The sequence below is a fragment of the Sorex fumeus genome, unplaced genomic scaffold (genome assembly GCF_029834395.1).
Source record: "Sorex fumeus unplaced genomic scaffold, SorFum_2.1 ptg000036l, whole genome shotgun sequence".
Classification (NCBI taxonomy): Eukaryota; Metazoa; Chordata; class Mammalia; order Eulipotyphla; family Soricidae; genus Sorex; species Sorex fumeus.
The window spans coordinates 13,512,755-13,656,933 of NW_026606093.1; positions in this window are offsets into that span (position 1 = coordinate 13,512,755).

Sequence of the window (144,179 nt, forward strand, 5' to 3'; positions counted from 1 at the left end):
AATGTTAAAGCTATAAATGAAGTAACTGGTAATAAAATTGATCATAAAAGAAATATGTAAATCTTAGAAATAAATATTGATTTACAAGTCATGGAAAGTGCAGATTATTAGAGTCTTTAACATGTAAATATGGTAAACATGCAAACATGCTAAATCATGGTAATAATTTAGTGTTAATTAAAGAGCATAAAGATAATAATTTTTAAATAGAAGAAAGGCCTAGGCTTATACATAAATGAACAAGTATCAGTTTGTGCTTGGATATGAATGAAAGGATATAAAATCATTCATGTAAAGTATCACTGTCACTGTCACTGTCATCCCATTGATCATTGAATGACTCGAGAGGGTGCCAGTAATGTGTCTATTCCTCCCAGCCCTGAGATTTTAGTAACCTCTTCTTACTCTTCTTTTCCCAACGATTGGAGGCTCTTTCAGAGTCAGGGGAATGAGACCTGTTGTTGTTACTGTATTTGGCATACAGTATCGAATATGCCATAGGGAGCTTGCCAGGCTCTGCCCATGAGGGTGGGATACTCTCGGTAGCTTGCTGGGCTCTCCGAGAGGCACATATTTACATATTTTTGCCTCTGATTTTTTGTCCTCTGTCTGAACCCCATCAGATATGGTGTAGTAGTTGTGGAAAATGGGTAGGAAGTGTCTTATAATGTGTCGTGCAGCTGGTTTGTGGCCACGCGGTCTGGAAAGCGGCATGGAGCATGCAGTGGTTCAGCAGTGAAGGTTGGCTGCCAGACCTGGGTCCCTTGAGGTAGGGAGGGTTCTCACCCACCCCACAGCCTGGTGCAGAGTCCGGTGGCATGGTCCTGGGAGCCTCATTTTATACTCCTGTCTGGGAGGAGCATCCTGAGTTCTGGAGGGTGGTCGATGAGATTATCTGATGCTGACAGGGTGTGGCTTATGGGTGTGATCCCTGAGTCCTCAGAAACTGGGGAAGCAGGCAGAGAATCTCTGTTCTGGGGTCCTGTTAAGTCCAGAGTCCAAGGTCACAAAGTTCAGTATTATCGGGGTTCCATGTGACTTATGTAAAGTAAGTCCAAGAATAAAGAGAGTAGAGAGAAGCATAAAACACAAGACAGTATCAACACTAGGAGCAAAGTAAAAACCATCGAATGAGACTGAGATGGAGCAATTATTGATGATCTATCTAGTTTATACTTTAAGTCTTTTTATTGAAATAAAGAGATCATCAAGTCCATAAAAATAATTCCTGCTTGTAGGGGACTCAAAAAGAAAAAAATATTAAAAATATAATCTTTAGGAAATATGCACATATAAATGCACACTTCCTGTCCAAAAATCCACAGTTTCAAACATGGGAACTTTGATTTTTGTTCCGAGGCTCAGAAAATCAAGCTACAATGGTATTCTGACAGAGTACCAAGAATTAATTAAAAAATAATAATCTTTGTATGTTTCTGCATATTGGGATTTTCAAATGATGTGCAATATCGGCACAAAAAATTGAATTTTTCATCTGGATATTTGGACATAATAATACCAATATAGTTATTTAGATTACTTTCTTTTCTATAGATAATTTGGGCAGAAAGAACACACAATTTAGTGCTGAGTGTGCTGTTATCTCATTTCTTTTTTCCACTGAAATCTTCCTCAGCTGTTAGGTACAGAATGAACATATTGATAGAGTACCACATTTCTCTTAAGTATTTAAGCTCTCTTATTTTTCTCCTTATTCTTTTCTTATCTTCTCACTTTAATCATTCCAAAATAAATCTATCACTTTGCTTATATGGCCCCAGATATTAGAATTAAGAGGCAGGAAGCACACAGGACCATTCCAAATATGTATCCATAATAATAGAAGAAAAATGTGACTATGGCAGAAAAGATCTATTAGCTTCAGCAGAGAATATAATAGAATTCTCTAAGAGAGTTCTCAGTCCACTCTTAGCATGATCATGCTTTTGAACTTCAACCCTATTTTAGGGCAATCAGACAATGATCACTCAATGTTTAGGGAGCATCTCCTATAAGCTTTTGTTTTGAAATTCAGTGGAGAATAATTGCTTGTATTACAAAGCATTGAATAAAGATAAAATTAAAGTTCTGTGAGAGACTGTATGTTCAAAGATAAAATTCTGTGAAAGAGTGTATGTTCAAAGAAAACAAGGAAAACCTAGGACTTTTTATCCCCCAAAATGCTGAAGATAGAATCAGTGAGCTTGAAGATGAGCTGCAGAAAGCTTACAGGCAACAACATACAATGGGAAAAGACCTCAAAACAGCTCTAAGGCAAGTCAGAGACCTATGGAATGAATTCAAGAGAAACAACATAAGAATCATTGGAGTACCAGAAGGACAGGGAGGCAACCCCAATGAAAAAGCCACAGTTAAAAGATATCATTGTTGGGTAAGCATGAAAGTTTGTAAGTCTGTAACTGTACCTCACAGTGATTCATTAAAAAAAATTAAAACAGAAAGTGTTAAAAATAGAATATCTAAAGTAGGAGAAAAACACTAAGTTCTAATACAGAAACCTGATGTGCTGTGTCTGGAAACATTTCTCCTTGTTCCATTTGGAAAAACCCTTGGCTATTATTTCTTCAGCTAATATTTCTTTCCTTTCTCTCTTTCTTTTTCTGGAAACCTTATGATAAAAATGTTTTTCACCTTGATGTTATTACATAATTATATATATATGTTTATATTTTGCCTTTCCTTTTTTTTTCTATTACTTTTCAATAGTTTCCTATATCTTATTCTCAAGTTCACTGTTACACTATTTGGCTTTAGCTCTTCTATTATTGAGCCCCTCTGTTACATTTTTCACCACTTTTTTAAATACCATTGTTCTTGATGCTTTGTTACAGGCCTTCAATATTCCAACACAAATTTCACAACAACTGTCACCTTCCCTCAACCATTGTCTCCATTTTCCCAACCACTCCTCAAGTCTGCCTTTGTAGCCGGCCCACAATAGTTGATTTTATATTGCTTGTTATCACTAAGGGCTGGAGCAATAGCACAGCGTGTAGGATATTTGCCTTGCACACAGCCAACCCGGGTTTGATTCCTCCACCCTTCTCGGAGAGTCCAGCAAGCTACTAAGAGTATCTTGCCTGCACGGCAAAGCCTGGCAATCTACCTGTGATGTATTCGATATGTGAATAAAACCAGTAACAAGTCTCACAATTTGTTGTGAGACGTTACCGGTGCCTGCTCGAGCAAAATTGATGAGCAACAGGAAGACAGTGCTACAGTGCAGTTACCACTAAATAGAAAATCAAAAAATATTTCAGTTAAAGAAAATCTGTGAAAATTGTTTCATGGCTGAACTCCATAGAGATGCTAACCTGCCAAAAATTTTAGGTACATGGAGAGGCTTTGGCTATTTTTATGCTTTTTCTCTTTAAAAAAATTATTAAAGAACTGTGATTTACAAAATTATTGATAGTCGAATTTTAAGCACATGGTACTTAAACACCAATCCCACCACCAGCATCAACTTCCCTCCACCAGTGTTCCCATGTTCCCTCTCCACCTGTGTGTTTTTTGTAACTGAAATCTTCAGACCCTCTCAGATCCAGGATGGAGGACCTTCCACCCCTTCCTTCTTCCAGAAACCCTGGCAGCCACACCCATGTCCCACTGCCACTTTGTAATCTCATTGACTGACCTTGTTCCAAAGACATATAAATAAATCTTGAAAGAGATCAACTAGCTGCAAAATTTTCTCAGATACCTGGTCCCAACTAAGACATCTATGGCAATCTCAGTAACTGGGTGGAACAGTTTCACTACTTCTGCTATATTTTAAAATCCATCTATTATATTCTTAAGTGCAGTGATTCATGTTTGGGTTTTTTCACTCCTTCTCTGTCCTTTGAAATATATTATAAAGCTATAGTCAGGAAAACTGCATAGTAATTAAATCAAGATATACCTGCAAAACAACAGATCAGAATTGAGAATATGAGTTTTCAAATTGGTTTTAAGAAATCACCAAGGTATCCATATCCCACATCCACCGTCATGTAAACTCACCATCGGGTCCAGTTCTACAGATTCAAGACTGTAGAATTAAATCTCAGAAAAGATGCAAGCCGAGCTGCTAATATTCTGGAATACACAGTCTCCAGGTTAAAATTCCTGCTGCACTCTTGGGAGATGGGCAGACCAAGTACCCATACCTGCTAAATTCCTTGCAGTCCCTCCTACATCCCAAAGCTGCTACCATGTAAACTCATCCATCAGTCCATCTCCATATATTTTCAGAACTAAATCTTAGAAGATGCAAGCCAAGCCACTAAAATTCATGGTACACCCATCTTTGGGCTGAAAACTCTGGGCTCCCTCAAGAGGGGGTAGACCAAGTTCCTGCTCTGCTGACCCTAGAAGCCTACCCCACAGCTCCAAAGTCCACAATACTGACAACCTAGTAGAATACCCCAAATTCGATGGAAAGTAACACAGAAGCCAACGAAGATCAATAAACAAAAATGGTCACACATAAAGCTCAGCTATCAATAAATAGCTAAGTAAACCCTCAAAGACTTGATGACTCCATGGTGAGATAAAATCATTTTCACAGATTTCTTTTACTGAAGTATTTTTAACATTTCCATTAGCCATTTAGTTGTGACAAGCAATATAAAGTAAAATTATTTTGTGCCTGCCAAGGAGGCAGGCTTTGGGGATGTTTGGGAAAAATGGGAACAATAAGTGGAGGGAAGATCACACTGGTTTGGAACAATGAATGCCCATGACAAATGTATTTGTGAACAACTTTGTAAACTACAGTGTATAAGAACATGAAAAAAATAAAAGGTCACCAAGATGATGTCTTCCAATGATTCTAAGCAAGTAGTAAGCCCTGAATATAGCCAGCTGAGCCTCCCACCAGGAACAAATAATCAAAAAGGATGTCTCTCAGTAGATAAATAGGTAAATAAAAATAAATAAATAAAGTAGATAAATAGGTAAATAAACATAAATTTAGGAGCGATAGCACAGCAGGTAGAGCATTTGCCTTGCATGTGACCAACCTGGCCAACCTGAGTTCTATTCCTCTGCCCCTCTAGGAGAGCCCAGCAAGCTACCAAGAGTATCTCGCCCGCACAGAAAGCCTGGCAAACTACCCGTGACGTATTCGATATGCCAAACACAGTAACAAGTCTCACAATGGAGACATTCCTGGTGCCCGTTCGAGCAAATCAATGAACAACGGGAGGACAGTGCTACAGTGCTACTTCCAGAGAATAAAATATTTTTCAGTGCTAAGAAAAAACAGAACTTGTAAGTTATTAAAAAACCTTTAGAAAGCTTAAATCTTCATTACTAAATAAAAGAAATTTATTTGAAATGGCTATATATTGTGTGGTTTCCAGCAATATGACATACTGAAGAAGGTGAACTCTGTGATTTGTGATTGCAAGGGATTAAGAGGAAGGAGAGATGAATGAGTGGAACCCGAGCGATTTTTTTTTTGCTGCTGTTTCTTTTATCTGTTTGTTTGATTGTATTTTTATTAATTTCTGAATCACACCTAGCAATGCTCTGGGATTACTCCTCCTGGCTCTGCACTCAGTAATTACTCCTGATGGTTCTCGGGGGACAATGTGGGATGCTGGGGATAGAATCCAGGTTAGACGAGTACAAAGCAAGTACCCTCCCTGTTGAACTATTGCTCCAACCCCTGCTGCTCTCTGTTTTTTTTTTTGGGGGGGGGGCATTGATGTATTTTATTTTTGAAATTTAAAGAGTCGGGATTTACAAAGTTATTGATGGTTGAGTTCTCTATCTTGCTTGCCACCTTGACAGGCACATTTCAAAATTTGGCTGTTGTAGTTTAGATCTCATGATTCAGTGTTATTTACTTTGTGCTTTGGATATAAAGCTATACCCTCTCCACTGGTATACCTAAGGCCCCTGGTTCCCCATTGCTTCCTTTTCCATCTTCTTGTCCTCCCTTCCCATATTTCTTTCCTCTGTATTTCTCTTTCCTATACTCTGGGGGTCAAGGATTATCTATATATCATCACTTTATTACATTAAATTTTCTCTTTCAGTTATTTTATATATTACATATAAGTAAGATTGTCACTGTCTCATAAATATTATAATGGGAACTATGTTTCTTGTATTTGTCAAGGCTAAAACATTTAATGCCAAGAATGTTCTAGGGACATCAGGTAACTATGATGATCTCTGTAATGTAATGTAATGTAATGTAATGTAATGTAATGTAATGTAATGTAACTCTTCCATTTTGCTTTGGTTCTTGAAGTGGGTCAGGGTAGGGAACAGGCCGCAGGTGTGGATAGAAAGTTTTATGGGATTTCACTGCACCTCACATTTGATCTTACTGTGAACCTAAAATTGGTAAAAAAAAAAAGTCCTTTGTCAAAACATAATCATAATTGAAGCTATCTTTGTCTTATCTAGAGGTGTAAATTTTATGGAATAAGTACTTTCTCCACAGTGATGAGTATGGAACCCAAGACCTGCAAGGTGCGTGCTCAACCACTGACCCCTTACCCCAATCAAGAATTGTTTTGATTTTGTCAAAACTTTAAGCCTTACTTGTTACTTTTCTCAGTAAAATAAAAATCAATAAATTTTTCTGGAAATTTGATGAAGAAAAGCTATCTGAAAGTAGCCAAGGTTTTCCACTTACACATTTCTGATTGTAATAAAATTCTGCAATCTATGCTTTCCCAAGAGGAAATTTAAATATTTTTCAAGTAAGCATCTAATTATCTATTTTCTTTTAAAAACATTTTAAATATTTCTGGTTCTTAAGATATTAATTAATAATAGCTTAAGCAGATGATACTAATTAATAGCTTAAGATATTAATTAATTCTGCTTATATAAAAAGGTATGCTTTAAAAAGGAAAGGATCATGCTGACATCTACTGTTAGAATTTGAGTGTAAATTCCTTTACCATTTCCCTTTGTAAGCAGATGGCCTTGTGCAGAAATTGCTGCAGATGTAGGAGAGAATATAGGAGAATGTCACCCAAAGTTTGAAAACCTGAAAAGTAGAGGAAGGAAATTGATTACTGAGCTTTTATTGAAATAAACATGTTGAGAATTCTGGGGGCAGAAGATAAATTTATATTATGAGATTTTTGCTGTTTCTTATTCAGGAGTCTTCCAAAGATTCTGTCATCTTTAACAAATTTTCTACTGTGTTATGTTGTAATTTTTCTGTCCTGTTTTTTGTTTTTTTTAAAAAATATGGTAAAATACCATATTTTTTAAGATATGGTAAGTGGGGTTTCAGAGCTATCCTTAGGAGGAGGGAAGAGGGAGAAGGAGAACAGATAGGTTCCTTGACCCTCATCTTTCTCCTGTCTTAGGCATTGATTTAGATCATAAATCTTTTGTTTTAGTTACCTTTCTCTTCCTCTGGGAAATACTTTCCACTCTAACCTGAGAAAGAGATATTGAATGAGGTTATTGTGACTATATTTAAGGGTGTAAATAATGTGAGTCATACAGCATCACTTCAGATTTACTTAAGTCTCACAATTAACTATCACCTCCACCAGTGTTTCTCATTTGGGGACCATATGGCTTTCTCTGCACATAAAATATTCTGATGATATAGACAAAATCCACATACATAAGTGAGGAGAGCCATAGCACAAATCTAGGGGTCCAAAGTTCAGAGGAAATAAACAAGGTCAAAAGGGGCCCCCATTGGAAAAATGTTGAAAAACACTAACTATATAAAGCACATTGTTCCATTAAAAGGAGCATGCATTGACCCTGCAGTCAAAGAACAAAAACCATGCATTATAACCTTATTGAAAAGTGCTTGTGTAAAAATCAAAAATAGTAATGTCAATAGTAAGACTCTGATTGTCATGGCTATCAGTCTATGGAAGGTCAACATCTAGACAGGATGGACAAGTCAGCCTGAGAGCTGGTACTAGAGATGGTAGAACCATCCTGAACATAAAACCCTATGATGGCTCTATGGGGCCCTCTGATCTCTAGTCATGCTTTCTTGTCTTTTATATCAATTCTCTACACACTCCTGAACAATATGCTTGTTCTTAAGTTCTATGATGGACTAACTATGCCCCCACATGGAGAACATACACACAAAAACTCTATATTTTTTATTTCTAATGTGCTTATTTTCCAGGCAACTCGAATAGATTAATTTAAATATCCGATTTTCAGTTTTTCTATTTTTATAGTAAATTTGGTATCTAGAATAAAATTCACTTGAATAAAAATTGTTATTGCTGGCCAGCATACTTAATGGAGGATTTAAATAGCTTACAGACTTTCTGACAAAAACTATTTTTAAAATTCTTTTATTTATAAATACAATGAAAGCATGCTTTGTACTATTGTTCTGACTTAGTTGGCATTCTGGAATCCACAATATTCTGTAACACTTTCTAAAAACTCTTTTACAGAAGGCCATTGTATGTTCACTGAAATGAAATATTTTATGAAGCATGAGAGAGGGTGTATCTTTGATGATATTATCAACTGTTTTCGAAAAATTAAACCAAAACAAACCCAAAGCTGGCTGGAGAGATAGTACAGAGGTTAAGCCTCTTGCTTTCCATTCAGCAGACCCACGTTAGTTCCTTGAGCCATGCCTGGAGTTATTTATGAGCACAGACCCAGGATTAAGCTTTGAACACCACTCAATATTTTACAAAAATAATAACAAAAGATCTGTTCTCGATAGTGCTCTTACAAGGGGCAGTTGATACTGTGACTAAAGCTGTGAGTTCTGGCATCCTAGTGCCTAACTTCAAGACTTTGTTTAGAAACCATGAATCTCTGTATAACTTACTTAGTATTTCATGATTCAGTTTTCTCATCTGCAAAATGAGATAATAATTAATCTATAGAAGGTAGCAAGGACTTGAACAACTGCCAGACCTCCATTCAGCCCAATACCAGATCTTGGTTAGCAACAGGAAGAAGAAAGAATCTGAAAAGTCCATGAAGATTCCCTAAGGTTATCAGATCTTCGCTATCTACTTGAGGAAGATTTTAAGACAACAATCATATCAATTCTCATTAATATGAAAATGACGGAACAGAGAATTAATAGGGAGACTAATAAAAAATGAAAGAACTCCAAGCCATGGAGAAAAATTCCTGGTACTAATCTCTGCCATTCTTGGGTGTTAGTCTCCTATTTTGTTCCTTTATGTTCCCCAGATGAATGCAATCTTTCTATGTCTATCCCTTTCTTTCTGAGTCATTTTGCTTAACATGATACTTTCCATGTAGTACCACTTGTATGTAAATTTCATGACTTCGTCTTTTCTAACAGCTACATAGTACTCCATTGTGTAAATGTACCAAAGTTTCTTTAACCAGTCATCTGTTCTCGGGCACTAGGGGAAAAGAAAGCTCAGATAGAGAAGGGAGCACCAAATAAAGAGTGTTGGGAAGATCATCCCAGGATGAGAGAAGCATGCTGAAAGTAGACTATAGACCAAACATGATTTCCACCCATTGCCTCTTTTGCAAACCACAACACCCAATAGGAGAGAGAGAACAAAAGGAATGCCCTGCCACGGTAGCAGGGTGGATGGGGGGTTGGGGGGGTGGGAGGGATACTGGGATCCGTGGTGGTGGGAAATGGGCACTGGTGGAGGGATGGGTATTTTATCATTGTATAATTGAAACCCACGCACAAAAATTTGTAAGTCTACAACTGTACCACATGATGTCTCACTAATAAAGGGAAAGGTAAAGGCCCTCCCGTCTCACTAATAAAAATTAAAAAATAAATAAAGACAAAATCAAAAAGAAAAAAAGAAAGAACTCATTCACATAGAAGTAAAGAAGCACAAGAATATAAAAGCAAGTCGAAGCACAGGGTGGTTGAAGCAGATTATCAAATCAGATCCAAATATATAACAAATAGCTCTACCAAGGAAGAAAATGCATAGCAAACACTGAGAAAAAAAAGAGAATAGATCCTTACAGACATCTCATACTATTCATAACAAACAATACAAAATAATAATGGTGGTAAGAAGGTGTAGCGGTGGTGGGATTGGTGTTGAAATATTGAATGTAACCAATTATTGTGAACAACTTTATGAAAATAAAGTTTAAAAAATTGTAAAAGATATAGTTTCTACGAAGCAAATATAACACTGATACCAAAAGCAGACAGAGATACCACAAAGAAAGAGAAATACAGACCAATATCCCTGATGAACACAGATGCAAAGATCCTCAACAAACTACTAGCAAACAGAATCCAACTACTCATCAAAAAGATCATAGACCATGACCAAATAGGATTCATCCCAGGGATGGAAGGATGGTTTAACATTCGAAAATCAATCAACATAATCCATCATATCAACAAAAGAAAAGATAAAAAGCATATGATTATATCAATAGATGCAGAGAAAGCATTTGACAAGATCCAGCACCCCTTTATGATGAAAACCTTAGCCAAAATGGGGATAGAGGGGGCCTTCCTCAACATAATTAAAGCCATCTACCACAAGCCTACAGAAAGCATTATCCTCAATGGGAAAAAACTGAGAGCCTTCCCTCTAAGATCAGGAACGAGACAAGGATGCCCACTATCTCCACTGCTGTTCAATATAGTACTGGAAGTACTTGCAATAGCGATTAGGCAAGAAAAAGATATTAAGGGCATTCAGGTAGGAAAGGAAGAAATCAAGCTCTCACTATTCGCAGATGATATGATACTCTACTTAGAGAACCTAATAACCTCCACAAAAAAACTCCTAGAAACAATAGACTCCTATAGTAAAGTTGCAGGCTATAAAATCAATACCCAAAAGTCCCTGGCTTTCCTATACGCAAACAGTGAGAGAGAAGAAAGCGACATGAAAAAAACAATCCCGTTCACAATTGTGCCCCAGAAAATCAAGTACCTAGGAATCAACTTAACTAAGGAAGTAAAGGACCTGTAGAAAGAAAACTACAAAACGCTACTTCAGGAAATAAAAGAGGACATGAGGAAATGGAAAGATATCCCCTGCTCATGGGTCGGCAGACTTAACATTGTCAAAATGGCAATACTACCGAAAGCATTGTATAAATTCAATGCAATCCCTATAAGGATACCCATGACATTCTTCAAAGAAATGGAGCAAACATTCCTGAAACTTATATGGAACAATAAACCCCCACGAATAGTTAAAGCAATTATTGGGAAAAATAAAATGGGAGGAATCAACCTCCCTAACTTCAAACTGTACTACAGAGCAGTAGTAATTAAAACAGCATGGTACTGGAACAAAGGCAGAACTGCAGACCAATGGAACAGGGTTGAATACACTGACATCTCCCCTCAATCATATGATCATCTAATCTTTGATAAAGGTGCAAGTAATGTGAAGTGGAGCAAGGAAAGCCTCTTTAAACAAATTGTGCTGGCATCACTGGAAGGCTACATGCAAAAAAATGGGCTCAGAACTCTGCCTAACACCATGTAGAAAAGTAAGATCAAAATGGATTAAAGACCTCAACATCAGACCAGAAACCATAAGGTACATTGAAGACAAAGTTGGCAAAACCCTCCATGACATTGAAGCTAATGGTATCTTCAAAGATGCCACGCCACTGTCTGAGCAAGTGAAAACAGAGATAGATAAATGGGACTATCTTAAACTAAGAAGCTTCTGCAACTCCAAAGAAACAGTGACCAAAATACAAAGACAGTCTACAGAATGGGAAAGGATATTCGCCGAATACACATCTGACAAGGGGTTGATATCCAGGATATACAAAATACTGGTTAAACTCCACAAGAAGAAAACATCCAACCCCATCCAAAAATGGGGCAATGAAATGAACAGAAACTTTCTCAAAGAAGAAATCCGAATGGCAAAAAAGCACATGAGAAAATGCTCTACATCATTAATCATCAGGGAGATGCAGATCAAAACCACAATGAGATACCATCTCACACCTCAGAGACTGACCCACATCCAAAAAAAACAAAAGCAACTGATGCTGGTGCGGATGTCGTGAGAAAGGGACACTCCTTCACTGTTGGTGGGAATGTCGACTGGTTCAGCCCTTCTGGAAAACAGTATGGACGATTCTCAAAAAATTAGAAATTGAGCTCCCATTTGACCCAGCAATACCACTCCTGGGAATATATCCCAGAGAGGCAAAAATGTATAGTCAAAGTGACATCTGCACTTGTTTGTTCATTGCAGCACTCTTTACAATAGCCAGAAACTGGAAGAAACCTGAATGCCCAAGAACAGATGACTGGTTAAAGAAACTTTGGTACATCTACACAATGGAGTACTATGTAGCTCTTAGAAAAGATGAAGTCATGAAATTTACATACAAGTGGTACAACATGGAAAGTGTCATGCTAAGCGACATGAGTCAGAAAGAGAGGGATAGACATAGAAACATTGCATACATCTGGGGGATATAAAGTAACAAAATATGAGATTAATACCTAAGAATAGCTGAGATCAGCACCAGGAGGATTACTCCATAACTTAGTGGCCAGCCGGGAATTCTAGAGGAAAGGGCAGCTCAGATAGAGAAGGGAGCACCAAATAAAGGGTGTTTGGAGGATCCTCCCAGGAGGGGAGATGCATGTCGAAAGTAGACTATGGACTGAACATGTTTGCCACTCAATGCCTCTTTTGCAGACCACAACACCCAAAAGGAGAGAGAGAACACAGGGGATTGCCCTGCCACAGAGGCAGGGGGGGATAGGGATATGGGGGTGGGGGGGATATTATCCATGGTGGTGGAAAATGGGCACTGGTGGAGGGATGGGTATCTGATCATTGTATAATCGAAACCCAAGCACAAAAGATTGTAAATCTACAACTGTACCTCATGGTATTTCACTAATAAAAAAAATTTTTAAAAATAAAAAATTATAAAAGATATATAAAAATACATAAAAAATTAAAAATCAAGAGAAAATTAGAGACATTGTTTACAATACCAAAAGGAACAACCTCAGACAGAATACTAGGAATTACAGAAGGAGGAGGGAGAAAAGAAGAAAGGCAAGTTGATAATAGGTGAGAACTTCCCAATGAATAGAGATGGGAACACTGATCCAAAAGACCCAAACAGTAATGATCAAAATAAAACCAAACCAAACAACAATAAGATTCACTGTTTAAAACAATGGCAAGAAACAAACACAGAGACAGTTTCTGAAAGCAACATGAATGAAGCAAAACCTCATATACAAGGAAGAAAATTTAAGATTCACTGCAAATTTCTTGAATGAAACTCTGCAAGTAACGTAAGATTGGAATTATATACAAAGTATTGAATGAAAAGATCTAACCAAGAATCCTGTATCCAACAAGGTTATCACTCAGAATTAAAGGAAGAATTAAAATTTCTCAGTGATCCTGCACAAAGTAAGCTCATTTACCAATCATAATCCAGAGACTTATAAAAAAAATCTTGAAAGAGATCAACAAATTGCAGAGATTCTCCCAGACCTGCACATGTCTGAGTTGTCTGGGGCACCCTGAAGGCTCGTGGGTTAGCACAGCACCTGCCCGTCCAAACAGAGTCCCAGAAGCCAAAAGCCTTCACACTCCACAGTCACTGCCATGCTCCCGGCCAGACTCCACTGTTCTGGAAGAGCCTTATCCAGAAATTAATTTGTTGAAAAGCTTAGGTATGTGGGTTTTGTGACTGAAATCTCCAGGCTTCCAGAGTCGGGATGGGCTTCTGCCTTCATATTCCTGTACTTCTGAAAGTCTCAGCACAGCCCAAAGCTGCTACCCAGTTAAAACTTTAACTCCAGCTGTTAAAAATTTTGGACTGGGGTACAGTGCCACCAGCAGGTCAACCTGAACCTGCGGGGTTACTTCATCAGTAGCCTTATGGTGCCTTCAAGCTTCCTGATACCCCAAAATTCTCACTGCACCTCTGACCCGACCCCAACAACTAGGGACCAAGTTTTCTGAGAAATTAAATGGCCTAAAGTTAGGTATGTGAGAGTCACACCCATAAACCACCTCCAGCTCAGTTATACAAGCTCATTTATAAACTTTGCTTCAGAGAACCATAAATAAATCTCAAAACCTGCAGCCACTCAAAGCCTCTCTTGCAAAACACAGTACCCAAAAGAAGAGAGAGAGAACAAGGGGGAATACCCTGCCACAGAGGCAGGATGGGACAGGGTGAGGGGGGGATGGGGGGTGGGTGGGGATGCTGGGACCCGTGGTGATGGATGACGGGCACTGGTGGAGGGATGGGCACTTGATCATTGTATAACTGAAACCCAAGCACAAAATTTGTAAGCCTATAACTGTACCTCATGGTGTTTCACTAATAAAAAAAGAAAAAAAAACCCTGCAGTTAATCTTGGGCCTCCGCAAGGCTGAGCAGATTGGGGTAAATCAGAGGAGGGCAGGTTAGCCTGGTGTCTGCCCAAGAAGAGCGCCTGGAAGTCACTTACTACCACAATCCAAAATCCCTATGCCCTTACCCTGACTTCATCATCTCAGGATAGACCTCAATGATATATAATCTGTTGAAAATTTAGGTATGAGGGTTTTGTAACTGAAATCTCCAGACTTTCTTGGGGTCAGGTGGGCTATCATCCCCCACCTCCCTTTACTACCAGATCATCCTGGTCATGTTCACACCCCAAAGCTGCCACGAAGTTAAAAAAGCTACTCCAGCCTTATAGTCCCAATAAAAATACTGAATGCCCTGAACAAATATGATGACCTCTTAGTACCTGTATTGCAAAGCATAATGCACAAAAATAGAGGGAGACTAGGGATGGCAGTGTTGTGGGATGGTGGGAGGGAAATGGGGACATTAGTGGTGGGAAATATACACTGATGGGGGATGAGTATTAAATCATTATATGACTGAAACTCAATCATGAACAACTTTGTAATCATCTATCTCACGGATATCAATAAAAAAAATTTTTTTAAAGTAATGTGGAGTTCATGCCTCCTTCTGTCATCTTAGTCGTGGGCTGAATAAATAGCAATGCTCCTACATTTAAAAATAAATAAATAAGATAAAATAAAAATTTTGGACTTCCTGAAGCTAATGTGACCATGCGAATCTCAAACTCTACTACATTCTTAAACCAGGAGTAGCACACCAGCTTGTATGGGATTTAATGTAGAAGGTACCGAATATCTATTAACAAAATATCAACACAGAAGACTTAACCTGTAACAACATCTTCATAATCTCTTATAAAAGGGGTTAATGGCTCCATGGTTCACTTTCTTCTAAAAAAACCTTTTTTGAACATTCTTTTAGCAAATTATTTATAACAAGCGATGCAAAATAAATTATTGAGGTCCTGCTATAGGGGTAGGCTTTGGGGATGGATAGGAAAATTGGAGATAGCGATGGTAGGAAGGGACAATGGTGGGTTGTGTTGGAATATTGAATGTCTGTTACAAATCATCATGAACAACTTTGTAAACTATGCTGTTTTTATAAACTGTAATGGGAAATAAAATTTAAAATACTCAGAGAAACAGTTGTTGAACGCATAATTAGAATGACCTCATTAAAAGAAAAATCAAACAACACAAACTCTAAACTCCTATTATATACATGGCAACAAACAGTTTTTCTAAATATCAGTGAAATGAACTCACTCTCATAAAATGGCACAAAGTAGCTGGAAGGATAGGAAAACAAAATCCAATCTTCTGTTACTTACAAAAGACACACTCAAGTTGAGACTCAGAGTGAAAGATTGTGAATCAATCATAAAATCAAGAGACAGACTGAAAAATTCAGGATAGCCACACTTGTATCAGACCAATTAGCTTTCACTCTAAAGAGAAAGATACGAGATAGGGATAAGCATTACATCATGACTAAGCATCAATATATCAAGAGGAGTTTAAACCTTGTCAACATATAGTCACCAAATGAAGGCACAGTAAAATTTATAAGACAACTGCTGATAGACCTGAAGAGCTACATTGATGAATAACAATAGTAGTGGAATAGTTCAGCATTCCCCTCTCAATATTGTATAGATCAGACAGAAAACAAATAAACAAGAGCCCCAAATGATGATTTGGAAGAACTAGGTGGGTCTATTAGACATGTTTATGATTAGTGGTACCCCACCCCACCAATCAAATACACATTATACCCCTATGCACATGGGATGGTTTTCAGGCTAAGAGCTATGGGGGCTTCTGGATTTTGACTAATCTCTGCAGAAACACCAAACCAAAAAAATTTCCAGGTACACCAGTTTTCAGGCTGAGAATTCTGGGACCTCCTCCCAGTGGGGAAAAGAACCCTGGCCATGTTCTTCTGTGCTTCCAGAAGTCTGGTTACCCAAACTCACATCCCAAAGCTTCCACCATGTAAACTTTAACAGCCCAGTTCTACGTATCTTGGAGATCTTGGAGCAACACCTTCAAATTCCATAATTCTGACACCCCAGTAAGAGCACGACAAAGATGTGCTCTTAGATGGAAAAGTAACATAGAAGTTAGGTAAGTTCAAAGAATAGCAACAATAAAACAGTGGGCTTAATTAACAACAAACAGCTTAGTAAACCCTCAGATAAAGACTTAAGGACCTCATGATGAGATACAGCAACTTTCACTAATTTTCTTTTACTGTACTACTTTTTGATAATTCCATTAGCCATTTAGTTTTTAATAAGCAATATAAAACAAATAATTTTGTGCCTGCTAAGGGGGCAAATATGGTATTTGGTTGGGAAAATGGGGACAGAAAATGGGTAGAAAACAGGTCACTCTGATGGTGGGGTTGGACTTGGAGATTTAAATGTCCATCTCAACAGCTTAGATTAAATCCTTAGACAAGATGATCTACCTCCAGGCGCCCTCTCAGCGCATCAAATGTCTTGATCCAGAGACACAGCAGTAAATCCTGCAAGACAGCAGCTCACTGGAGATATCTCTGGTCCCTGTACTGAGCCAATTCCACCAGGGCACCTCAGATGGAGCGGGTGTGCCCTCTCCACCCACTCCAGATGAAACCCCGGTGGCCATAAGCTTCCAGAAGAAAAACCCAGGTATTCAGGGACTAAGATTCTAGGCCACATGGCAGCAACAGAAATGGATCAGCCCTTTCTGTCCCACCCTGCTTGGGGTCCTGGCTGTCACACCCATGAACTGCCTCCAGGCGCCATCTCAGCGCATCAACAGCCTTGATCCAGAGACTCCCAAATGAATCTCAAAATGAATTAGCTCCCTACAGAGATGTCTCTGGACCCCAACCATTTACAACTTTAGAATTCCAGAAGTGCATGACTGCTTTTGCAGCCATGCGTCCTCTCATGATGTTCAGAATAAGCAAAGAAAGTAAATTATCTGCCATTTGCCCCTGATAGACAGGCTTGAATGGTAGTAGGAAAATTCGAAATAATGGTGGTGGAAAGGTGTAATGGTGTTGGGAAGGTTTAATAGTGGTGGGATTAGTATTGAAATATTGAATGTAATCAGTTAATGTGAACAACCTTAGAAAATAAAATGTAAAAAACTAAATTAATCCTTAGATAAGGACTTAATAAACCCCTGGTGAGATATAACAGCTTTCACATAGAAAAATTGAATTTTAACTAATTGATTTTAATATTGGTGCTTTATTATCTATTCAGTTTCAACTCAGAATCGTATCAACAGTTGTGGTCTTTGAGAAAGAAAGAAAGAAAGAAAGAAAGAAAGAGTGGTATAAACACAATGATGGAGCAATTTGCAGTACTAAGGAAAGAGGAAAGCATGCAGTCCACTGAAATATGCTGCACTTGTGTTGAGAAGTGACTCAGAGCAAGAAGGAAACGTGGTTGGAATTGGAGGCTATAGGTTTAGGGAAGTGATTCAGAGCAAGAAGGACAAACACCAGATGATCTCACTCATCTGTGGAATATAACAAAATAATGACAATAGGAAGTGCTAAACTCTGACAAACTCTTGGCATTGAAATATAAAACCAATTGCCAAATAATGTGTGTGGGGTGAGGGTGGGGCAGGATATCAGGCCAGAGGTGACATAAGGAGTGTACTGGAGGGTCATGGGCATTTGGGTGATGGTTGGGTATAGCTATTTTATTTATTAATACTATAAACTTTAATATTTTTGTAATTACCTGAGCTATAAGAAATACAGTTATTTTAAAAAATAATATGTAGTGAAATTCTTAATGCTTTTCCTAGCACTTTTTAAGTTTTCAGCATACAGAAGCTGTAACTTTTGGAGGAATTCTGAGGAAGGAATTTAGAACATACATATAAGGATATGCTCTACTACATGTGACTATATGACCTACTGACTCCATCCTCAAATCTTACAAACTATCATTATTATTAATGCAAGAATGCTACTGACTATGTCGTCCGCACAGCAAAGCCTGGCAAGCTACCTGTGACATATTTGATACACCAAACACAATAACAACAAGACTCATAATGGAGATGTTATTGGGCCCACTCTAGCAAATAGATGAACAACGAGAGGACAGTTCTATAGTGCTACAGTGCTACTGACTATATTGTCTCTTATAAAAGAAATATCTCAAATCACTGGTTTAACTTTTTTATTTAAAGGTTGTAAATCAAGAAGTTCTGGCTTTAGGTAATATTTGATTGATGGGGGCTTTCCTTCTTAAGAGGATATTACTGTTTCCTTAATTTTCCCTAGAGAAGATACGTTTAATGAAGCTATTTTGTCATAATAAGATCATTTAAAAATTGTTGTTAAAAATCTTTTAGTTTTTACTTTTTTTGTTTGTTTTTACTTTTTTTTTAGTGTTTTCATCTTCTGTGTTGTGTGTGGGGGGGGGGGGGGTTGGGGGGGTGGGGGTTCTTCTCATTGAATGCCAGCTTCCAAACATCCATATCCTGCTTTGATGGCTTGGACATGTGGATTTTAAACAGAGTCCCCTCTAGGCATTGTTATTCAGGGAGATCATCACAGGGAAATACACACCCTTGTTGTGTTTGCACACAAAGAGAATGTGGGGCTGTTTGTGGCCATCACCCTTTCCTGGTGAGAAATGAGGGGAAGGAAGAGGGGTGTTATCCCCTGAGCTGATAACATGTGAACTCCTCAGCGTTACCTTCTGCTCTTCACACACTTCACACAAAGTCTCTGTGAATTCCTTACACTAATTTGATCCCTACCAGGATGAGCATCTACATTTGATGTGTCCTGAATTTAAAAGACGGACAATTTATTCCTTTTGCCTTTTCCAATTCTTTAAAACTTAATTTAGAAAAACAAAGAGAAGAAAGTGTGTGTGTAGCCTTCACTCATTCCCCAGTTTTTTTTTTTAGCTGTTTTTTATCACTTCTATTCATCATCGTTGAACACTTATTTCCTCTGCTCCGACTGTTGTCCTGGCCTTGTCTTTTCTGAACCCTTTGTATGTTTTATTACATATTGTTTTCTCCTGAATTTCTTGAAAATTTCTTAACAAAGTCCTTTCAGCACACACAACTTGAAACAAATTATTGATCTGGAAACCAAGAGATCTCACTATTCCTTTGTTCTTCCAACATGATTTGTCTTGCAACATTTTATCAGTCAGTATTTTTCCTTAAATTATTTGTTCTAGCTGCCCAAATCAAATATCATCAACAGGAAAGTGGTTCCTTCATAACTTGCTACTGTTTAAAATGTCAAAGACTTTAGGCTGGTGTGATAGCACAGCGGGTAGGGCGTTTGCCTTGCCCGTGGCTGACCTGGGTTCAATTCCCAGCATCCCATATGGTCCTCCAAGCACCGCTGGAAGTAATTCCTAAGTGCAGAGCCAGGAGTAACCACTGAGCATTCCTGGGGGTGACCCAAAAAGCAAAAAATAAAATAAAATGGTTCTCTCTCTAAATTTCTAAATAAATTTCAATAAAGCCTCCCTTGCTTCTCAGAAAAAAAAATACTTCAAACCAGAATTTAAATCAGAATTCAGACTAAATTTTTGAACCAGAATGTTTACAGATACAATTTGTATTTAGTTAAATATGACAGTACTACTGTAACAGTCTTTAATATGTCTGTTGTTTGTATAATGTCCACAGTACCTCTCTTCATAAAGGAATTCTCTCCCACCATTTAAAATAGTGTACAATATCATGGTAAATTGTTAGGTGCAATGCAAGAATTTGATAAATTGTAATTGTATGGAGTATTATAATATGTTTCCTTCTTTGGGGAAAAACATAATATGTGTGAAAAAAAATTAAAAAATCTATCAGATAAAATTCCAAGAGTGTCCATTTTAGTGGTAGAATTAGAATTTTAACTGTCTTCAGTTTCTTGCTTTGTATTTATTTTAATGAGTTATCATTAGGTATTTTTTAAATGGGGGTGAGGCCACACCTGTCAGTGCTCAGGACATACTCCTGACTCTAAGATCAGGGATCGTTCCTGGCAGTACTCAGGCATGCCGGGGACCAAACACAGGTCAGCCATACACAATGCATGCCTCACCTGTTGTACCATTGCTCTGATCCCAGGATTAAGTATTTTTGAAAAAGACTTTTTGAATTATTGTATGCTTAAAAATCAACTATCAATTACTTTATAAATGATGGCCCTTTAAAAGATTTTAAAAATTTACCACTGTTTCTGTGGTGGCCACAAATAGATACAATTCAGTCCTTCGACTCTGAAAATTTACAAGGTATTATTGTAGAAAAACTGAAATATTGAAATAAGTATATGTGAAGTTCTAACTTTAGGGTTTCTAAGCACCAGCAAAAACCGTGTGACAAGCAAGTTTAATCTCATTGAAGATTAGATCTATTCAGGCTGCTTTTAATTTTTGTCTAGGTTGTTTATTATTTTTCAAAATACTTTCTTATTAACTTAACTTCATGCACAATATTCAATGATTCTGTAGACTGTATTTGCAGCACTTCAACATTTAGCCCTTCAACCTGTAGCATCTCTTGATCCAGAAGTTTTGTCATTCTAGGGAAGAGAACAGAAGTTTTGGACAGGTTCCCCCAGATATCATGCTATTAAGAGACTCTGCCAGCTCTGAACATGAAATTAGAAGGCAAACTCTAAGTATGGGGGAAATATGAGCGTGGGGAAGATGCCACTGCAGGTGTTAAATATGTCCCATCCTCTCCATTCTTGATCAGTGGAAAACAAAACTCACATCATGCCATTAAAATAAAATCGTAAGTAAAGGTCAAGAATCTCTCCACCAACAATTATATTGTTAATCATTTCCAAATAAAGCAGTGTAAGTAATTTCACTCTTTATATAAAACAAGCCAACAAGAAAAAATAACTACCAATCCCCCTAGTTATTTATTTTTTTCTCATCATAAAGTTTGATGGATTTTGTTTACACATTGTGCAACTGTTTTGAAATTTTATATAAAAGTACTCATAGAATTTAAGCTAAAGTTAGATTAGAGAAATAGCTAATGTCATTTACAAAATTGGAACAAACCCAAGATAAAGGATGGAAAAATCCAAAAATCTATAGATGCTTTCCAAAATTTTTGTGGTTCAGGATCATATTGTTAAATTCCCAAAGTAGCAACTCCTAGCAGCATAGGACTCCTGAAATATGCAGGAGGAATGTTTCCAAAGCAGAAGCAAATAGTCATACTAGAAATAATGAGAATTAAATAGAATGTCAGTAGGTGGTAAACATAAATTCACCTCTTCAATGAACATTTATTGAGCACCTGCTTCACACATTATGAAACCCAACAATGATTTAGGGGTTTATTTTTGAGGGGCGAACACTTGGTGGTACTTACTATACACATTGTGCAACTGTTCTGAAATTTTATATAAAAGCACTCATAGAATTTAAACTAAAGTTAGATTAGAGAAATAGCTAATGTCATTTACAAAATTGGAACAAACCCAAGATAAAGGATGGAAAAATCCAAACATCTATAGTGGCTTTCTAAAGGAAAGCATGTGGGGTTCTGCACACAGGGGTCAATGCACAACGGGGCTTAAGGGCCTTCATGGGTGACAGGGTTTGAACCCCAGTTGGTCACATGCAAGGCAAGCCCCGTTTCCACTGAACTAGCTCTCTAGCCCCCAACAGTGACTTTAAGAGGATAAGTGAATCTTGACTATTCACTTAGTATGTATCCTCTTGCTCAACTCACAAGCACTTTGTGAGCCAACTCCAGTTGGAATGAAGATCCACAGCAGTGAGGAAAGAAGTGCCACAGACAGGGTATATGTGTTGTGCATGCATTTGTGTGTTTATGAAGGAAGAAAAGTGAGGTTCTAGAAAAAAACCTCAGCTTTCCTTTCTTTTGAAGTCTCTTTGGAGATCTGATTGGGAGGAACACTGTGCTCATCTCCCTTATTACCAATACTTCTTCCACTTCCACCTATCAAGTAAGCTATGGGCCCTAGGTTGATTTCCCAAATAGATTTTTCACTAGACAAAAAAAAAATGCTACAGGAGGAAGAAGATTGGACATAGAATAAATTAGGTTTGTTTATGCTATTTGACCTTTTGATACTGACATTATGCTTATTGACTTGAGCAGCTGGGTTGTAATATTTGTAGATTATATATTTTCTATACATGTTGAGAAAAATAGTAGAGTCTAGGATAGATACATAAGAATCTGGCTATTCTACTTTCTGGTTGGCTAGAGGTAATTCTACAAGTGTCCAAATTCTTTTTTGTGTGTCCTCTTGTTAAAAATGTTGACGAAATGTATCACCTGATTTTTTGCAAAAGTATGTTATGATTCAATAACAATTTTTAAATTTAATCCACTGGAAATAATAAAAAAAAAACCTCAAACTCTACTACAAAGCGGTAATAATTAAAACAGCTTGGTACTGGAACAAAGGCAGGGCCGCAGACCAATGGAACAGTGTGGAATATCCGTACACACAATCCCAAATGTATGAACATTAATCTTTAATAAAGGAGCAATAAATGTGAAGTGGAGCAAGGAAAGCCTCTTCAACAAATTGTGCTGGCATAACTGAACAACCACATGCAAAAGGATGGGCTTAGACCTCGACCTAACACCATGCATAAAATTCAGATCAAAATGAATTAAAGATCTCAACATCAGGCCAAAACCTGTAAGACACATCGACGACAAGGTCGACAAAACCCTACACAATATTGAGGCTAACAGTATATTTTCTTTTTTTAAAATTTTTTTATTAGTGAAACACCATGAGGTAAAGTTATAGACTTACAAATTTTTGTGCTTGGGTTTCAGTTATACAATGATCAAGTACCCATCCCTCCACCAGTGCCCATCCCCCACCACCATGGGTCCCAGCATCTCTCCCACCCTCCATCCCCCCATCCCACCCTGCCTCTGTGGCAGGGCATTCCCCCTTGTTCTCTCTCTCTTCTTTTGGGTACTGTGTTTCGCAAGAGAGGCATTGAGTGGCAATCATGTTTGGTCTATAGTCTACTTTCAGCATGCTTCTCCCACCCTGGGAGGATCCTCCAAATACCCTTCATTTGGTGCTCTCTTCTCTGTCTGAGCTCCCTTTTCCCCTAGCACACGTGGCTGGCCTCCAAGTCATGGAGCAAAATTCCTGGTACTAATCTCAGCCACTCCTGGGTGTTATTCTCCCATTTTGTTGCTTTATGGTCCCCAGATGAATGCAATCTTTCGAAGCTAACAGTATAATTTCAAAGACGACACTCCACTGACCAGCCAAGTGGAAAAAGAGATAAACAAATGGGACTATCTTAAATTAAGAAGCTTCTGCACCTCAAAAGATATAGTGACCAGAATACAAAGACAATCTACAGAATGGGAAAGGATATTCATCCAATACCCATCTGATAAGGGGTTGATACAGGGATATACAAAGCACTGGTTGAACTCCACAAGAAGAAAACATCCAACCACATCAAAAAATGGGGTAACAAAATGAACAGAAACTTTGTCAAAGAAGAAACCTGAATGGCTAAAAGGCACGTGAGAAAATGCTCTACATCATTAATCATCAGGGAGATGCTGATCAAAACCACAATTAGATATCATTTCACACCACAGAGACTGGCCCACGTCAAAAAGAATAAAAGCAACTAGTGTTGAAGCGGATGTCGCGAGAAAGGGACCCTCCTTCACTGCTGGTGGAAATGCCGACTTGTCCAGCCCTTTTGGAAAACAGTATGGACAATTCTCCAAAAATTAGAAATTGAGCTCCCATTTGACCCAGCAATACCACTCCTGGGAATATATCCCGGAGAGGCAAAAAAGTGTAGCCAAAATGACATCTGCACTTCTATTTTCATTGCTGCACTGTTAACAATAACCAAAATATGGAAAAAACCGAGTGCCTAAGAACAGATGACTGGTTAAAGAAACTTTGGTACATCTACGCAATGGAGAACTATGCAGTTGTTAGAAAAGATGAAGTCATGAAATTTACATACAAGTGGTACTACATAGAAAGTACCATGCTAAGCAAAATGAGTCAGAAAAAGAGGGACAGACATAGATTGCATTCACCTGTGGAATATCACGATCACGATCACGATCATCCTGTTGTTCGTTGATGGCCTCGAGCAGGCACCAGTAACGTCTTCTTTGTCCTAGCCCTGAGATTCTAAAAAGTGCCACATTCAAGGCTCTTTCAGGTTTAGGAGAATGAGACCCATCATTGTTACTGGTATTTGGCATATTGGGTATGCCACGGGAAGTTTGCCAGACTCTGTGGTGCAGGCAGGCTACACTTGGTAGCCTGCCAGGTTGTCGAAGGGCACAGATAGAGAAGGGAGCACCAAATAAGGGGTGTTTGGAGGATCCCCCCAAGATGGGAGATGTGTGCTGAGAGTAGACTATAGACCGAACATCATGATTACCACTCAATGCCTCTTTTGCAAACCACAACACTCCAAAAGAGAGAACAAAAGGGAGTGCCCTGCCACAGAGGCGGGGGGGGGGGGGGGGGGATGGGTAGATGGGGGGCGGGAAGGATACTGGGATTTGTGGTGGTGGAGAATGGGCACTGGTGAAGGGACGGGTATTTGATCATTGTATAACTGAAACCCAAGCATAAAAACTTGTAAGGTCAACAACTCTACCTCAACAACTGTACCTCATGGTGTTTCACTAATAAAAAAAATTAAAAAAACATTAAAATGATTTTAGAAATTAGTAATTATTTATTTATGTTTTCCCATAAATTAGAATCCTGATGTGAAAGGGAGAAAACCTCATTATTTGAATGTTTTAATTATTTGGGGTTTTTTGTTTGTTTATTTTCTGGGCCACACCCAGTAGTGCTTGCTTCTTACACTGGCTCTGTGCTTAGGAATCACTCCTAACTGGGCTCAGAGACCATATGAGGTGCCAGGTTTTTAACATGACTTAGCCGATCTCTCCCCAGTTCCTATTTGGGCTTTTATTATTCTAGACATCCTGCCTGCTCAGTAACTAAGGGAAAGCTGTAGAGTAAGTTCTTTTTATGTGACTGAAAATATGACTGATTCCTACATAAAGAGAATCTAAGAGACTTTTGCATATTTTGGGTCAAATTCTTTGCTTTATATCAGATTATAGAAAAATATTACAAACAAGTTATGAAATAAAAACAACTGGAAAAATTTAAAGAGAAAATCTTATTATTTAAATGTCTTTAAAATAATTTTTTTTAACTTTCTTAGTCCAAAGTGATTTTATAGAGAATGGACTCTACTAACCAAGGTAGCTTGGGTTTTAAAAAAAGAGCTTGAGAATAGATAAGATTAGTTGAAATATTCCTCCGCCCCTCTCAGAGAGCCCGGCAAGCTACCGAGAGTATCTCGCCCGCACGGCAGAGCCTGGCAAGCTCCCCGTGATGTCTTCGATATGCCAAACACAGTAACAACAAAGTCTCCAATGGAGACGTTACTGGGCCCGCTCGAGCAAGGAAAATATAGGCAGAATGCTCCAGGATTTAGATCTCAAAAGTATTTTCAACTATATTATTCCATTGGCAAAGTGAACAGTAACGAAAATAAACTAATGAAACTGCATCAAATTATAAAATCTCACGATGGCCTCAGGTTAAAATTAAAAGACACCCTACAGAGTGGGAGAAAATAGGTGTTCACAATTATTGATAAAGGGTTCATATTCAAAATATGCAAAGCATTCACAAAGATCAACATCAATAAATCTAATAGCCCCATCAAAAATGGGGAGAGAAAATAGACACTTGTCTCAAGAGACAGCAAATGGATGGTCAGTAAGCTCATGAATATGTCTTCATTGCCACTTATTACTAGGGAAATCCAAATTAAGATAATGATATATAAACGCACACTAGTGATGATGGCATATACCTGCGTTGGTAGGCCTGTAGTGGAAAAGGAACTTTTATACACTGTTTGTGAAGAGCATACTGCTTATGGGAATACTTTCTGGTTCATAACTATGGAAAACAATATGGAGATTCCTAACGTAAAAAGAACACCCTAAGAATAGAGCTCCCATATGACTCACAGATCTCACTGCTTTGTACCTGCAAGACACAGACGCATTCATTAGAAAAAAAAAAAGATACATGTGCATCTATGTTCATTGCGGCACTTAGTACAATATAGAAACAGCCCAGATGCCCAAGAACAGAAAAATGATTAATAAAGTTGTGGTGTATAGATTCCTCCGCCCCTCTCGAAGAACCCGGGAAGCTACCGAGAGTATCTCGCCCGCAGGGTAAAGTCTGGCAAGCTACCCGTGACGTATCCGATATGCCAAACACAGTAACAAGTCTCACAATGTTACTGGGCCCGCTCGAGCAAATGGATGAAGAGCGGGAGGACAGTGACAGTGACAGTGACAGTGGTATATAGACACGATGGAATACTATAAGGAATGATAAAATTATGCAAAAGATATAAGGAAAATAGAAGAGCAATATTTCACTTACAAATCCAAATCCAGAGATCTCTAAAGAATTTAACTTTACAAGTCACAGGTTCTTGGTTAGGGGAAATGAGTGAATAATGGATAGAGAAAGCAGAGCACAGAGAAGTTTAAGATCAATTCCGAGGAATGGGAGTGCTTCAGAGCATTGTGATGGCTCTAACCCAATAAACCTAAGCTCCTTGTGGCAGAGGAGAAAGCACAAACCAATGTTATCCTAAACATACATGTTTAATACCATCTTGGCATTGGTTACCTGGGACTAACAGGCAAATAAAATTATAACAGGATCAACTAGCATATTAATATAACTAAGTAAAAAATAAATGCAAAGAACCAAAAAATGATCTCATGTTCCCTGTTCAATGCATGTCTCCTGGTTTCTAGTACAATCCTTAGCATGTTAGATGAGTAGCTGCATGTTCTAAAGTTTGTTTCCATTTTCCCATATAGAGCTGTCCTTGTGCATTTCTGTCTTTGCGTGGCCATTTTCTTGTAAGGAAACAGGACATATTGGTTTAGAATTCACCCAGTATGGCCTAATTTTAAATTATTATAAGGCAGCTACGTAGTTTTCAAATAATGTCATGTTCTGGAATATGGATAATGGAGTGTCAGAGTACCAGTGTATCTTTTTTGGAGGATACAATTTGACTTATAATTTTTGTGTTTGATGATGTCACAAACTTTTGTAGAAGTGTCCTCCCATGCAGGCTGACCAATATCAATTAAGATGTAATTAGAGATATTACTAACTGCATAGTTTATATTTGTCAAATTAGCTTACAGAGAACGGTGAGCTAATAGAGGGAGGAAGAGAGGCAGGAAAGGAGCCCAGAGAAGAAAAGGAATTGTGATTTCCTGTCCTGAGCTCTTGACAGATTCAGGGTGAGAAATGTGCCATTAGTCATTTGTACATCCTACCACCTGCCCAATTGAACATAATGCACATAATGTTTTCAACAATATAGTCTCCACTTTTTGCTTCATACTCTTTCTCTCTCCAGTTCTTCTGGAGGTTAATAGAAGAAAAATGTATCTACTATTATATAATGGTTGAATAGTTAAAAGTATTTCTAGTTTCTTCATTCAAAGAGTACACTGCTAGATTGTTTGCTCTATTTCAGTCAATTAACTATGGGCAAAATATATGAACTGTATTTTACTTCTCTATTTTGTGACATTAATATTTAATTTTCAAATAATCATTTAAATGTGTACCACTGGAAAATATGACTCATAATTGCCTCAGTATTTATATTCTTCAAGGTTGAAGCAGAGCAATTTAAATAGATATTATTAAAAATTAAATTGGTAGGTGAAAATGACAGGGAGATTCTTTTTTTTTTTTATTAGTGAAACACCATGAGGTACAGTTGTAGATTTACAAATTTTTGTGCTTGGATCTCGGTCATACCACGATCAAATACCCATCCCTCCACCAGTGCCCATTTTCCACCACCAGGATAATATCCCTCCCCCCCATCCCCCCATCCCCCCCTGCCACTGTGGCAGGGCATTCGACAGGGAGATTCTTAAGATGCCTAGCAATTTCTTGTGTTTCATTAAGAAAACCAATCAAACCAAAACAGTAAACTTAAAGAGGCAGCTATTGGGTGCTATTACATACACATTTATAGAAGTATGATCTCTGCATTTATGGAATTTTTTCTGGGTTTTATGTATTCAAGTAACATACATGATAAAATTTCCTACAGTGCAAGTACAAACAAAAATTCTATGCAACTTAATAATAATTTTACTCCTTTAGGCAAACAGTCAGTGCAGTTTTTCTTTGTTTCAGAAACATGGGAGATTCTTTTGTGCACATGTCTTAAATATGAATTCATTAGTACCCAGAAGAACAACAGTATGTGTTTTGAAATGCATTTTGATGAAAAATAAATAGTGATGGACCTTCAGAACTCATGTTTTTATATTTGTTTCAAGTGATTAATGTTTATTTCTTCAAGAGTAAACAAACATTTCCCTCATATTTTGGAATTTTTATTTCCCCAGACCTGATAATATATTTGGAATATCTATTATTTATAACACCTATTATTATCATTATAATAATCATTATCACTATATTAAAGGAAAAAGTTTAACTTCTCCTAAGCATAGAAACAGGGGGTAGGAGGAGTAAATGAAAATTTTGGCAATTACTCTCAGGTCAAGCATGATTTAGAGTCAAGATGAAAGACAGTAATGTCTGATTCTCTCCTAGTTACTAAATGCCAATGTTATCTAGTCCTTGCTGGCGTATCTATTAGACTTTTAAATTTTTCTACTGGGTGATTATCTTCTGTGTGTAGTATTGTATTGGTGGAAATGTTGTATTTTTACTTATCAGCAAAACTCCTTGGAGGATACACAAAGGTATGGAGACTAAAGCAAAAATATTTTTGCCAGTACAGGAAAACATTGACTACTGCAAAGATGACATAACCCATAAGTTATCAAGAGTTTTACATGTTTCTTGGCATTAATATAAAAGAAAATGGTTTACCAAACAGGGTCCAAATAAGTGAGCAATAAGCTAAACTACTCTCTGAAAAGATACTTTTACAAATTAAAAAAAAACTATATTAAAATATATCAAATTCCCAAAGCTAAAGAAAAAGGAATGGCCTTTTCTATATAGTTCCTCATGAAAAGGAGACTCTCTTTTACCTTCTGTCAGTACCTCACAGCATAATAAGTTCTTTCTTCACATCTCTATCATTCTCTGGCTCTCTATAACTGGTATATCTGCTACATCATAGTACATATGTCTCTTTATACTGCTACAAGTGTGACTATTTAGATGTAAATGTAAGTTAATTAAACTGAAAAATTCAATCCCAAAATCAAACCAGCCACACATTACAAGAGCTCAAGAGTCATACAGGACTTGAGTATTGATCAAGGTCAGTCCTAGAACATTTCCATTACAATAGAATGACTGATTTCTATTCTAGGTGTTCCTCAGCAATCTGGATGAAAGACTGATCCTATCACTCTACTTTGCTGCTAATTTTCACTTTACTCATCATAAAACTAAGGTTCACAAAGCATAAATTCTTGTTCAATTTCATATAATAAGAAGCAATATAAAATAAACTCAATTGTATCAGCTTGTTTGGAGGTTCTAGCAGGGGAGCGCAGCTACTCGTATACCCTCGACCGAAGACGGGTCCGTCTCTATTCGGGGAAGGCCATCCTCTTCGACTGAGCATGCAGCTTCTGGAGGGACACACATGGAGTGGTGAGGGAGGAAGAGGACACCCGCCTAGCCAGCCAGATCAGCCGAATCAACCCTGGGGATCAAAGGGGTGACAGATGTCGCAGCCAGATCGCCCTCACATAGCTGGAGCGATAGCACAGCGGTAGGGCGTTTGCCTTGCACTCAGCCAACGTGGCCGACCTGAGTTCGATTCCTCCACCCCTCTCGGAGAGCCTGGCAAGCTACCGAGAGTATCTCGCCCACACGTCAGAGCCTGGCAAGCTCCCCGTGACGTATTCGATATGCCAAACACAGTAACAACAAAATCTCCAATGGAGACGTTACTGGGCCCGCTCGAGCAAATCGATGAACAACGGGAGGGTCTTTACCTTTTTACCTTTAATTGTATCAGAAAAACTAATGTCTTGTCACATTAAGCCTGTTCTAAGCCTGTTATGACTCTTCTTTTCATATTGGAAATAAAGAATGAAGAATTTCTTAGGATTCCCAGGCCCAATTCCAACAAATGCGTGTGAAGTTTTCCCCAACCCCAAATCCAGTTTCTGGACACCAGTTCACAGGTGCAACTATCTACTATGAAGGTCGAAAGATCAATGAAACCAAGAGTTGATTCTTTGAGCAAATAAACAAGATTGATAAACCACTAGCAAGACTCACAAGGAGAGAGGACTCTAATAAACCGAATCAGAAATGAAAAGGGGGACATTACAACAGAAACCAAAGAAATTCAAAAGATCATCAGAGACTGCTTTGAAACTCTGTATGCCAGAAACAGGAGAACTTTGAAGAAATGGATAAATTCCTGGATTCCTATAATCTCCCAAGACTGAACCAAGAAGATTTGGAATACGTGAACAGATACCTATTACTATCAAGGAAATTGAAACTAATCAAAAGTCTTCCCCAAAACAAAAATCCAGGTCCAGATAGATTCACTAGCGAATTCTTCCAAACATTTAAAGAGGACCTACTACCAGTTCTCCTAAATCTTTTCCAGGAAATTGAAGAAACAGAAACTCTCCCAAACAGTTTACATAAGACATATAACTCCCTAATATCAAAAGTAAAGAGCACAAGATTGCAAAGGTCAGGATCAGTCTCCAACACATCCCTCCACTTCAGATGACAGTTGAAACTCAGGCTATTTTTCTGTGTGTCTGAAATTCCAGCACAAAAGTATGCATTCCAAAATTATATTTGAATATCTTGTTCAACTATTCAAAGAAAACCCACACTGAGTTATTGAAAGTTCACGGTCCTCCCGTTATTCATCAACTTGCTCAAGCAGGCCCAGTAACATCTCCATCGTGAGACTTGTTGTTACTGTGTTTGGCATATTGAATATGTCATGGGTAGCTTGCCAGGCTTTGCCATGTGAGCTAAATACTCTTGGTAGCTTGCTGGGCTCTCCAAGAGGAGTGGAGGAATCAAACCCGGCTTGGCCAGGTCAGCTGCACGCAAGGCAAACACCCTATTGCTGTGCTATCGCTACAGCCCTATTGAAGTTACTGAGTAGCAAAAAGCAACTGGTTTTGGTGTGGATGTGGGAAGAAAGAGACTCTCCTTCATTGCTGGTGGGAGTGGCGACTGGTTCAACCCTTTTGGAAAACAGTATGGACGCTTTTCAAAAAATTAGAAATTGAGCTCCCATTTGACCCAACAATACCACTTCTGGGAATATATCCCGGAGATGCAAAAAAGTATAGTTGAGATGATGTCTGCACTTATATGTTCATTGCAGCACTGTTGAATAGCCAGAATCTAGAAAAAACCTGAGTGCCTGAGAACAGATGACTGGTTAAAGAAACTTCAGTACATCTACACAATGGAGTACCATGCGGCTGTTAGAAAATATGAAGTCATGAAATTTGCATATAGGTGGATCAACATGTAAAGTATCATGTTAAGTGAAGTGAGTCAGAAAGAGAGGGACAGACATAGAAAGATTGCACTCATTTGTGGAATATAAAGCAACAGAATGGGAGACAAACACCCAAGAACAGTAGAGATAAGTACCAGGAGAATTACTCCACGCTTAAAAGCCGGCCTCACATGCTGGAGGAAAAGGCAGCTCAGATAGTAAAGGGACCACCAAGTAAAGGGTGCTAGGAGGGCCCACTCAGGATGGGAGATGAGGCCTGAAAGTTGACTATAGACTGAATTTGATGGCCACTTAATGCCTCTACTGCAAACCAAAACACCCAAAAGGAAAAGAAGAGCAAAAGGGAATGCCCTGCCACAGAGGCAGGGTGGGGTGGAGAGGACAGAGTGGGGGTGAGAGGATGGATGCTGGGACCATTGGTGGTAGAAAATGGGCATTGGTGGAGAGATGGTTACTCAACCACTGTATGACTGAAATGCAAGCACATAATTTTTTGTTGTTGTTCTTTTTTAATTTATTTATTGAATCACCGTGAGAACAGTTACAAAGCTTTCAGGCTTAAGTCTTGGTCATACAATGATCGAACATCCATCCCTTCACCAGTGCATATTTTCCACCACCAAAAACTCCAACACACCCCCCATGCCACCCTTCCCTGTGCTCGTGAGGCAGATGGTTTCCACTTAACTCTATCTCTACTTTGATTACGTTCATTATTTAGACAAAAGATGCACCGTTATTGTTTGGAACTTTCTCTCAACAATCAAACCTGCTGAAAAGGCATCATGAAATAATTTGTTTTCTATTGCTGATTATGAAGACCATATGATGGCTACCGCAGCCTCGAGATTTTGAATTTCTGATATTTTACTAATTAAGTCTGGAGGGACTTCTACCAAAAGCCGGAGAGTTCCGAGATTTTGTTTGTGTGCCTCTGGATCCATGGCCATGCTGGAGAGCTGCTCGTGGGGGGCAACTCGTGGTCTCTGCAGGAAAGAAGGATGTGCTGGCCCCCGTCTCGTGAGGCTGCAGTTGCCCCATCACCTCCGGCTCATACCTGACTGTCCAAAAAACTCTGAGGCCGTGGCCACCATGCCGCTGGTGGGGAGGGGGAATGGCGGAAGAGACAGACACCCTTTCCTTCCCAGGGGGGCACAGTGCCGTATCTTAATGCATAGTCCATTCACATTTCTGCCAGAAGCTGCTGGGTTCTGAATTAGGTCCTTGTGCCTCTGGGGCCATGGCTGTGCCGGAGAGCCACTCCGGGGGGTTGGGGGGGGGGCAACTCGTGGTTTTGGCAGGGCAAGAAGGATGTGCCGAATCCTCCCCCCATCCCATGAGGCTGCAGTTCTCATGAAAGTTTTTAAGACAGTAACTGTACCTCACGGTGATTCACTAATAAAAAACTTTTAAAAAAAGAGAATTCTTAGTTTAGTGTTCAAATGACTGCTGCATTTTTTATACATAAATTCCCCTTTGATTAATGGTCAAAGGATGGGAACTTTCTGCTTTATTGTCGGATGTCAATGGTCAGAAAACGGGACCTTATTGTGGCGGGAGTAAAAACCTGACATTCCAAAATATCTTTGAAAAGATAAAATGTCTTAAACCAACTTAAGGAGCTTATTGGTGTACTCATTACAACTGTGAAATTCTTTTGGTCAACACTTACATTTCCACCTCGTTTCAGTTATGATATGAGCCCACTTCTCAGTGCCCTGCTATGAGTACCACTGGGAATGGGGGACTGCTTAATCAGGCAAGAATCTTCACAGTATAGGTGTGTGGACTACAACTAGTGCAGAAGACTAGGATGAAAATAAAACAAGGTAATAGCAAGGGCTCTGAAACTTTAGTGGTGTTCAGGACCCTCTGGAGTGCTTCTGAACATAGATTGCTGGGCCCATTCCCAGAGGTGCTAATTCAGTACATCAGTAATCTGCATTTCTGTTAAGACTCCCCAAATAAACCTTTGGGAATTTGTAGCTAATTCCCTTAAGTGACTTGTCTAATATGTTGGAAGGAAGGAAGGAAGGAAGGAAGGAAGGAAGGAAGGAAGGAAGGAAAAAGCTAGTGTAATTCCTGGGAACATAGCTATTTAATTTTAGTGACCAGAAATCATAGATGTAGATAATCTGGAATGGTCCCCCTGTATTTAAAAATATATGCAAATATCATTCTCCATAATGCAATAGCTGAGTTTTCATAATTGTGTGTACCTTCTTTTTACTTCACACAATAATAAATACATTTAAAATAGATTTAAGAAAACATAAATGTGTTGATTAACAAAGACAATGTATTGAGGGTTAAACAAAATCCTTGTTTTGATTTATTTTATATAAACTAAGGCACGTCTTCTCAGACATATTTTGCAGGTATAATCAACAGTTTTCTGATGTAGTATGAGGCAAAGGTAAGTATTTTATAATTTGAGGTAACAGTGTACATTAAGAACATAAATTTTTTTAAAAAGGAAAAAAAGAATATAAACGTCAACACTATTATAAATACATTACCTTCTCTTAAATAAGAGAAATAAAATAGGGGGTTTGGTGCCGCCAGCAGGTCAATCTGTACCTCTTAGGCGAGTGCATCAGCAGCCTGATGGCACCTTCAGACTTCCAGATACCCCAAAATTGCTGCTGTGCCTTTGGCCAGACTCCAAAAACTTGGGGCAAAGTTTACCAAGAAAGTAAATGGCCAAAAGTTAGGTATGTGGGAAACGCACCCACAAATCACCTCTGGCTCAGCTATATAATTGGAGGCATGGCGTCTCTGGTTCCTGATCAAGCTGCTTAATGGCCATGATCCCAGAGACTCAAAAACAGATCTCGAAACCCAGTGGCTTTTGGCAGAAATGTGTCTGGATCCCGCAGTAGGTTACTGTCGCTGGGCCACCCCAAGGGGGAAAGGGTGCTGTACCTCCGCCTGATCCCCTTTGGCGGCTCGGTGGCTGCCATCCTCCAGAGGCCATTGGACAGTCAGGTTTGGGCCTGCAGTGACGAGACACATGGGGCCTCATGGGATGGGAGTGGAGCCGTCCCTTCCTCTCCATCCTAATGAAACCCCAAGTCGCCATCCAAAAACAGCCTTTCTGGCTTCTGATCAAGCTGCTTAATGGCTATGATCCCAGAGACTCAGGAATAAATCTCAGAACCCAGGAAGTTTTGGCAGAAATCCCTCCAGATTTAAGTGTTAAAATTTTGGAATTTCAAAATCGCGCTGCCACTACTGCAGCCACGCAACATTATATGTTATTCTTAACCAGCAATAGAAAACAAATTGTCTACTGTTGCCTTTTCGACAGATCTGAGTGTTGGAGTAAAATCCGAAATAATAATGGTGGGTCTGTTGTCAAAATATTGAATGTGATCAAAGTAGAGAGAGAGTAATGTGGAAATCATTAGCCCCACAGATAGGGGGAGGGTGTGGGATGGGAGTATACTAGGGTTTTTGGTGGTGGGATAGGGCACTGGTGGGTGTTTCATTGTATGACCGAGACTTAGAACTTGTAACTGCTCTAACGGTGATTCAATAAATAAAATTATAAAAACTGAAAAAAAGTTTAAAATAAATGCATGAAACACACTCTCTCTTTTAAAAATATCCTTTTCCTGAAAATCAATACAAGATGAAAGTTTAACCTCAATTATAATTGTTTTTTTATAGCAGAGAAAATAGCAGAAGACCAGGCCACAATTAATGTATTAACCACTCTAGTGCCCATTGGTCCAAAACTATTTTGCCTTGTTTTGTTACTATATAAGCTGTTTCTTGTGACAGCCAGACAGGGAGTCCCTAGGATGTGAGTTGACCTCCTTTCAACCTATCAGTTTGTTGCATAAAGCTTACTCTCTCTGTTCCTCATTCAACTGGTTGAACAAATAGTACCAAAAATTCACAGAAACAATATTGCAGTTGTAAGTTATGCTGTAAATAAAAAGCATACTAGATATTTAATGTTCAGAGACTTGAACCTGCTATACACATATGAGACCAAGAGTTGGATCCCAGCCTGCCCACCATAGGAAATCACCATCACAACAAAGGAAAGAGAGGAAAGATAAAGCACTTAGTTGAATTTTATGTAAATACTGTGGCTTGGTAGCAGATCTCTCAGCCTAACTTCTCTCACCCCATCGAGAAAAGTAAGGAAAGGAGAGCAGGATTACAGTCACAATCAAACACAAAAGATTCTGTGTTTGTGGATATTATCGCAAGCAGGTGACTCAACATACTGTAACAGTTTCATTGTGGATTGAAGGAAGAATGTGGAGAAACTTGTTTCAAGACTTCTACTTCCTTAGGAGATTTTTCTGATAGGTATTCATGCCAACGGTGTATATCAAAATCCTTTTAAGAGTATATGCATGCCATCCAGTACAATGTTCTGTACTTATTCCAACTTCTTTAAGGGCTATTGTCATTTTAGTTGAGCCTTGAGTGTGTAAACAGTATCACCACTTTTTGCTGATACTCTGTTCCAGAACGGATTCATATTATATCATATACCTTGCTTACAACCCATGGGAAAGAATAGAAAATGGGACTAAAACTAATCCAGAAATAAGAATTAAGATAGTTATTCTAGAACTAAACTAAGATAAAAGTTCATCATAATTTTAGTAAGGAGAGATAAATCACCTTAAAATGACATACAGTGTAATTTGTAATTACAAGTATAAATTTCAAGTCCAAGAAATAAATTTATATTGCATACCTGTTTCCTTTGTTTATCTAGCCTATCTGGTTCCTTTGTTCATATTACAGAGACAGACATGGTGGGCTGTCAAGATAAGACTTGTTCACATAACTTCTATCCTTTCTTCCCTTTCTTCTTATTTTCCCTAAAAGTAAATGTCTCATACATTTGCCCTCATCAGACGGATGGATGTTCAGTAGTCTTTATTTAAAATGTAACAGACTCCCTTTCTCAAATGTAGATTTTTTAATCATAATACACATTTACAAGTACAAAATAGCCTGGATTATAGCAATTTTATGAGCCTTTGTCATTCCTTGGAAAGTGGTAGATTTCAGTCCTTGAAATGATGTTTCCTGTTATAGCCTTGCTAGGCAGCTAACCCTGAAGATACCTGCTTTATTCTCTATCCTCAGTCTCAGCAGAGATTCCATCATCACTGTGTTCTTTTCCTCAGGGAAAGAGCAGTTCATCTGATGCTCATTTCTATTCTAGTAAGACCTTTTAGAACCCAACTTCCCAGAAGAATGATTGATCTAAATCAAGAGATTGAGAGACAGAGACAGAGAGAAGCAACCAATAATCTAATGAACAATCTATCATTCTGATGAGTATAGGAATAAAGTACAGTAACAACTTTTTCTAGAAGTTTTGCATGCAGAAATAATAAGTAGACCCTTCTTCCTTTGTAGAATATTTTATTTCAAATAACTAATTAGCATCAATTAAGATTGCCTAGGTAACCTTCAGGCTCTCTCATTTAATGTAATTCCTTAACTATTGACCAAAGTTATCTTTAATGCATGAAATTTAACAAATGGGAAGTACCCCCTCTAATAAGCAGCATATATGTGGTGTGTATATATATACATATATACACCTTTGAAATACTTATTTTATTGCACTTATTGTACAAATTTAAATTTTGTTGTGTGGTGATAAAATGACTCTAAATTTAATGTTCAAATTAATATCAAAGTTTCAAAACAGGAAATCAATAGAAATTTTATGCAATTTGCTAACTGATATTGATATCAACTCAAAAAATACAATACTTAAAAGAGCAATGCATTTATTTAAGGGAAAAGTGTATTTTGAAGCAGAATGCTGAGTATGAAAGTGACCTAGTTCACTTTCTGAATTCAAAATTTCACAACCTATCTAAATCACATAAATATTGACTGTGGTCCTCGTAGTTACTGAGAAAACTTTTATATAACATGTCTCTGATCACTGGAATGATTCATTTGAAGGGAGTAGGTAGAAAGTATTTTCAAACATATAGAATCTTATGGATTCTATGTATTTCAAGTAAGTTCTTTAAGTTCTTACGTAACTTTTCAAGGTCTAGTATCCCCCAAATAAGCTAAATCTATGCAAGTTATTGGATAATCAGAGAAAAGAAGTGGAAAGTTATTAACCCAGTAGACTCAAGCATCGATCATGTGTCTCATATATGGAGAACTTTGCAGGAAAGGAACTCAAGGAGCAGGTTGGTGGATTGAGGTATTACCAAGAGCAATGGGAATTTACCTCTCCTTGAAAGTCATATCTTATGTGCATGTTCCCTCAAAGATGGTCAGTGTCCTGTTAATTTTTGTTTGTACCAATTGTACTGTTTCACCTGAACTGTACATTAGCTCTCAGCACTACACTTGGAATGAATAAATAGAAAAGAAAAATTAAAAGAGATACATAAAGCATACAAACTTGGTACTTTCATGGCCTCCTACAAAATAAATGCCAGAAAGAATGAGTTAGGAATCATCATCATTTGTGTCTGAGTAATTCATGAATTTTACATTCTCAGGAGTCTAAATTTTATGGCCTCATAGCTCAGTCTTTGTGCTATCACCCTCCTTCCCACTCTTACTGCCTGGAGAGTGACCAGGTACATGCCTATGACTGAGTCAGCTTAAGCATCTAGTTGATACAGATGATAAAAATAGTCACACTGGGCTTTGTCAGTCAAGTCTAGATTTCAAGGAAGATGAGTAGTGGTCTGAGTCAGCTTCTCATGAAATTTAAGAAGGCAGAAGTATAATATAAGAAAAGAAAATTAATGGGGATCAAAATGTTCCCAGGTAACACATATACCCACTGAGGAAATGGAAAAAGAGATAAATGAGTGAGCAAGAACTGTGTCAGTAGACTTTCAAAGAAAATGGTTTCTGCTGGCTTCTGTGTGTGTGTGTGTGTGTGTATGTGTGTGTGTGTGTTTGGGGGAAGTAGAGGTTGGGCCACACAAGGCAATGTTAGGGGTTACTCTAGCTTTGCACTCAGTAATTACTCCTGGTCACGTTCGGGGACCATAAGGGATGCCAGGGATTGCATAGGGACAGCAAGGCAAAAGCATGCGCTATACTATCGCTCTGATGCTCTGCTTTCATTTTACCTTAAAAAAACTTTTTTTCCTGAGTTTATTGAAACATAAATAGAAGAATTGTTTTCCTAGTTAATTTGTTTGTTTGTTTATTTATTTATTTTTCTTTTGGTGGTCACACCTGGCATTGCACAGGGGTGATATTCCTGGCTCTGTTCTCAGGAGTTACGCCTGTTGGTGCTCAGGGAAACATATGGGATGCTGGGAATCAAATGTGGGTTGGCCTCATGCAAGGCAAATGCCCTACCCTTTGTACTATCGCTCCAGCCCCTTTCCCAGTTACTTTAACATAACACCTCAACACCAACTTGTCATATTTTATAGATGAGAAAACCAAAACACTGACATCTACAATGTCTCTCTCAAGAGATCATAGCAAGGAATGGAGATTGGATTTAAATTCATTCCTCTAGGACTTGATCAGTTGTATAGTGGGTTAGTGCACTTGAACACAGCCGACCTGGGTTAGATCACTGGCATCCCATACAGTCCCTGAGACCTGTGTAGTACCAGAAGTACACTTCCTGAGTGCAAAAACAGAAGTGACCCCTGAGCAAGTGACCCCTGAGCATTGCCAGGTGTGAAACCCAAAATAAATAAGTTCATCTTTTCTAGACCCCATGCCCTTTCTACAGTAGTACCACAGAAAAATCCCAAGCAATGAATACACAATTCTCAGCAAATTGAAATAAGGCAATGTGAGATCTGAGAATAAAAAGACAATATTTCTCCTAAGGCATAATTTATATGCATTTAAATTTATTAAATCTCTTAAGAATTATAAGACACTTTTTAGAACTGCTAGTTTTTTTTTTAAATTTTATTAGTGAGACATCATGAGGTACAGTAGCAGACATAAATTTTTGTGCTTGTGTTTCAATTATACAATGATCAAATACCCATCCCTCCACCGGTGCCCATTTCCCACCACCACAGATCCCAGTATCCCTCCCACCCCCTCTCCCCATCCCACCCATCCCACCCTGCCTCTGTGGCAGGGCATTCCCTTTTGTTCTCTCTCTCTCTTACTGAGTATTGTGGTTAGAAAAAGAGGCAAACACTCCTGAAATTTATATGGAACAATAAGCCCCCACGAATAGCTAAAGCAATTCTTGGGAAAAAGAAAATGGGAGGAATCAACCTCCCTAACTTCAAACTTTACTATAAAGCAGTAATAATCAAAACAGCATGGTACTGGAATAAAAGCAGAACTGCAGACCAATGGAACAGGGTTGAATACACCGACATCTCCCCGCAATCATATGATCATCTAATTTTTGATAAAGGTGCAAGAAATGTGAAGTGGAGTAAGGAAAGCCTCTTTAACAAATTGTGCTGGCATCACTGGATGGCAACATGCAAAAAAAATGGGCTCAGAACTCTGCCTAACACCATGTACAAAAGTAAGATCAAAATGGATTAAAGACCTCAAGGTACATTGAAGATAAAGTTGGCAAAACCCTCCATGACATTGAGGCTAATGGTATTTTCAAAGATGCCACGCCACTGGCCGAGCAAGTGAAAACAGAGATAGATAAACGGGACTATCTTAAACTAAGAAGCTTCTGCACCTCCAAAGAAACAGTGACCAAAATACAAAGACAGTCTACAGAATGGGAAAGAATATTCGCCGAATACACATCTGACAAGGGGTTGATATTAAGGATATACAAAGTACTGGTTGAACTCCACAAGAAGAAAACGTCCAATCCCATCCAAAAATGGGGCAATGAAATGAACAGAAACTTTCTCAAAGAAGAAATCCGAATGGCAAAAAAGCACATGAGAAAATGCTCTACATCATTAATCATCAGGGAGATGCAGATCAAAACCACAATGAGATACCATCTCATACCTCAGAGACTGGCCCACATTCAGAAGAACAAAAGCAACCGTTGCTGGCGCCGATGTGGTGAGAAAGGGACACTCCTCCACTGCTGGTGGGAATGCCGACTGGTTCAGCCCTTTTGGAAAACAATATGGACGTTTCTCAAAAAAATTAGAAATTGAGCTCCCATTTGACCCAGCAATACCACTCCTGGGAATATATCCCAAAGAGGCAAAAATGTATAGTCAAAGTGACATCTGCACTTGTTTGTTCATAGCAGCACTCTTTACAATAGCCAGAAACTGGAAGAAACCTGAGTGCCCAAGAACAGATGACTGGTTAAAGAAACTTTGGTACATCTACGCAATGGAGTACTATGTAGCTGTTTGAAAAGATGAAGTCATGAAATTTACATACAAGTGGTACAATATGGAAAGTATCATGCTAAGCGAAATGAGTCAGAAAGAGAGGGATAGACATAAAAAGATTACATTCATCTGGGGGATATAAAATAACAAAATATGAGATTAATACCCAAGAATAGCTGAGATCAACACCAGGAGGATTACTCCATAGCTTAGAGGCCAGCCGGGTATTCTAGGGGAAAGCGCAGTTCAGATAGAGAAGGGAGCACCAAATAAAGGGTGTGTGGAGGATACTCCCAGGAGAGGAGATGCAGGCTGAAAGTAGACTATGGACTGAACATGTTTGCCACTCAATGCCTCTTTTGCTGACCACGACACCCAAAAGGAGAGAGAGAACAGGGGGGAATGCCCTGCCACAGTGACAGGGTGGGATGGGGGGAATATGGGGGGAGGGATATTATCCATGGTGGTGGAAAATGGGCACTGGTGGAGGGATGGGTATTTGATCAGTGTATAAACGAAACCCAAGCACAAAAATCTGTAAATCTACAACTGTACCTCATGGTGTTTCACTAATAAAAAATAAATAAAATTTAAAAAAAAGAGGCAAAGGGTGACAATCACATTTGGTCTATAGTCTACTTTCAGCATGCTTCTCCCATCCTGGGAGGATCTTCCCAACACCTTTATTTGGTGTTCCCTTCTCTATCTGAGCTTCCTTTTCCCCTAGCACGTGTGGCTGTCCTCCAAACCATGGAGCAAAATTCCTGGTACTAATCTCGGCCATTCTTGGGTGTTAGTCTCCTATTTTGTTACTTTATGTAGAACTGCTAGTTTTTATTTGAATAATATTTTTAAAATATTTCATAGGAACCAAACATCTAGTTCAGAAGGTGATGTGCATGTTTTACATGCCTAAGGCCCTTAGTTTTATTCTTTGCACTGTCTAGCACCCTGAGGAATGGTAACCTCCAGTACCACTGATCCCTATTTTTAAAAAGATTTTCATATCTATAATTTTAAGTGAAAAAATAGATTACCCAGAAAAAATGTAAGAAAATGTCAAAATTATGTGTGTAGTTTTAGAAATTCTGATAGCTGCTTTTGGAATCAGAAGAGCAACAAGTGTAAATGAAAGTTTGAGAAGATCAAATATTCTTGGAGGAATTAGGTCGTTAGATACATTTACACTGCGAAATGACTAGAGAATGATGGTTATTATACAGAAAAGGAAGGAACTCTGTGACTTCCATTCTCTATGAACCTGAGAATATCAGCAAATGAGACCCAAGGCTTCTTTGCTCGGTATATCACAGGCTCTTGCAGAAACTAAGACTACAAAAACAAAAACATTAATGTATGGTTTACATTAAACACCTCTCTCTCTCTCTCTCTCTCTCTCTCTCACACACACACACACACACACACACACGCACAAACACATACACACACACCCTACCTCAGATTCAGATTATTTGGGGATGAATTCGGTAGACAGACTAATGTGTTCTCTAAAGAGACCATTTCTCTTTAAAAGTCAATTCAAGTGAATATTTTCAAATCCTTTGCCTCTAAGATATCTGCTGCTCTAGTGTTCGAAAAAGTTGCAAAACTAAATGATTTTATATGAGTCAGATTGAATGGGAAATAAGAGACACAGAACAGTAACTAGATAACTATCTAACATCCCAGCAAGAGGTGATGAAGGCTTGTCTTGCAGGAAAAAGAGCAGATACAACCAAAGGCACCTATTATAGATGTAGGGTTGACTGCTTTGTTGAATATTTGTGATATATAATCCTTTTTTGTTGTTCTTTCTTCCTTTTTGGGAGGTCACACAGCAGTGTTGGTATGGGTTACAACTAGCCCTGGCTCCGTGCAGTGCCTTGGAGCACCTCCCTATATACAAGTCACGAATTCATAAATGATTTTAATAACTTGTTCTGCACTCATCTATCAATGCTATGTATTACTTTTGGTTGGGGATGTAGAGGGCAAGAATTCACTTGCAATTCTAGAGTAAGCTCTTAGGAGTTCAGAGTGAACTTAGGCAGCTGAAATAATTGTTAGTTCAGTTTTATAATTGTGTATCAATTGTGTTACATGTTCATGATGGTCCTTATGAAAATTCTGAAGTAAATTACTTTTGTAAGATTTTTTAAATTCTGGGAAGAATGTCCTGATCCCACACCAGGTTGTCTTCACTGGGATACCTCAGAGTGAGGGGGGGTTTATTTTCCTCCCCCCCCCCCCCCACACCACCACTCCAAGCAGAAAGAAACCTCCAGAACTCAACCACCACCATGCTAAGGCCACTCTCCACATGGTCGGATGAGCTTCACCCAAGTGGAAACCAGGAGAAAAACCCAGGTATGTGGAACCTCGTGACTGAGATCTCCAAGCTCATTCGGATCAGAACTGGGCCTACTCCCCCCAGCACCCCAGTTTTCCAGTAGTTTGGAGGTCACACCCAAAAACTGCCCCTGGCACCATGTAATCTCATCAATGGCCAAGACCCAGAGACTAAAAGCTAAAGTTCCCAGAAGAGAGCACTGAAGAATTTCTCAGAGTGAAAACGACCCCTTTTACCTTAGCCCACTTACATACCAAAAGTAGCATCCGTTTGTTTGGTTTTAACATACTTGCTTGTATTCTCTTATATATGGGCTTAAATGGCTCCAGAATGAAATACAACAAGCTTCACACATTTCCCTCTTATTGTGGTGGGATTGGTGTTTGAATGTTATCTGTAATGAACTATTGTGAACCACTTTTATGAAAATAAAATATATAAAAATTATTTTTAAAATTCTCTGTATTTGACTAGACTTAGGCATTCTTTTAGCTATTTCTAAATCAATGGCTGTGATGCCTCCATTCTCATGAGGAGTTAATTCTCTGTTATCCTTCCTCTACATTTATCTTATTACCTGCTAGTTAGAGCTTTAATAACAAGTGACACACTATAGAAAATATCTGGTATTGGCAAAGGTTATCTAGTGAAGAACTAATCACATGTTTGGAACAAAGAATTGTAATGACATAAAAGAAAGCAAAGAACAGTTAGGACTACACACCGATATTTTAAAATCATGGCTCATGTGTAACAGCTGAAAATATATGTCAGTGTTCCTTTCATTCATGTGACCTGATGTTTATGTCATTCACTTCAATGTTGAAAATAGAATTGTGGTGATTCTGCTTCTATTTTGAGGATTGGAACTTTTTCTTTTCCCACATGCCACTTACAAATAAGATAGATTTGTGGGGGCAAAGAGAGTGGGGGGGTGGCCTTTGCACATGTAGAAATAAAACACTTGAAGTGTACTCCAACGCAGAACCTAGATAGGGCATGCAGGGTGAAAAATTGCAAACAATTCCTCTTAAGGGCACTAAAGACAAGCCAGAGTGAGTCCCTGGTGCCTTTGAGGTTCATGTGCATTCCAAGTTCTTGAAATAGAAAGAGTTTCAACAAGTTCCACCAGATGCCTTGTCCTGGCAGATTTTCCTCTTACTACTCGCCTTGAATGCCGAGGAGCCAAGTGCAGGTCAGCGGCTGTGAAATCAACAAATCAATCAAAGAGGCAGCTCTTGGCTTTTAGGAATAGTTCCTAGGTCCCCAGAGGAGGTTCCTGTGAGGATTATATTCAGTCAAACCTGCCAAACACATGTTGAGAAGGATCGGTACTGTGACATTTTATTGTTCTTAACCCCCAGTCTATCAATCTTGCAGAGGTTGTTTTTGACAAGGAAGCATAAATTCAGAGTATTCCGTGTGAACTCATTGTCTCTGCATTTTGCCAAGAAGGCTGTAAGAGCAACGTTTCTTTGAACTAGAACGTGATTGAGGCTAGGGTAGTGCTACCTGACCCTCCAATTTTCCATTTTTACCTTAGTGTCTACTGTTCCACCATTATGAAATTCTCCCTAAACCAGGTCACAGAGCTTTCTCAATCAACATACCAGGAATTCTATTTGCATTAGCATGTGAAATATAATATTTTTGCCTTGTTTAGGTAACTTAGTTCAGGACTGTCACAGAGAACTTATCCTAAGAAAGCTGCATTTAGGACAGAATTCTTTTGCTGACCCCTGGCTTAACTAAGAGAAAAAACTAAAGTAGGTCCTGAAACTCACCAGGACTTTTAGGAAATGTTAGACTAAACTATGCTGACTGTCTCAGTCTCCTTCTCATTTATACTAATCATAACTCATATATTTACTTCCCCCAAAGAAAACTACCAAACTTAGCTTTATTATAGGTTTCACTGTCTCACTGTGCTATTCCAAGAGACTGTAACATTTTTGTAGTAAAATATAAATTTTAAAAAAGTAAAGATTCTCTGTGATCAATATACTCTAATAATTAGGTAAAATTTCATTAGAATATTTCTCTTTTGTCTGAAAGTTATTAGATTCATACAAGTGGGAGTGTAAGAAGGAGAAATTATATATGTATTTATGTTGAGGTGATTTAACCAGCACTGATTAGGTGTCAGCCACTGCTCTAAGAACTGACTGTCTCCAGGGGGAAACAGGTTCTGCTGTGCAGAGGCTGGAGAGAGAACAGTTATCAAGAATATACGCAGGAATTCATCTAACATACATTATTGCTTTATGTAGACATTCTCAAGAAATGTGAAAAGAACACTAAACAACACATCTTGTGCATATAAAAAAAACTGGCTTTTAAAGTTGGCCAGCATTCTATAAAATCTCACTGCATCAGGAGAGAGTTGGAAGCACTTTTCCACTGCGCCAATGGGGTCCTGCTTTCATGCTGCATTGAGTCATCGGACAACCTTTGAGTCAGGTTTGATTTTTGTTTTAGGCTTTGGCTTTTAGCAAATGAATATTTTCCTTCAAATTTCATGTGCATAGGACATGCCATGTCCTAGTCTAAATACGAGATCACTCCTGGTTATGTTAATGATTGAAAAATCACTCAGTATCTGTGGGGAATAAATCAGGAAACCGATGGGCCTTTAGTCTTATGCCGGCATGGTTTCTCCCTGCTTGTGTGTTATTCAAGCTGCTTAGCAAAAGCTTTGGCAGCAAGACCTGGAAAGCTCTGGGAGCCAATGAAATGAGTTCCATGAGCTCTGCAGAGCTCCCAGTGGTGCAGCCAGGGAAAGAATCCTGATTTAGGAGATTCCACTTTGCTTCAGGACACATGACCTGCTCAAGCATCTGATGTGGCAATGCAGTGAGGTGGATGTGTAAAGTGGGTGCTGGCAGGAACTCCTGCACAAACTCACCCAGGGATTCCACCCCAAATCCCAAGCTACACCATGGCTAAGTACTGCTGGTAGGGTGTAATTTCAAAGTTTTCACAAGGGTGTAATTTTGAACCAAAATTTACTTGTTCAAAGAATAATGAACAAATTTAAGATTCCTTGGCCACTTCCACAATCTTCAAGAATTATTATCAGTGGGACTTAATATCTTGGGACTTTCCTGTGCTCCGAATGACCTAACCCTGCAGGTCACTTCCACCTAATGTTGAAGCTGTTTTGTAGTATATGTTGGAAAAATTCTGCAGTTGGAGTACAAAGACCTAAATTTTAACTTCTAATTCTGCCAACTATTATCTATGTGCCGTAGGAAAAGCAATTTAACTTTTCTAAAACCTTAATTTCCTCATTTATGGAAGTAGTTCCTAGCTGTAAAAAACATAAGTGTGGGTTTTATTAGTTATTGACCCAAAATAAAAATAGTTTCAACATGGAGCTGGTTCACTGTCTAGTTAATTATGAGTTAATTCTTCTGATTTTTAAGGAAAAGTCTACAAAATCTAACTTAATAAGGATTTAATATTTTGTTTTGTTTGTAGGGGACTCCCAAACAGTGCTCAGGACACTTGGGAGCCACTAACATTTTAATATTCTCCTGAATATTAAATATATAATGTGCGTTTCCCCAAAAGTATTAATGCTTTTAACAACTTTAATACCTGCATCATATTTTAATGAATCTGCTACAAACAAGAACAAAGTGTATTGTGGTTGGAGTATAAAACTATATAGCCACGATAGAAAATGATAGAATCGCTCATGAAAAGACATATACATAGAATTATCATTTCATTCAAGAATTCACTTCTAAGTAAATACACAAAATGTATTGAAATCTAAATATTTGAACAGTATTATTCACAAGGTTGTAAAGGTGGAAACAACCCAAATATACATTGATGGATATATGCATGATGAAAATATAGCGCATATATATATAATATGATGTTATTTAGTCTTAAAAAGGAATATCACTTGATCACTTGATACCCCATTATTCATCGATTTACTCGGGCAGGTGCCAGTAACGTCTCCATTCATCCCTGTTGCGTGCTAATGTAGCCCAGTGGCATCTGCTCATTCTAGGAACACGCAGAGCCTCAAACTGATTATTCAGGGTCTTGACGAAAAATTCTGACCATCTTGTAGGTGGGAGTCCACACGATCTTTTGACGTCCCATGGAATCCAGTCAGTAGTGGCTCTAGTCCAGCAGTCATCTGTAAACCTCATTACGTGTCCAGCCCATTTTTGATGCCTTGGCAAATGAGACAGCGTCCCTGATTCTTTTTTTTTTCTTTTTTTGTAGGAGTACTGCTATTTATTCAGCCACTGATTAGCTGATTGAATTGTGCATGAACTCCACCTTACTTTTTTTTCTTTTTCCATTTTTTATAATTTTATTTATTGAATCACCGTGAGAGCAGTTACAAAGCTTTTGGGTCTAAGTCTCAGTCATACAATGAAACACCTGTACCTTCACCAGTGCCCATTCTCCACCACCAAAAATCCCAGTATATCCCCATCCCACACCCTCCCCCTGTCTGTGGGGCAGATGATCTCCACATTACTCTCTCTCTCTCTACTTTGATCACATTCAATATTTCGACACCAGGCCCACCATTATTATTTGAGATTTACCCCAACACTCAGATCTGCTGAAAAGGCAACAGTAGACAATTTGTGTTCTATTGCTGGTTATGACTTACATATGATGTCGTGTGGCTGCAGTAGGGCCATGTGGTTTTGAAATTCTGAAATTTTAACACTTAAATCTGGAGGGATTTCTGCAAAAGCCACTGGGTTTAGAGATCTGCTCCTGAGTCTCTGGGATCATGGCCATTGAGCAGCTTGATGAGGATCCAAAGAGGCCATTCGCGGGTGATGACTTGGAGTCTCATTGGGGTGGGGAAGACAGGCCAGGCTCCACCTCCCCCCCCATCCCGTGAGACCCAACAAGTTTCGTCACTGCGGGCCCAAGCCTGACTGTCCAATGGCCTCTGGAGGATGACAGCCAACAAGTCACCAAGAGGAAGCAGGCGGAGGGACAGCACCCATTCCCCCCTGGGGTGGCCCAGCGACAGTAACCTACTGCGGGGTCTGGACACATTTCTGACAAAAGCCGCTGGGTTTCGAGATTTGTTTCTGAGTCTCTGGGATCAAGGCCGTTGAGCAGCTTGATGAGGAGCCAGAGAGACCGTTTGTGGGCGATGACTTGGGGTCTCGTTAGGGTGGGGAGGACAGGCCTGGCTCCACCTCCCCCCCTCATCCCGTGAGACCCAACAAGTTTCGTCACTGCGGGCCCAAGCCTGACTGTCCAACGGCCTCTGGAGGATGACAGCCACCAAGTCACCAAGAGGAAGCAGGTGGAGGAACAACACCCTTTCCTCCCTAGGGTGGCCCGGCGACAGTAACGTACAGTGGAGTCCGGATGCATTTCTGCCAAATGCCACTGGGTTTTGAGATTTGTTTCTGAGTCTCTGGGATCATGGCTGTTAAGCAGCTTGATCAGGAGCCAGAGAGGCCATTTGTGGGCGATGACTTGGGGTCTCGTTGGGGTGGGGAGGACAAGCCCGGCTCCACCCTCATCCCGTGAGGCCCTGTGTGTCTCGTCACTGGGGGCCCAAATGTGACTATCCAGTGTCCTCAGACGGATGGTGGCCACTGGGCCGACAGGGGGAATAGGCCAAGGTACAAAACCTATTCCCACCTGGGTTGGCCCAGCACCAGTAGCCTACTGCAGAGACCAGACGCATTTCTACCTTAAGCCACTGGGTTCTGAGATTCGTTTCTGAGTCTCTGGGATCATGTCCATTAAGCAGTTCAATCAGGAACCAAAGAGGCCTTGCCTCCAATTATATAGCTGAGCCGGAGGTGGTTTGTGTGTGTGTTTCCCACATACCTAACTTTTGGCCGTTTACTTTCTTGGTAAACTTTGCCCCAAGTTTTTGGGGTCTGGCCAAAGGCACAGCAGCAATTTTGGGGTATCTGGAAGTCTGAAGGCTCCATGAGGCTGCTGATGCACTCGCCTTACAGGTACAGATTGACCTGTTGGCGGCACCATACCCCCTGCGTCCCTGATTCTTGAATGTTGGCGGAGATCGGAACTCTGGATTCTATCTCTCATTTGAGTGAATCATGATACTCCAAGCATAGCTCTTTCGATTCCTCTTTGAGAGACCCGAATAGCGTTCTCATCCTGTTTTCGTAGGGCCCAGGTCTCTGAGGCATATGTTAATGCAGGAAGAACAGTGGAATCAAAGAGATGTGCTCAGAGCTGGAGGTCCTTTGTCCTCTTAGTTATTTCTTCAATGCTCTTGAAGGCATTCCAAGCTGCTCTCTTCCTCCTGCAGTAAGTCAGGTGCCAGGTCATTCATCATGTTGATTTCTCAATCTAGGTATATATAACTGTTGCATTCAGAGATGGTGGTTCCATTGAGAGTGAATGAAGCATCAGGAACAAGACTGTTTCTCATGAGCATTGTCTTTTTGAGATTCAGTTGTAATCCGACCTTTCCACACTCACGGTCATAGTCAGCCAGCATTTGTGCCTCTTGGATGATGTTTGGTGTTATTAGAACAATGTCATCAGCAAAGTGGAGGTGGTGTAGTTGCCAGTTGCCAACCATCTATCTTCATTCCCATTCCTTCCCATTCCAGTCATCGCATGATGTTCTCGAGGATGGCACTGAAGAGTTTTGGTGAAATGGTATCACCCTGCCGAACCCCTCTCTTGACATGGATTATTATTTCTTTGTAGAATGGTGAGATCCTGGTTGTGAATCCGTAATAGAGCTCACGGAGGACCCTGATGTATTGAGTTTGTACGCCCTGATTGGCTAGGGCTTCAATGACCGCTTCCGTCTCAACAGAATCAAAGGCCTTCTTTAAATCAATGAACGTTAGACATTGGAATATAATTCTAATAATTTCTACAAGGATGAACTTAAAGACATGATAAATGAAATAAGCTAGACACAGCAGTTAAATATGATGTAATTCAACTTATATAACTTGAATATCTATAATATTCAAATTCATAGAGACAAAAATGTATAAAATGGTGCTTACTTGGGGTAGAGAGAGGGAGAAAAGAGGAGCTATTATTTAATGGGTATTGAATTTCAATATAGATTGATTGAAACCACCATGTAAATAATGACAGAGTAACATAACAACATGAATGCATTTAGAATCATGGACTGTCCATGTTCTGTTTGTTAACTGGCATCATTCAGGGCTCACTCTAGGCTCTGTTCTCAGGGATTACTCCTGGTGAGACTTGGGAACATGTGGGGTGCCAAGATCTAAACACAGCTTATCCTATATATATTATATCTCCAACACTGGACTGTACATTTGATATTACTTTAAAAGTTTATGGAAAATTAAAAAGAGATGATTTTGTAAGTATCTCTTTGTAAGCGGGCTGGAGCAATAGCACAGCGGTAGGGCGTTTGCCTTACACGGGGCCGACTTGGTCAACCTGAGTTCGATTACTCCACCCCTCTCAGAGAGCCCGGCAAGCTACGGAGAGTATCTCGCCTGCACGGCAAAGCCTGGCAAGCTAACCGTGACATATTCGATATGCCAAACACAGTAATAAGTCTCACAATGTTACTGAGCCCGCTCAAGCAAATCAGTGAACAACGGGAGGACAGTGACAGTGACAGTGATTTTGTAAGCCAGACTTCATTATGTATTTCAAAGAGCTCGATTTTGCCTGAGAGCAATGTAAAGTAGTAGAGAGCATATGAAATGGGAAGAAGTAAACGACAAAGCTGTGGAGTAAAAGGTAAGGTAGGAAACAGCAATTGGTCTCTGGAATTTAAAGACAACCCAAAGGAACTGAAATCTAACCACAAAAAATGAACTAGGAAGAAGACCCCCAAGTCTAAGTGAAATCATCGACTCAGTCAAACTTTGATTGGTGAAGTCTAAGCAGAAATTAGAGCTAAGTCAAGTATAGAACCTTGGCCAAGAGAGGGTGTGAGATAATAAATATGTGTTGTTTGAAGTAACTTAACTTGTGGCCATTTGTTTTGCAGCATTAGAAAACTAGTACAAGGGGGATGGTTGCAACTTTGTGTACCCTACCTCCTTCTTATACGGGAGGCACTGACTTTGCTCCCCAGAACCCTTCAAGAAAAGAAAGGAATAAAAAGGAAAAAGTTAGACAGAAGCACTGCTGAATTTACCTGTTTTTCCTATTAATTAGATATAACTTACTATACTACTTGACCTTTTATTCCTGTCAGTAATTCAAGGTCCAATGATATTTACCTCTAGTCTCTGAGGTTCCTTCCAATACCATCTTAAGAATATATTTTAAGGGGGCTGAAGTGATAGTACAGTGGTGTAGGGCATTTGCCTTGCACATGGCCTGCCAATGTTTGACCCCTGGCATTCATATGGTTCCCTGAGTAATTCCTGAGTGCAGAGCCAGGAGTAACCCCTGAACATCGCTGGTGTGACCCAAAAAGATAAAAAAATACATAAAAATTAATTTAAGAAGAGTATATTTTAATTAATAATGAGCCTCCTTGATCCTCTTTGATATCTCACTACACACCACCTATTCCTGAACATATCACGTCATACTGAAGTGATATTTCTTTGTCTCAACTCAATTGTTGAAATGGTCGCTCCCTGTCCCATCTCGAGTACTGTTCTGAGGCATTTGGAATGTCAATCTTTGAGAACTGCACCTGCCAGTTTTTCCACTGCAATAGCAAGGCGAAGCACCAGACAAAGTGGTGTCTGGTCCTTTGGAACAGGTGAAATTTGGTATTTATAGTTTTGTATACCAGTGTATGGGTACATTAGATAAATTTTCTCTTCCTAATTGAAGATTATTCACCACTCACGGAACCAATATCTTAACCCACTGTAGGTCAATGGTTTCTTTTATAAAGTCTCAGTTGCAGAATTTCCATTCTTTCCACTTTTATGGGCTGAACAATTACAGGAGGAATACACTAATAGTGTTACAAATGAAAGGTATTGGTATGACCTTCCACACTTCAAAGGTATTGGACAACCCTAGAATAGCCAAAATCTCTCTCAAACAAACTTATAGACTCACATATACATAACCTCTTTCTCTAAAAGATTGAAGCATGACAAATGTTCCCCATGGTTATCCTTGAATGAACCCCAGATCTGGGAGGTGTTTGGAAAGCAAAAGGAGCGGAGATAGATTATACATTCAGTACATGCATCACTGGATTTGGGCAATTATCTTATTCCCCATGATAGAACATGTTTACATTTCCATGTTTGTACAACTCTTCAGCTTACTGAACTAAATATCCAAGGACACTATTAATCAATATCCACTTTAATAGTTTTACAAAAAGGACAGTATCAAAATAAATCAAATAGATGGCCTCATGCAAATTGTATCTCCAAAATTTTCCATAACCAGGCAATGTAAAGCTATTGAATTTATCTCTCAGAAAAAAAGCAGCTTCACCTAACACCCTTTCTAAAGGTTGCTACATAATATATGGTAACATAATATCATTTCTAGGTATTCAGCAGCTCATTTACTAACTTAGAAAAATATATTCTTGTTTCACCAACTTCTGTAAAGTCTTCACTTAAATTCAACTCCGATCACCACCTTAGAAGAGGGTTAATTTCTAAGTGCAATTGGGACTTCTTTGGAAGTTTAACCACATGTAACCAGTCAAATGTCACATACCTATAGAATACATCTTCAAGAATATCAATAAAATTGAAATTATATGCACCATATTTCATGTTCTTAAAAAGTTTGTTTTAAGGAGTGTTGTGTTTTCACAAGCAGCAAATAAAAACTTGAATACATACTGGTGTTGGCAAAGATGATTGTTTTGTGATGATATTTATTCATTCATTCATTTCTCTCATTAGAATAAATTTCAACCCTACACTTGAGAACAAAAGCAGAAAAAAATTTAAGGACGTCACATGATAATAGAAGGTCATGAAAGTCCTTCCCTCTATAACAGGTTTTCTAGCTAGGATCGAGATCTGTACTTTGAGGATGATCAATATTTTAAGTTCTAGGGTGAGTGCTGAGATGAATCCTGCTTCTTTTTGTTCTGGAAGAAGAAATTGTTATGAGCCAATCATAGATCAACAAGTCTTTTAAGTGTTTTAGAGAAAAATTCCATCTAAAATCCTAAATCAACAAAACAATACTATTGCATATGTGTCTGAGGGTTGTGTTGAGGACTTTTCATGATGATGTACTTGGACATGTTTAGATTTGAGGAGTTATTTTGACAGGGAGCGAAGAGATTGGGCCTTATGTTTTCTAGGACACCAACATAAGGGTTGAGAAATTAGGTGACACTCTGCTCACCTGTTTACGAGATGCTTGATTGCCCAGCGGGTAGGGCATTTGCCTTGCATGAGGCAGACCTGGCCGACCTGGGTTCGATTCCTCCACCCCTCTCAGAGAGCCTGGGAAGCTACTGAGAGTATCTCGCCTGCAGGGCAAAAGCCTGGCAAGCTATCTGTGACTATCCACGACGTATTCAATATGCCAAACACAGTAACAAGAAGTCTCACAATGGAGACGTTACTGGGCCCGCTCAAGCAAATTGATGAACAACTGGAGGACAGTGCTAAGGTGCTATTCTAATTTTTGCAAAAGTGTCACAGAGGCAATGGTTCCTGAGAGAAATTATTCAAAACCCAGAAAAAAAAAAACAATGACAAAGAATCTGAGCCGTCCTTCTTATCAGAGAAAAAGAAATAATCAGATTAGTTTAGAAGTACTGATCCACTTTCATTGATGTGGTGTTAACCTACATAACTTGGGTTTCAGGAGACATGTAGTAAACTGGTAAGCGTCTTCTCTTAGCAGTGAGAAGGGATGACAGAGTGGGTATATGCTACAGTGGTGGGTTGATGTGGTCCTGAACAAGAAGATGCTACTTCAATAGTATTCTGTAGTAGAAAAGGTAGGGTTAGAGCAGGGAAAGGTGTCCATGAGAAGAAAAAGGGTCCAGATTTCAAGGATGTCATATATCCTTGCAAGACTGCAACAGTCTGAGAACCAAGGAGAAAGAAGACAGAAAGAGCATGACCTAGATAAGGACACATATAATGTACTTAAGATTAGTGATACTTATCATTACATATTTATTATTCTCATTACAATCCATTCAATAATTTTCATTTCTTTGAATTTTATTAAATTTCTTTATTTAGCTATGCTTTGGAAAAGTAGATACCCAAGTGCCTGTATGAGTTCAGTTTTACCGAAGAAGCTGTTATAACCCAAATAAGCCATCATATATAAAGGGAGCAGCAGTTAGAAATAAAACAGCTAGCTATGAAACAAACACAAGGAAAGCAAAAACATAAACACAGGAAAAAACATCAGTTAGGGGTAAAACAGCTGGCTAATAAAACAAACACCAGAAAAAGATACTTTGAGGATTCCCAGGAATACTTGGTGAAGGAAATCAGATTAGCTGGAATTCATGTAGTTTTTCAGTTCAGGAGCTTCAGTTAATTAATATACTAAAGAAAAATCTAACATAGAGGCAGACTTGAGGTGTGGGGTAAAAGGAGAGAAACTGGTGGCAGGGAAATATACACTGGTGAAGGGGTGGTTATTGTATGGACAACCTTGTAGCTGTTTATCTTTCTGTGATTTAATTTAAAAAATTTTAAATAAAAGAAAGTGGTCATTATAATCTCCAGGGCAAATAAAAGTGTTTTATAGCCTTCCAAAAAAAATAATAATATGTTAAAAGAAAAGGCTAACCCTGGAAAGCTAGAGATTATGGGGACATGTGAGATAGTCAGGGAATAACAAGAGGTTGGAAAAGAAAAGAATGAGTTATTACTACTCCATAGTGATGTAGCATACTTTCACTTAGTCCTTATATGTAAAAATTGACACTTCAATCCTCTAAAAAGAAAAGCATTTTAATGTAATTTCATTTTTATCTCATCTCTGATACTGATTAGTTATAAATAAATGTGCAGGAAGAATTTTATTTTTATTCTTTTAAAAATAAATAATATTATAAATTTGGGTCTGGAGAAATTCGTGGAAGTTCCTATCTCTCTTCTTAGGAGTGATCATTGACAGAGATCAGGATGACATATTCAGTCCCAGGGACAGAATTGTGGTGGTGGCATGCATAATTTTAAATATAGATTTCCAATTAACACAAAAAGGCAGAAAAACAAATCAAATTATATTTTTTATTTTTCTCTACTGTTCCTTTTATATTAGTTTCTACCTGATTTTTTGTCTTTCAGCCATCTTAACTGAAGTACCAATAAAATGCCAATACTGCCTCTGCTAAAATAAAACACCCATGTTATAATATTGCATACTTTTTTTAAGTAAAACTGCAAGTTAGATTCGGTTAGTCAAGTACAATCCAGTCAGGAAAAGTGTTATTCAAATAAACACAATAGGCTGCTTTCCACAAGCTCTGGCCAAGTCTCATCCACCCACGAGTGAATCACCAGAAAACCCAAGTGCGTGGGACTTTGGGACAGAGAATTCTTGGTTCAATGGGCCGGGACCGGGGATCCTCCACCCGTATCCCAGTGTCTCAAGCAACTCAGCAATCACACCCAAAAACTACCTCTGGCTGGCACCAGATAATCTTGTCATCAGCCACCGTCCTGAGTTTCACTAGTGAACCTATTTCTGGACCGCACGGTCTCGATACTTCATATCACATACTCGACCCATACTTCATATTTGATGGCGTTCAAAGTAGGAGGCAACCAATCTTAGATGAAAATATTTTTTACATATATATAAATATATAATGGCTCAACCTTGAACAACATGTTAGTGATCTCTTATAGAAGGCTTAATGGCTCTTTGGTGAAATACAGCAATCTTCACCCTCTTTCCTCTAGGAAATTTTTTGGTAGCATTTTCAGCAGTATTTCATAACAAACAATACAAAATATATTATTTCAGTTATGCTTTGGGGCAGGCTTTGGGGTTCTGGATGGAAATATCCAAAATATGGTGTAATGGTGGCGGGATCGGTGTTTGAATATTAAATGTAATCAAATATTGTGAACTATTTTATTAAATAAAAATCAAAGCAGATTAAAGACCTCAATATGAGACATGAATCCAGAAGAGGGAAATGTAGGCAGAACCCTCCATGACATTGAGGCTAAAAGCATCTTTAAACACCACTCATCAAGTAAGTGGAAACAAACATAAACAAATGGGACTACATCAAACTAAGAAGCTTCTGCACCTCAAAAGAAAGAGTGACCAAGATACAAAGACAGCCCATGGAATTGGAAAAAACTCTTCACCCAATACCCATCTGATAAGGAACTGATATCCAAGATACACAAGGCAAGGAATTGTACAAGAAAAAACCTCTAACCCCATCAAAAAATGGGGAGAAGAAATGAACAGAAGCTTCCTCAAAAAAGAAATACAAATGGCCAAAAGGCACAAGAAAAAATGCTCCACATCACTGATCATCAGGGAAATGCAAATCAAAACAACAATGAGATATCATCTCACACCACAGAGACTGTCACATATTCAAAGGAACAAACACAACCAGTGCTGGTGTGAATGTGGGGTAAAAGGGACACTCTTTCACTGTTGGTGGGAATGCTGACTGGTCCAGCCTTTTTTGGAAAACAATATGGACATTCAAACTAGAAATTGAGCTTCCATATGTAATGCCACTTCTGGGAATCTATCCCAAAGGTGCAAACAGCACAGTAGAAATAGCATCTGTACCTATATGTTCATTGCATCGCTGTTCACAATAGCCAGAATCTGGAAACAAACTCAGTACCCGAGAAGAGATGACTGGTTAAAGAAACTTTGGTATATCTACACAATGGAATACTATTCCGCTGTTAGGAGAGATGAAGTCATGAATTTCTTTTATAAGTGAATGGACATAGAGAGTATCATCCTAAATGAAATGAGTCAGAAAGAGAGGGACAGACATAGAATGACTGCACTCATTTGTGGAATATAAAATAACATGAGACAGACACCCAAGGACAGTAGACATTGTTGGAAGCCTGTCTCATGAACTGGGGGAGAAGGCATCTGGATTAGAGAGGGATCACTAAAACAATAATGGTTGGAGGGATCGATCAGGATGGAAGATGTGTGCTGGAATTAAAGGACCAAACATGATAACCTCTTAGTATCTGTATTGCAAACCATAATGCCTGAAAGTTGAGATAGTGTGGGGGAAGCTATCTGCCATGGAGGCAGGGGGAGAGTGGAAAAGGGGCTATACTGGGAAGATTGGTGGTGGGGAATGTGCACTGGTGGAGGGACGGGTGTTTGATAATTGTATGATTGTAACTCAAACATGAAAGCTTGTAACTGTTTCTCACGGTGATTCAATAAAAGAAAAATTTTTTTAAAAAGTAAAAATAATTAAATGAATACAACATTTGAGGAAATAAAAAGATATAAACAGTTATTAGAATTATTGATTTCATAATTTTTGTGTAAATAGTGTTGATCTGAAGCAATATAAGGAAACATTCACTTTGTCACTTTGCAACGTAATATTGATATAAATATACTTGAGATTTTTTAAATAAATCTATAAAAACTTACCTGTGATGAATTTATAGTTTTAATATTCCCACTGCAATTGAACAACATGAAGAGAATTTCACTTTAAAACACCACTTACTGTTAAGTTCTATGGAAAACACTTTTTTCTATTTGTCCTCAACATCTACAATTTCACAAGTATTGTAGGTTTTAGCAAACCACAGTTGAGTGTTAAGTGAGACAGTGAACAAATATAATGTATGCATATCAATCTATAAATAAATCATCACAACAGTGTAACCTGACATTAAACAAATTTGAAGACACTCTGAGTCCACAAATCACAAGACAAGAAGAAAAGTATGCAAAGACAGATCAAAAAATTTTTTTCCATAAAGTAATGAAAAATAGGAAAACAAAGCAATGAGGGAGGTGGGACAGCGACCTGTTAAAAACATAGCAAACAACCAAAACAAAAAAAAAGTGTAACATATTTAAAATGTATAATGTCTTGTCACCGAAATTCAGTTCTAATACAAAGAAAATATCTTCAAAAATGAAATGAGGAAGGTCAAGGGGTATCTCACAGGGATGGAGTACATGCAGTAGGCCGTTTTTTTCATTCCAGCATCATCAAGTAGAGCTGGTGACCCCCAGGAACAGTGAGCCAGAGCAGCTTTGCATAACTGGATTTGAACAGAATCATCAGGCTTACACTCTCAGTATGGCTCCAGAGCCCCCTAAATATTGCCTGAGGGTCTCCCACAAAAACAACAACAACAAAAACAACAACAACAGCAAAAATTGCTGGGGCTGGAGCGATATTACAACGGGTAGGGCATTTGCCCTGGACATGGGCGACCCAGGTTCTATTCCCAGCATTCCATATGGTCTCCTGAGCACTGCCAAGAGTAATTCCTGAGTGCAAAGCCAGGAGTTACCTCTGAGCATTGCCAAGTCTGACCCAAAAAGCCAAAAAAAAAAAAAAGGAAATGAAATCAAAGTTTAATTACAGACATATAAAAGCTGGAAAGATTTCTCACCAAGAGATATGTGCTAAAAGAAATGTTCAAGAAATTCTTCAAGCAAAGGAAAATTTTTCCAAGTAAATTTCTGGATCTACACACAAACACACAAACACAGACAGACAGACACACACACACTCAGGCACGCACATGCAGGCACACACACATAATGAAGAATCTTGGAAATAATATCCAGGTGGATAATAAGATTGTCACTATAATATGTTAATTTTGTAATGCTATAGTGTTTTTAGAGCATTGTAGCACTGTCCTCCGATTGTTATTGATTTGCTCAAGCAGGCACCAGTTATGTTTACATTGTGAGACTTGTTGTTACTGTTTTTGGCATATAGAATACGCCACAGGAGCTTGCCGGGCTCTGCCATGCAGATGGGATACGCTTGGTACTTAGAGGCCTCATTAGGTGATATAGGACGGAAGGAAGGAAGGAAGGAAGGAAGGAAGGAAGGAAGGAAGGAAGGAAGGAAGGAAGGAAGGAAGGAAGGAAGGGAGGGGAAGGAAGGAAGGAAGGGAGGGAGGGAGGAAGTGGGGAGGGAGGGAGGGAGGGAGGTTAGTTATTATTATTAATCTTACAATTTTTACAGATTAAACTTTTTAAAATAAAGACTGGAAAATTATCTTCTGTATTTATGAATTATCCAGAATGAACCATTCAGAATGAATTATCATAAGCAATATGAATATTACTATCCTATTTCCTTATTGGGTAATATCATTTAACAAAGTGTTTGCCAACTTAATAAGTTCTTCATTCTTTTTGTCCTGTTTTTTGTCTTAATCAAAGTAAAATCAGCTGCATGTGTATTAACCATTTATGATGTTTTTGTTTTGTTTTGTTGTCAATTGTCACTTTATGCCAAAGATTATAGTGACAGTGTGCTTTAACTCAATGTTCAGGAGGTGCGAACAGAGAAACCAGAGCTTCAGAAACTAGAACTGGAGATCTTTTCTGTCTCTACCTCATTTAGTAACTTAGCACAGTTAATAATTTTAACAATAAAAACACTCTAGCTTCCAATCTTTTTTGACAAATAGTTTTTTTTTCTTTCTCTACTATTCCAAGATGGCATTAGGTGTTATAGAGGACAAGAAGCCTTATTGACCTTAGGACGAGAGAGATGGTAGAAACAACTTTAGGTAAAGGTAAAGGTAAAGGCCCTCCCGTTGATCGTCGATTTGCTCGAGCGGGCCCAGTAACGTCTCCATTGGAGACTTTGTTGTTACTGTGTTTGGCATATCGAATACTCTCGGTAGCTTGCCGGGCTCTCTGAGAGGGGCGGAGGAATCGAACTCGGGTCGGCCATGTTGGCCGGTTGTAAGGCAAACGCCCTACCTGCTGTGCTATCGCTCCAGCCCAGAAACTGGAGCGATAGCACAGGGGGTAGGGCGTTCGCCTTACACGCGGCCAACATGGCCGACCCAAGTTCGATTCCTCCACCCCTCTCAGAGAGCCCGGCAAGCTACCGAGAGTATTAGATATGCCAGACACAGTAACAACAAAGTCTCCAATGGAGACGTTACTGGGCCTGCTCGAGCAAATCGACGATCAACGGGAGGGCCTTTACCTTTTAGAAACAACTTTATAAAAATAAAATTTAAAAAGATATACAGCATATTAAATGAGACTCTATGAGCCAGAAAAGTATTGAAAGATATAATACAAAGACTCAATGAAATGAACACCTCACTAAGTATACTCTATGCAAGATTATCATCCAGTTTTGAAAGAATTGTGCAGACCTTCACAGACAGGCAATAGTTTAAGGAATTCATAGCCTTGAAACAAGTTTTGCAAGAAGTGTTGAAAGAGCTCCCTGAAAGAAATGGAAAAAGTTCCTACTATGTGGCACTGAGTAGGCAACTCATTAAGAATGCATAGTGTTGCTCCCTACAAGATCAAGAAACGTAAGTTTATTCCTAGCTTGCTACAAAATTTTATTCATTTTTCAGTAATGGATTAATGTCTTGTTTATATTGGTAAAAATAACTTAGCAACCGATCATCACAAATTGGCCTTTATTGATTAATTTCCTGATAATTCCATTTGCCATTCCTCTAAGTATTTTTAGAGCAAGCAAGATAAAATAAATTTGTTATATGCCTGCCAAAGGGGCAGGTTGGAAGGTGAGAGGGTGCCTAGGGATATTGTGGAAGAAGAGGGATGTTCATTGTGGAATTAGAGTTGGAACACTGCGTGCCTGAAACAATTTTTGATGTACAACTTTCTAAGTCTGTGTCATAATAAAAAATTCTAAATGGCTTTCAGGTATGCAAAAAGGAAAAACAGATAATGATTTTATGGAGCTTATATAAGAGTGCAGAAGTCATGAGTATAGACTATATAATGAAATGTCACTGTCACTATCCTCCTGTTGTTCATCGATTTGCTCAAGCGGGCCCAGTAACATTGTGAGACTTGTTACTGTGTTTGGCATATCAAATACATCATGGGTAGCTTGCCAGGCTTTGCTGCACGGGTGAGATACTCTCAGTAGCTTGCCGGCTCTACGAGAGGGGTGGAGGAATCGAACTTGGGTTGGCCATGTTGGCCGTGTGCAAGACAAATGCCCTACCCCCTGTGCTATTGCTCCAACCCATAGTGAAATGAATATATATTAAATTTTATTAAATAGTTTATGAAAATAAACACTGCAGGGGTCTATAATGGGTAGACACCTTTCCTTGCGTGCGATCAGCTCACAGTTAATTCCTGAAACAAAAGTCAGGTTTTTTTTAGTACCATTATTATTATATATATATATATATTTCCCTATAGTTCAGAAGTGACTGTTTTGTGCATGGCCAAAAGTAAGCCTTGAACACCACTGAGTGTGGCCTCCCAAAAGATAAACACTGTCAGGTGAGATTATAGTGAATAACGGAATAAAAGGAAAACTGAGTGTGATTTGGAAAAGGATGATCCAATAAAGAAAAGAGGTAAGATTAAAGATAAAAAGGCAGGGACAAATCCAGTAATCTTTGTAGACTAGCTGTTTTCAAAGCAAAATGCTTGGGGGCTTTCCTAAACTCTTCAATATTTCCATGCATTCTTCTTTTTCCAAATATTTCTCCATGTCAGGCTGAATTTTTCTCATATAGCTAAAAAAACTCAAAATGCATAATGAAGTTAAAGTGAAGAGATAAATATGAAAACATAACAATCTTCAAATTAGACTGGGTATTAAAAACATGTTCAAATATGTATAGCAATACCATTCTTATACTGCTTTTGTTTAACATTAACCTTTTCTTTATAAAATATATTTAAGTAAGCATGCAACACATTTATAACTGTTTTTAAAATTATTTTGTCTGTGTGTCAAAATTATTTAGTTTTCTAATTTTAATTTTAGTACATTTTGTTTATAGGTTAATTAAGCAAAAAGTACTTGGAGATCCCAAAACTTCAACTCAAGAGTCGAAAAGAAAGGTCAAATAAAATCTGTTATTGTAAAATATCAAATTTCATTTTGATGATGGAAAGTCATTTGCAAGTCTTGGGAAGGATACTGAGAGGATCTATTATTTTAAAAATATGCATCTGACCAGCTGAAAATTTACTATATGAATTAAAGATATTAAGGTTTAAAAAAGAAAGAAAAAAGAACATGGTGTAGTCGATTGGGCGTGGCCTGGCATAATGTTAAGAAATTTGGTTGAAAGTATCAAATTTTGGTCTGACATTTTTTTTTATTTTTTATAATTTTATTTATTGAATCACTGTGAGAGCAGTTACAAAGCTTTCAGGTTTAAGTCTCAGTCAGAAAATGAAACACCCATACCTTCACCAGTGCCCATTCTCCACCACCAAAAACTTCAGTATACCCCCATCCCACACCCTCCCCCTACCTGTGGGGCAGATGACTTCCACATTACTCTCTCTCTACTTTGATTACATTCAGTATTTTGACACCAGACCCAACATTATTATTTGGGATTTTACCCCAACACTCAGATCTTCTGAAAAGACAACAGTAGATAATTTGTTTTCTATTGCTGGTTCAGAATAATATATGATGTCATGTGGCTGCAGTAGTGGCTGCGTGATTTTGAAATTCTGAAATTTTAACACTTAAATCTGGAGGGATTTCTGCCCAAACCTGCTGGGTTCTGACATTTGTTCCTGAGTCTCAGGGGTCATGGCCGTTAGGCAGCTTGATCAGGAGCCAGAAAGGCAATTCGTGGATGGCAATTTGAGTCTCACTGGGTTGGGTAGGAAAGGGCCGTCTCCACCCCCATCCCCTGAGGCCCTGCATGTCTCGTCCCTGAGGGCCCAAATCTGACTGTCCAGTGGCCTCTGGAGGGCCCAAACCTGACTGTCCAGTGGCCTCTAGAGGATGGCAGCCACAGGGCCGCCAGGGGGAACATACCAAGGCACGAAACCTATTCCCACCTGGGGTGGCCCAGCTCCAGTAACCTACTGCAGGGACTGGATGTATTTCTGCCAAAAGCCACTGGCTTTCAAGATTTGTTTCTGAGTCTCTGGGATCATGGCCATTAAATGGCTTGATCAGGAGCCAGAGAGAACGTTCATGGATGGCGACTCAGGGTCTCGGTGGGATGGGGAGGAAAGGAGGAAAGGGCTGGCTCCTTCTCCATCCCGTGAGGCCCTGCGTGTCTTGTCACTGCGGGTCCAAACCTGACTGTTCAATGGTCTCTGGCAGAGTTTATAGGTACTATAAACCTTTTCTCCCTGAACCAAAAATCTGATAAATCTAATCTTACATTTTGAAATGATACACAAACATAAATGTATAAAAAGGCATTGGTTTAAAATTTTCAAAATAATTTTACATAATATAATCTTAACTATACTTTAATGTGTAGAAAAATATTGAAAGTAAATACAAAAGTGGTAATAGTTGTTATCATTAATAAATGATTTACTGAAATTTTTCTCTTGAGTAAGTTTCTGTATATTACAAACCTTTTACAATGAATGTTTACTATTCATATATTCAGAAACAAATTTATTTATATAACAACTGTCTTAAACCCAGAAGTGCAAAGCATTGTATATGTACCTTAGCATATCTCTATTTGAAAGTTATCTTCCCCTGAAAATGTAAGTCAGGGAAATGCTTTATATATCAAGCATAATTTCCGTTCAATTCATCTGGGATATGAATATCCTTATGTAAAATTGTTTTCTGCTATAATACGTTCTCCATATTTTTAAATGAAAACTTGTCACAATTTAGATCTGACTCCTTTGAATAATAAAGGAGGGTTATTAAACAGATTCTGTAAGCCCTGATTAACATAGACCCCAAAAGCATCAGACTAAGTTCAAAGTTGGCCTCCTGATTCTGGTGTCCTTATGCTTGGAGTCAGTTGTACACAAGATTTGAAGATGATCTTGAGACGAAAACAAGTGTATTCATGAAATTACACAGCTGATACTTTAATAAACAGGGAACATGTAGAACTAAAGTGCAGAGTCCTGTTAGTGAACTGGATGAGCCAGCAAGTATGCTCCATGTTGATTTTGGTAAGTGACTGGCAAAACACTTTGATCTATGGAGTTGTTGAGTTCAGAGGTCATTCCAAGTAAGATGAGAAAGGAAGATGTCATCTTCACACAATCATGGCACTCACTTTATTAGTTTCCTTTCACCCTGAAATACTTTCAAAGTAATTTAACACTACATTTTAAATTTAACAGGACAGCTTTTTAAAAATTACCTATCAAATTCCTACAAAAATTTCTAGGGTTAAGAAATATTATCCCAGTCCCACTAAGATTGACCTCAAGTTTCCTGGTTTCCTTGAGTATTTGTTTACACACCTTTGTCCTTTATAAACTCTAATTCTAGATTAGAGATTCTTCTAGGTTATCTGAGGAGCTGACTTACTTTATTGATCACTAAAGGCAACTTACGTGGTTTTACAGCACCCTTCCTTTCTCACGATCATCACTCCAAGATCTATTCTCTCGTTTCTCTCCATTCTTTACTGTGTAGAATGTCTGACAGCTACGATGAGATGAAAAAATTGATAAAATATGTGTAGGATACTCAAACCCAAATATCTTAAAGCCATCACACACACTTTTAGTCTGTGTTCACCTAACCAAGCCTTTTAGATCACCTTCATTTAATAGCATGAAATCTGCCCCAATGCCCATACTGTCATACCGTGAGTTTGGACTATGCCCTCCTTCTACCCATCTCGTCCAGAAAAAAAATTAATGAAAACTAAATAAATTTTAATTGAATTATCAGACTGTATTTGTCCAGAATAATCTCCATTTTTATTGTCAGCTGAAATTAATCTCCAAAGAAATTGTTCTGTGTAATTTCTGGATTTAACTAAGAAAACGATCTTGTGGCACAATCTAAGGAATTCACTAATTTATAGAAAGAGTCTTGGGCAAGCTAGTTCATCCACCACATGATTACATTGCCTCAAAAATCAGGATGGAAATTACATGAAAGATATACTTAAAAATCACTTGCTGCAGAACTTTGTAAATCAACAACATAAGTGTTAACAATAGTGTAGCCACATTCACTAAACTACAATGCACTACCTGTTAAAATTTTGAGATGTTTGTCCTCTAAAACACAAAATGTAGTCTAATCCATATATGATACATCAGATTAATCCACATGCTGATAAAACTAGAAACTCCTCTAAGTATTTGCTTGAAGGAGATTAACTACAACAAAAACTCCAATAAGAAATTGTGATTTTAGGGAAGTAAGACTATAATGTAAGAAGAAACTTTGTCAGTTTTACTCTACCCTCCTAGGTAAATATCACAAGAACCAAAGGAGCTACCATTGTAAAGCATAGTAAAGGACAACCCTACAGTCATAGAATGAGACATTGTCAAACTAGAAGCTACATGAAGAGTTAGCTGAATATACAATTATTTAAATGTGTTTGCTCTGGGGGAAAAGGGGCATTTTATAGTAATATATCTCTTTGTAAAATATGCCCCAATTGAGCAATAGCACAGCGGGTAGGGCATTTGCCTTGCATGCAGCCAACATGGCCGACCCGAGTTCAATTCCTCCGCCCCTCTCGGAGAGCCCGGCAAGCTACCGAGAGTATTTGATATGCCAGACACAGTAAAAATAAAGTCTCCAATGGAGACGTTACTGGGCCCGCTCGAGCAAATCGATGATCAACGGGAGGGCCTTTACTTTACTTTACTTTACTTATAGTATTCATAAAATGACTGCCTGCTCTGGTTCTCAGGTACCTCAATATGAATAGGATATATTGTATATAGAAAAAAAGTTTGAGCTTTAGAAATGATTTCTTTATTTTTATTTCTTTTTTCATATAGTTGTATTTATTTCTTCCTCTTAAAAAATCTTTAAAAAATTCCTTTTTCACCATTCTGGAGATGATAATACATACTTTTAAAGGTTGTGATGAAAATCAAAATAGAGAATACATACCTAACACCTAACAGAGGCCTGACACATGATGCTTTCTACTCCCCTTTCCTTTCCTTGTTTCTTTTCAAATTGTAACAAATAAGTGATGCACATAAATGTTATTAGTTGACCTACATGGGTTGCCTATTCATCTCTTTCCTTAGGAAACTCATTGCCCTTCCTTTACCATCATATCCCTAAGATAGAGTGAGGACTTAACTAAATCATGTCCCATTTCCTTTCTATATCCACAGAACAAGTGACTAAGTATATCTCAGATTGGTTCTTAGCGGGTCATTATCATCTCATTCAGCCTGTGATCATTCTTTTCAAATCCTTGTCTCAATAACAAAGTTATATAAATTTGACAAACTTTTAGATTAGCATGGCCACAAATAAGCAATATCTTACTAATATTGTGCCACAAAATTTAAATGCCTTGTAGTTTCTTAGGGAAATACCCATGAGAACATTCAAAAAGACAAAAAAAAAAATCTGGCACCAGCATCACAAACTAAGATAAGAGATTATGTCAAAGTTCAGCGGGACTTTCCACCAAATGTATTACTAATGGGGAAATATTGAGAAACATACTCTTGTATGACACACAAACACCACCCTCTGAATAAAATAGCAAGAACAAGCTCAAACAAGAGGAAAACTGACTTCCCCTCACTGTTTGTCCTTAGCTCCCATAAAAGGGTTGTACTGTCTAGAAAAAAGAAGAGTTGCTATCTAATCCAGCTAGAGCCAGAACTGCTATTTTCCCTATAAGAAATTTTATTTTTACATTCATTGAGAGACTGCATTCCTCAGCCTAAAGTTGAAGAGCCCAGGAGTAGCGGGCAGTGTATCGAAGACCAGTGAGACGTGGGGCAAGTATCGTACTGAAGACCTAGTGTGGTTGGGACAAGGGAAGGATGGCTGACCTTCCTGCACTACACTAATGTAGAAATTACACTTTCATCACTCTCAGAAATCCCAACTCCTTTCAGCACATGTAGCTGAGCCTCAATGTGTCTTATGCAAGATCTTTAACAGCCTCACCCACCCCCTACCTCACTCACCCCCATTCCAAATCTGGAAGGAGAAACTGTCCCAGCAGGCAGCAGGGAGAGAGACTAACTCTACTGGTAACTCAACACTTCAGTTTAGGAGATGGTTAGCAACACAAAAAGAGAATGATTATGACAAAAGTTCCAGGGAGAATTTCATTTTAAACAACTGCTGCAAACAAGAACAGAATGACTATTTTAAAACAATTACTTCGAAGTTTGGGCTGGAGCAATAGCACAGAGGTAGAGCATTTGCCTTGCGCGCAGCCACCCCCCCCACCCCCACCCCCCGCAGAGCCAGGTTTGATTCCTCCACCCCTCTCATAGAGCCCGGCAAGCTACAGAGATTATCTCACCCGCACGGCAAAGATACTCTTTGCCAGGCAAGCCTGGGAAGCTACCTGTGACGTACTCCATATGCCAAACATAGTAACAACAAGTCTCATGATGGAGACATTACTGGGCCTGCTCAAGCAAATCAATGAACAATGGGACAACAGTGCTACAGTGCTACTTCAAAGTTCAAATAGCTAATTAAGATTATTAGTGTTTGGTTTCCATTTCTAAGTAGTCCTATTCACATGAATTGTTTGATTTTATTTCACAAAAATGAGTAAATACTGGATTAACCAGCAAACCTGTATCACCTTGAATGGTTCTTTAAGTAGAGTATAACAGCTGTAATTTGTCAATATTATGAATTAACACATTCTGAATTGAAAGTAATCACTTGATCACTTGACTTCCCCTTAACCGTTGATTTTCTCGAGCGGACTCCAGTAACGTCTCCATTTGTCGCTGTCACATACTAGTGTAGCACAGTGGCATCTTTTTGTTCTAGGAACACGAAGAGCCTAAAACCGTTCACTCATGATCTTGATGAAGAAGTCTGACCATCTAGTAGGTGGGCGGCCACACTGTCTTTTGACATCCTGTGGAATCCAGTCGGTAACGGCTCTAGTCCAGCGGTTGTCTCTAAATCTCATTATGTGTCCAGCCCATCTGTTGTATGACGCCTTGGCAAACAAGACAGCGTCCCTGATTCGTGATTGTCAATGGAGGTCGGAACTCCGGATTCTTTCACTCATTTGAGTGAAACGTGATACTCCAAGCACAGCTCTTTCAATTCCTCTTTGAGAGACCCAAATAGTGTTCTCATCCTGTTTGCGTAGGGCCTAGGTCTCTGAGGCATATGTTAATACAGGAAGAACAGTGGAATCAAAGAGATGTGCTCGGAGCCAGAGGTTCTTCGTCCTCTTAGCTATTTCTTCGACACTCTTGAAGGCGTTTTAAACCTCTCTCTTCCTCCTGCGCAACTCAGGTGCCAGGTTATTTGTCATGTTGACTTCTCGACCTAGGTACACATAACTGTTGCATTCGAAGTTGTTGGTTCCGTTGAGAGCGAATGGAGCATCAGGAATGAGGCTGTTTTTCATAAACATTGTCTTTGTAAGATTCAGCTGTAGTCCGACCTTTCCACACTCATGGTCAAAGTCGGCCAGCATTTGTGCCACTTGGCTAATGTTTGGTGTTATTAGAACAATGTGATCAGCAAAGTGGAGGTGGTGTAGTTGCCGACCATCTATCTTCACTCCCATTACTTCCCATTTCAGTCGTCGCATGATGTCCTTGAGGGTGGCACTGAAGAATTTTGGTGAAATGGTATCACCCTGCCGAACCCCTCTCTTGACATCAATGATTACTTCAATGGTGAGTTCCTGGTAATGAAACCATAATACAGCTCATGGAGGATCTTGTTGTATTGAGTTTGAATGCCCTGATTGGCTAGGGCTTCAATGACCACTTCTGTCTCAAAAGAATCAAAGGCCTTCTTTAAATCAATGAACGTTAGACAGTGCAGCATCTTGAACTCCCGAGAAATCTCAGTGAGCTTGGCTATCATGTGGATATGGACTATGGTGCTGAATCCTTTGTGGAACCCAGCTTGCTCGCATGGTTGTCTAGGGTTCTGCCAATCCTATTCAGGTTGACTTGAGTGAACGGCTTGTAGATGACAGACAATAGGCAGATTGGGCAATAGTTGCCAATGTCGTGGATGTCTCCCTTCTTGTACAGTAGTACAGTCCTGCTGGTTTTCCACTGGGACGGAATCTTGCATTCAGACAGGTAGCGTGTGAAGAGCCGAATCAGCGTATTGATGAGTACTGACGGCAGGTTCTTCAGGTGTTCAGGTCTGACCTTGTCTGGGCCGGGTGCTGTTCGTTTCTTTACTGACGAAATGTCAGATTTTGGAAGGGAGAACATTGGGAACGACATATCCATCCTGTGGAATTTGGTATGTGGGCAGGTGGACACGGCTATCAAAGAGATCTGAGTAGAAGTCATGGATAATCTTCTCCATTGCCCTTCTGGAAGATGTGATAGATCCATCAGGATGTCGGGCGGCAGTCATCTTGGTCTTGTAGTTGGTGAAGGACAGGCGGGCGTTATGAATACTTTTCCCGGCTTCTGCCGCATCTACCAACACTCCTGCTCTTCTCTCTTTGAGGTCTTCATTGATCACATCTCAGCACTGCTTTGTGAGCTCGGACGTTTACTTGCGGTTGCCTGAGGCATGCGCCAAACCACGTTGGTGAATAAGCTCAAGAGTTTTCAAAGACAGGTATTTTTTTGTGGCTATCTCTTTCTTGGCATTCCTCGCACAATCAGGGAGGTGCTGAACCAGTCGATTGTATTGCTCGTCAATGTTGTCAACAATGGCATCTTCCCATGTTGCAGCAATAGTGCCAAAGAGCTCCCAGTTGAAGGTCATTCTGGGAGTTCTCTTCTTAAACTTTGCAGCCCTTCCTCCCTGCTCTGTGAAGTAGAATTTTGAACGAAGAAGACAGTGGTCCATTCCTGTTTGGAATTTTGGGACAACAGCAACATCAGTCAAGCAAAACTGTCGATTGAATATGATGTGGTCTATTTTGTTGTGGAACTGTCCACTGGGAGACTCCCATGTCCATTGTTTAGATTCGGCCTTCTGGAACTGTGAGTTACCATGGATGGTCTTGGTCGACATGATGAACTCAGACAGCCTCTCACCCTGTTTGTTCCATTCTAGGCCATGGCTCCCGATGTGGAGTTCTTCGGCTGATTTTCTCAGTTCTATCTTGGCATTAAAATCACTGACAATGATCTTGTAGAAGGTGTAGTCTTCTTCATAGACCTTCTCCAGCTCCATGTACAACTTCTCAACTTCTCCTTCATCAGAATTGGATGTTGGTGCGTAGACAACGAAGATAGAAACTGCTGGCAGTGAGCCACATCTATTCAAATGTAAACGTCCAATTCTGGTTGTTAGGCATTCGAATGAATCAATGCTCATGGCCAAGTTTGTGTTGACAAGGACACCAACGCCTCCAATGCCTCTTTGTTCCGAGGGACAATTCTTCTCCAGTGTTGAAAACGGCGTGATGTGATTGGTGCCTTATTGTCTCGATCAGACCAATGATGTCGTACTTGATCTTTTGCACTTGTATAATCAGGTCCTCAATGGATACATCCGATGCCAGTGTACGTGCATTGAAAGTACAGATGATCATTTTTGTCTTCCTTCGTTTGGGTAGCCTAGTTGGGCCTTGAGATTTTATCAGCCTCTCCTTTCTCATCCTTCTCAACACTGCCATATTGGTGACGCCTTCAGGGTCAGGGGAATGAGACCCTTTGTAATTACTGGTTTTGACATATTGAATACCCAATGGATAGCTTTTCAGGCTCTGCCGTGCGGGTGGAATACTCTCGGTAGCTTGCCAGGCTCTCCGAGAGGGATTGAGGCTTTTGGGGCGGCCTCTAATCGCCCTTGTAGGTGTTCCCATGGTTCAAACCATAATAAGGTACAGCAATTCTGGAAGATGGATATTAAGTGTCTATAATGTTTCCGGAAAACATCCTGGAGCGTGGCGGCGGTCGGGTAGTGGAGTTAGTGGAGGTAGTGGAGGACTGCCAGTGAGGTATTTATCTGGTACTGGTAGGTGTAGTGTGGGTCTTCTGTGCGCAATCTGATCCCATTAATCCCTTCGTCACCTGTGGTTGGTGGGAGTAAGCAGAGACTCTCTGTCCCCGGGTCCGTTGAGCCTGGAGTCCAAGGCCTCAGAGTTCTGCTTATCTTGTTCTGTGGGGTTTCAGTCATGCATGGGTCTCGGTTGGAGTGTCTGGAAAGCATCCTGGAGTGTGGCAGTGACTGGGTAGTGAAGGTAGTGGAGTAATATGAAAATAGAAAGTAATATGCAAATAGAAATCCCTTTCACATTCAGTAATGTATTAGACATAATATAGATTGTTGCCAGGAGGGTTTTGTCTGCTTTCTCTTTAAAAGCTGATGTTGAAATAATTACTGCCACATTCTAAACTTTTATATTATGGCAATCAAACTGGTGATGGAAATGTTGAATCCAGATATTTTCTTATAGGATATCAATTTGAACAAATAGAAGGTAACTCAGAACTTTCCCACTTTTACCTTTATCCAGAAGACAGCAGGTCTTTTAGATTTTTTTATTTCTCCAAATGTAGGTAATATTTAGTTTAATAATATATTAGCGATAAACTAACTTTAAGCACTTTTCTATATCTTTAAGCATTTTCTCCAAAAATCTATAGGTATTGAAATTATTAGGTAGCACTTGCTAACAGCACAGTGTATATGTGACCATGTATCACACACTTTGTCAGTATCTCATTCATTTTGCCTTATGTAATGTTTCCCATCATTATAGAAAATAAGTATGTGATTATCCCTATTCTACAAATGAATAAAAATATCAATACACTTAGAAAAGTTCTTTGAAAGATATTATCTATCAGAACGGAACAATGTTGTTCCATAAATTATGTCTTATGTGTGACCAAGAAAGCTTCTACCTATATTATTTTATGCCCACTAATGCAATGATTTCCTCTGCCCCTCTCGGAGAGCCCGGCAAGCTACCGAGAGTATTCGATATGCCAGACACAGTAACAACAAAGTCTCCAACGGAGACGTTACTGGGCCCGCTCGAGCAAATCGACGATCAACGGGAGGGCCTTTACCTTTACCTTTACCAATGCAATGATATGAACAATTATGGATAAAATGCAAAACTAACCCATAATACTATGAAATAAATACATATTTGGGGTAAGTATAGACCATAAGCAGATGAGCAAATTATAGTTTGCATGGATAAAAATAAACCACCATTAGATGTCTAACAGCAATGGGAAATTATTAGGGTTGTAGCACTGTAGCACTGTCCTCCCATTGTTCATCAATTTGCTCAAGTTGGTACCAGTAACATCTCTATTTGTGAGACTTGTTGTTACTGTGTTTGGCATATCGAATACGCCACGGGGAGCTTGCCAGGCTCTGCCATGCAGGCGGGATACTCTCGGTAGCTTGCAGGGCTCTCCAAGAGGGATGGAGGAATCTAACCCGGGTTGGCTGTGCGCAAGACAAACACCCTAACTGCTGTGACTACATAGGTTCTCTTTGAGAAGTTACATTTTAATTTGAGAGATCAACAAACTAAGGGGGTCAGGCACAAAAACCTGAGGATAAAGACTCTAGACTGAACTAATAGCAGAAAACAAACTCAGCAAATTCAATGAACAGGAAGAGCCAAGGAGGTTGAATCAAATCAGCAGGAGAAAAAGAAGAGACCCTGAAGATACAGCCAAGGATCAGACTTAATAAAAGCTTTTACTATCTCACACAAGATTTGGACTTTATTGAAGTTTGCTAGCTGTTCATCAAAAATCTCTGTTCTTTCTCTGCTATGAGACATATAACCAGACAAAATTTGTGGTCATATATATGAATGAGAGAACTAGGTGAGCTATATAAATAGAAGTGATGTGTATTACTTCTAAGACAGGCTGATAAAAAAATCACACACAGACACATATATGTGTGTATACACACACACACACATATATATATATGTGTCATTTCTCTTTTTTTTGCCTTCTGGAATAGAAATGTTTATGGCAACCTTCAATTTGCTGGAGCAGTCAGAGTCCCCATTATCTAGAGCCCTAATAAAAATGTTGGGGGTGGGGGAAAATGAGCAACAACCAGTTCATTTCCCAAAAAACTTTTATATGGAAAAATTGCTGATCCACAAAGTATGTTGGTCTATAAGTTACTTTAAATGACCAAGCTCTATACTAGGCTGTAGTAGTCCTACTGTACATGCAAAATTATACTAGTACCTTATGCCCTCAAAATATTTCTTTCCCTCTTTTGTGGGGAGAGCTTCCCAAGTGCTGTTCAAGAGGCACAGAGGTTCCTACATGTGATACTCTACAGCCAGGTTCATTGTTCAATGTGCGGGCCAGAGGATGCTGGAGTGTTTGGACCCGGTGGTGCCAGGGATTTCCTGAGTCACCTAAGGGGAGATCTCTAGAGCTGTAAACCTAGAGCTTCTTGGAGTACCGTGTGTTTCCAGGGATTGGATCAGGACTGCTCCATAACCCTTGCATCATTTCTCTAAGTTCTGTTCTTCCTTTTTAATAGAGGCCTTTATTTACTCGTGTATGACTACTTAAAGTAAAAATTATTTTCAAATCTCTTGCGTAGTTAACTGTAAGAACACAGTCATCAGAATTTCCTGACCCCACACCAGGCTGTCTTCATCGGGACATCTGTGGTGGGGGGTGCGGCTTGAGTTTCCCTCTCCACCCCAAGCAGAAGCCCGGAAGCCAAAAACCTTCAGAACCCATCCACAGCCATGCTCAAGGCTACTCTCCACACGCTCAGACCAGCCTCACCCATGAGGGAGCCAACAGAGGAACCCTGGTATGCGGGACCCATGGCTGAGATCTCCGTGACTGCTCGGATCGGGACAGAGCCTCCTCCACCCAGCTCTCCAGTTTTCCAGTAGCTTGGCAGTCACACCACAAAATGCACGCCCTTGTGCCATGTAATCTCATTAACGGCCAAGATCCAGTGTAATTTTATCTAAGTTACACTCTAGCCCACTGATGTACCCAAAGTAGCTCACATTTGTTTGGCTTTTATCATCCTTGTTTTATTCTCATATATGTGCTTAAATGGCTTCAGAATGAAATAAAACAACCTTCACACACTTCCCTCTTATTGTGGTGGGAAGATGCTCACCGGTTGAGTGGATGTTTGAATATTATCTGTAAAGAACTATTGTAAACTTTATGAAAATAAAACGTAAAAAATTAAAAAAAATTAAAAGAACACAGCCAATCCTTGACCAATATGATTTGAGTGAATATGGTTTGCATACTTTCAAGATTGTAGCCTTAGAGGAAAGGAGTTGCCTTCCTTTTTTTTTTTTTCAATGCTAGGATAGTATTTATTCTTTAAGTATTTAGACTGAGGCAATAATGTTTACTGATAAAATTAACAAATTGTGGCAAAGTATAAAAGTGATTATTTAAATTACATATAAATCTTGCACATAGTAATAATCATAGATAATATTTTACTTTATACTTTAGAGTTAGATTTGAAATGTATTAAATAAATGTATTCTGCTTTTTTAAAAAAAATTTATTAGTGAAACACCAAAAGGTACAGTTGCAGACTTACAAATTTTTATTCTACTTCCGACTGTCTTTGAAGTGGATATGTTGGCATTGAGTCATCTGGAGTGAGGATATAATATAAATGTATACAGTAGGACAAGAAGACATGGTACTCCTGTCTACAGAGACATTATTAACAGCTGTCCTGTCTTTTAAAACGTGGATATATTTGGGACCTCAATTTCAGCATTTGCCTACATAGTAAATAATCTGTGGACATTGAAAGGTTTTAAGAAGGCAGGGCATAATTAAACATAAACTGGTTTAAAACTTAAAACTGATTCTCTCTAGAAAACTTATTAGGATTTTAAGGAAGAGGCAGGGAGATTAGTCGAATGTTTTTTCTGGAGAAATCATACAAGAGCTAAGCATGTGGTGAATTCCAAGCACCACCAAAAGTTATTCCTTATCATAGAACCAGAAATAACTCCTAAGCACCATAATGCATGGTCTAAAAGCACAATAAAAAATGAAATGAAATGAAATGAAATGAAATGAAATGAAATGGGACATTTTTACAGCAGGTAAGGTGCTGGCCTTGTACTCAACTGATTCAGGTTTGATCCCCAGCAGCACATATGGTCCTCACTGCCAGGAGTGATTCCTGAGTGCATAGTCACAAGTACATTCCTAGAACAGCCATGTGTGGCCCAAAAACTAAAAAAAATTAATAAGGTAAAGGTAAAGGCCCTCCCGTTGATCATCGATTTGCTCGAGCGGGCCCAGTAACGTCTCCATTGGAGACTTTGTTGTTACTGTGTTTGACATATAGAATACATCACGGGGAGCTTGCCAGGCTCTGCCGTGCGAGCAAGATACTCTCGGTAGCTTGCCGGGCTCTCCGAGAGGGGAGGAGGAATCGAACTCGGGTTGGCCATGTTGGCTGCATGCAAGGCAAATGCCCTACCGCTGTGCTATCGCTCAAATAATAATAAAAGAAAAAATGGAATTTAAAAGGTCATTGCAGTATGCTAGGTAAGAGTTAATGGGGCAAGCTGAGGTAATATAGAAGTGGTAGGATTCAAGGTCTGAGGGGGTTATTTTTGAAGATTTATTTAATGTCATTTGCTATCACTCTGAGATAATTTTGTTTCAGAAGGAGAATAAAATGATTGCATTGCTTGTGATGTGAGCAAGTAAATAAATGGGGGGCACTTATTGAGATAAAGGATAGTGAGGAAATATTATGTTTGGAGAAGACCTACAAAGGCTTTGCTTGGTTACATTTGCAAGATCCCTTTCCAAGAAACTTTGCACCAAACTTTCAAAGTGGATATATCATGGTGGAGGGGGTGGTATTCAAACAGTCAATTCACTATAATCACAAAATTTTTCCGACAAACAGCTGTTTCTGAGTGATTCTGGTGATCTCTATTCCCTATGCTTTCAAGATTTTGATTTTTGAAAACTTCATCTTTGTTATATTATCAATATAAAGAGAGACACTACAGTATTAAAAATGGCGATATAAAACAAAAGAATTTCTGGTATTGTGTAAAAAACATTGAGGGCAGCCGGGGGGACAGGAGGGCGATGGCTCTTGACCTCACCGCCCATGTTCCAGGTGGACCCAGGCCGCTCCCGCAGCCAGAGCCTGGCACGACCGTTGGGCAGATGAAACAAGGGCCAAGCCAGTTGATTGATCAGTTGCCGTTTATTCCATTCTTCCCACACACCTGCCCCAGTCTCCCTGAGCCTCCCATTCTAGTCTCCACTGCCTCATTCCCGTCTCCTTCTGTCTCTCCCACTCATCTCTCCGCACTCAATCTTGCAGACTGGGCTCTCTCTCTCTCTCTCTCTCTCTCTCTCTCTCTCTCTCTCTCTCTCTCTCTCTCTCTGCTTGCTCCTGCATTCTTCTACATTCTTCTCTCTCTGTCCCCGTTGCTAGCCTCTCCATGGTCCATTATGCTACCCTGCTCTCTCGCTCTCCAGCTCTCTTGCCTCTCCAACTCCCCTGCACTCCAGACTGACACTGTGTCCAGTCAGGTAGCAAAATCAACATAAGAAAGCCCTTCCTGAGGGCCCACCCAATTCAAAGGGAGCACCACCTAAAAGGTATTCCAAAGCCCTTCCTGACTGCACAAAGTTTTCTCCTTTCCTCAGTCCAATAACTATTAACATATCAATACTAGCTATTTTTATAAGGACACAGTAAGAGATAACATTGAGGTTTGTAGGGCAACTCTCCTGGGAACATCTTGCCACAGACTCAGACTAGTGCTCAGGCCAGATTAATCTTTCCTAACCCTAGCAGGGTCCAAAATCTGGTTATTACTTTTTGAATTATGACAGCATTTGTCCATGTCCAAGCTGCTAACTTATACTTAAGCATTATGGCGCTTTGGCCAGGCCCATCTTGATGCCAGATAGCACATAGCTTACCGCTTTCCCTGGTTCCATCTAGTCCCCTGTCAGGACCTGTTTTGGGGGGCGCTAAGAAGTAAAGGTAGCTGAGGCTTAGGTGAGAGAACAGGTGTCCAGGAGGAATATATCACTGAGAGTCACATTACAAAATCATGTCTTCTTGTGTCCATACAAAAAGGACATTGCTCTGAATAAACTATGCAAAGGACTTAGGGAGAAGAGAAAAGCAATATTTACAAGTCAACAGAGCACAAAGAAATAAGTTACAAATAAACACAGAGGAAGGGGAGCACTGTGATGGGAGCAACCCAATATACCTAAACTACCTGAGGCTATGCAAGAAGGACAAAACAGTGATATCCTGCAGTCTTGGGAGTCACCAAAACCTGAGTTTTCCCTTCGGTACTGAATTCATCCTAAACACTTCAAGTTTCAGTCGTCTCATCTGTGAAATGGAGAGATTTATATAATAGTGTTTCTATAAAGACTAATGATTTACTACTTATAAAACTCCAGAATATTACCAATGATTGAATCAATGGAAAGTATTATTAACAAAAAGGAAGACACATCAAGAAGGTAGAGAAGATGAAAGGTAGCCATCTGCAAGTCAGGGAAAAGAGCTCTCACAGAAACTAAATTGACTAAAAACTTCTTAGACTTCTCAGACTTAGAAAATGTCAGAAGTGGTCCTTGTTTGTTTTTGTTTTGTTTGTTTTTAATTTATTTAAATTTTGGCATCTGATCACCTATAGATAACTTCACTTTTCACTTTATAAATCCCCTTAATGTTAATTATGAATGGCTTAAACTTTCCTTTTTTTTATTTTTTAATTAGTGAATCACTGTGGGGTACAGTTACAAACTTACAAACAGTCATACAATGATCGTTTACCCATCCCTCTACCAGTGCCCATTCTCCCCCACCAATGTTCCCATCATCCCGCCGCCACCCCCACCCCTTCCCCCACCACTCTACCCTACCTCAGCAGCAAGGTTTTTGTCACTGTCACTGTCCTCCCATTGTTCATCGATTTGCTCGAGCAGGCCCAGTGATATCTCCATCATGAGACTTGTTGTTACTGTGATTGGCATATTCAATATGTCACGGGTAGCTTGCCAGGCTTTGCCTTGCAGCCGAGATACTCTCGGTAGTTTGCCAGACTCTCAGAGAGGGGTGGAGGAATCGAACTCGGCTCGGCTGGGCTAGCTGCGAGCAAGGCAAACACCCTACCACTGTGCTATCACTCCAGCAGCAGCAGGGCATTCCCTTTTATTCTCTCTCCTTTTGGGTGTTGTGGTTTGCAATAGAGGTTTTGAGTGGCCATCGTGTTTGGTCTATAATCCACTTTCAGCGGCACGCATCTTTTAACCCCAATGGGTCCTCCCAGCATCCTTTACTTGGTGTTCCCTTCTCTATCGGAGCTTCCTTTTCTCCCAGCATGTGAGGCCGGTTTCCAAGTTGTGGAGCAGATCTGGTCCTTATCTCTACTACTCTTGGGTGTTAGTCTCCCATTCTGTTACTTTATATTCCACAGATGAGTGCAATCTTTCTATGTCTGTCCCTCTCTTTCTGATACATTTCACTTAACATGATACTTTCCATGTTGATTCACTTATATGTAAATTTCATGACTTCATCTTTTCTAAGAGCTGCATAGTATTTCATCGTGTACATGTACCAAAGTTTCTTTAACCAGTCATCTGTTCTTGGGCACTCGGGTTTTTTCCAGATTTTTGCTATTGTAAGGTCCTTGTTTTTTAAGTCACCCAGTTGATGATATTTTGTGATGACTGCCTGAGCAGACTAATATAGTCCCCAATCTGCACCTCTGTGTGCATAAAAGGGATACATTCACTGAGTTTTACAAACATTCCTCAGACTTACAACTTCTTTCTGATAAAGTTTAGACATAAAAGGCTCTGTGACAAATTTCATTTCTAGATATCTGTTCCTAGAAATAGTACATCAGGCAGAAGCCGAAGTCATCCTTATTGCTTTCTTTCATGAAAACGTCAGCTCCAGTTTCTCTTAAATCATAATCAATCATTTAGTTTGACTAAACATGAGTTTGACTAAATTTCTCCGTGAGCAGATAATATTCAGGCCTTTGTTCAAAGGCTTTGAGAGCCATCAGTGCTTTAGAAAAGTCCCAAACCTCTTCAGGTTATGGATGCAAAGGTGTGGAGGCTTTATCTTCCACTTTCCTTTCCCGAACTTTCTATCAGGTCAAATAGGCTCACTCAAGTCCTTCCACTGACTGGCTTTGTTCTGCCCACTGCCAAACATTTCTGCATCTCATTCCCTCTGCCTCACATGCTTTTCTAGCAGAGCCATCCAGATCTAACATAAACAACACTTCCTACTTCACTGCCCACCTTCTCTGAAAAAGCTCTACTGACCTCCCCAGGCACAAACTCCGTGTATGGAGGCTTTGTTCTTGTGTATCTCACTATACCCAAAAACTGGTACAGGAAAAATGTTAAAAAGCACTTCATGACTGAAATGTATGTATCTATATAAAGCAGGAAAATAATGACACGTGTAAATGACCTACATGGTCCTCTTCCAACTGGAGATACCCTGAGTCTCTGAACTTTACAGTGTAACAAAACACACTGTGCACAGAGGCCTCTCAGTGTTGGACAACAACACTCTTTAAATAATGCTGCATTTCTCACATTTCTTTCATTGTCCACAAGAAAGCATGATCAGCCCACTAAGGGATTTGGAATTCTTCCAGACCTTGTAAGCCTATTTTTTTTGCAATTTTAAAATCGACATTTTAGAGTTATTGGACATCCTGAAAACTTATTAGAAGCAGTGGAATTTTCCAGTTGTAGAGAAGAATATTTATAGTTCAAATACACCTCACTCCTGTGAAAGTCCCAATGAAAAGTTAATGGAAATGTATTTCCTGCTGAAACTTTTAAACTACAGACCAGTTATTTTCTCTGAAAGATATATGAAGGGGAGGTGAAGTGATAATATAGTGGTCAAGGCACTTGCAGTGCATGGGGTTTGAATCTGTACCCCTTATAGTTCCCTAAGCTCCACCAAGAGTCATCTGTGAGCACAGAGCCAGGAGTAAACCCTGAGCACCACTGAGTGTGGTTCAAAATCTAAACCAAATGCTTATATATGCACACACAGTATATATATATATATATATATATATATATATATATATATATATATATCCATGTGAAGATTTAACTCCCTAGCAGACATCAGCAATCAGCAATATCTGGAGATATCTTTGACTATCAGAATTAGAAAGGGATAAAAGTTGTTATAATTGCTTAGTTGGCAATGACCAAAGATGCTGCTAAACGTCCTACAACACACAACACCACCAAATTCCTTCTCTAAAAGTTAATTTTGTAAAATAGCTGCCTATAATTTTTTGTGAAGCAAATCTTAATGCAGAGATTGGTTAATGTTAATTGAGTTCACAAAAATTTAATACTTCTCCCTCAGCAAGAACCTATAAACAAAGTCCAAATATCTTAGCTTGGTATTTAATTATTTTATTTTCAATTTTATTGAGGTATAATTGACAAATAGCATTTTTTTGTTTGTTTGGATTTTTTTTTTTTTGCTTTTTTGGGTCATACCTGGCAATGCTCGGGGGTTACTCCTGGCTTTGCACTCAAGAATTACTTCTGGCAGTGCTCAGGGAACCATATGGGATGCTGGGAATCAAACCCAGATCGGCTGCATGCAAGGCAAACACCCTACCTGCTGTGCTATCACTCCATGCCCAACAAATAGTATTTTGTAAGTTTAAGCTATATACACACTTATCTTATTTAGATATATCATGAAATAACTCCCACAAGAAGGTTTTTTGTTTTGGTTTGGTTTGGTTTGGTTTGGGGGCCACATGCAGCTGTGCTCAAGGCTTACACCTGGCTCTGTACCAAGAGAGCACTTCTGGAGGCCTTAGGGGACAATACATGGTGATGAGGACCAAATCTGGGTAAGGCACATGCAAAACAAATGTTACCTGCTGAAATATCTCTTTGGCCCAAAGAAGTTTAGTACACATCTATCAGCTTGCATGGACTTGAAGGTGGGTGGGTTGGAGGAGAAACAAAATATTCTTTTGTTTATTAAGTTTCCCTTGTGGTAAGAAATTTTAGGATCCAATTTTTAAATGACTTTTTTTTTGCTTGGGTCACACCCAGCAATGCACAGGGGTTACTACTGACTCTTCACTCAGAAATTACTCCTCTTGGTGCTCAGGGGACCATACGGGATACTGGGAATCGAACCCAGGTTGGCTGTGTGCAAGGTAAACACCCTACCCACTGTGCTATCGTTCCAGCCCCTTTTAAAATGACTTTCATGTGTACCACATTACAGTGGTAACTAGATGTCATTCAATATGATTCTTGGTCTGGAGCCTACCCTGTTTATCATTTTTGTTTCGATTATGTAGCTCAAAGCTTGTGCCTACACTACACTACAACCAGACTTAAATGTCTTGGAATGCCGTCTCTCATATTTTCTCTAGCTTTTTCAGCTGGAGCGATAGCACAGCGATAGGTCATTGGCCTTGCACACGGCTGACCCGGTTCGATTCCTCCGCCCCTCTCCAAGAGCCCGGCAAGCTACTGAGAGCATCTCGCCTGCACAGCAAAGCCTGGCAAGCTCTCCGTGACATATTCAATATGCCAAACACAGTAAAAACAAGTCTCACAATAGACACGTTACTGGGCCCGCTCAAGCTAATTGATGAACAATGGGAAGTCAGTGCTACAGTGCTACAATGCTATTCAGCTCCATCCTCAGTAGAGAGTTAAATCCCCAATCAAGCCTTCTGTTGTAAAATGTTCACAAGTCAGAGACACTATACCCTATAAATCAATTACCTAATATCATATATCAAGTTCAACAACATAGTAATCATTAGTTCTTGATGATGGGACATTTTGTGTTTGTTTTTTGGGTAGAGGGGCTTTCCCTTCTCAGGAGTCCCCTCCACCCATTCTCAGTCAACCAGTTCCTTCACATGCGTGGTTCACCCTGCCCTCCTCAGAGATGCTGAAGGCCTCCAGGAACACACTATATGGTACCAGGGATCAAGTCATAGTTAGCTGGACGCACCCTTCCCCGTACTGTCTCTCCCACTAAAGCACATAGAAATTGCTCTGATAATGGCACCGTTATGAAGTTTCCAAAACATAATAGAAAATTTTTTCTCCCCTTGTAAATGCATTATAAGCAAAAACAAAACATTTTTCAATAAATTAACTAACATATTTTCTGCTTACAGATAAGAAGAGGGCCGGAAAGGTAATACCACGGGTAAGGCACTTGCCTTGCATGCAGCTAACTCAGGTTCAATCCCAGCACTCTGCATGGTACCCCAAGCTCACCAGTAAAGATCCCTGAATGCAGATCTAGGAAGAAGCCCTGAGAACATTCAGGTGTGGTCCCAGAACAACAAAAAAAATTTTAACTTAAAAATAATAAATCTAAGGAAAGAAAGAGGGCCAGAGAGATAGTAAACAATAAGGGACTTGTGTTGTACATGGCTGACTTAGGTTCGATCACTGGACACCACACACGGATATCCAGGCGACAAGCACAGGGACAGAAGTAAATTCTGAGCATTAACTGGGTATGTCCAATAGCTCGCTCATCAAAAATATACATACATTAATGCAAGCAAACCCTTTTAATAAATGACTTAACACAACAGAAGCTTATTTTTCTTTCATATAATATCCCAAACAGTTACTTCAAATAAATGGGAAGAGTGCAGGGTGGAGGTGGGGGTGGAGGAAGGCCCTACTCTACACCATTGCTCAGCCCCCTAAGTGGTTGGAATCACCACCATCTTCCAAATGTGGCACCTAGGATCTTCCTGTCTCTTTTTAAATTGATGATATTGATTCTGTTCTTCTCGTTGCTGGTGGTACAGAGGTAGTGATGCTGGGGAGAGGAGAAACTGCTCCCAGAGGTGCTCAACATAAGAAAGTGCCAGGGACCAAACCTCGGTGTCACAAATACAACACCTGTGCTTCATAACTTGAACCACATTCCCAGCCCCCATCCTGTTTCTTAATATCTGCTTGGCAGGTGGGTTGAGATAAAGCAGAGAGAGAGAGAGACTGCCCTGTCTGAATCCTCTTGGTGAGGTGACACATGTTATTTCTGTTCATTTCCACAGCAAGAACTTAGTTTCAGAGTCCCACCGTGATGCAAATGAGCATTGGGCTGAGAACTGTGGCTCCAAGTCAGACAGGAATTCTCAGCAACAGGCCCACACCATGGAAACGGTGTTGCCATCACTACCACAGCCAAGCGCAGGGAAGAGAGGAGATGAAGAAATCTACTGTGCAGTGAGCACTTGGGCTGGCTAAAATGCAGTGGGAGCTTCATGACAGATGAAAAGATTTAGGCCAAGGCAAAGAGCCAGTTAGATGAAAGATCTATGACCCCATCATTATGAATCTCACATTTATTTAAAAGAGATGTATAAATCAGGCCCAGAAGAGTTACTTGGTAGTCAATGTTGTTTAACTCAAATGATGTAACTTCCACAGGGGGTGAGGGAGATTCACTTCGGTATAAAATGAACCTGTTCCCAAAGAACTAAATTTTCAGAAGGCTTGGAGGGGGGAGAGGATTGCATGGACCTTGCCAGAGGAAAGTGGGTATGCTGAGGGGCACCGTTCATATGACGCACTCATGAAGCCACCATGAACTGTATTGTAAATCACAGTACCTTAACAATAAAACTGTCCTCCCGTTGTTCATCGATTTTGCTCAAGTGGGCCCAGTAACGTCTCCATTTTGAGACTTCTTGTTACTGTGTTTGGCATATCGAATACGTCACGGGTAGCTTGCCAGGCTTTGCTTTGCGGGCGAGATCCTCTCGGTAGCTTGCCAGACTCTCCAAGAGGGGCAGAGGAATCGAACCCGGCTTGGCCGGGCTGGCTGGGTGCGAGGCAAACGCCCTACCACTGTGCTATCGCTCCAGAACTGGTTCTTCATTCAAGCAAATCTTCATAATTAAAATAATGATTTATGAATCACTAAGAACTCTACATATAATTTGCACATCCTCTCACGTGTCGTTTCGTTCAGTATCCTGTTCCTTGCTTCACTTACTTCTTACAAAATGTACTGCTATGTTTGCTCTGCCTCTGTGGGTTTGGGTGCCTTCATTTCTCTTGGCCCATTTATTTCTCAAACCCATCAGCATCTAGACAATCTTATAATCAATTCAGGGAAATTCGAGGAACTATGTCTAAGTGATTTTTTACTCTTGTATACTAGGTGCTCAAATGACATTGTTCTAAATTTGTGTCCATTCTGTGCGGGAGAAATAAAATTAATCTTTACTAAATCACATACCAATTTTATTGCCAAGACCTTCATAAAATGTTAAAATAGAATTTTTTAAAATATGTTAATAAAAGGAAGCTGACGTCCTACGTGAAAAATAGCCTAATAACTCCCACATCAACTTTTATGGAACCAAGAATCAAATCTTTGATTTTATATCAGAAGTCAATGTTTTTATAAAATATATATATTCATATATATGTATATGTATATATATATGAGAGTCCTCCCCGCCCCAACGGATCCAACCCTTGCAGTCGAATCATAAGACACTTCTTACCCATTTTCCATAACTACAACATCCATCATGTTTGATGGAGTTCATACACTAGCAGCAAATCACAGAGAGAAAGAGCCTGGCAAGCTACCGAGAGTATCCCGCATGCACGGGCAGAGTCTGGCAAGATACCTAGACATATTCAATATGCCAAAACCAGTAACTATAACAGTTCTCATTCCCCTGACCCTGAAAGAGCCTCCACTCATTGGGAAAAACGAGTAAGGAGAGGCTGCTAACATCTCAGAGCTGGGACGAATGGAGACGTAACTGGTGCCCGCTCGAGTAAATTGAGGAACAACGGGATGACAGTGATACAGTGATATCAATTCCTATTTATAATAAACTTGTTCTAAATTATCCCATAACGTAAAGTACACCTTCATTGACCTATGGTTTTAGCACTATGCATTTCAAAAACATTTTGTCCGCCTAAATCAGGAGTATTAGCGCTGTTAGTCTGCCCTCTAGAGGCTAATGTGAATTTTTAAAATTTTTTTGTTGAAGTGGAAGTGTAAATGATCAGTAAAGCCCATGGAGATTTTTTTCTGTACAATGGAAAGAGAACGTTGTTACAAGAAAATAGCCAATGTCAAACCACTTAATCATTAAAAAATTTAAAGGTGATCAAGTGACATTTATAATTTAGCAATATAACTTTTAAAAATGAAGCTTTTAGGGGCTGGAGCAATAGTACAGTGGGAGGGCGTTTGCCTTGCACGCGACCGACCCCAGTTCGAGTCCCAGCATCCCATATGGTCCCCCGAGCACCACCAGGAGCATATCCTGAGTGCAAAGCCAGGAATAACCCCTGAGCAACTCTGGGTGTGACCCAAAAAGCAAACAAACAAACAATGAAACTTTTCGTTGAGGATGTGGCGTGAGTAGGTTTAAACCCTGAGTTTAATCCTCAGTACCATAGACTCCCGGAAACCCAACCAATACCAGCAGTGACATCTGCAAAATAAAAAAATGAAACTTTGAAGACAGTTGACTATATTCATTAATTTAGTGTAATGATACACCTTATATTATTGTAATATCCTAAGAACTAAATTGCAATAAAGTTCAACAGACCCTAATTTAAATAAACTTTTCTTTTTCCACTGAGGTACCCTTGTTTTACAACATGTAATTTTAGCTCAACCTCTTCAAATTCACTTTACCACATCATGCCCACCATAGTCCAACTAAGCACTCTACACTTTGTTTTCATCTCAGACCCTCCCACACTCCCCTGATAATCTCAATTCAGTAGTTCTAATTTCCTCTGGTTATTCAGATGACCTAGGGGTACCTTAGGTCGAGTTTTAAAATTCATTTCTGACTGATCTGGTTGCTTGGATTTAGAGAAAAAGGTGGAGGTCCAGAGAGATTATAGGAGACAGGTACTTACCTTGCATGTGATCAACCCAGGTTTGGTCCCCATTACCCCATAAGGTCCCCCAAGCCTCTCCAAGATTGATCTGTGAGTGCAGAGCCGGGATGAAGTGCTGAGCACTGCCAGATGTGACCCCAAAACCAAAAATAAAGTTAAAAGCGATGATTTATAAAGGACCATTGCAGTAATTTGTGTGGGTGCTACCAAATCCACCACTTTAATTGTTCCTCAGCAGTTTTATATTTTTTTATTACTATTGAGTATCAAATAAAGATTGAGGGATAAAGATAGTATTTTCTATCTTTAGGTTATAGAAATGCCTTCAGATGTCTTGCGTTCTTACTATCTCGAAGTGAGAGTAAAAATATCTTTAAATTGCTATTTTATTTTTCAGAGATAAGTTATGAGATAATGAGTGGTTTTGCCGTTAAAGGACAAAAAAGAAAAATCTTATTTCTCCAAGTGTATGCTCACTGATAATATTGTATAAGTAGGGATTGGTTGTTTCAGGGTCCAGAGAGATAGTACAACAGATTAGGCACTTGTTTTGCTTGCAACCAGGCTGGGTTTGATTTTTGGTGTCCATAAAATCCCCTCAAACATGACCAGGAGTGACAATGATCACAGACCCAGGAGTGACCCTGACCATAGCCAGTGTGGCCCCAACCCCAAATAAATAGATAAACAAATGTTCCATTTCATGTTAGTTTGTAAGGATAGCTAATCCTAAAAAAATTTATTTTCTAATACTATATTAATATTTTTAAAGAAACAAATTATAAATACAATCACTTCAGGATTTTTTTTAATAAATTAGACACAGGAAAACAGCAAAAAAAATTACTTTTAATATGCTGGAGCCATAGCACAGCAGTAGGGTATTTGTTTTGTGCGCAGCCAGCCCGGCCAAGCCGGGTTCGATTCCTCTGCCCCTCTCGGAGAGTCCGGCAAACTACCGAGAGTATCTCGCCCGCACAGCAAAGCCTGGCAAGCTACCTGTGATGTATTTGATATGCCAAACACAGTAACAACAAGTCTCACAACAGAGACATTACTGGGCCCGCTCGAGCAAATCTATGAACAAGGGGAGGACCTCATCCGTGACCGGGATGCTTGTGCTTTATTTTGTGTCATTCAATTCTCACAATCCTATTGCTTTACAGAGGAAGATATTGAAATTGGGACTGAGTTATTAAATAAATTGTTCAAAATTACATTGCCACTGAGGGGATTTGTGGTGTAGAACTTGAATCTATCTGAGTTTGGGTTTCGTGCTCAGAAAAAGGCCAAAATCTTCTCTATAATCAAATTATGAATGCCTGCATTGTTTATACTTTGCAACAAAATACAGACAGGAACATAGCGGTCATGCTTTGGCTAACAAATAAATAGCCACAGGACATGAGCAGTAGTTAATATAAACAGGTAGATCTCTGTGGGCTCCAAAGTGGCTGACCTAACTATTATTATAGAAGCATGACTATCAATCATTTAAGCAGTATGATTTTTAAATATCAAAGAAACATAAATTCTATGTACTTTTTAAAGGATACAGTCAACACCTCAGAAAGGTGTGACTTTTTCTGAATTCCTCAAAATTCAAAAATGTTTTTTTTAATTCAGAAGTCTATCTAATGTGTGTTATCACATACCATTCAGCCACCTCTCAGGTCAAGGAACCAGGTAATGGATCTTACTAAAATTTGGAGTTGCTCTTAATTTCTTTTTGTTCACTTTTCACAGTTTAACGTTGTAACAGTACAAAAGCTGAGCTTTCAGGAGTGAATTTTAATCACTGTCACTGTCACTGTCCTCCCGTTGTTCATCGATTTGTTTGAGCGGGCCCAGTAATGTCTCCATTGGAGACTTTGTTGTTACTGTGTTTGGCATATCGAATACATCACGGGTAGCTTGCCAGGCTCTGCCATGTGGGCGAGATACTCTTGGTAGCTTGCCGGGCTCTCTGAGAGGGGTGGAGGAATCGAACTTGGGTTGACCATGTTGGCTGCCTGCAAGGCAAACGCCCTACCGCTGTGCTAATTTTAATATTGTGATCATATTCATCTTGCTAAAGTGATTCATACTTATTACAAGTTGTTTTGAGTTGAATGCTAAAGAGTAACAGTGCTAAGCAACTAGTGTACAAGATTATATATAACTCATAACATTTTACACATTTAAAAGAAGAAACGGAAAATGTAAGTCGAACAATCATTAGACATCCAGAGTGATAACCAGAAGGGGATTGTGATCGAGACCATTTGCCGTCTTCCCTGGACTCATCCCCTCCCTCCCTATCCCCACTGTGGAACCTCAGTTTGCTCTGCTGGCCACTAAGATGTCCTCTCAGAGAGCAGAACCCTACCCTGTTGCCCAGGATGGTCAAACTGTTTCAGGAATCTCATTTCTCTCTGCTCTGGAGTGACCACTGACATAATGGGTCAAATTCTGGCCAGTGAAATGATAGACGTTTTATGAGTGGAACTCCAGATTGTTTTCCTAATGAACAAGAATGCAATCATTTTGGCAGGTATAGCCTTTTGCCCCTCTTTATTCTGGCTGGGCTTGTGCATGAGATGATAAACATACAAAGGGAAAGTCAGCATTCGTAGAGTAAGGACCTTGACCTCTGACACTCATTAAAGGTCTATCTCATCCTAGAGCTGTGCTGAATTTATCATTCTGTGAAGCAAACACTCTTTTTGTTTTGTTTTGTTTTTTTGGGGTCACAGCCGGCAATGCACAGGGGTTACTCCTGGCTCATGCACTCGGGAATTACTCCTGGTGGTACTCAGGGGACCATATAGGGTGCTGGGAGTCGAACCCGGGTCGGCCGCGTGCAAGGCAAACGCCCTACCCACTGTGCTATCGCTTGAGCCCCAAACACTCATTTATGTAAGCATTACTTATAGGATTTTCTGTGTCTGGTGATGTGAATATCAGAATAACCATAACATTTTTGAGGTGGAAATTTGTTGAATACCAGTAGTATTATGTTTCAACCAATATTATACATCACTATGAAATTCAAGGCCATTCTACTTCTCTAGAAGCCTGAAGATGTTTTCCCTCTCTCCTGCCACCTCGAATGTTGTGCACCAACAATCTTGCCCATTTATTAGATTTGCTAAATTGTATGGTTTAAGTGTTCCCACCAAAGCTAACGGGATCACTGCAAGGCGTTGGAAAACGCTGTGCACAGTGAGCAGCCACTTCAACACCAATGCTTATGCACAAACCACTGCTCTCAACTAAAATGCTGCGAGTTAGTTACTGATTCTGTTATTAGTTCTCAGTGTAGGGTGAGACAAAAATATAATGTGGATGTGGGGAAATTGGACAATATAGATATTTCTTTACTCTGATCTATTTAGATGCTCTAAGAAAAAAATGGTAGCCATTGATTTCTTTGAAGAAACATAAAATATAATTAACATGACTGTTTTTAAACCAGAGTTTCTATTCCCTAAGTTTATTAGTCACAACTAAAAAATTAGGTAAGGAGAAAAAAAAATATCCCTCACTTTGCTATTCATTTTTTAAAATTTTTTCTTTCTTCACCAAGCCTGGTGGTGCTCAGAGATCATTCCTGATGGTGCTCAGGGGACCATATGGGGTACCAGGGATAGAATGTGCAAGTCAAACACCCTACCTACTGTACTATAGCACCAGTTCTCACTTTTATTTTTTTATTTTTATTTTTTCTCTTTTTGGGTCACACTCGGTGATGCACAGGGGTCACTCCTGGCTCATGTCCATGACCATACTCTTAACTTATAGTTAAGCTTTATGGCGCTTTGGCCAGGCCCATTCTGATGTCAGGGTAGCTCACCGCTTGCCCTGGTTTCATCCAGTCCCTCGTCGGGACCCTGCTTTTGGGGTGCTAGGAAGTAAGGGTAACTGAGGCTTAAGTCAAAAGAACAGATGCCCAGGACTGAAGTATCATTCGGAGTCAATTAACTCCCATGTTACAAAAGCATAGCGTTAACTGTCTTCCTGTGTCTATATAAAAAGGACATTGCTCTGAATTAACTATTCAAAGGACTTAGACAAAAGCAATATTTACAAGTTTGCTGATTATTCACTAGCACTTCCAACCTGTTTTATACTATGTGGTATACTTTTATACTTTTTTCATCTACACCATATGGGAAAAACCAAGTTCAAGCTTTGAAAGGTATTAAGGGACTGTTTAACTAGTGTTCTATATTTACTGAAAGTAAAATGTTAAAAAAAATTGTAATTTTTTTTTGTGGGGTGGGGGGGAGGCTGGAGAAATAGCACAGCAGGTAGGGCGTTTGCCTTGCACTCGGCCAACCTGCCCGACCCAAGTTCGATTCCTCCACCCCTCTCGGAGAGCCTGGGAAGCTACAGAGAGTATCTCGCCCTCAAGGCAAAGCCTGGCAAGCTACCCGTGACGTATTCAATATGCCAAACACAGTAACAACAAGTCTCACAATGGAGACGTTACTGGGCCCGCTGGAGCAAATTGATGAACAATGGGAGGATAATGCTACAGTGCTACAACAGAGTACAAAGAAAAAACGTATAAATAAACACAGAGGAATGGGAGCACTGTGATGGGAGTAATCCAATAAACCTAAGCTCCCTGTGACAAAAGCTCTTGCAGTTCTTCAATATGAAATAAGGCTTTATGTGGTGGTTTTTAGTTTTACTGAGGTAAGCAATGGATACAGACTTATCTTATTAACAGTTCAAGTGTTGATTTTTGAGGGCCAGTTTTTGACAACAAATATCATATTTTATTTTGGGGGCTAAAGTGATAGTACAGTGGGAAAGGTGCCTACTTTGCCCTCAATTGACCTTGGTTCAATCTCCAGGATCCCATCTGGTTCTCCAAGCACCACCAAGAGTAATTCCTGAGTGCAGAGCTAGGAGTAACCCCTGACCTTCATCGAAAAAACAAACGCAAAAACAAAGGAAAGAAAAGGATATTTTATTTTTGAAGTAGAGAGAGAAATAAGTATATGATGCCACAAGCTTTTCAATATCTTCTTTTAAAACTTCTAAGAGCTGATATAAATGAAAGTAGTAAAAAAGAGTATTTGGGGGTTTTCCACTGTTAATGTTTTTTTTTTCAAAAAGCCACTAGAGGGCCCTAAAGTCCTTAAAACAAGAAATGTTAGTTTCAAAAGCAGTGATTTGTATATAAAAAGCAGCAGCGGTTTGTATATAAAAAGGACTGGAGTGATAGCACAGTGGGTAGGGTGTTTGCCTTGCATGCGGCCAACATGGCCAACCCGAGTTTGATTCCTCTGCCCCTCTCAGAGTGCCTGGACAGCAAAGCCTGGCAAGCTACCTGTGACGTATTCGAACTTCTCCCTCTACTGTAAGAACCAATCTCATGGCCCCCTAGAAGACTTCTGTTTCTTTAATTTTATACTGAAGACACCAATGTTCCCATAGAAATTCATAACACTAAATTATCCCTCATGGCTCCTCGGGACTGAATCACTAAAACCACTTTTACAGAACTTAATTACGAAAATTCACCCCAGAGAATAGCAGACACAACAGGGAACTGTGTGAAAGCCCACTAAGGCCAAAGAGCAAAGATAATAGACCAGAAGGCTCTAGCAGACCAATCATCTCTAAAATCTCTCAGATAAAGACTTTAGAGACACCATGATGGGAATATTTAATGAACTTAAAGAAATAACGTACAGGTACAGGAGAGTTTGAGGACAGAAATAAGAAAGCTACAATCAGAAGTGACAGAACTGAAGTATGATAGGTCAAATAAGAAAATCAATGTAAGGTCCTAACAACCAAGTGACAACAGTTGAGGAAAAAATTAGTGAACTTCAGATTGGATGTAGAAAACCTCTATAACCAACAGAAAATGGAAGAAAAGCTGAAAGAAATGAACAGCACAGGAGAGAGCTAGGGGATAACAGTTCAAGGGGAATAATATAACAATCACTAGATGGTCATGGAAAACAGGGGTTAGGAGGACTGGTCAATGGTTGGAACTAATTACAAGTTTGTGTGTGTGTGGGGGTGGGGGGTCTGAGGGTAAGTAAAATAGAGAAGAGACCAGTACGACAATAATAGCTAGGAATAATCACTCTGGACAAGATCTGAGGGTTAAAAGTAAGTAAGAGATAAAAGTAAGTAAGGGATATTCTTAATAACCTTTCAGTATCAATATTGCAAACCACAATGCCCAAAAGGAGAGAGAGAAAGAGAGAGAGATAGACAGACAGACAGACAGACAGACAGACAGACAGACTTCCAAACTGGTGCTTGGAAATGTACACTGGTGGAAGGTTGGGTGTTGGAATACTGTATGACTGAAATACAATCATGAATGGCTTTGTAAGAGTCTACCTCACAGTGACTCTATAAAAAAGATTTTTTTTAAAAAAAAAGGAAAAAAAGAGAAAAGATCAATGACCAATAAAAAATAAACAAACAAAAATAAAAAGCAGGAACAACCCCCCCCCCAAAAAAAATAGTGTGTTGGTATAAAAACAATAGTGTGGTGTTGGTATAAAAAAAATAGTGTGGTGTTGGTATAAACATAGGCATAAAAATTAAATCAATTGAATTAAAAAAAAAAAGAAAAACTGTACGCGATGCTTAGTTTATATTTTTGAAAAAAAGACCACGATATTTAAGTCAATAAATTATAATCAACAATGATGCTATGATGCTTGTGATGTAGGAAGGTATACAGGGAAGGCCCCCTCCCAAGGCAATGGCAAAAGCCTGCCCTGCAGAAAAACGGAACTGACTAAGGCCTGATAAGACCCTCCCTTGGCTCCAGCAACAGACCCAGAGAAGCTCCTGCAATAACAAAAGCCCAGGAAAGGAATTTCAAAAAAGACCATCACCATTCCCAGCTCCCCTGGTAACCTCTTTAGCAATGGACTTTGACTTAGGAGGAAGCCCCTCGTGGGGACAGGTTGGAGAAACCCTATAAAGGCCACCTTGAACAAAGGAGGGACACGCATATGCTGTCCCAGTCCCTGTGTGCTTGAGGCCACGTGGCAGAGCACATGTGTCATCCGCATCTCCCCTCTTGAGATGTGTACTTTCACGCTTTCGTGTCTAATGCTGATATGTGTGTAGAGGCTCTCTCTGCCCTTGGAGAAGCCTGTGTTCTCTCTTGAGTATGTTACTCTCTCTCTCACTCTCTCCCCCTCCACACCTTAAAAATCCTCCAAATAAAATCTGTTTATTTCACTGCTTTCTACTCCTGAAATTCCTTTCTGAGAGGTGAGACAAGAACTCAGTAACCCTGGGTCCCGGGTGGCAGAGGTGGTTGGGGAGAAAGTGACCGTCTTTCTCCTCCCCGTTTCACATAAGTCACCTGTGGGGTCCACCAAAATCACAAGGAAGGAAGGAAGGAAGGAAGGAAGGAAGGAAGGAAGGAAGGAAGGAAGGAAGGAGGTAAAAGGAAGGAGGGTGCAAGGAAGAAGGGAAAAATAGGTGAGGAAGAAAATAAGATAAAATAAAATGAACAAACGAAGTCTCTTCAATAAATGATGCTGGGAAGACTGTATAAGAAGCTTTCTACTAAAAACCATTTCTTAGTTTCTACTGCCTTTGGAATTTGCTTTTGTTTCTTTGGTGGGGGGGGCGGGGGAGGGCAGGTGTAGGATAACACTGTTTTGTTCTTCCTGCATAGCCTCAGGTAGCTTAGGTTTATTGGGTTACTCCCGTCACAGTACTCCCATTCTTCTGTGTTCATTTGTAACTTTTTTCTTTGTGCTCTGTTGACTTGTAAATATTGTTTTCCTCTTCTCCCTAAGTCCTTTGCATAGTTTATTCAGAGAAATGTCCTTTTTTGTATGGACACAAGATGACAGTGTATGCTATGCTTTTGTTATGTGACTCTCAGTGATATTTCCCTCCTGGGCATCTGTTTTCTCACGTAAGCCTCCGCTGCCTTTACTTCCTACCGCCCCCCCAAAGCAGGGTCCCCACGATGGACTGGATGGAACCAGGACAAGTGGTAAGCTATGTGCTGCCCTGGAATCGAGATGGGCCTGGCCAAAGTGCCATAATACTTAACTATATATAAGTTAATAGCTTGGTCATGAACAGATGCTGTCATGATCCAAAAAGTAATAACTAGATTCGGACTAGGGTTAGGAATGATTAATCTGGCCTGAGCGCTGTAGTCTGAGTCTGTGGCAAGATGTTCCCAGGAGAGCTGCCCTACAAGCCTCAATGTTATCTTGTATCTGTGTCCATACAAAAATAAGTAGTATTAAGATGTTGATAGAGTTATTGGACCGAGGAAAGGAGAAAACACCTTAGGAGGTATTTTGCCCTTGAGCAGTCGGGAAGGGCTCTGGAATATCTTTTAGGTGGTATTCCCTTTGAACTTGGTGGGCCCTCAAGAAGAGCTTTCTTTCTTTCTTTCTTTCTTTCTTTCTTTCTTTCTTTCTTTCTTTCTTTCTTCCTTTCATTATTATTACCACGAGGTTCAGTTGTAGACTTACATATTTTTTGCTTGAGTTTCAGTTATACAATGATCTAGTGGTTACCGAACTGATGCAGTGTCAGCCCAGAGTGCTGGGGAGGTGGAGAGGCAAGAGAGCTGGAGAGAGGGAGAGAAAGAGCAGGGCAGCAAGATGGACCGCAGAGAGGCTAGCAAGGGGGACAGAGACAAAAGAATGTAGAAGAAGAATATAGGAACAGGCACATGGAGAGAGAGAACCCAGGCCGTGAGATGGCATGTGGAGAGATGAGTGGGAAAGACAGGAGGAGACAGAAATGAGGGGAGTGTGAGACTAGAATGGGGGGCTCAGAGAGACTAGGGTAGGCGCATGGGGAGAATGGAATAAACAGCATCTGATCCATCAACCGTCTTGGCCTTTGTTTCCTCCTTCCCTCTGCCCCATGGCCCGGGCCGCCCTGACTGGGGGAGCGGCCTGCCACCCCCTCCAAACCCGGGCAGCTAGGTGGAAAGCAGTCAAGGCCTCTCCCCTGGCCACCCCTCAAGATTTTATACAGGGAGTTACCGGAAGATGGACACTGGAAAAATGGTAGCGGGAAGCTGACCATTGAAGCTCAAGTGTGGTGTTGGAATGTTTCGTGCACAAAATTCTGCCATTATCAGTATTCTAAACCACAGTCCCTAAAATTAAAAAAAAAAAAACAAAAAGTATGGAGAAAGAAATAGAAAACTGCAAGAAAGAGATAAATTTAGGGTTAAGGAGACAGTACAGGAGATACATAGCCAATCTGATGGATCCCCAGCACCATATAAAGTCCCCAAACACCACTAGGAGTGATCACTGTGCACAGATCCAAACATTACCCACTACCACCAGTTACAGCACCACCAGCAATTCCACACTCCAAAAAAGAAGAAAGTGGAACTGAGTAAGATTGCAACTTGGTTGAGCTGATCAGCCTAGGAAATCAAAAAAAGAAAATCAAGATCACAACAGAATCCTTCACAAACATGTAGCTGCAGAGTCTCTACAATATTCCTGGCATTCTACCACATTATTTCTACACCTCATTGGTAATCTCACTAGTCTAACTGCCACCCTACGATGATAGGCTGTGGTCCTTTTGTCCTTAGTTATCTTCCCAAAAACTATTTTAATGTTACAATAGTTCTTCCATGCCAGTGTCGGTCATAAAATAGATGCCTGCCATATTCACTACACAAAATTTTGCATAATATTTACAAGGAAGAAGTCTCATTTAGTGCTATGAATTCGTTGGCTTATTTAAAACAGAAATACAAATTAATAAAGATCCTTAGGGCCAAGATGTACCAAGAAGAAAGCACCAGTTTCTTACTTATAGGAAGTAGGGTTCAGAGATGCCAAAGAGACAGACAGCCTGTAGGAAATTAGGACCAAGAATTCTTGGGGAGGATATTATATATTTTCTGCAAGGCAAGAAATGGGAGTTCAAGCCAACCTGAACAAGTAAGCCCAAACAAAGTGGTGACATAAGCGTTTAAAATAGAAACCATTCAGAGAAGTGAGCAGCTTAAATGCAAATGACAGAAAGACTCTGGGTATGTTGGCTCTGGAGGTTAATAATGCTGATTAAATAAATTCCTCCTCCACTGAAGGAAAGAAGGAGAAGGCAACTGTGTTTGCGTAGGGTTTGGGGGTGGGGGATGGAGCCCTAAAATTAACCTTGTGCAAGCACATCCACACAGTGTAGCAGCTGTCTGAACATCCCCTGAATAAATAAGATAAGGTCAAGGTCCGGCATTTCTTATTCAAGGCTCCAGATTCTTTGAAATACAAATACCTACATTTTTCTGGTAAATAAAGGTGCTCTTCATGAGTGAACTGCTGTAGCAACAAAATAGAAAAATTATTATGCTCATTTCTCTGTTTTTTTTTTTTTGTCGCTAGCATTCCTTCCTGCTTGAAGGTTCTTATCTGAGAAAAAAAACATAACATTTCATTATCTATAAAAATGTCTGAATGTTCCTATCTATTGGCATCCTGTATATATAGTCATAATGCATCCAAAAATAAATGAACCCACATATATTTTTTGATGTCTCACTTCTCAGGAGGAACTCCTAGATTCTTTACAGAAACATCATCTTCACCTGCTTCTTTCTCCGAGCCCAAATCCAAAAACCCAGGGGGTGCGGGAATCTTTCTATAGAACTTGTTTCTGATTTTGAATTTCACTAATCACAATAAATCAAATAAGGCAGGTGCACCCATCAAACTTCTGCTGTTTGTTTACTAGATACTAAAATAGAGAAAGAAACAGTCCAGACTGCTAGCCTTAAAGAACTCAGATCTAGTAAAGACTAAAGAAAAATGAGTGATATTAACATAGCGTGGTATTTCCCTTGAGGTTCACGTGATTCGGAGCTTTGGGCTGGAGGCAATTTTTCCTCAAGAATTAATTCAGTGCCAGGGCTGGAGTGATAGTACAGAAAGTGGGATGATTACAGGAACAGATCAAGTTTAATTTTCAGTAGCCCATGTGGTTCCCGGAGCCCCATCCCCTGGAATGATCCCTGAATGCAGAGCCGTGAGTAAACCCTGACCTCTAAAAGATGTGATCCCCAAACAAAACAGAACAAGAGCTTACTAGACACAAAGGCTCTCATGCCAGGAACATCAATTTCACCCTGCTCACAGGTCAGAAAAAGAAACACCCAGCTGGAAAAGGGGAGAGGAGCCTGGATAGATTGTACCACAGCTAGGGTGTTTGTCTTAAACATACAAATAAACAGTATGTTTACAAATAAACAGCACCCAATATGGTACCTCAAACCCACCAGAAAACTAAAGTCGGATCTCTGAGCACAGAGCCAGGAGTAAGCCCTGAGAACCACCGGGTGTGGCGTCCCCTTCCCCACCCTCCATGAAGAAAGAAACACCCAGTCTGATGTCATGCTCAGAGACCTTTTACTGTCCCCTGCCCCAAGTTTCCCAGAGATTGTTGCACAAAGACCCAATTCTGGGAACTTTCATCTTACGTGAGCCCCAGAAGGATGCAGTTCCTGCTTCCTTCCTTCCTTCTTCTTCTATAGGGATTCCACAGGGAACGTGATGGATTCTTGCACTGAATTCACACTGGAGTTGTTTGGCTGCTCCCAGTCACACTGAGCTGACATGAACTTAAATTCTAGACCAGGTCACTGATTCCCACAAAAAAATGTACAAAGGCAGCTGTGGGGATAAGGAACTTAAGAAGCCTAAACTGGAGCTGGAGTAGGCCAGACAAAGGAGACTGAAAACCTTTTTTTCGAATCCTTGTGTGAAATTCCAAAAAATAAATGGTCGGTAACAACAAAATGAGTTGGGGTATCTCTGGCAGGGAAGGGAGAAAATCTCTCAGATGGTCTACCAGAAAAATAAAAACCCTGTGGTGGGGGGACACAGATCGTGAATTAGAAAGTCTCGATCCCACCCAGATTGCAACCGAAACAGTAGGGAAATAACACAGAACACCACCATGCTTATTCAGTGAAGATAAGACTCAATCACTCCTAACTTGCTCAAAAGACTCGACCAAGGCCAACTAGCCCTGCAAGCCTTCCAGATAAGGACTTTTGAAAGAAAATGTTGATGATATTTAATTAGCTCACAGGAACAGTGGTGCACTTAGTGAATAAGGCATAAGAAAATCTGAGAGCAGAAAAGAGAAAACAAAAATCAGAAGTTACTGAATGGAAGAATTTGGTAGGGGAAATAAAATACTCAATGGAAGGCCTTGGTATCAGAGTAACAGCAGCTGAGGATAAAATCAGTGAGTCAGGGAGCTGGAAAGATAGTAAAGTGGGAAGGGCACTTGCCTGGCATGAAGCTGCCCAGATTTGATCCCCAGCATCATAGCAGGTACTCTGAGCACCACCAGGAGTTATTTCTGAGTACAGAGTTCAGAGTAAGCCCTGATCACCATCAGATGTGGTTCAAAGGGAAAAAAATCAGTTACTCCTCCCTCCCACTGAGATGTATTAAGCCTCTAGAAAACAACAGAAGATAGAGAAATGGCTCAAAATAAACAGCACACTAGAGAACCATGGGATGAAGCAGGAGGAACAACATAAGAAATCATCAGAATCTCTAAGGAAGAAGATAATGATAAAGAATCGCTAGTAAAAGAAATGAGTTGAAAAGTTCCCAAAGTTGAGGATGTTGGCACCCAAAAATTAAATAGGCTTGAAGTCTCCTGGTCTAAAAAGACCCCAAACTTTTCTTTCCTTTCCTCCACTATCCTCAGCTCAGAATCACTTACTTTTTATTCACTTTAAAATAATGGGGTGTTTCACTAATAAAAATTTTTTAAAAATTAAAAATAAATTTTAAAAATGGTTGTTACACATAAGACATAATATTAGAACAAGGTCTAGGCTGGAAGAATGGGGAGAACAGAGGATAGAATAAGTCATGGAAGCCCTCTCTGTCTCCATACTATGATCGAAGTAATGATATAATTTTGGTGAGGGCTTCCCAGAAATGCACAGGGCTAGACACTAAAAGTGCTGGCAGGGAGGGGGTGGGGGTGAGTCCCATGTGTTTCAGAGCATCCAATTCAAGTTCTTTCACATGTAAGGCATGTACCCCTGACCCCTCTGCTATCTTTCCCACCCCCATACCAATATCCTGTCTCTATAGTCCACGAGAATCACCCCACTCTTTTTAAAAAAAATTTATTAGAGAAACACCATGAGGTACAGCTGTAGACTTACAAACTTTTGTGCTTGGGTTTCAATACCCATCCCTCCACCAGTGCCCATTTTCCACCCCCACTGATCCCAGTATCCCTTCCACCCTCCATCCCCCCATCCCACCCTGCCTCTGTGGCAGGGCATTCCCTTTTGTTCTCTCTCTCCTTTTGGGTGTTGTAGTTTGCAAAAGAGGCATTGAGTGGCAATTATGTTCAGTCTATAGTCTACTTTCAGCATGCATCTCCCATCCTGGGAGGATCCACCCAACACCCTTTATTTGGTGCTCCCTTCTCTATATGAGCTGCCTTTCCCCCTAGCATGTGTGGCTGGCCTCCAATCCATGGAGTAAACCTCCTGGTACTTATCTCGGCTATTCTTATCACCCCACCCTTTCAACCCACACCTCCAACCTTCTCTGTTAAAAGGTAAAAGGTAAAGGCCCTCCCGTTGATCATTGATTTGCTCGAGCGGGCCCAGTAACGTCTCCATTGGAGACTTTGTTGTTACTGTCTCTGGCATATCCAATACTCTCGGTAGCTTGCCGGGCTCTCCGAGAGGGGTGGAGGAATCGAACTCGGATCGGCCATGTTGGCCGCTTGTAAGGCAAATGCCCTACCGCTGTGCTATCCATTATTTGATTGGAATACAAATGTTCATTTTCATCTGCTGCCTTTTCCCATTTCTTTGCTTTGCTTCATCATATACTACATATGAGTGAGATCATTTGGCATTTGTCTTTTTCCTAATTCAGAGTCGCATTCAACTACATGTAGATATTACCACCTTTTAAATATAAATTTTTATTAAAAACACCATGATTTACAAAGTTGTTCATTATACACTGGTATCAAGCATTGAGTGTTCCAACATCACAAGTGTGACCTTTCCTCCACCAATATCCTCAGTTTTTCTCCCAAACCCACCCTACCCCCCTTAGGCACATAAAATATTTAGTTTATATATATATTCCTTACATAAATTTTCATAAGAAAATTTAAAATCATTTAATACAATATAAAAAATGCCTATTCTCATTTACATATATAAGTTTTCAACTCTGGAATCTAAAGTATATTACATCAAATTTTATTTTATACTTGGATCCATTATGACAATAATCGTGTCTCACCTTCATTAATAAAACTTTTAATGTAACTCTATATTAATATATTTTGAAATTTACATTGAATATGTACATATGTATGTATTTACATATGTAAATTTCCCCTACACTTTGTATACATACTGTGGTTTGCAAAGTTGTTCATGATGATTTATCACAGGCTGTAGTAACATTTCTGCCTTGCCACAGGAAACTTAAGTTTATTGGGTTACTCCCATCACAGTACTCCCATTCCTCTCTGTTTATATGTAACCTCTTTCTTTGTGCTCTGCTTCCCCAACTGGATCAATCACCTTTACCTCCTAATCAGACTCTGTTAACTTGTAAATATTGCTTTTCTCTTCACCTTAAGTCCTTTGTGTAGTTAATTCGGAGCAATGTGTTTTTTGTATAGACACAGGAAGATGTTAATTTTATGCTTTTGTAACTCAGGAAAATATTTAATAATATTTACTCCTGAGCACCTGTTCTCTTGACTTAAGCCTCAGTTCCCCCTTAGTTCTTATCACCCCAAAAGCAGAGTCCCAGTGAGGGACTAGATGGACCCAGGGCAAGCTGTGAGCTACTCTGGCATCGAAATGGCCTGGGCAAAGAGCCTTAATATTTGAACTATAAAGAGCATGGTCATGGACAAACTCTGTCATGATCCAAAAAGTAACTACTAGATTAGCACCCTGCTAGGGTTAGGAAAGACTAATCTGGCCTGACCACTGTAGGATGAGATCTATCGCTAGATGCCCCCAAGAGAGCCACCCTACAAGTTCAGTGTATCTCTTAATGTGTCCATACAAAATCACTAATATTAAGAAATAGAATTAAGATGTTAATTACTAAGTTATTGGACTAAGGAAAGGAGAAAAACTCCTAAGTAGCATTTTGCCCTTGCCTGATTGGTTTAGGAAGGGCTTTGATATGTTGATTGTGCTACCCCCAATGCTGGGGAGTTGGGGAGAGACTAGAGAGAGACCAGGTGGCGAGTCAGAGGGCAGAGAGATGAGTGAGGGAGACAGGGAGATAAGGGAATGAGGGGCTTAGTGAGACTAGAACAGGTGCATGGGGAGAATGGGATAAACAACAACTGATCACCAACCAGCCTGGCTCTAGTTTTCTCCTTTGTCCGCCCATGGTATCGGCCATCCGGGTGGGGAAATGGTCCTAGACCACCAAACACAGGCGGCAAGAAAGAGCCACCGGTTTTCCTTAGTCATATGGTGATTACACAACAGGCATTCAATATCCCAACACCCATCCCACCATCATTACACTTTTCCTCCACCATTGTCTTAATTTTCCCAACTGTCCCTTAAGTCTGCCCTGACAGCAGGCCCTCAATAAGCTATTTTATATAGCTTGTTCTCAGTATGTTGCTAACAGAATAATCAAAAAATGTTTCCTAGAAAAAATTAGTGTAAATTGCTGTATCTAACCAGGAAGACAATAAGTCTTTGTTTGAGAGGTTATTAAGATGTTACAATTTTCCCTTTCCGTGTTTATGTTTTGTTAATGAGATTTTTTACCTTCTAATTACATCCCATCCAATCTGGTCCTTAGTGCTGTAGAGATTGAAATGTCCCATGGTCATGCACTCCAGAAAGTCCATAATTTTTAAGAATGTGGTACCTCTGGAATTAAATTTATAACTGGGTGGTGACTTTGAAGTGTGGACATGACTGTTGGGGCATCTGGAAGTACTGGGAAGAGGGCAGAGGTAGCTCATCCCAACTCCAAGGAAAACCTGGAGACTTCAGACATGCAGATTAATTCCTGGGTGAGGCTAGGTACCAAATCAGTGGAGTGCATGGCAACAATTTTGGACTGTGGGAGCAATCGACTGCCAGGGCGCTGTTTAGGTGGGCACTGGGCTGACTCAGCCCGCTCTGGGGTTCCTGAGATGTCTCAGCCATTCACAGGTGTCTGGAGAAATCTTCTCACCTTGTTGATCTTTTGAGATTTACATACGAGCCTTTGAAGCAAGGCCAGTAGATGAGCTTACACAGTGGTGGTGCCAGAGAGATCCCACCACTTCTTTATATATAGATCTGTCATTTGTAATCTGTCAACCAAAAATTTACAAAAGAGCTTCATATTTCTTAAATAAGGTTACTCTTCTCACTGGTGTTCCCAGTGAAAGATAAAAAGTTCCTCCTTAAAGATAAAGTTCCTCTTTATAAGAGAACCTGATATTTCTTCTCCCAGGGAAACTTCTTTCCCAACTTTCAGAAATAACAGAAACTTAAATGACCCTTATTGTTGGGTGAGTGAAAGGAACTAATTTTGTGTCAGGCACTGAATTCAACTTTTAGTCCCTCAGCAGTCATCTTATGAAAGGTACTAAAGTAGGCCAAAATGACCTTGCCCAAGGTCGGAACCACTGGAATGGGATCAAACACAGAGAGAATTACCCCTTATTGGATACCAAGTAGATACTCCTCATCTATGAGGAAATTTTTGACAGTGATGGTTGGGGTGGGGGGTGTATGTTCTGAGCACTTAAGAGTGCTTATGAGCTGACCTAGGCTTTGTGCTTAGGGGTCACTCCTGGCAGTGATACAAGGACCATGTGAAGCTAGGAATCACATCAGTATTGGTAGCATGCAAGACTTTTGGGGGGTGGGGCCATACTTGGTAGTGGTCAGGGCTTACTCCTGGCTCTGAGCTCAGGGACCTCACCTAGTGAGGCTTGTCGGACCTTATGGAATACCAGGGACTGAACCACAGGCACATTCAAGGCAAGCACCTTGCAACGTACTCACCAGTCCTGAGAGTGGCTGGAGACTTGGTCTACTCAATAAATATTTTAATATTTATTGAATCTTGATATGTGCTAGGTACGACTCCAAGGCTTAGAAATTCAACTATGTCCCTCTCCCTAGATTCTAGAGTCTAGGGAGGTCAAGCAAAGACATTTTTTTCTTTTGCTTTTTGGGTCACACCTGGAGATGCACAGGGGTTACTCCTGGCTCTGCACTCAGGAGTTATTCCTGGCGGTGCTCAGGGGACCATATGGGATGCTGGGAATCGAACCCAGGTCGGCAGCATGCAAGACAAACACCCTACCCGCTGTGCTATCTCTCCAGTCCAAAGCAAAGATATTTTTGATGAGTAATGTGAAAAGAGATGCTATAAAAACAGGTTTCAGGGGTACATTTCCTATCTGGGGAATGGGAATGCAAAGCTTGTCAGGAAGAGCTTCCAAGAAAAACTGATATGTAAGGCCTATGAAGGGTAGGAGTTGGCCAGACTAAGAAATTGATGATAAAGAGTGTTCCAGAAAGAAAGAGGTGGGGGATTGGGGCAGGGGTTGCTAATGCAAATATTGTCAGAAAAAAACTGATTTATTGGAGAATGAAACCCCTGGGACAAAGTTCAAAGAGAAGAATGGAGTGAACAGAAGTTCAGTTATGAGTAACTCAGTTCACTTTTTAAGTCAACCTTAGGTCAAGTGTTTTATTTATAAATTAAGGCTTTTTTACAATTAGAACCACAATGTCACAAGTAAATAAACACCAATTTAGCTTATGTCATTTCTGTTCCAAGTTAACTTATTAACTTATTGGTATATTATTTAAAAATAAATTTTTCCTAACTCAGAAATGTTTGGAAATTAATTTGTTTACCTTTGAAAACATTTATGTTTTTTATCTTGATACAATTTCATGGTCCCTGATGTAAGACATATGTCTCTTCATTTATAGTCTATTTAGCAACTATTTTCAAAGGTGAGTTTCATAAAACAGATCAGAGTTTAATCTCATAATGTGAGAGTCTAGGTACTTGTATCTTCAGGAAAATACAAAGATAGATAACCTGGGCATCTGTGTCAATTGAATGAATTGGATGGGAGGCCAATTGTGATTCTCTGATTTGCTAAATTCTGTATAGAGAGAATGCAGGAATACCAACTTAATCACTTAATCACTTAATCCCCGTTATTCATCGATTTATTCGAGCGGGTGCCAGTAACGTCTCCATTCATCCCGGTTGCGTGCTAGCGTAGCCCAATGGTATCTGTTCGTTTTAGGAACATGTAGAGCCTCAAACCGATCATTTAGGGTCTTGACGAAGAAGTCTGACCATCTTATAGGTGGGCGTCCACGTGATCTTTTGATGTCTCGTGGAATCCAATCAGTAATGGCTCTAGTCCAGCGGTTGTCTGTAAACCTCATTACATGTCCAGCCCATCTGATTTTTGATGTCTTGGCAAATGAGACAGCGTCTCTGATTCTTGAGCGTTGACGAAGATCAGAACTCCGGATTCTATCTCTCATTTGAGTGAATCGTGATATTCCAAGCATAGTTCTTTCGATTCCTCTTTGAGAGACCCGAATAGTGTTCTCATCCTGTTTTCGTAGGGTCCAGGTCTCTGAGGCATATGTTAATGCAGGAAGAATAGTGGAATCAAAGAGATGTGCTCGTAGTTGGAGGTTCTTTGTCCTTTTAGTTATTTCTTCAATGCTCTTGAAGGCATTCCAAGCCGCTCTCTTCCTCCTGCGTAACTCAGGTGCCAGGTCATTCATCATGTTGATTTCTCGACCTAAGTATATATAACTGTTGCATTCGGAGATGGTGGTTCCGTTGAGAGCGAATGGAGCGTCAGGAACAAGGCTGTTTCTCATAAACATTGTCTTCGTAAGATTCAGCTGTAGTCCAACCTTTCCACACTCACGGTCAAAGTCCGCAAGCATTTGTGCCGCTTGGCTGATGTTTGGTGTTATTAAAACGATGTCATCAGCAAAGCGGAGGTGGTGTAGTTGCCGACCATCTATCTTCACTCCCATGTTTTCCCATTCTAGTCGTCGCATGATGTTTTCGAGGGTGGCACTGAAGAGTTTTGGTGAAATGGTATCACCCTGCCGAACCCCTCTCTTGATATGGATGATTACTTCTTTGTAGAATGGTGAGATCTTGGTAGTGAATCCGCAATAGAGCTCACGAAGGATCCTGATGTATTGAGTTTGTACGCCCTGATTGGCTAGGGCTTCCATGACCGCTTCCGTCTCAACAGAATCAAAGGCCTTCTTTAAATCAATGAACGTTAGACAGAGCGGCATCTTGAACTCCCGAGATACCTCAATGAGCTTGGTTATTGTGTGGATATGGTCAATGGTACTGAATCCTTTTCGGAATCCAGCTTGTTCACATGGTTGTCCTTCATCTAGTGTTCTGCTAATCCTATTCAGGATGACTCGAGTGAATAGTTTGTAGATGACAGACAATAGGCAGATTGGGCGATAGTTGCCAATGTCGTGGATGTCTCCTTTCTTGTATAGTAGTACAGTCTTGCTGGTTTTCCATTGGGATGGAACCTTGCATTCAGACAGGTAGCGTGTGAAGAGTCGAGCTAATGTATTGATGAGTACTGATGGTAAGTTCTTCAGGTGTTCAGGTCTGATCTTGTCTGGGCCAGGTGCTTTTTGTTTCTTTACCGACGAGATGGCATGTTGGATTTCGGAAGGGAGAACATTGGGAACGACATATCCATCATGTGGTATGTGGTATGTGGGCAAGTGGATGTGGCTATTAAAGAGATCTGAGTAGAATTCATGAATAATCTTCTCCATTGCCCTTCTGGAAGATGTGATAGATCCATCATGATGTCGGAGGGCAGTCATCTTGGTTTTGTAGTTGGTGAAGGACAGGCGGGCATTACGAATGTTTTTCCCAGCTTCTGCTGCATCTACCAGTACTGCTGCTCTCCTGTTTTTGAGGTCATCCTTGATGGCTTTTCTGCACTGTTTTGCCAGTTCGGACGTTTGCTTGTGGTTGCCTGAGGCACGTGCCACGCCACGTTGGCGAATAAGTTCAAGAGTGTTCGAAGAAAGACGGTTTTTTGTGGTTATCTCTCTCTTGGCATTCCTTGCACAATCATGGAGGTGCTGAATCATTCGATCATATTCCTCATCAATGTTGTCAATGACGGCATCTTCCCATGTTGCTGCAACAGAGCCAAAGAGTTCCCAGTTGGTGGTTGTTCTGGGAGTCTTCTTCTTAAACCTTGCATTCTTTTCTCCTCGTTCTGTGAGGTAGAATTTTGCACGAAGAAGACGGTGGTCTGATCCCGTTTGGAATTTTGGGACAACAGCAACATCGGTTAGGCAAAACCGCCGATTGAATATGATGTGGTCTATTTCATTGTGGAACCGTCCATCGGGAGACTCCCATGTCCAACGTTTAGATTCAGCCTTTTGGAATTGTGAGTTACCATGGAAGGTTTTGGTTGACATGATGAACTCAGACAGTCTGTCACCTTGTTCGTTCCATTCCAGGCCATGGGTTCCGATGTGGAGTTCATCGACTGATCTTCTTGGTCCTATCTTGGCATTAAAATCACCGACAATGATCTTGTAGAAGGTGTGATCTTCTTTATAGAATTTCTCCAGCTCCATGTAGAATTTCTCAGTTTCTTTTTCACCATAACTGGATGTTGGTGCGTAGACAACAAAGATAGAAACTGCCGGTAGTGAGCCACATTTATTCAAGTGTAATCGTCCGATTCGGGTTGTTAGGCATTCAAATGAATCAATGCTTGTGACTAATAGGAATACCAACACACAGAAAAAAATCATAGAATGTGTAATGAGGCAGAGCTACCCTGGTGGAAATCAGAGAGAGCAGGAGGTCATGAATTATTTGGGTATATGCCCTTTGAGAAAATAGGATGACTGTATAAAAGGGTTACTTAGAGCTCAGAGGCAGAGTATTTACATTACATGGACAATATGAGACGGATGTGAAGCCCAGGGTTGGGGAAATGTGATCTTTGTGCAGGAAAGATGAATGGCTACAAACCAGGTACCAAGTGCTCAAGGGCATAATATATTGACTGAGTAAATAGTTTAACATTCTTAGCGATTAATTCTTTCAACAAATATATTATGACAAAAACGGTGATAAAAAATTTTGCCTTATGAACTGATATTAAAATTCTAGTGCTACTGATAGAATCCAGAAATACGCAATAAAATATGTCATAAAATTATGCTTGTTTTAAATACATAATTATGAATTTTTGTGTTAGAGGAAAATAGCAATAACTAATTTTCCACACACAGAACCACATGAAAAGAGAAAAAAATATTTGCCTCAATATTTACATTAAAATTTCAGTATCAGTTCATGATTGTTTAAAAACATACATGCATTATTCCTTTCAAATGCATTACTCCTTGCTATTGAACTACAAAGAACTCCCTTCCTCCAATAATGAATATATATAAAACAACTTCTGATGACTGTCATATAAAGGGGGGAAATGTTTGAAATCTGTAACAAAACAAAGATTTCATTACCACTCCTATTCAATATATACCACTGAAAACCCTGAAGTTCCTAGCCAGTGTAAACTAAAAAACTATAAAGAATAAATATTCCTAGATGGATCTACTAATTCGATGTAAATGCAAACTTTTTAGTTCTTTTTAGTTAATGAACTAAACAGGTTGATTCTAAAATTAGTAAAATTCAACACGATAATAGTTAAGGTGATTTTCTTTTTTCTTTTTGGGTCACACCCAGTGTTGCACAGGATTTACTCCTGGCTCTGCACTCAGGAATTACTCCTGGCGGTGCTTTGGGGGACTATATGGGATGCTGGGAATCAAACCCAGGTCAGCCGCTTGCAAGGCAATTGCTCTACCCGCTGTGCCATCGCCCAGACCCCTAAAACTAAATTTCTGAAGAGCAACACTACATTGCTATTGACAGCAGCTAAGTGTCATAGGAGAGACCTAGAACAGTAAAATATAAAGGGAGTCAAAATAGCCACACGTGAACTCTTGATTTATGGGAAAAGTGGTCTTATACAAAAATCTGAGAAAGAATCATCTTTTCAATAAATAGTACTGAGAAATAAACCTATTAAAATTCATATGGAAAAATGGAAATTGACTACTATTTTATAACATATATATATTAACTCCAGATTTATATTTTGGGATTTGGTGCCAAAATAGAATATTTTAATTTGCATATTTTCACAAAAAATATTTTCAACAAGATATGATAGAATATATTCATGATTTTAGAATAGGCAGACATTTACAAAGCCATTTTGCTCAATAATAAACAGAGTTGCATTTAATGCAGGACTTGAATTTAGTTCAAAATTTACAGGAAAATTTAAGAGCTCTGGGATGTGGCTGGGTGGTAGAGCATTTCCCTAACTGCAAATTTGATTGTAACATTATCTGACATGCAGAGTGCAATCCTGCCTGCCATCGAAAATAGTTTACCATCACTGGAAAACCACAACAAAGTGTGTAGGAGAACCACAACTAAGTTTGCAACCCCAAAAAATACCTCATCTTGGTACCTACAACCAAGCGTGAGACTACTGGCCACTGCAATCCAATAGCAAAGCAAAGGGAAGGGAAGAGGAAGAGCAAAATTATATGATGTTTCGCAGAATCTTCAGACCCCACACCAGGCTGTCTTCACCCGGGCACCTTGAAGTTTCCTGCCCCCCCGACCCCAAGCAGAGCCCGGGCAGCCGAAAACCTCCAGAACCCAACCACAGCCATGCTCAAGGACACTCTGCACATGCTCGGGCGAGCCTCACCTATGAAGGAACCAACAGAAGAACCCAGATATGCAAGACCCGTGGCTGAGTCTCCAAGCCTGCTTTGATTGGGACTGGGCCTCTTCCACCCAGGTCCACAGTTTTCCAGTAGCTTGGCAGTCACACCCACAAACTGCCCCCCTGAGTCATGTAATCTCATCAATGGCCAAGATCCAGTGACTATAAAACAAGCTCCCAGAAGAGAATGATGCAGTATTTCCTGGACCTCTTATACTCTAGCCCACTGATGTACCTAAAGTAGCACCTGTGAGTGTTTGGTTTTAACATACTTGCTTGTATTCTTGTATATGTGGGCTTAAATGGCCCCAGAATGAAATACAACAACCTTCGCACACTTCGCTCTTATTGTGGTGGGAAGATGCTCGCTGGCTGGGTGGGTGTTTGAATATTATCTGTAATAAACTACTGTGAACTACCTTATGAAAATAAAATGTATTAAAATTGTAAAATAAAAATCATATGATGTTTCTTAAGAAATGGAAGAGTGGGAGAACAATGAATTCTAAAGCACTCACAGAGTGAGATTTTTCGGGGAAACCTGGAGAAGTTCTTTGTTTTTTCATGTGCTGCCCAGAATCCAACCCAGGGACTTGCACAGGCAAATTTTGCACTTTTCTATGTGAGCTGCAGCACCAGCCCTTGGCTTTTTAATGGAACTGTTTGCCTAGAAGTTTTCTTTTTTATTTGGAGATGAGTTAAGTGAACGAGTCCAGAGATGGTGTGAACAGACTTGGTATTTGAGAACAGTCAGTATAACTATAAATTTCTATAAGGTGTGGAATTAATTTGTTAGTCTATGTTGGCCAGCTCCATTTTGTGTTTGACATAAGAAGCTCGATTTCAGTTTTCTTTTAAAGTTATCAAAACTGCTAACCATAAAGGGATGATAAAAACAGATAACAGGAAGGGAGAGATAACTCAAAAGGTCTGGTGCTCATACTTTGCATGACTAAGTGCTAGGTTCACTCTCTTGCCCTGTAAGATCCCTAGCACCCAGCCTCTGAACATTGCCAAGTGTAGCCTAAATTCTTCTTGAAAAGCACAAGCAACATTTAGTAACTTGTATTCACCAAAAGGCAACTTTAACAAGAGTATCCCAGAATAGAAGAAAATATTTGAAATACAAATAGCAATCAAAATATTGTCCTTTAACAACCTCCCAGAACAGAAGAAAATATTTGAAATACAAATAGCAATCAAAATATTGTGCTTTAACAACCCAGTAGTAAAACAAATAAAAGAAAATCACAAAAGAGTCTGTTTAGGTACCCAACAAATTCTTCCATGATATTAAAATTTCTCAAAAATAAACAAAACGCAAAAGACAAAATACAAAAAAAAATGGAGGTCTTGTGGCCAACAGACAAGCATAAACTGAAATGATAAGAGCATGGTATGCCAGCTCACCATCAGGGGACTTTGGGGATATTCGCTAAAGCTTCACTACTTTTAAATGAGATTCTTGGAAACAGCTCCTATCATTTGAAAGTCCATTTCCAATGGGTCTTTGATTTTCATTCATTCATTCCTTTTCCCATAGAAAAACTCTGCTCTCATTAAGTTCAATTCCTCTCTGTTGGTGACTAAGTGCAATCCCTCCTGAAGGAGGCTTATTGCTATTTCTTTTCCCATGAGAAGTGCCTTTGGGGTAGAACATAACCCTGCAGTTGATTTGTTATCTGGTGGAAAAGAACTATGGAATGTGTAAATTGAAAATTGAATTTCTCTTGAAGGGGCAGCTATTAGTTGATATTTCTCGGTAACCACTTATGATACTATCATACAAAATCGCAATACATTCATCTAATAATAATGAGTGCAAATTACCTTGCACACTCAACATTTGTAGTTTCAAGTAGAAAATCTCCCCTGAAAAATTTACAAAAAGATTTCACCATGAAGCATTGATGAAGTCTTCTGCAGCATTTTAATAGTTACTGTGTAAGATGAAAGATATTATAGCCATTCATTTATTCACTTATCTAAACGTCAGCTTTCCTTTATTTGGGGGTAAAAAAATTTCATTTGAAATTTTTTCTTGCAATGGATTGTACCCAAAATGATTCCAGAGGCACCATTTTTTTTCTTGTAATAATAACCACCCACTCATAAATATTTTAATTCCAAGAAGACTTTATACAGAGGTTTCAATTAAGTGAAAGAACTATGATCTGTATAATAATAAATATAAATGTATACAATTTAAGTGTAGTGGAAACATCTATATAACTCAAAGTATATTCTTTAAAGTAGACCCACATTTTCTAGTGTGGTTAAGCTGTACTGCATTCCAGAAAAATCAATTTTTATGTATCACCAATTATTCACATTAATATGCAATATATAACTTTGGGCAGTTATTTATTCATTTTATTTGACAGGGAAAAATAAAGCAACCTAAAATAAAATCAGCATTCCCTTAGTGAAAGTTTCTGTTAATCTTTCAAGTTTTAAAATAAATGCAATACAATGCCAAAATATAAAAAATTATTAGGGCAATGGAAAAAAATTGAAGTACTCGCCTAAGTATTCAGAACTAAGTGATGTCCCTGTAACAATTTCACAGAGTGGAAACTTTAAATGGAATTTTGAGGTACAGTAATGAATTTTAGTTAAAACTAAAAGAGATATAGACAATTCTTTGTCCTAAGTCCAAAAATTATTGGGTAGAGTTGTAGGTGAAAACAGTCATGAGTTTTTTTTTTCACAGAAGTTGACACACATATTCAAAATACAAATATGAAAGCCCGCAGTGCTCTCTCTTGCCATCTGCGTTAGGTGGTCTTGGGCCGCTTCCCCTACTTGAGATGTCCATGGCAACAGGCACACGTAGGAGGAAATAAGGGCCAGGCTGATTGGTATCAGTTGAAGTTTATTCCAGTCTCATCTCGATTCTCCTCTGACTCTCCTTTCCCGAATCTCTTTTCCTTCCCCCATCACTTGGATCCTGCTCCTTCATTCTTCTCTCACCTTTCCTGTTCTTACTGCCTTAGTTATCTCCAAAATCATGAGGGGGGTGGGGTAGCAGTTACACATATGTGTCCTCATTCAATCCATGGTTGTAAGGTCCTTCCCTCAGGATAAGCTTCTTCTAGGACATATTCTCATTAAGCAAGAGGACCCACCTAAGGGCAAAAATACTATCTATAGGTGCGTTTCTCCTTTCTTTAGTCCAACAACCATATAAACATTCATATTAATTCTATTTTTTAATAACATCAGTCATTTTGTATGGCTGATACATTAAGAGATACATTAAGCTTGTAGGATGCTTTCCTGGGGGCACCTCACTATAGATCTCAAACTAGAGTGCTCAACCAGATTCGTCTTTTATAATCCTTAGCAGGGTCCTAATTTAGTTGTTATTTTTTGGATCATGACAGAGTTTTCCATGATCATGCTCTTAACTTATAGTTAAGTATTATGGCACTTGGTCTGGCCCATTTCGATGCCAGGGTAGCTCACAGCTTGCCCTGGGTCCATTCAGGACCCGTGTCAGGACCCTGTTTTGGGGGTGCTAAGAAGTAAGGGCAAATGAGGCTTAAGTGAGAAGACAGACCTCCTGGAGTGAATATTATTCAGAGTCAATTAACTCCCAAGTTACAAAAGCATAGCATTAAATGTCTTCCTGTGTCTATACAAAAAGGACATTGCTCTGAAGTAAACTATGCAAAAGGATGTAAGAGAAGGCAGAAAGCAATATTTACAAAATTAGAGATTTCTGAGGAATTTGACTTTACAAGTCACAGGGGGAAATGGGGATTGACTGGCTGGGGAAGAGAGCACAGAGAAGAGGTTACAGAAAAACATAGAGGAATGGGATTGCCTCAGGAGTACTGTGATGGGTGTAACCCAATAAACCTAAACTCCTTGTGGCAAAGGAAAAAGGACATACCAATATTATCCTGTAACCCATAAAGTAGATACCAATGTTTATGTGATTCAAAGCAGTCCACTGTTCAAACCGCACTGTAGAGAGACCTGCAGTATATTTTTGGTAGAAATTGCTTTGTGGACATCATTACTTAAGTAGTCACACAAACCACAAAGTTTATGAAGCTTAGAAGAGCCTCAACCCCTAGTTTAATGTTCCAAGTTTAATGTTGTACTAAAATTCATCATTACTACATAAGGTTTGTAGTTTTATTTTGCAGGGAGCCCTACAAATTATGTACCTGGTTTTCTTTCTCAGTAAAGAGATTTAATATCACTGCACTCTATTCTGCTTTATTGATTGACCCTGTGCCATCACCCCATTGTGCAAAATACAATGTTTTAACAATGAAAGTTTTATAATAAATCTTAATATTTGATTATACAGTACCCTGTCTTTACAAGTGTCTTGGTAATAGCTCTTTGCTATTACATATACATTTTATTTTTTTAAAGTAAAAAGTAAAGTAAAGGCCCTCCCGTTGATCATCGATTTGCTCGAGCGGGCCCAGTAACGTCTCCATTGGAGACTTTGTTGTTACTGTGTCTGGCATATCGAATACTCTCAGTAGCTTGCCGGGCTCTCCGAGAGGGGCAGAGGAATCGAACTCGGGTCGGCCATGTTGGCCGCGTGCAAGGCAGACGCCCTACCCGCTGTGCTATCGCTCCAATTAAAAAAATTAAAAATTAATTAAAAATTAATTAAAAATTAAATAAATTTAAAATTTTAATTTATTCACTGTGATTTACCTGAGGCTTGTGCCAAGCTGTGTTGGCGAATGAGCTCGAGAGTTTTCAAAGACAGTTGTCTTTTTGTGGTTATCTCTCTCTCGGCATTCCTTGCACAATCATGGAGGTACTGAACTAGTCGGTTGTATTCCTCATCAATGTTGTCAACGACGGCATCTTCCCATGTTGTTGCAATAGTGCTAAAGAGCGCCCACCTACGAGATGGTCAGACTTCTTCATCAAGACCCTGAATGATCAGTTTGAGGCTCTTCGTGTTCCTAGAATGAGCAGATGCCATTGGGATACATTAGCACACGACGGGGATGAATGGAGACGTTACTGGCGCCCGCTCGAGCAAATCGATGAGTAACGGGATGTCAAGTGATCAAGCAATTGTGATTTACAAAGACATTAATAGTTGCAGACAATATTCCATCTCTAAATCCACCTCTAGTGTTAGTGTCCCTCCAACTATGCCCCAAGGTTCCTTCCTATCCCTATTTCGCCTCCTTGGAATATTGTTTTTAAGTTTATTATTCTAGTTTGGATCACCTGTTCATAATAGTATTGATGCTTATGGCTTGGGTGTATACAACTACATCATCTCTACATCACCAAAATGTCCAAGGCGCCTCATAAATACCCCCATGTTACCACCAGTCCACTCCTGTGTTTCCCCTGCACTACCCTTCTAAACTTGGCATTTTCATTTCTGTAGTTCAAGGCTAAAGGTCTTCCAACATTTTATGCCTTTCATTCCCTTGTAATGCTACTCAATATATCACAGATAAGTGAAAACACCCGGTACTTGTAGCTCTCCCTCTGTCTAACTTCACTTAACATAACCCACCCCTCTCCAGTCCCATCCAAGTGGCATCATTTCATCTTTTGTTGTGGCTGCATATAAATTTTAAATTTTCTGTTAGAATTTTATAAGAATCTGTGAGATCATGTCAATTGATATAACAATATTTCACCTGTCTCTCCATTAATTTTGTATATGTCTCCCTATTATTTCCACTTTATTTCAGGTCTTTGGATAAAGTTTAAAGATGATTTTTCCCACATCAGACTGCTTATATTTCACTAGATTGTTTTTCCTGAATTTCAATATTTTTGTTATAATTCTAAATTGTTACAATATTTTAACTTTTTAATTGTTTAAAATATTGCTTACAGGGACTGGAGTGATAGCACAGCGGGTAGGGTGTTTGCCTTGCACGCAACCAACATGGCCAACCCAGGTTCAATTCCCAGCATCCCATATGGTCCCCCAAGCACTGCCAGGAGTAATTCCTGAGTGCATGAACCAGGAGTAACCCCTGAGCATCGCCGGGTGTGACCCAAAAAGCAAAAAGAAAAAAATATTGCTTACAGTCTATGTTTGAAATAACATATAACAATCATAAAATGAGCAAGTTTAAGTAACTTTTTGAGTTTTGAAAAATGTAAAATATATTTATAGTCCAATATTTCTATTGACATAATAAAAATTTGCATAGTTCATTATTATTTTTCTCTTCTTGCTGTAGAATAAAAATGAAATTGATTCTCTTTATATGTAACCACAAATGCCAGACTCTCCTGAATATTCTAAAAATGTGTCATAAAGTGCTTGAATTTTCTAAATAGACATTTGCATCTGTATCTTTAAGAAATAAATTAACTTTTATCTCTTCAAATTTTGTTTTTACTTCTGATATAATTATGATATGTAGACAATCTAGTTAATTATTAAACATGTACAGTAAAATGAATGTCATATTCTTGGATATTAATCAAAAATTTAAAAAATTTAATCCAATAACATTGACTAATCAGAAAATTTATTATCAGTAAGTATTTTACAGGAAGAAAATCTAACCTTTGATATTAAATGATTAAAAACTTGCAAATCGAATATATAAAATATTAACAAGACACAACACATAAGCATGTGATTTTTATTGATGTTAATATTTTATATATACAGAAGCTTTAAAAAGCTAAAGCGACAAAAAGACAAAAACTGAATGGCATAATTAGAATTTGATCTTACATCAGTTTAACAAAGGGCGAACTGCGAAGTGGCTGTACAAAAGGGAGAGGGTTGGCGAGTTCGGGAAAATAAATTTTGGGAAATGACTAGGAAATATGTGGTAGAAATTAATGGAAATAAAGACTAAAAAATAAGGTTCATTGGAACAGATTCATCCCAAAGTGTCTACCTGTCTCTGATGATAAAAACCAATTCCTTTGAGAAAAGTACTCCACTATCAGTGGTACATTATGCTCATAGATAAATGAGGGTAGTGCAAAGAATTTTCCCTAGGTCTGTCACTTTTCACTTGTCTGTAGTTGTAAACAATCCTTGTGAGAGTCTTGGACATGGCTAGGGAACAGAACGTTTGTCTTGCATGTGTGAGACTCAGTTCAATACTCAGTACCGTAGCATTTAAAAAACAATAATCCTTATGGGCTGTAGCGATAGCACAGCGGGTAGGGCATCTACCTTGCACGCAGCCAACATGGCCGACCGGAGTTCGATTCCTCCGCCCCTCTCAGAGAGCCCGGCAAGCTACCGAGAGTATTCGATATGCCAGACACAGTAACAACAAAGTCTCCAATGGAGACGTTACTGGGCCCGCTCAAGCAATCCTTATGCAGGGCCTCTGCGATAGTACAGTGATAGGGTGTTTGCCTTGCACGTGTGGGATCTTCAGCATCTCATATGCTCCCCTGTGTGCAGAGCCAGGAAGAACCCTTGGGTATCGCCAGGTGCACCCCCCAAACAAACAAAAATTCTTGTGCTGAAATCTTCCAGAAAAAGTGGCAGAATTAACACTGGAAAGCCAAGTTCCCTCCTTAAGTAGAGGAAAATTAATTGCATATCACAAAAAGTTTACCTTCTCACTGCTTGATTTACCTGAGAGACACATGAATCTGGAAGTGTGTGATTACTGTACAGAACAGAATCTCAGGGACCAAATCTACCTGTGAAGAGATCCCTGAGCAGTGATCTGCCTTAGAGAAAAGAATTTGATTACTTCACACAAATGAAAAAGATTTAAATTACCAATGTTAGCAAGATTGCAGATAAATAGGAACTATTACATTGTTACACTGTCAGTTGGAATGTAAATTATTGATGCAGACATTATGAAAAGAAGGGAGAGTCCTTTAACAAAAAAGTAAAAGAAAAATCCATATAGATCTAGTAATAATACTCAGGTTTTTATCCAAATTATATAAAAATGAAGACACTAATTTTAAAAATATATTTGCATCCCTAGGTACACAGCAGTATGATTCACAAGAGCCAGAACATGGACTGTTTTAAGTGTCCATCAACAGATAATTAGATAAGGAAACTATAGTACATAAAATCATTAAAATTTACTGACATTTAAAAAATTAATTGTGGGCCTGGAGAAATTGTACAGCTGGCAGAGGGCTTGCCTTTTATGATCTGTCCAGGGTTCCATTCCCAGCATCACATATGGCTTGGGTTCGATCCCCAGCATCATGTCATATATGAGCCTTACCAGGAAGGATCTCTGAGCAAGGAAGACAAAAGCCTAGAGAAACATCGAGGGTATGAGAAAGAAAGAAAGAAAGAAAGAAAGAAAGAAAGAAAGAAAGAAAGAAAGAAAGAAAGAAAGAAAGAAAGAAAGAAAGAGAGAACAAAGAGAAAGCAAGAAAAAGAGAGAGTGAGGGGGGAAAGGCAGCTGGAATAGAGAAGGGATCAGTAAGACAATGATGGTTGGAGGAATCATTCGGAATGGGAAATGTGTGCTGAACATAGATAAAGGACCAAACGCGTTAGCCTCTCAGTATCTGTAATTGCAAACCATAATTCCCAAAAGTAGAGAGAGAATATGGGGAAAATTATCTGCCATGGAGGCAGGGGGAGGGTAGGAAAGGGGGGGGGTATATTGGGGACATTGGTGGTGGGGAATGTGCACTGGTGGAGGGATGGGTGTTTGATCACTGTATGATTGTAACTTAAACATGAAAACTTGTAACTGTATCTTACAGCGATTTAATAAAAAAACTTAAGTAAAAAAAGAGAAAGCGAGAAAGAAAGAGAAAGGAGAGAAGGAAGGAAGGAAGGAAGGAAGGAAGGAAGGAAGGAAGGAAGGAAGGAAGGAAGGAAGGAAGGAAGGAAGGAGAGGAAAAAGGAATTTTGTCTTTGGGAAAAAAGGAATCAAATTTAGGATAATTATGTCAAGTAAAAAGACTAAATGCATGAAAGATAATTTTTGAATGGTTCCATTCACATGTGGAAAATGAATAACTAAAGGGAAAAGAACTGTTAAGAATTAACTAAACAAACTCCAGAGTCAGTGAAAATATGGAGAGAGAAAGGGAAGTGGAGAGTGGAAATAATGGGTAGAGGATTATTTTATTTGTTTTTGGGGGGATAGAGGATTATTTTTGTTAAGTTTATTTATACCCTACTTCACACCCTACTGAGGCCACGAGTTGCCCCCCACAAGCGGCTCTCTGGCACAGCCATGGCCCCAGAGGCACACAAACCAATCTCGTAATTATCCTGCTTTGGGCAGAAATCCTTCCAGACTTAATTAGTAAAATATCAGAAATCCAAAATCGTGAGGCTGCTATCACTACCGCACAGCATCATATGCTCTGCATAACCAGCAATAGAAAACAAATTATTTCACAATGCCTTTTCAGCAGTTCTGATTGTTGGGAGGAAATTCCAAATAATAATAGTGCATCTTTTGTCAAAATAATGAATGCAATCAAAGTAGAGAGAGAGTTAAGTAGAAATCATCTGCCTCACAGGCATGGGGAGGGGTGTGAAGAGGGCTATATTGGGGTTGTTGTTGGTGAAGAATGTGCACTGGAAGGGAAAGGTGAAGGGATCACTGTATAACCAAGACTTAAACCTGAAAGCTTTGTAACTTTTCTCACGGTGATTCAATAAATAGATTAAATAAATAAATTAATAAAAGTTTATTTACTACATCTAAGGTGAAGAGCATAATTTTAATTTCTAAATGAGCCTAGACTTAAAATTTTTGGAGTTACTTTCACGTGATCATAAGGGCTGGAGTGTGTTTGGCACACAGCAGTAGGGCGTTTGCCTTGCACGAGGCCGACCTGGCTTACCCAGGTATGATTTCCTCTGCCCCTCTCAGAGAGCCCAGCAAGCTACCGAGAGTATCTCGCCTGCATGGCAAAGCTGGGCAAGCTACCCGTGACATATTCCATATGCCAAACACAGTAACAACAAGTCTCACAATGGAGATGTTACTGGGCCAGCTTGAGCAAATCAATTAACAACGGGAGGACAGTGCTACAGTGCTACAATGTTATTTATGAAATTCAGTTTTGTGAGATGGGGGTGGATTTTTATACTTATATGCCTACACATGAGATTAGACTCAAAAGTTTTTAATATTGATTTGGGAGTGACAGTACTTTATCTCTACCTTCACAGCGTCTCTAATTGGCCCTGAAAATGAAATTAACACAAGACAAAAGCCAGAGAGATGGTGCAGCTGGTAAGGCACTTGCTTTGAATGCAACCAACCCAGGTTCAATCTCCAGCAGCACATATGATCCCCTGAGTACCACCAGGAGTTATCCCTGAACATAGTATCAGAAATAAGCCCAGAGCAGTACCAGATATGACCCATCCCCACAAATGTTTACATGAAACAGATTAACAAGATACATTTTTTAAAAAATTTGATGTGTAACTTTGCAAGCAGATTTGTGTATGTATATTGGAGCTTCCCTTTCCTTCCCAGGAAAATGAAAACTCAAAGAAGTGACAAGGACTAAGTGTCCCTATACTAGGCTGACAAAGAGTTGCCACTATAGAAAAGATACTAATATGTATGAGAGACTAAAGGAAAATAATGCCTGCACATATTTCTCTCCTCATGACTCTAACCTCTGGTGACAAAATTACATTTTACACTTCCCTCTTGGCAAAGAAAGAATACCATTCTCATGGAAATATTTACCTTCTGCTTTTAGGAGGAAAATAGAAAAGCAGAGTATTTTTTCAAGCGTGGCTATTTTCCCAGTGTCTTTAGCTCAAAATAATCCTGAATCAAAGTGATATATTTGGTGGTTGCATATTCTGTCATTCTTCATGGTCTGACTATAAAATTTTGTTAACCTTAAGAAATTTATTTGGGGATATTCACTTCCTCTTTTCCTAGAACCTAATAGTTTTAATAACATTGAAAACTCTGTTTATTAAATTCTTTAAGAACCTGTTCTCTATATTATTGAATATTTGTTAGAATATGTCAAGGTTCTTCTTAAAACTAAAAAGTGTTGAATTACATCTAATGATTTTTCTTATATCTATGATTATCATATAAATATTAACATTTTTCTCCTTATAAAGTTAATTCTTCAAATTATGCTCATAGATTTCTTATGTTGAACATTTGCTATTTTGGTTATACATGTTACTGGATTTTATTTGTAAATATGTTTTATGAAACAAAAACACTGTCCTCCTGTTGTTCATGGATTTGCTCAAGCAGGCCCAGAAACATCTCCATTTTGAGACTTGTCTCCATTTTGAGACTTGTTACTTTGTTTGGCATATTGAATATACTCTCAGTAGTTTGCCAGGCTCTCTGAGAGGGGTGGAGGAATCAAACCCGGCTCAGCTGGGCTGGCTGTGAGCAAGGCAAATGCCCTACCGCTGTACTATCACTCCAGCCCTACAAATATATTTAATATTCATAAATAAAATTGGTCTGCAATGTTCAAGTTTACTTAGGTTGTATTATTATATCAAAATTATACTAACTATATAAAGCAAATGAAATTTTCCCCTTTTTTATAATAGCTTGTGTAAAACAGATATTTTATGCTCTTTATAAAACCATATAGACCTTATACTTTTGAATAGAGGAAGAATTAACTAACAGGTTAGATAAAATCTAAACAAAGAATTGGATTTTTCCTGCTAGTTTTAATTTTACAAAATATTTCTTGAATTGTTGATGATATTTTTCTTAAAATTACTTGGAGTTGGCGGGATACAGTAATTCTGAACAGCAGTACTATGAATTTAAGCACTATAGTAACCACATAACCTAAGCTATATGTGAAACATTTTTTAGCACAAATAAATGAAGGTTAAAAGAAAAAATTTACTTGGGACCAGAGAGATATAACAGCAGGCAGCGCACTTGCCTTGCATGCAGTCGAAGCAGGTTCAATTCCTGGTATCCCACATAGTCCCCGAGTCTGCCAGGAGTAATCTCTGAGTAAGCTCTGAGTGCAATTAGGTGTGCCCCCATCAGTAAAGAACTTACTCATCTTTGTTTCAAAACTGCTATCATAACTTTTTCATTTTATTCTCCTATAATTAAAAAAATCCAGATGGAACTTGCTTCTTTCTTGCCTAATGTTTATTTACCTTTAGATTCTGTCTTTTTACTTGAATAACATTGCCAGTTTTAAACAATCTAAATAAAAGACCAATATCTTTTAAATAATTATGTTTGTGTTTATTTGTGTGAATTAGCCACATTAATTTATCATTACAATTTTCTTTATTTTACTGTGTTTAGGCTTATAAGAGTTTTATTCTACCTCATTATATTTTCATCTTAGGTCATTGATTAGGCTATAGTCCTACTTTAATTATAGCTATTTTAAATCTATTTATGTACCCAAATACTGTTTTAGCAACAATTCACAAATTCTTACACATATTTATTAGCAATGAGCATAAATCCCCTACCTCAGAAACGTGAGTGTTTGTGTGTGTATGTGTGTGTGTGTGTGTGTGTGTGTGTTAGCAAGAAGAATGGCTGGATGAGACGCAGGGGTGGAATCAGGGAGGAAATATCTCAATCACAGAGACATTTTTAGGCCATTGAAGGACCTTGACTATTATTCTAAGTGACAGAAGCAAACAAACAAAATCTCTGAGTAGCACTCAGAGTAACGATCAACTCATTTTAATAGAGTCACTTTGGGGGGCATTAATTACATAAAGAAACTTCACAATAAAAACTAATAAAAATAAGGAAAAATACCTCTTGCATTTTGTCAAATATACTCACAACAGTATTTTTAAAAATTTCTATTTCACATATGCAATAGGAGCGGCTTTGATAAGATGCCCATATAGCTTTTCATCCAAATAGGTTACTTCTGTAAATGAAATAGGACACCTCATGATTAAGCCAAGGAACGGGCTTACATACTTGGCAACGCTATCCATTATGCGCTTATTGTGACTTAATACATTTCAATTCCTCTGCCAGAAAAGGAGCTTCATTTTAGCCTAAGTAAGAAGCTTGGAAAAGAAAAATAATTCCCAGTCAGAGTGATCAGAGCATTGGAGAATATCAGAGAATTAATCAAACAGACCCTTAGTCCTAACAGTCTACTAAGGAAGAACCATGTTTTTTTGATTAAGGCAAAATATGAATCACATATTATGAGACTTAGTAACAATCTCCCACCAATTGTTCTTACTTTAAAGAGGATATCTTGCTTAATCACTGATAGACACTTTGGCATTTGCAGTTTTAGATCACTATTATATAGCTGTGGGCTGGAGCAATAGCACAGCGGGTAAGGCGTTTGCCTTGCATGTGGCCGACTGGGTTCGATTTCTCTGTCCCTCTCAGACAGCCCGGCAAGCTACCGAGAGTATCCTGCCCCCACAGCAGAGCCTAGCAAGCTCCCCATGGCATATTCGATATGCCAAAAACAGTAACAAGTCTCAGTGGAGACGTTACTGGTGCCTGCTCGAGCAAATCGATGAAAAACGGGATGACAGAGCTGCAGTGCTATTAGTTTGCCCTAATACACTGTTGCAAACTCTGTGGTTTAAATTAGAGAGGGTCTGGAGCGATAGTACAGCGGGCAGGGCGTTTCCCTTGCACAAGGCCGACCCGGATTCAATTCCCAGCATCCCATATCACCACCAGGAGTAATTCCTGAGTGCATGAGCCAGGAGTAACCCCTGTGCAATGCCGGGTTGTGACCCAAAAAAGCAAAAATAAATAAATTCATAAAGTAGGAGAACATTATATTCTCTTAGTTCTAGAGACTAGAAGTCTGAAATACAGATGTCAGCAGAGCTAGTTCTCTTGGATATTAAACAAACAAGCAAAACAAAACAAAACAAACCCTCCAGGCTCTGTAGCAGCTTCTGCTGGCTACTGCTACCCTGGACAGTAGCTCCCATCTCTCCCGTCTGTACACCTCCTTCTCCCTGCAGCCCCCCCCCCCTTTCTCATTTCCAAGACATGGCAACCACAGGATTCTGGGTCCAGCCTAAATCCAGATGACTCAATAAAAAAATTCTTAAGTAATTACACTTGCAGATTTCAAAAAAGTTTACATGGCTACTTTCTGGATAGACATAAACTTCTAGGGCTCATTACTCAATCTACTACGGTTGTCTGAAACATAAACAAACAAAAAAAACCCTGATACATTTCTATTTTTTTGTTTGTTTTGTGCTGTACCTGGCAGTACTCAGGGCTGACTCCTGGATCTGTGCTCAGGGAACAGTCCCGGTGGGTTCAGAGGAACAAATGGGGTGCCAGTGATCAAATCTGAGTAGACCCCGTATGCAAGGCAAACGTCACACCCATTGTACTATCACTGCAGCCCTGAACCCTGATAAATTTCTAAAGTATAAAAGGGAGAGAGGAACACATTTGATAAATGAGGCATGAAGTTATTGATACTTTGTCCTGATATTTTGTCCTGAGAAAATTAGAGTTGAGGTGAAATTGCCTTAAAAAGTACTCAGTTAGGGACTGGAGCAATAGCATAGCGGGTAGGGTGTTTGCCTTTCACGCGGCCAACCCGGGTTCAATACCCAGCATCCTATATGTTTCCCTGAGCACCACCAGGGGTAACTCCTGAGTATAGAGCCAGGAGTAACCCCTGTGCATTGCTGGGTGTGACCCAAAAAGAAAAAAAAAAGTACTCAGTTGAAAAAGTAAATGGTTCAGAGGTGAAGGGTCACAGAAGAGATAATATAAACAACTATGATGGTGGTTTCTGGGAAGGATAATCACTTATCTGATCCTCAGCCAAACCTGCTGCATAGTTTAGTTTATAAATTAAAAAAATAATGATGGTGTTCAGGAAGAATTAAAAATGTGTACTCTATGTCAGAGAGATAGTACAGGAACATGAATGTAGCTAATCCCAAATTAATACCTGGCACCCGGTAAGGCCCCTCTCCCTGACACAGACGCTGCCAGGGCTAAAGCCCTTCAGCAGTGCAGGGTGCCTGGCAATCCCTACCACCACAGCCCACCACCAAAGGGACAGCTTGACGGAGAATTGCCAAGAAGAGATCCCTGGCCTCCCGAACACTATTTGATAGATCCCCAAACAAACAAAAAACAAAACACGCTCCCTTAACATTTATTCAATATTAAATATTTACTAAAACTACTAATTTTAATCACTGTCACTGTCACTATCCTCCCATTGTTCATTGATTTGCTCCAGTGGGCCCAGTAATGTCTCCATCATGAGACTTGTTGTTACTGTGTTTGGCATATTAATACGTCACGGGTAGCTTGCCCGGTGGGCGAGATACTCCCAGTAGCTTGCTGGACTCTCCCAGAGGGGCGGAGGAATTGAACCCGGCTCAGCCGGGCTTGCAGCTTGCAAGGCAAATGCCCTACCGCTGTGCTATTGCTCCAGCACACTAATTTAATAACAGTTTTATATGCATAAGAGAAGTTTATTAATGCCAATATGTATTGTGAAAATGGCCTAATAACATTCCAATGACCAGGGATTTATTCATTGAGTTCTTTTATGCACTGCACTGTCCTCCCGTTCTTTATTGATTTGCTCAAGCTGTCCCCGTAATGTCTCCATTGTGAGCCTCATTACTGTGTTTGGCATATCGAATATGTCACAGGTAGCTTGCCAGGCTTTGCTGTGCGGGCAAGATACTCTTGATAAATGAGACATGAAGTTGTTGATACTTTGTATCAATAGTAGCTTGCCAGACTTTCAGAAAGGGGCAGAGGAATCGAACTCAGGTTGGCCAGGTCAGCCAAGTGCAAGGCAAACGCCCTACCTGCTGTGCTATGGCTCTGGCATTTGCCTTGCACACAGCCAACCCAGGTTTGATTCCTCTTTTCCTCTCAGAGAGCCTGGCAAGCTACCGAGAGTATCGTGCCCGCACAACAAAGCCTGGTAAGCTTCCCGTGACATATTCAATATGCCAAAAACAGTAACAAGTCTCACAATTTGTTGTGAGACATTACTGGTGCCCACTTGAGCAAATCAATGAACAATGGGAGGACAGTTCTACAGTGCCCATAAGAGTTCTTTTATGACATAATTTAATTTTAATCCATGCTGGAAAAGTGAGTAACTATATTCTAATGTTTAGTAAAATATTCAGATATATGTTTTTCATAACTTAAAGACCTCATAGATTACAAATACTCCTTGCCTATCTTATCTTTTCTGAAGTCATTTTCTCTTGAAATATATTGGATTTCATGAGAGATCCTTCTAGAAGAGGAAGTAAACTTAGAAATAAGTGTAGAACAATGTATATAAATTATAAACTGACAGAATAAATGAACATCTAACTACAAGAGCTTCCAGTCAATGATACACTAAAGAGAAAATACAGATGAATATCCTTATGATGCTATAGAATGGGGACTCTTGGGATTCCTTCCACCTCTAAGATTCTGTTCCTGAGCTTGGAGACGTGAGCATTGCTGAGAACACCAGCATGACTAAGTGAAGAGGACTGAGTCAGCAGACTTAGCAGCAAAAAGGGTGATCTTTTAAAGTTTGGGGAAACCATATCCCAAGTCAAAAGGTGGCCCGGTCAGAATAGGGAGGAGTAATATGATAGAAATATTCCAGCTATGGATCTGAATCTTGGGTTGTGTTTTTGTTTGTTTTCTTTTGGGTCACACCCAGTGATGCTCAGGAATTACCCCTGTCTGCACTCATGAATTGCTCTTGATGGTGCTCAGGAGACCATATGGGATACTGGGATGGAATCTGGATCAGCCACAAGCAAGGCAAGTGCCTTACCCCCTCTACTAACACTCCAGCTGGATCGGAATCTTGGATCCTCCATCGCTGGTTATGTGGTTTTGTTCCTTCAGATACATCAGTTAAATATTTAGATGAGATAATATATGCAAGGTACTGAATTTTAGGTTGGTAGTTGTTTTTGTTCACAGCTAGAAAAAAAGAAAAAAATTGCTGCATGTATGGCAACAATTCTAGTATTCAATGAAAACCTATTAAAAATTCTAGTATTCAATCAAAATGTAGGCATGTGAGCCTACAACCCAGTGGTGTTGTCTTATATGAAAATACATGCCCCTGAAAAAATAATGCTGCTAAGAAGTGAGTTATCCCTAGACCCTTTTTTTTCTATTTCATTTGACAAGCAAGACAATATTTCACACGCACTTTTATTTTTAAAATAAGTGCATCTTTGGATGATTGGAATGCTTAGAAATATGTTCCTACAGTTAAATATATGTATGTGAAAATACTCTCATCAGTATTGAGTTATGTTTCCAGGTGGAGTGGGTTAAAAATCAACTTGCTTGGGAGGCAGAACAAGTATACAATGAGTTAGATACTTGCCTTGCACACAGCCCAGTTGGTTTCCTAAGGATCTCATATGGTCCCCTAAATCCCACCAGGAGTAACTCTCTCATTTTTTTAATTGAATAAATGTGAGCTATAGAGCTACAAAGCTGATCATGGCGGGCTCCAATTATACAGTATTCCAACACCCATCCCTCCACCAGTGTACATGTCCCACCACCAATGTCCCCAGTTTCTCTCCTGCCACCTCCCCACCCCCCCCCCCCTAGTCAGCAGGCACTTTCCTTCTCTCTCTCTTTCTCTCTCCTTACAGGTATCATGGTTTGAATACAGATACTGAGAAGCTATCATGCATATAGACAGATACTAAGTTAACATGCATGTCATGTATACATACAGATACTGAAGCGTTATCACATCCTTTTCCTATTTTCAATACAACAGGGGTAATCCCTAAGCACACTGGGTGTGGCCCCAAAACAAATAAACAAGCAAACAAAACTCAACTTGCATGTTGCTAGGCTTTGTGAAATGAGATAAACTGACATTCCATTAGCTCACTAACCTTTAGGCAATTTTAAAAGTTTAATATTCAGTGACGTGAATGGAGTCAGTTTTCGAAGATTGGGAGAAATATTTATGGATCTCAAGTCTGCTAGAGAATGTCTCAACTGTGCACAATTTGAGGCACAGATTGTGCTTGGTTATGAACTATCTATTCAAGAGTGTTTGTATAACAGGAAAAGTGACTGCCATGGGGGGTGGGGGGACAGAGTGGAGGGATACTGGGAACATTGGTGACAGGTGTTGGAACATTCTATGATTGGAACCCAATCATGATCAACCTTGTAACTGTGTATCTTATTGCAATTTAATTAAAGAATGAATAAATAAAATTCTTTTTTTAAATTTTTTTATTTTTTATTTTTTTATTAGTGAAACACCATGAGGTACATTATAGACTTATAAATTTTTGTGCATGGGTTTCAGTTATACAATGATCAAGTACCCATCCCTCCACCAGTGCCCATCCTCCACCACCATCCACCACGGGTCCCAGCATCCTTCCCACCCCCCATCCCCCTCCCCCCGCCCCCGTCCCACCCTGCCTCTGTGGCAGGGCATTCCCCCTTGTTCTCTTTCTCTTCTTTTGGGTACTGTGTTTTTCAAGAGAGGCACTCAGTGGCAATCCTGTATGGTCTATAGACTACTTTTAGCATGCTTCTCCCACCCTGGGAGGGTCCTCACAACACCCTTTATTTGATGCTATCTTCTCTATCTGAGCTTCCTTTTCACCTAGCACGTGTGGCTGGCCTTCAAGTCATGGAGCAAAATTCCTGGTACTAATCTCAGCCATTCCTGGGTGTTAGTCTCCCGTTTTCTTGCTTTATGTTCCCCAGATGAATGCAATCTTTCTGTGTCTATCCTGCTCTTTCTGACTCATTTCGCTTAACATGATACTTTCCATGTAGTACCACTTGTATGTAAATTTCATAACTTCATCTTTTCTAACAGCTACATAGTATTCCATTGTGTAAATGTACCAAAGTTTCTTTAACTAGTCATCTGTTCTTGGGCACTCGGGTTTTTTCCAGATTCTGGCTATTGTAAAGAGTGCTGCAATGAACAAACAATTGCAGATGTCACTTCGACTATACATTTTTGCCTCTCTGGGATATATTCCTAGGAGTGCAATAGCTGGGTCAAATGGGAGATCAAATTCTAATTTTTTGAGACTCGTCCATATTGTTTTTCAAAAGGGTTGGACCAGCCGGCATTCCCACCAGCAGTGAAGGAGGGTCCCTTTCTCACCACATCCGCGCCAGCATTGGTTGCTTTTGTTCTTGTGGATGTGGGCCAGTCTCTGTGGTGTGAAATGATATCTCATTGTTTTTTGAGCTGCATCTCTCTGATGATTAGTGATGTAGAGCATTTTCTCATGTGCCTTTTTGCCATTCGGATTTCTTCTTTGCGGAAGTTTCTGTTCATTTCCTCCCCCTATTTAAAAAAGAAGAAAGTTAGAATAAAAAATAAAATAAAATAATGCTAATAAAAAATTAAAAAGAGAATGTACAGAGACAACCTTGATTGACAGCAGTAGTGTTTCTGGTGGAGTAAAGGAAAGGCACACCAGGATGATAAATATGATGTCTCTCTGGAGGAAAGACTATGTGTGCTTAGGGTTCACTGGAAAAGAGTTCCTTTTTTAATGCAATCTACTGTCGCTACAGGTATTCCCTGATCGTTTCCTGTTGCCTCTGGAAGTTGAGGCTTAGAGACTCAACACAAAAGTAATAACATTTTGGCTGCTACTATTGCTGGCCATTGTCTCTGGTTCAGATAACGTAAGTCTTCTACCAGTATCCACATATGTGAGGCAAGTGAACTGACTAGCTTGCAAGTTAGACAAGATTTCAGATTCTTAGTCATTATTGTCACAATATATATTTTTATGTGTGATGTCATTTTATTGCATTTTTATCAGCTTTTTAATAGCACAGCAGTAGGGCATTTGCCTTGCAAGCAGCCAACATGGCCGACCTGAGTTCAATTCCTCTGCCTCTCTCGGAGAGCCCAGCAAGCTACCGAGAGTATCTCGCCCGCACGGCAGAGCCTGGCAAGCTCCCCGTGACGTATTCGATATGCCAAACACAGTAACAACAAATTTTTCAAAAATAATTTATTAAAGAGCTATGATTTACAAAGTTATTGACAGTTGAGTTTTAGGCAAACAATAAAAGGTAAAGGTAAAGGCCCTCCCGTTGATCGTCGATTTGCTCGAGCGGGCCCAGTAACGTCTCCATTGGAGACTTTGTTGTTACTGTGTCTGGCATATCGAGTACTCTCGGTAGCTTGCCGGGCTCTCCGAGAGGGGCGGAGGAATCGAACTCAGGTTGGCCATGTTGGCCGCTTGTAAGGCGAACGCCCTACCCGCTGTGCTATCGCTCCACCCCAGCTTTACCTTTTAGGCAAACAATACTTTAACACAAATATCAATTTTTTTATTGCTAACAAAATCAACTAAAGATAAATGCATATTTCTAATAAATTGAGTGTGGGGGAAACAATTAAGGAATATCTCTATTATTTTAAGTTCACATTGAAAGAAATAATTTGATTTTTTTTTCCATACTGAAGATCCAGTAATAATGTCAAGAAGATACAGAAACTTATTGTAAAGGGAGGTGGGGGAAACTGTGAAAAAGAGTTAGGTACTTGAAATTGTGAATTTCAATCCTTTGGTTTCAAACTCTAGCTCTGCTTCTTGAGCCTCGGATATATCCGCAAGTCCCACCTGGTTGAGTGTGGGCAAGGTTAACTTTTAAGTTTCTTATTTTAAAGCCTATGATGATAGTTTAAGTGCTGTAATAATCCTTTTAAATTTGGATATATAATTTCAACTTTGTGGAAAGTGAAGTCTCAGTTAGTTGCAGTTATGTACCTAAGATGTTAAGTTATTGCAAATCACATGGCCCAGTCACAGTAGATAGTAAGTTCTAAAATGTCAAGAGAAACATATTCACAAATCAATATTTCTATTATTTTAGACATTGAGTCACCAATTACTCTCTCTAAATTTGATTCACCTAAGAAATGAAGAAGAAATAAACATTTTCTATAGCTTTATCTGTTAACTAGAGGATTAGAGGGAAAGACCTGAGGTTACTCAAGTCAGACTTCTTTTCCCACGTTTTCAGCCCCTTTCCACACGTAAAAGAAATGTAAAATCTGAGCAATCTTAGAATATGAAGAACACAACTTTTAAGAAGCTTGTATGAACTGAGAGATTGCACGCTAACTCCAATATCTGCAGAACAGTAGCTGGACTGCTGCCCTGTAGTGGTGACATTCCATTCTTCAGCCTGACCCTAGCAGGAATGCTTTGCTTTTCACCATTAAACATAATTTTTGCTGTGGACTTTTTATAGATATTTGTTACTAACTTCAAGATGGATGGAAACATAATTGTAGTGGGGGACTTTAAGACCCATTGTCACCGCTGGTTAGATTCACTAGACAAAAATCATTAAAGACATAAGAGCCCTAAATGAGGAACCAGAAATGCTGGGGAAAATGGATTTCTACAGGGCCTTCCATCCTCCAAACTTCAAATACATATTATTTTCTAGTGCCCATGGAACATTCTCCAGGATAGATAACATTTTGAAACATTAGTCTAGCTTACATAAATGCAAGCTACCGAGAGTATCTCACCCACATGGCAAAGCCTGGCAAGATATATTCGATATGCCAAACACAGTAACAATTGTCACAGTGGAGACATTACTGGGCCCGCTCGAGCAAATCGATGAACAATGGGAGGACAGTGACAGTGACAGTGACATAAATGCACAAATATAAGAATTCTGCCAAGCATCCTCTCAGACCACGATGCCATGGGGATAGAAATAAACCATAAAAAGAAGATGGGGAGAAACACTAACCCCTGGAGACCGAAGAATATGCTGCTCCACAACAACTGGGTTAAAGAGGAAATCAAGGAAGAAATAAAAAGATTCCTTGAGACTAATAATCACTAAAAAACAAGTTACCAGAATCTTTTCCCACCCTTTTGCCTTTCCCATGATGTTAATAAACGTTTCTACAAAATGTGTGTATAGAGTTAAACTAGAAACAAATCACACATCAAACCAAAAGACCAAAGAGTACATGTTAGCTAGGAAGAACACATGATTTGAAGTCAGAATTCTCTTGTTTGGTAATTCACTAAAAAGGATCTGCAAAGGCACTGGTCAGATCTCCCAGTCACACCTCAGCTCTTTGGCTCTTAATGAAGTTTCAACACAAGATGACTGTTCTATTTAATTCTTTTATGACCAAATAATTGCCGGGTTGAAGAGGGAAGTTTAGGTGGTTACAAGCAGGGATGACCCTTGGAGTGTCTATAGCATTCTGACTATGATCATTTCCAAGGGAAAATCTGTATTGCCAGTTTGAGGCATCTCTGCAGAGAGCTGCTCTATTCTGAGATTCTTTTGTGTATCCAAATATTGTTTAAATGAATAGATCAATTGATAAAATAAGAATAAGAGAAAATAATTTGGTTCTGGGGGTTGATATTCACGTTTGTTTATTTTGGGCAAAAATGGGTTAAGAGAGAGAATGTGAGCCAGTGAAACATTGAAGGACAAAGATAATGATGCCATAACTCACTTCTGCCCATCTTTCTGTCACCAGAGGTCAGTAAAATAGATTCCTCCAGAAGCAGAGAGGACTGGTCAGCAAGAAAATAAAAGCATATGTCTCTCTGCAATAGACAGTGACATATTATTTCATCTTCATCTCAACTATCATTGTCACTGTCCACTGTCACTGCCTTCCCATTGTTCATCGATTTGCTTGAGCGGGCACCAGTAATGTCTTACAACAAATTGTGAGACTTGTTGTTATTGTTTTTCGCATATCGAATATATCACGAGTAGCTTACCAGGCTTTGCCATGGGGGCAAGATACTCTTGGTAGCTTGCCAGGCTCTCCGAGAGGGGCGGAGGAATCAAACCCGGGTCAGCCACGTGCAAGGCAGACGCCTTACCCGCTGTGCTATCACACCAGCCCATCTCAACTATAACCATGGTATCTATCTCTCAATCAGTCTTCCCTGCTTTATGGTGTGTGGTCATCTTTCCCAATCAGAAGGTAGAATTCAGAAGAGAAAATTTTTGTCTTAGTCTTCTTGACACCATTTAGCACGAAGTACTGTGCGCCCTAAGTCCCTCTGTCCTATAGAACACATTTTAATTTACAGAGAAATGTCATAAAGTTATCTTAAAGTTAATTGCTAAAGCGAAGGACTGATGTTTATGACTTTATGATGTATGACTGTTTAGATGAATTGTAAAAAGTTGGGCTAAATTCACCCACTCTGGTCTGTGTAGCCAGTCCCACAAAGAAATAACCCCTCTCACTCACATCTAAAATTATCTTCATTAGGTAATAGTATACTCTATTATTACTAGAATTATTTAATAATTTTATCTGTATTCATAATCAAGATGGCGGTTTCCTCTCTTTATGTTATCTTTGATACTTAAGTTAGATAATGTTATCCTATCATATTAACAAGGTCAAAGATGGCTTCACAGAAGTGATGTTTTTCCTAGATATTTTAGTATTTATATACTAGAAACAGTCAATGAAAAATACTAAGAAAAACTTTCTAGGACCCAGAGCACTCCAGATTGAAATTTAGGTAGGTGGTTTGGGTAGAACTGTGGTCATGAACGAAGTGTGCTTTTTCCAGAGAAAATGCTAGATTGTTTTACATGATGCTCTATTCTGTTAAAGCTTGATGACCGAATTCAAGATCTCCAGGGACAGAATTTTTTTCTGTGTGCCACAAATGAAGTCGTTTTAAGTAACAATTCCTCATAAGGAGAATTCAGTCTTGTGGAGGCTTTTTTGTTTGTTTTTGAGGGGAAATTTTGGGCACACCTGACTGTACTCAAGACTTATTCCTTTCTTTGTGCACCTGGGTTGACTCCAGGGACCATATGAGATTCTGGGAATCAAACCCAGGCAGGCTGTGTGCAAAGCAAGCATGTTTGCCTCTGTTCTCTCTACCTTTCCCCAAGTTAATGATTTTTAATTTTTTTAACTACCTGAAGATTGTGAAAGTTTGAATTAATGCCCTTTCTCTTATTAACTTTAAGAACCTTTTAAAGCAATGTATTTAGAACAATATGGCTTAAACTCCCACATCTGCAATGATAGAGGGTCATAGTATATATATATACAACTGGTTAACAAAAACATCTTGTCTTAAAAAATTTTTGAGCCACAATATGCTAATGTTCTCCATGTTTTGAAAACCTACTTTAAGGTCATGTTATTATTTCTTAACGACATATTAAATATTAGCTATCACGATCATAAATGTAAATTGTGACATTTTATAGCACCTAAAGAAAAATTTAAGGTTGGATGAAGTAGGTATTTGGTGAATTGAATGTGACAGTCCCCCTAGACACTCCATTACAATGACATTTACAGAAATGGCAGTAGCCTCAGGAGTCTCCCAGAAAAGTAATCTCTGCTAGTTACAATCATTTGGGGGAAAAAAATGGGTGATAACAAGAACTGAAGAATAATGTTAAAAATTGATATGTATGATAAAATATAATGTGCTTTCAGACTATAAATGGCATATATTAGCAGCTCCAATGTGTGGAATTCCAAAGAATATGTTAGTACAGAAGAATAGTTTTAAATCTTTTCTAGACTAGAGCTAAAACTACTATGAAATGTATTGTAAGTTAATAAAAGGAAAGAAGGATGGAAATAAAGAAAGGAGTTGGAGAGAAATGTAGAAGAAAGAAGAGAGAAAAGTAAAAAAGAAAATGACTTGGGACCAAATTCAATAGTATTTTTTTCGCATGAGAACAAAACTATAAGAAGACAGTCATGGCAGTCACGGTCCTCCCATTGTTCATTGATTTGCTGGAGCGGGCCCAGTAACATCTTCATCATGAGACTTGTTGTTACTGTGTTTGGCATATTGAATACATCACGGGTAGCTTGCCAGGCTTTGCCGTGCGGGCGAGATACTCTCAGTAGCTTGCCAGGCTCTCGAGAGGGGCGGAGGAATTGAACTTGGGTTGGCCATGTTGGCTGCGTGCAAAGCATAAGCCCTACCCGCTGTGCTGTCGCTCCAGCCCATAAGAAGACAATAAACATGAATACGTATGAACACAAATGTAATCATTATCAAAATTATCATGTGCGGGTACAGCCCGCCCCCAAGGGCCTGGGTTCCTCTCTGGGCACGCGCAGCTAGAAACAGCCCCTAGACAGCCGGTTTTCAACCCCTGATCTGCGTGGGACGGGCACAGAGGCCCAGCTCTGGGCAACAAAGCTGAACGGCTCCAATTCCAACAGGTACAGCCCGCCCCCAAGGGCCTGGGTTCCTCTCTGGGCACGCGCAGCTAGAAACAGCCCCTAGACAGCCGGTTTTCAACCCCTGATCTGCGTGGGACGGGCACAGAGGCCCAGCTCTGGGCAACAAAGCTGAACGGCTCCAATTCCAAACAGGAGACATTCCCAACTCCTCGCCCAGTGCCAGGGACTCTTTCCGGAGCCGCGGCCGCTAGCGCGGCCGCAAAATATTTTCTCACTACATCTGCCATAGGAACCATAAGCTAACTTCTTAGATGGAAACTTCTCTATTTTAGCTCAGCCACTAGAAACACAGTTGCCAATAACTCATAAGCCTATCTTAACTCACACTGCATATCAAGCAGAATAGTAACACTGAACGTGAAGTACTAAACCACACCTCTCACAATGGTAAAGCAACGCAAAAGCCCACCAAACATTCATATTGAAGAGTCTAGCCCAGATGACACCAACAGTACTGTAGTGTTAGACAACCTCTCTGACAAGGAATTCAGAAGGGAGCTACTTAGGATGCTTAGGGAATTAAAAGAAACAATGGAAACCAATGCCAATAGAAGACAAGAGGATCTGAAGGCAGAAATGAGGAAAATGCAATCAGAAATGTCAGACCTGAAAAATCTCGTAGGCGAATTGAAAAGCTCAGTGGAAGGCCTCAGCAGCAGAGTAAGAGCGGCTGAGAACAGAATCAGTGAGCTCGAAGATGAACTTCAGAGACTCTCCAGAAAAGAGCAGAAAATGGAAAAGAGACTCACAATTCGGGAACAGATGGCAAGAGAAGATCGTGATGAAGCCAAGAGGAGTAACATAAGAATTATTGGAGTCCCAGAGGGACAGGAAGAAAACCTCGATGAAGAAGAAACTGTCAAAGACATCATTGCTACAACATTTCCAGAGCTGAAGAAAACTTGTGACCACATTCAGGAGGCCCGAAGGGTACCAGCTAGAAGAAATCCGAATAAAAATACCCCAAGACACATTCTGATCAAAATGACCAAAACCTTAGACAGAGACAAAATTCTGAAAGCAGCAAGATCCAAGAAAGAAATCTCTTACAAAGGAGCATCCTTAAAATTCACAGCTGATTTTTCTGATGAAACCCTCATGGCCCGAAAACAGTGGTGGGACATAGTAAAAAAACTCAATGAAATAAATGCCTCCCCCAAAATACTTTTCCCAGCAAGACTCTCATTCATAATAGAAGGAACAACACACAGTTTCACAGACAAACAACAGCTCAGGAACTTCATAGACTCAAAACCATGGTTACAAGAACAACTAAATGGGCTACTTTAAGGCAAGAAAGGCCCCTCAAATACACCAAATTTTAACAGAACAATGGGACAAAATCCCATAACAATAATCTCTCTCAATGTCAATGGGCTAAACGCACCAATTAAAAGACATAGAGTGGCAGGATGGATTAGAAAATTGAACCCAACATTCTGCTGCCTGCAAGAAACGCATCTCAATAGTCAAAGCAAACACAGACTCAGAGTCAAAGGCTGGAAAACAATCCTACAGGCAAACAGCTCCCATAAAAAAGCTGGGGTAGCCATCCTTATATCAGACCACATCGATTTCAGAGTGAGGAAGGTCATAAGAGACAGTGAAGGCCATTTCTTATTGATCAGAGGATCTGTACAACAGGAAGAACTTACAATAATAAATGTATATGCACCTAATGAGAGACCAGCAAAGTACTTAAAACAACTACTCATAGATTTGGAAAAAGACATCAATAGCAACACAATACTAGTGGGAGACTTCAACACTGCTTTGTCACCTCTTGATAGATCAACCAGACTCAAGCTTAGCAAGGACATACTTCATTTGAGGGAAACAATGGAAGAAAGGGACTTAGTAGATATATACAGGACACTTCATCCACAAAAAGCTGAATACACATTCTTCTCAAGCGTACATGGAACATTCTCCAAGATAGACCACATGCTGAGCCACAAAACATGCCTCCATAAAATTAAGAAGGTAGAGATTGTATCAACAATCTTCTCAGACCATAATGCACTGAAATTAGAAGTAAATCACACACAAAAACAGAAAACTAAATCAAACACCTGGAAATTAAACAGTGCACTATTGAACAACGAGTGGATTAGACAGGAAATCAAAGAGGAAATCAAAAGATTCCTAGAAACGAATGAAAATGAGAACACGAGTTACCAAAACTTATGGGACACAGCAAAGGCTGTGTTAAGAGGAAAGTTTATAGCTCTACAAGCATTCCTCAGGAAGGAGGAGCGAACACACATAAGTAACCTAACCTCACAGCTTAAGAGCTTGGAGAAGGACCAAAAAAAGGAGCACAACCCGAACAGGAGAAAGGAAATAATAAAACTCAGAGCAGAGATTAACGAGATGGAAACCCAGAAAACAATCCAAAAGATCAATGAAACCAAAAGCTGGTTCTTCGAGAAAATTAACAAGATCGATAAGCCTCTAGCAAAACTCACAAAGAAAGGGAGAGAGAAAACCCTAATAAACCGAATCAGAAATGAAAAGGGGGTCATTACAACAGAAACCACAGAAATTCAGAGGATCCTCAGGGAGTACTTTGAAAAGCTTTATGCCACGGAACATCAAAACCTCGAAGAAATGGATAAATTCCTAGACTCCTACAGACTCCCAAGGCTGAACCAAGAAGATCTGGAATACCTGAACAGACCTATCACCATCAAGGAAATTGAAATGGTAATAAAAAGTCTCCCCAAGCACAAAAGTCCTGGCCCGGATGGATTCACTAGTGAATTCTTCCAAATCTTTAAAGAGGACTTACTCCCGATGCTCTTTAAGCTTTTCCACGAAATTGAAATATCAAAAACACTTCCGAACAGTTTCTACGAAGCAAATATCACACTGATACCAAAAGCAGACAGAGATACCACAAAGAAAGAGAATTACAGGCCGATATCCCTGATGAACACAGATGCAAAGATCCTCAACAAACTACTAGCAAATAGAATCCAACTACTCATTAAAAAGATCATACACCATGACCAAGTAGGATTCATCCCAGGGATGCAAGGATGGTTTAACATTCGGAAATCAATCAACATAATCCACCATATCAACAAAAGAAAAGATAAAAAGCATATGATCATATCAATAGATGCAGAGAAAGCATTTGATAAGATCCAGCACCCCTTTATGATGAAAACCCTAGCCAAAATGGGTATAGAGGGGACCTTCCTCAACATAATTAAAGCCATCTACCACAAGCCTACAGCAAGCATCATCCTCAATGGGGAAAAACTGAGAGCCTTCCCTCTAAGATCAGGGACGAGACAGGGATGCCCACTCTCTCCACTGCTGTTCAATATAGTACTGGAAGTACTTGCAATAGCGATTAGGCAGGAAAAAGATATTAAGGGCATTCAGGTAGGAAAGGAAGAAATCAAGCTCTCACTATTCGCAGATGATATGATCCTCTACTTAGAGAACCCAATAACTTCCACCAAAAAACTCCTAGAAACAATAGACTCGTATAGTAAAGTTGCAGGTTATAAAATCAATACCCAAAAGTCCATGGCTTTCCTATACGCAAACAGTGAGAGAGAAGAAAGCAACATGAAAAAAACAATCCCATTCACAATTGTGCCCCAGAAAATCAAGTACCTAGGAATAAGCTTAACTAAGGAAGTAAAAGACCTGTACAAAGAAAACTACAAAACGCTACTTCAGGAAATAAAAGAGGACATGAGGAAATGGAAAGATATCCCCTGCTCATGGGTCGGGAGACTTAACATTGTCAAAATGGCAATACTACCGAAAGCATTGTATAAATTCAATGCAATACCTATAAGGATACCCATGACATTCTTCAAAGAAATGGAGCAAACACTCCTGAAATTTATATGGAACAATAAGCCCCCACGAATAGCTAAAGCAATTCTTGGGAAAAAGAAAATGGGAGGAATCAACCTCCCGAACTTCAAACTGTACTACAAAGCAGTAATAATTAAAACAGCATGGTACTGGAACAAAGGCAGAACTGCAGACCAATGGAACAGGGTTGAATACACTGACATCTCTCCTCAATCATATGCTCATCTAATCTTTGATAAAGGTGCAAGTAATGTGAAGTGGAGTAAGGAAAGCCTCTTTAATAAATTGTGTTGGCATCACTGGACGGCTACATGCAAAAAAATAGGCTCAGAACTCTGCCTAACACCATGTACAAAAGTAAGATCAAAATGGATTAAAGACCTCAACATCAGACCAGAAACCATAAGGTACATTGAAGATAAAGTTGGCAAAACCCTCCATGACATTGAAGCTAATGGTATCTTCAAAGATGCCACGCCACTGGCCGAGCAAGTGAAAACAGAGATAGATAAATGGGACTATCTTAAACTAAGAAGCTTCTGCACCTCCAAAGAAACAGTGACCAAAATACAAAGACAGTCTACAGAATGGGAAAGGATATTCACCGAATACACATCTGACAAGGGGTTGATATCCAGGATATACAAAATACTGGTTAAACTCCACAAGAAGAAAACATCCAACCCCATCCAAAAATGGGGCAATGAAATGAACAGAAACTTTCTCAAAGAAGAAATCCGAATGGCAAAAAAGCACATGAGAAAATGCTCTACATCATTAATCATCAGGGAGATGCAGATCAAAACCACAATGAGATACCATCTCACACCTCAGAGACTGGCCCACATTCAAAAGAACAAAAGCAACCGATGCTGGCGTGGATGTGGCGAGAAAGGGACACTCCTTCACTGTTGGTGGGAATGTCGACTGGTTCAGCCCTTCTGGAAAACAGTATGGACGATTCTCAAAAAATTAGAAATTGAGCTCCCATTTGACCCAGCAATACCACTCCTGGGAATATATCCCAGAGAGGCAAAAATGTATAGTCGAAGTGACATCTGCACTTGTTTGTTCATTGCAGCACTCTTTACAATAGCCAGAAACTGGAAGAAACCTGAATGCCCAAGAACAGATGACTGGTTAAAGAAACTTTGGTACATCTACACAATGGAGTACTATGTAGCTCTTAGAAAAGATGAAGTCATGAAATTTACATACAAGTGGTACAATATGGAAAGTATCATGCTAAGCGAAATGAGTCAGAAAGAGAGGGATAGACATAGAAAGATTGCATTCATCTGGGGGATATAAAGTAACAAAGTATGAGATTAATACCCAAGAATAGCTGAGATCAGCACCAGGAGGATTACTCCATAACTTAGAGGCCAGCCGGGTATCCTAGAGGAAAGGGCTGTTCAGATAGAGAAGGGAGCACCAAATAAAGGATGTTTGGAGGATCCTCCCAGGAGGGGAGATGCATGTCGAAAGTAGACTATGGACTGAACATGTTTGCCACTCAATGCCTCTTTTGCAGACCACAACACCCAAAAGGAGAGAGAGAACACAGGGGATTGTCCTGCCACAGAGACAGGGGGGGTGGGGGGATGGGGGTGGGAGGGATATTATCCATGGTGGTGGAAAATGGGCACTGGTGGAGGGATGGGTATCTGATCATTGTATAATTGAAACCAAAGCACAAAAAATTGTAAATCTACAACTTTAAAAAAAATAAAATAAAATAAAGCGAAAAAAAAGAAAAAAAAACAAAATTATCATGTGCAATTCCTATTTTCAGAAATATTTTTACTAGATACTGTTTTAATAACTCTCAGTACATACTTTATGGATCTTCCCATAAGTTTTCCCATAATCTTTCCCCAAAGTTAATTGAAAGTTAACATTTTAAATGATAGCTAAATCATCTTAATGACATCCAAGATCAGAAAGAAGAATATGTGAGTCAAATTGTTATAGCAGACCTGGCCAGTTACGGGTCCTTGTGGAATGTGTGTAAGATTATCACACAGGAAACAAAAAAATTCAGTACCATGGCTATTTATTTATTAGCTTTTTACCAGATGAAGCAGGTGCACTCCTGAGGTCTGTAGCAGCTGCTATAGAAAGAGGAGCTTCCATGTCTAGAATGGCTGCCCAGATGGGCATTCCTGCTAGGTGCTTTCCTTGCAGACAAGTCCAGATTGCCAGTCCAGAAGTTCAGGTCCCTGCTGGCCAGGTCTTCACAGTATAACCTGAGGTTCTTGTTCAGGTTGATCTGGCTACGGGGGTGGGGTACTCTGTCCCCTGCCTCTCAGTACTTGTTGTTACTTGTTGTCCAGTTAGTTTATTTTTGAGGAAACTCAGCACATATGTGAGTACTATTTCTGTGCTCTGACTGGCTGTACCTCATGTAAGTAGATTTCACTGTATCACTGTCATTCCTTTGTTTGTCGATTTACTGGAGCGGGTGCCAGTAACATTTCTATTCATCCCAGTCCTGAGATTTTAGCAGCCTCTCCTTACTCTTCTTTAACAATGATTGGAGGGTCTTTCAGGGTCAGGGAAATGAGACCTGTTATAGTTACTGGTTTTGGCATATCGAATATGCCACGGGGAGCTTATCAACCTCTGCCCGTGTGTGCAGGATACTTTTGGTAGCTTGCCGAGCTCTCAGAGAGGCATATATATATGCCATAAATATATATATATATATATATATATATATATATTTCTCCCTATGATTTATTGCCTACTTCTGAACTCCATCAAACATAGTGTGGTAATTATGGAAAATGGGTAGGAAGTGGCCACACAGTCTGGAAAGTGGCCTGGAGCGTGGCGGCAGTTGGGTAGTGGAGGTCAGCTGCTGGGGCTGGGTCTCTTGGGGCAGGGGGGGCTCTCGCCCGTACCCCTCTGGGGTTCCCTAAGTGAAAACAGCCTGGCATGGAGTCCCGTAAGTAGATTTAAAATGACCAATCCAATCATCTGGATTATCTGACTCCGACCCGCTTCTTTTCCACCATCACAGGAGTGGTCGTTGTCTGTTTTTTGGCATACATATCAAGGTGTCATAAGGACTAAGAACTGTTTTTCCAACATAAGTATTAGATTTATATCTTCTGCCCTAAAGAATTCTCTCTAACCAATAATAGTGGGTTTTTTTTCTCCTTTTGTCTCACGAGACCAGAGGAGTTTACTGTCTGTAAAAGATAGATTCAGACAAGTGCTTGGTGCGATCTCACCTTTAATATCATTCTCAACAGCACCCCAAGGCCATGAGAAGCATTTCTAGTTCTATGAAAAAGTGGGGGAAATGGCTATCCTCAAGTCTGAGGTTGCTGAGGTACATAGACCGCGATGGAGAGAAGACTCCAGCAGTGTACAGGTTCTGTGTCAAGGGAATTGGGGTCCTGCCCCATTTCAGTGATGTAAACTGAGGCTATTTTTTCCCATCTGAAAATGGGTCTACCAGGGCTGACTTCACAAAAATAATATTCTTTTTCTGCTAGCTAAGCACACAGACCACAGTCACGGGGCTCAAAATAGCCACTTTGTGACGTGCTTGTATGCTGCTGCTCAGATTTGGATGTTTAATTTTATGTATTTTAAGTACTTTTATTTGGGGGGCCACAACCAGTAATGCTCAGGGCTTATTCCTTCCTCTATACTTAGGAATCAGTCCTGGTGGGGCTTGGGGGACCATATGAGATGCCAGGGATTGAGCCCAGTTTGGCCACATGCTAGTAAATGCCCTCACTGTTGTACTATCTCTCCAGCTCTAAGTATTTAACTTTTTTAATGAAGCTAAAAATGGCATATGTTCTATACATAGTGTTATCTAGATACCTATTTTAAATAAAAATAATATTAGGGTTGGTATGGTGCCACCACCAGGTCAACCTGTACCTATGGGGTGAGGGCATCAGCAGCCTGATGGTGCCTTCAGGCTTCCTGATACCCCAAAATGCTGCTGTGCCTTTGGCCAGACTCCAACAACTCGGGACCAAGTTTCCTGAGAAGTTACATGGCCAAAAGTTAGGTATGTGGGAGCCACACCCACAAATCACCTCCAGCTCAGCTTATTGACCTTGCTTCAGAGACCCATAAATAAATCTCAGAAGAGATCAAAAGCCTCAGTTAATCTCAGACCTGCACATGAGTGAACAGACCAAGGTAAATTCAGGTATGCAGGTATTTAAAATAAATTTCTAAGCTTTCTTGGGGTTGGGATGGGCTATCTCTCCCCACCTCCCCTGTACTTCCAGAAGCCTCAGCAGTAGTATCCACATCCCAAAGCTGCTACTCCAGTCTTACCATCCTGATAAAACTACTGAACGCCCTGAACAAACATGATGAACTCCTAATGCCTGTATTGTAAATCATTAATGCACTAAAGGAAAAGGAAAGAGAGAGAAAGAAGAAAAGTATAACTGCCATAGAGATGGACTGGGGATGGAGATGAGGTGTTGGGGGATGCTGAGAGGGATATGGGGGACATTGGTGGTGGGAAATGTACACTGGTGAAGGGATGGGTATTGGATCATTGTATGACTGAAACCAAAAGATGAACACCTTTGTAATGGTCTATCTCACAGATATTCAATGAAAAAAAGTAATGTGGAGTTCATGCCTACTTCAGTCAGCTTAATCAGTGTCTGAATAAATAGTGGTACTCTTACATTTTTTTAAAAAATGTAATATTGTCTTTTGGTTATCAATAATGAACGAAAAAGAGTGAACTTTACCTCAAAAGGCAATTAAAGCACCAGTTAGGTACTTCAAAATCTTTCTACTTCACAGCCACATGACCTTAGCTAAGTAAATAATTTTTCTCAGTTTTCTTTCATGTAAAATGAGACAACAGTATTTAAGCCAAAGTTGTGAATCCTGACTCTGTCATTCACCAGCTGGGTGATGTGGAACACATCTCTCAATGCCTCAGTGTAGTGATGCTCAGATGGATTTCATAGCTATCCCCAACTCAGAAGCTACTACGGGGTTCCTTGGGTTCATGGGAAGTACTTAGCTCAGCAAGTGACAGATGTGAGCTGTTTGTTTTCATCCTCACTTCTTGTTCACTGATGCTAAGTGTTAATAGACAGAAATTCAGTTGGAATGACAAAGGTAGACTTGAAAAAAGTGTTTTATTAATTTAGAGGGAAATACGGAAGGAGGAGTCACCTGCTAATGCAGTGCACTGACAGTCAGTATTACTCTCAATAAAATGGAAAAGAGAGTCTGGGTGGCAGAGAGGAGTAACAGGCTATTCTGGAGAGCACTGAGGAAGGAGACAGGGCCACTCAGCAGTAGTAGCCTGCCTGGAACACTAAAACTGACCCCACCACCATCTTTGATAAGCATTACCACCCTGTATTTCACAGTTCATAAAAGCTATTCACGTCTATTATCAATGCTTCTCTCACTGCAGAGGGTGCATATCCTTAGGGACCAAGACCCTGGTGATGCCCCCCACACTCTTCAGTTCTCTTCCTCTGCCTTGTTTTCTCTGTGTGAATATAAATTTCTTCTCAAAACAGAAAGTAATGCAGAAAACATGTTGCCATGGAAGTCGCTGCAAGTTTCCCTGTATCAAAAAGGAGAACAGTTAATTGGCCTGTCAGGCACAAGACCTCCACAGAGGTCATCTCTGACTGCACTTGGATGTGTCTTGAGTAAACACAGCAGCTTGGCTGTTTATCCACTCACACGGTCAGAATTCCTCCTGACAGAACGCGATTCCAAAAATACCTGCTCCAAAGGTAGGAGACAGCTTATTAAATTTGTGTCAGGCCTACTGCATGATGCCTTTTAAGCCCAGACTGATTCCTTTCAGGCCCTTGACACCTGCTAATTGGCATTGCTCAGTGAGCAGATGCTGGGAGAAGAC